Here is a 144179-nt window from a genome sequence, read left to right on the forward strand (position 1 = left end):
CGTAATGAACAGTGTATCACTTTACACCCATTAAAGGCCCATTAATCCGTTGGGCCGTTTCCAGCCCATGATATCTTTTGGCCTTCTCAGGGCACATTTATTCTTGGGCTCATTTCCAGCATTCGGTTACTTACGGCCCGTTACTGTCATTTTCTGCTTGTGGGCCAAATTCAGCCCGTGGTTACAGTCGGCCTGTTTGTGGCCCGTTAATACGTTGGGCCATTTTCATGTCGAAAAAAACCCATTGGGCTGTTTGCATAGAGTTATCAAATACGGCCGATAAACGCCCCGTTATTGTCCACGAATTGTATGGCCCATGATTGGTGAAATGATGATACGCCCTGTAGAAGGCCCATGGATCCTACGGCCCGTAAAAGGCCCATGGATCGTATGGCCCGTAGAAGGCCCATGGATCGTATGGCCCGTATAGAAGGCCAATGGATCCTACGGCCCGTAGAAGGCCCATGGATCCTACGGCCCGTAGAAGGCCCATGGATCATACGGCCTGCAGGAGGCCCATGGTTACAACAGTCCGTGTGTTGCCATGATTATTTTGGCCTAGTTTCCAAAAATAGGTTATTGTGGCCACTAGAAAAACACAGATAAAGAACTGCAGTGACTACAAGCAAACAACTAAACAAGACAATAAGGAAATAAATAAGCAAGCAATTAACGCTAGCCTATTACCGCTATTACACATATTACATCCACTGGGCATCAAAGTTCGCCACCAGTGCAAATATAGGGAACACAGCAGCATATTACATACACTGGCCGTCAAAATTTCCCACCAGTGCAAATAAACACGGCAACAAAACAAGAGCATAACTGAAACGACTTTAGAAGAGCTCAAGAAACATGGTATCCACCATGCTGGCAATAAGCTTAGTAAGCTTATTAGCTTTGTCCTGTTTGGCGCTAAAATCCTCCAACGCTTGCTGTTGCACCAGAAAGTATGCATCTGAATGCTCCAGGGACTTCCGCTTCTTGTCGCAGCACAGCTGATCGATGTCTTTCAGCTTGTAGTTGAGACTCAAGAAAGCGAACTGATTCAGACAGTGAGTTTGAATAGCTTGTGCAAGCGGTAGTGGCCAGTAACTCCAACACTAAACCAAGACAGGACTTTGGCGTTGTCTCACTGTCTTCGAGATAGTGTTCCTTAGCTGTTTTATCAGCTTTGTTGGAGACCAACAAGGATGTGTCACTATCCTGAACCTTATCTGCATTACTTCCTTTACCATTGCTTAATAAGGCACTTTTCCTCAATATTCTGTCAGCATTCTAAAAGAAGAAACAAGCAGACACATAACAGTTTAGCATGTACTAGTATATGAAACTCATTTCGGTGAACCAGTTCATTAGTAAGGTGGACAGGATTAAACTACCAAGTCTTCTATTGCCAAGTACTAGTACATAATAAAAGCATCAAACAAACATATATCTATGTCCTATGGTCACTGCATTGTCTTGCCAAATCAAAATAGAGACACGGTTCAAATCATATCAGTCCAAGACAAAGCAACAGTGAAAGAATACAAAGCGTGGGAAACTACACGTCACAACAAGATTTTAGATGGGTGCCACGGGTCTACATGTACAACAACAGTATAGGCTCTGTTGTGATGCTAGTAATGTGCATGATATGAGAAGTCAACTGTATACACAATTGAAATTGAAATCAACAGAGCTATTGATAAGAGCAAGCCTGTTAAAGAAACATGCGTGAACATAACTGCTGTGCCATTGCAGTTTCGATTGGATCCTTCAATTTAAAAATAAGTTTGTATGAGTAAATACAGTGATATAAGAGCAAAGCAGTATGCACGATAGCAATCATAGTTAAAAAAGGCGCGCCTAAGCGAGCGCTTAAGCGCGCCTAGGCTCTAGGCGTTGGCGAAACGCATTGCACATAACTACGCTTAATCCATGCATAACTGCGCATAAGCATGCGCTTTGGCCAGTAAAGCGCAAGGCGGTGGCAAAACGCACAATTAATGCCTAGCGCTTTTTTGAATTATGATAGCAATGGAATCTTAAATTAGAACAATTGTTCTTCAGGTTTAGGCACTTGTTCTACATGAACAGAGTACAGTAAGACGCAAGAATATAGTACTTAAAAATAGAAAATGAGCTCATAGACCTTACCACGTTCTTGGTTCGGGACCAGTACAGAACAAGGCGTTCCCAGTCATCGTCCAGTAAATGTGTCTCAGGAGAACGTAAGGGAATTTGATGAGTTTCTTTGCCGGTGAAGTACGTTTTCTTCAGGTAATTCCGATACTGCCACCAAGCATTCTTGAAGATAGCAGAGGTATTAGCACAGGTTACCTCATCCTGAGTTTCCAAATCGGTCCTTCTCTATAGAGAAAATTGGAAAAATTTGCTGTATTATAACCATCATGGAGGTAGGATGTATGAGACAAAGCAAAGTAATTGCCATGAATAACATTACTTACACATAACTCCTGGACAAACACCTGCAACTGGCATTTTCCTTCATCTTCAGTATAATATTTCCAAGATGGGAAGATACGCACATATGATTTAACAACATCAAATGCGATAGATGCTAAACTACGACTAGCTGGTTGTGCTTCCTCCGCAGGAATAGGTGTACTAACTGGTGGAGTTGGGGTTCGCCGTGGTAGTACTGGCCCTTTGGGCACTGGAGCTGCCTTACTAACTGCTCTTGTTTGGGAGCTCTGTGGTGGAGATGGTGCTGTGTCAGCAGGAACTGGGTTACTATCTGCTAGGGTTGGGGTTAGATTGGGTGAAGTTGGTTCTCTGTCCATCGCAGTAGGGGTACAATCTGCGAGAGTTTGGGTTATGTGTGGTAGGGCTGGTTCTCGTGCATGTACAACCGGGGTGCTATCTCCACCAAGAGGTAGCACTGTTTTATTTGAAGACCGTGTTTTTAGTCCGCTAGATGCTGGCATCACCCGCTCCAATTCAAATGGCTGATAAACAGGAAACATAGTTGAATGTACAGACATTGTATGAGAGACAGATGCAATAGATAGTGTGGAAAAAAGAGGGCATGAAATAGTTGACATGTATATTGTTTAACTAAAACGGATATCATGACATAATTTCACATATATGATGTCTATCTAAACTGGATAGCATAGCATAACATAATTCAAAGATATGATGAATAACTAAACAGGATCGCATGACATAATTCACCTACATGTTATCTAAGTAATCAGGATCGCGTCATTTAATTCACATATGTGGTTTATATGCTAAACAGAGGGCATTAGATATGATGTCTGCACTAAGAACATGGTGTTGAATATTGTGTATATGATGTCTAACCTATGCAATGCAAGACACCATATGCATGATATGAGCAGTATAACCATGCCAAGTTAGAGCATACACCTCGGTGGGGGAATAGGACTGGTCATCTGTCTCTGAATCCATCTCTGAGGAGCTATCGGGACCCAACAAGAGATCTGCTTCGACAGGTAGCACTGTCTGCTCTGAATGCCTTGTTTTCACTCCAGATTTTTCAATCTCCTACCCAAATGGCTGATTCACAGGAAGAGTAGTTTAATGTACAAACATTGTCGACAAATGGAAATGTAATGAAGAAAAGGATGGGCAAGATATCATTCAAATATATGATGCCTGGTTAAACAGGATGGCATTGCACATTTCACGTATATTATGGCTGGCTAAAAGACATGAGACTGCACAATTCCCATATATGATATAGAAACTAAACAGGTGGCATTAAAGAACATGTCTAAACTAAGCAGATGACATATATGATGTCAAAAGTAGGCACTGCAAGGCAACATATGCATGATATGACTAACATCATCATGCCAAGGTAGAGCAAACACCTTGCGGGTAAATATGAGTGGTCAGCGGCGTCTGAATCCGCCTCAGAATAGATATCTTCCTCTGGATTACAATCTGGAGAGGGGTGGGGAGGGTTTGCCATTGAACCCAGCATGGAGCGATGTCTGCATGACATTGTATTGCCGCGCAAAACTCTTCTCTTTTTCTCTACATGTTCAGCATGACTGTGTACAATATCTGACATGCGTACGAAAAAATATGGTGAGATTATGTAAGGAGACATGCAGAAATTTAGAGTGATGGTAACAACCAGTGGATGGATCCAAAAATAATGATAGCAGGCTGATGATTGCTTTAATTTAATAAAAAGACAGATGATGATTGCTTTACTATTTGTTTCCCACCCAAGATTTACTGTGGAATCTGAATGTTACTGTCGAAACTGAACACAATGGTAGCAGAGAGGCACTTGTCATGTAGTTTAGGGAGGGCCTGCAGTTCATCTTCAACCTGCACCCCCCTGAGCCGCCAGCCACCACCGGCCGAACCGCCGGCCCCAGTGCCGCCTCGCCTCCCCGAAACAACTTCCCACCGCCGGTCCGCCGCCGCCCTGGCCAGCCCTATAGGCCCCCCGCCCCCACCCCGAACCCTAAGACAGATAGAGGGGTACCTCTCCGGCGAGCCCCCGTTCCCGCTGCGGGTGGTTCTTCCTTAACTCCGGCTGCCGGTGTCAAAACCGGCGGATCTCGGGTAGGGGGTCCCGAACCGTGCGTCTAGGATCGATGGTAACAGGAGGCGGGGGACACAATGTTTACCCAGGTTCGGGCCCTCTCGATGGAGGTAATACCCTACTTCCTACTTGATTGATCTTGATGATATGAGTATTACAAGAGTTGATCTACCACGAGATCGTAGAGGCTAAACCCTAGAAGCCAGCCTATGATGATTATGATTGTCGTTATATATCCTCTATCAACTAGCCTGGCCTCGGTTTATATAATGCACTAGAGGCCTAGGATAACAAGAGTCCTAGCCAAATACGCTGGTGGGGAGGAGTCCTTGTCTTGATCGCCAAGTCTTGTGGAATCTTCCTTGTATGCGGCTGCTCTCTGAACTGGCCCATGAGTATACGGCCATGGGGGTCCTCGGCCCAATCTAACAGATCGGGAGATGACGTGGTGAGTACCCCCTAGTCCAGGACACCGTCAGTAGCCCCCTGAACCGGTCTTCAAGTTAGGGACGCTCCTCAATTCTTCCGAACTGTTCTTCATCTTCGGTCGTCGGTCTTGAAAACTGTTTCAACAAATCTTCTCATCTTCGATCTTGAGGATCGCCGAAGTGCATCCGAAGAGTTTACACGTCGGGCATCCGAGGAGCCCCTCTAAGTTTCCGGCCTTTATCAATGCCTTGTTATTTTTATGCCACACCTCGGGTTTGAAGTTGTTCCCGGGAGGCAGTGTCCTCTTGCGTCCGAGCTCTCACGCCGGACTGCATTCGAGGTATCTTTTGCAGCCGAGCACCAATGCCGGACTGCTTCCGAGCTCCAACGCCGAAATATATCCGAGCTCCAACGCCGGACTATATCCAAGATGTCATAGATCATCTTGGTTCAAAAAAGTCAAAGGAGTTTAGCCGAGCTTAATGCCGGAAATGCCCTCTATGGAGCTAGCCGCTGGCGCCCGAGCTTTATGCCGGACTGCTTCCAAGGTGGTGCACCACCCCGACCGCGGGCTGATTTTTGGTGAATATTTTTAACTGGTGCAGTTTATTCTCTGCCGAGGTATATAGCCAGTATATGTATATCCAGTAGACCTCAAGGTGTGTATCAGTCTAAAACCCGAGATGCACCTGAAGGAAAACATGAAACCGCTGTTCCCAGTAGCCCCTGAGACTCAGGCCGATGCGCGAAATCGGCCTGAGGATCAACTCCTAGCTCGGCAGCATACATAGGAATAAAAATGCAGTGTAATATATTAGAGATAATAGTGATCGGCGAACGATCCCCTGAGAGAGGGTCGTGAGAAGTCGCCGTGATATATTAGCTTGATGCCAGATAGGTCCAGATGGTACTTATTGTTGTCCGAAGACGCGCTTTCCTATAATTCGATCAAGCCGAACACTGAGCCCTTTGAATTTTCTGCATTGAATAGGCAATGCAGTAGCCCCCGAGACACTGGTCGGGTGGCAACACCAGATCAGGGGATCGATGTGCCCCTTTAATATTTGTAAATAATGAGCGCAAAGCCCAGTAGCCCCCGAGCCTTAATGTGGGCACGGGTGGCCGAATTAAGGATCGATATCCAGAGTAAAATCACAGATTATGTGTAATGATTCTATGTATCCAAGCACTTTACATCATTATTTTGACTCCATTGCGACCATTTTATCAGTTGAAAGTGGCCCATCGTCGGCTTCTACACCTTGGTAGATACTACGCAGGGTGTTTCCGCAATAACAAAACAACCCTTAGCCGACGTCTCGGTGCCCGAAGGCGGTTGTGTTAGAGGAAACGAGGCAATCAGATATGCGGGATTTATAACTTTCGCTTAGTCATAGGAGCTTTATACTGGGGAAGCTAGCTATGAGCCCCCGATTAGTGTTCGGCGACAGCCGAGGTCAAGCCGTAAACACTTCGGCCAATGTTATGAACGGCCCGTCATTTAACATAGTCATCGGATCGCTGACCAGTTTACGCCTATTGTGACAGTCAGTTTTCGGCTTTCTCCACTGAGGTGCTTAACCATGCGAGCTGGAAGCACAATTGCAGTGGTTCTCCCTTTGCACACCTAGCCGAACAAAGCGGAACGTAGGAGGCAAGCACAGGAGCCGGGCAACCCAACTATTGACCGAAGACACAATTCGAAACCGATGCATATATGGCAATATCCGAGAATGTTTTTGCCGAATCTCTGAAGGTGTCCGGCGTTGCACTACGAGACTAATGCTGGAAACACACAAATAGTTTAAAAGTGCCATAGGCTTGGAAAACCAAAAAACGTCAGTGAAAACCTGACGTCCGAACAAGATCAAGTGTTCGGTGCCAATCTGAAAATTGGACTTTAGAAAAAAAAGTGCTTCTGCCGTGCTTTAACATGACACATCCTATCTCAAGACTTCAAGCGGGTCAGCCTACGGCTTCAACCTCCTATCCCGAAGGCGGAGTACTTCTCATTAGGCTAGTTTAGCAAACTAAACTCTAGCGGCTTTGAGAGAGAAATTAGGCTCCCCGGCTAGTGACCACACACTCGTGTCGAAAAAAGGTGTGATAAATAATAATAATAAAAAACTTTGCAACGACTAAGAAGAAGAACACTTATTATAAAACGGCTCATATAAATTTAAGAGCCCCCAAGTGACTTGGGTAAAAGAATTTTATGTAAAATGATTCTATGTACCTAAGTACTTATATCATATCTGTGTTCACCCGAACTTTAAACGCGTCTTAACCAACCGTCGGCTTCTCCCTCTTCGGTCAAGGGCCGAAAAGTGTTATGTACTCCACCTGTCGAGAATATCGACAGTTTTTCCGATAACCAGGCAATCGGGCCATAAGGCTTTAATAGACAAAGCGCGCTCAGGGAACTTATGCTATATTACTGACGAAGTGTAAGAAGCATCTTCGAGGAAAATAGTACCCCCACCGGTACCTTTCTTCGGTTGCTCATTGCTACTATGAGACTTGTGCAATAGATTTTTTGTACTCATGAGTTCCGTTGTGTGCCGACCATAATTGAAAACAATAAGAGCGCTAGCTTTCAGCTTCACCCAGTCTGAGGTCCGGCTCGGATGACCCGATCGTGACAATCGCAGAGGTGCTCCCTTTACTCCCTAGTCGAACAATCGGGAACGTAGGGGTAAACACAGGAGCGAGGCAACCCAGCTTGCAAATCGCTTAAGTCAACATGGTGCATATTGTGGTGTAATAAACGAACAAGGAACAAAGTCGTACAAGTGTAATCATTTGCAAGAGGAAAGGCTTCATAAAGGAAGCCCCCAAGTAAACGGGGTATTTGAATTTGTGTGTCACAAACAAAGTTTTGCCAAGGAGATTTTTTACAAGCAACTTTTTTTTCCAAAAAAGTATAATGCTTGGTCGAACCGAACACAAGTTAAAAATTTAAAACTTAGAGCATGAAGGCAACTTAGCTGGTTAATGTGTTCGGCATTGATGACGCGGTCCGAGCTTGATGCGGGACAAGGTTCCATCCCCCAAGCCGGTCCCGAGGTGGCGGAGCGAAGAGCTCGACACTCCGAAGTGGTGACATAGCACGGCCAATGCAGGCCGGCAGAGTGACGCCGAAGTCCCCGGCGTGGGGTAATGAAGTGTTGACGAAGCCCCCGTCCAGCCGAGGTGACGTGGTATGTCAATACACTGAGTTGACGATACTGCCCGACCCGGATCATTTTCCTGTGCACAAAAAATAGTGCAAACCGGAGATAATAGTAATAATAAAAAATCGTTGCATAATAAATAATTTATGCAAAGTGAGTAATAAAAGAAAATATGGCCTGCGCGCCGAAGTGAATGTCGATGCAGGGCGTCGGCGTGATGTGGTAAAGGCGTGGCAAAGCCTGAATTCACAGGTCGGTCCGAGTTCCGGATGCGGCGTGCGCCTGACTATGTACAGGACCTGGTTTATTTGTTGTAGCAATCCGAAGAAAGGTGACTCCCAAAATTGGGACTCGATCCGCACACCCATTGCCTGATGGGCGATAAAGCGACAGCATGGCGATGCTGGCAAAGGTTGGCTTGCCGAGGCAAAGCCCTCGGTCCAGCTAACGTGACGAAGCTGGTCGGCTAGTGACGCTGAAGTCTCCGGAGTAGGTTGATGAAGAGATGGCGAAGCCCCTGGTCCAGCCAAGATGTCGAAGCCTCGATGTCAGCCGATGAGTCGAAGTAGGTCGGCGTGATGGACATCGGCTTGAAGAAGCAACAGTGCGACCCTGCCGATGCCGGTCGTGACGTGGTTAATGCCGGCTTGATGAAGTGACCGTGCGGCGATGTCGGTGTGCCCGCTCCGTGTAATCCGTGAGGAGGCGATGTTGGTGATGATTTATCCTTCGCGATGCCAAACTCTTGTTCGGCTTGCCGAGATGATGATCCGAAGAAGTTGAGCTCGGCTCAATAAAGTGACAACGTGTCTAGCGCAGGTCGACAGCCGTAGAGCAACGTTGTCGGGCTGGTTTGACACCAGCGCGATGGTGAAGATCATATTGGAAAACACTTCAAAATTAGCGGGATGTGTTTGGGAACAAAATACAATACCCCATACAAAACTTCCTTCAAAAAGGATGTCTGAAATCCCGTTCATAAAAAAGATGAATTCGGGCCGGATTCGTTCTCGCGCAGAAACAAATCCGAAAAGTGATGCACTAATCGGAAGGTTCCCGGAGTTTGGATGGTCAGATCGAGCTGAAATTTTGAGGGGTGGTAGATATAGGAATTCCGCAGCCGATCAACGGTTGTATCTTCCAAAGGACGTCCGAGCTAGAAGCTGGACACCACGCCCTAAACTCGTCCAGATTCCCATCCAGATTTGACAAGGCTCCGGTATATCGTGGATTTCCAGAGATTCCTCCATCGGAACTCGACGAAATTTTCCATGGTTGTTGTAGAATCAATTCCGCACAATTCCAGTAAAGCAATCGTTAAAACGACACTTGAGGAGGCGGTGGAGGCGGATACAAGTTCGCTGTCCAGAAAAACAGCACGGTCGCCCGAGGGCAATGTTGACGTTGAGCCCCCGGGCTCCCTGGATGATTCCTCCATGATCTTGATAGAGATCGGAGTTGATGTTGATGAAGGCCCTCCTTAGAACATGACGATCGGAGGTAGGGCGCAGTCCTCAGTCCAGCCAAGGTGACCACTCGAGCCGGTGACGAAGAAGCCGACGTCGCAGTTGATCTGCAGTCGAGCCATTGATCCTTTTGCCGATCACACAGCGGAACTCTCAATGAAAGCACCAATGTCGGTGTCAAAACCGGCGGATCTCGGGTAGGGGGTCCCGAACTGTGCGTCTAGGATCGATGGTAACAGGAGGCGGGGGACACAATGTTTACCCAGGTTCGGGCCCTCTCGATGGAGGTAATACCTTACTTCCTGCTTGATTGATCTTGATGATATGAGTATTACAAGAGTTGATCTACCATGAGATCGTAGAGGCTAAACCCTAGAAGCCAGCCTATGATGATTATGATTGTCGTTATATGTCCTCTATCGACTAGCCTGGCCTCGGTTTATATAATGCACTAGAGGCCTAGGATAACAAGAGTCCTAGCCGAATACGCCGGTGGGGAGGAGTCCTTGTCTTGATCGCCAAGTCTTGTGGAATCTTCCTTGTATGCGGCAGCTATCCGAACTGGCCCATGAGTATACGGCCATGGGGGTCCTCAGCCCAATCTAACAGATCGGGAGATGACGTGGTGAGTACCCCCTAGTCCAGGACACCGTCACCGGCGAGCCCCCCACCCCCTGAAAATCGACTGACCCGAAAGTCGTTTCAGTCGACTGAAGTGTAGCTAAATCGGAGCAGAGCAGCAGCACAAGCGAGGGGGAGAGCAGCAGCAGCAGCGCGAGCGAGCGAGCGAGAGCCGGAGCAGCAGCAGCTAGGCGAGCGAGCGGTCGAGCGAGAGCCGGAGCAGCAGCAGCGTGAGCGAGTGAGCGAGAGCCGGAGCAGCAGCAGCAGATCCGGCTGGTATGGACGCTACCGCCGAAGGGGCCTCGCTCTGGGGGAGAGCCGCCATGGAGATGTCGCCCACGGCGCCGGCTTCAAGGTAGCCTCTCCATGGGGGTGCGGGATGGATCACCGTCGGCGCCGGGAGGTCGAGCTAAGGAGAAGGTGCGATGCGATGAGTGTACAACCTCTTTGGTGGTGCCGAGTAGGCCTCGGCTTCGTCCGAGGAGTCGGTGAGGATGCTGCGGTTTCAATGGAGCAGGTTAAGGCGGCGCTGTGGGGATGGAGCAGCCGCGATAGACGAGGCGATCGTCAGAGCAGCTCCTTGGAGGTGGAGGACGGGGCAGCTGAACCGGCGGGACGACGAGATGGACGACGGATCCTCATCTGGGGAGGTGGACGAGGGACGTCGAGCTGTTGCGGTGGACGATGTCGTCGGGGAAGAGGCTCCGGCTGGGCAGCGGTGAGGTGGCGGACGGAGGAGGGTGGGGTTTCGTGGCTGGAGCGGAGAGGTTATGGCGGCCTGGGATTTCGAATGGCAAAAAGGAGGCGATGGGAGGGGGTGAACCATGACTTAGGGACGCGCTTGTCCAAAATGTAGGGTTTGTTACAAAAGTACCCCGCACCGATTTGAACTAGCGGCCCTTTCGGCTCAGGGTTAGAAGGGGGATTTCGCGTGTCGGGATTTGGCAGCTGGAGGGAGTTTTCGCGCGCGTTGTTATTTCTGGATAGCAAGGCGTGGGTTGTGAAGGCGCCAGTTTTGGGAGCACGATATCTGAATTTTCGGGATATAACAAGGCGCGGGTTGAATTTTAGGGACAAGCCTAACGTGTAATATTGTACTTGTACGTACCAAATCAATTCGCACTTCCCTCAACCAAAAAGAAAACGAAAAAATAAAACTATTCACACCACACAAAGAGAGAGTCTTGCCCCGTTTTACTTTAAAAATGCTATTTAAAGCTACTTATACCAACAATTTAGTGCAATTAAATGCTATTCGGTAGTATGAATCCATGTTATGTCCAATTAAATTTTTTCGCTTGCTGTATAATGCATGTAACCTACTCATACCAACATTTTAGTGCATTCCAAATGTCTATACTACCGCTGCAATTCGAACTGAATTTGAATTCGTTTCTCTATTTCAATAGGAATCTATAATCATGATTGTTGCCAACTTCAACCATCATTCGTGTATTACCTTAATAAGACACCACATGATTACTATAGAGATAGATATGAACTATGTGTACTACATGAACTCAAATTCTATTTTTTGAATACACTTCATGTTGATTCCAAATAATTGTACATTTGATGTACTAACTATATATTCATAATCTAAACCATGTTCCATGCGTGTACACCGTGTTTATCACACATAGTATAGTGCCCCACCCCTACATTATGACAAGTATTTAGACCTGAGCTACAAAAGCCACACATTAGCCCAAATTATGATCAATGTTCTATATGTTATACGTAGTACTAGCAAGATGCCCATGCATTCCACAGAACATCAACATGATCAAGGGGAGGCCTAATTTGCAAATATGGAGAGGCGTGTGGGTATCTTTTTTCAAAATTGCCATAGTTTCCTTCCTATCCGTCAGATATAAATCGGACGGCCTATATTGCAGGATGGCACCATCATCAACAACTCCGTTTTTATAAGAGTAGAGATAAAATATATTATATGTAGTATAACATGTTCATAACCACACCATGTGCATCACTGTTATATATATTCACACATGCGTCGGTTTAAAACACTATGATAAATTCTTCAAATATCCGAATTCGCTTTTTATAATGAAGTATGATCTCTATTCGTCTTTTACACCCACACAATCCTCTTATCTTTGTAGCTAGCTAGCGCTAACTTTCTCTCGTGCATGTAGACGCCCGCATCCCTCTCACCCTCCCTCAGCATTCTCTAGCTCCATCCCGCAAATTCGTCTTTTCACTTTAGGTCGTTCACCCACGGTGTGTGTAGGCCCCCCCAGCTCCTTCTTTACGGCACACATTGATCGATATGCCTCTCTAGCCAGGTGTGCCTAGCACAAACACAAGCTTCCCCTCTTCTCTTATCACCGTCCATGCCTCACTCCCACCACTCTTTTCATCGATCTTGTACTCGCACACTCCTTTCCCCTTGATATAGTACGACTCTCGCACCACCTCCTAGATGCATCCCTCTCTCTCTATCCTTCTCCCCGTTCCTCATTTGCTTCTAACACACACATGCATGTATACCGATCGATCTCCCAACATATACCTAGGTCGACTTTAACTATTCCCCCCCATCGATCGACGTACCTCACAAGTTATGTCTCTCCTTTCTCTGACAAAGGACGATTGATCTTCCTATGTAGTTGTGTCTGCTTACCATAACCATATCTTTCCCCCCTCATCATTCGTGCATGCCTCCTGACCCGTCTCTCACACGCACGTGCACAGACAGGCAGCCATCCCCTCTCTTATTGATATTGCAGGCGTGCCCTCCGGTTGTCTAGCAAGCCTATCCCACCATTTGTTAGAAGCAACTCCACTACCACCCCCTCCAACACTCTAGCTCTGTCTCTCTCCCAACCTTATTCCTCTCCTACACATATGCATGGATGCCGATCGATCTCCCTTAATACATGAGGTAGATCGATCTCCCTTAATACATGAGGTAGGCCTCTCTCCTCCTCCACACATATACCAGCCATTGTACCTCTATAGTTAATTAGGCCTCCCTCCCCCCACCACACACCAATAGTCGAGCGCTGTAGGTAGGTATCCATGCCACAGAGACAAACCGCACCTGTCCCCTCTCTCATTCTAGTAGGCCAGCCACTCTATATCTTTGACGTGGGCACACACAAATTCGATGGCACTCTTTATCGACCGCGCGCGCACACACACACACACATCATCCCTCTCTTCGATTCTATGGACACCTCAAGTCGATGATACCTCCACTCTCTTCTCGTGGATCGCCCCCTCTATATATATGATATATCCAGGACTCTATTTCACACACATTGCATATGTTACATTTTTTGATTGACCCCCCCCTAAAAAAAACTCTCACGACACAGACTATATCTCTCTACATTTGTATCTCTCTCACACAACCCCACGTAGGTGGTGTACGTATACAAGAAGAGAATAGGTGCACCGTGCACGTACTCACGCTCCGTGCCCCGCCACACCCGCGCGGGTACACGGTGGAGCTCATTTCTGTACGAAATGGCAGCCCACGTGCTAATTTGAACGCGTGTAGCGGTTGTTTACCTACGGAGGTCGTGTACCACGCATGCACGAAACAAAGTTTGACTTGATGTGTTGGCACATTATTTTTAAATAAATTTATATCGCTCAATGGCACGTACACAGAATATAAAAATATTTTTATGGAGAAAAAGGTAGTCCGCTCCACTATATACAATGGAGCCTCCCTGCCTGGTTTGTCTCTCTTCAGAGTATCTCACACAAGGCTGCGGTGGCCTCTCTCTGTCTCTCACCGTTGGTCACTGATCCGGCCGCATCCCGTCCGCCGGCGGAAAGGGAGGATGTGCATCGTTTCTCCGTTCGATGGCGCCGAGGCAGCATGTCCCGATTTGCGGTACACGCCGTTCTCTTTGACCAAGCTCCGGCGCGGTAGGGCCTACGCCACCTGCTCGCTGACACAGTATGGGCAGATTCCGCCCGCTGCCGCTCACCTAGTTACATCCCGACGACCTCCAGGTATCCCCTTCAGCCTTGCTCCACTGCCCGTCTTCCCATGTCGCTGCATGTGGATCTTCCATAGTTCTTTGCACAAAACGTAGCTCGTCCGGCGTACTTTCCATATTGCAATCTTGTCCTCACACCGTTTTAGACAAACACAACCGTGTTGTTATCTTCCCTTAGGACAAGGAATATGCTTCTTTTTTGTCGTCGCAACTGTCATCAACAATATTTGTCTTTTTAAAAATTTCAAATGGGCATATTTTAGAGTGTAGATTCACTCATTTTGCTTCGTATGTGTACTCCCTCCGTTCCTAAATATTTGTCTTTCTAGAGATTCCAACAAGTGACTACATACGGAGCAAAATGAGTGATTCTACACTCTAAAATATGTCTATATACATCCGTATGTAGTAGTCCATTTGAATCTCTAAAAAGACAAATATTTGAGTAGTCACTCGTTGAAATCTCTAGAAAGACAAATACTCCGGAGTATATTTAAGAACCGAGGGGGTAGTGCACAGCCGCATGGGAGACTCAGACCGGTCGTTGCGCCGCATTAATAGTGAGTAATGAGCAATCAAATCATAAGTCCCACCTTTCCCACTGTAAGTTGCTTGGAAGAAGCAACCATCAATTCACTCTTCTTTGAATCCTCTCATACTACTCCATCCGTCACTGTTTATAGAGCGCGCTTCAGAAAAAGAGAAAATCTCTGGGACCAAGGCGACTGCGATCGGCTTGAAAAATAACATTGGTAGTTATAGCACGACGTCTATTACTAGAGGAAATAATGCGTACACATATGCATGCAGTGCTTCCACCCCGGGTACACACATGCATGCACATACTCCACTCCGTAGTACTACATCGAGAGAAAATTGCGGTTACCACGCCCTAATTAATTGAGCATTAAACCAAACGCGTCTAAAGTCTCTCTGGTGGTGGAAATGCATTGAGAGAAATGCATCATAATGAAGCGCGCCCTGTAAACTATGACGGAGGGAGGAGTAGTATGAAGGTGCAAAACCAAGTACGCGAATGGCCAGTCGGTCAACGCACCTCCTCTTGGCATATCACTGACATGTGGGACCGGAGTGTGAGCAAACCAATCTCAATTGACGGCAAAATGGCCAACCCACCGTTCCTTGAGAGAGACGAGGAGCGAGAACACACAGACGGGCTCGCACGGAGGCCAAGATATATTCGAGCATGGTTGATCGATATCATCATTACATGTTGGGCTGCCGTTTTCCGCCCTTCTCCGGAATAAATGTGTACTTTATCAGAGATTAAGAAAAATAAGAGTACAGAGGCTCCACCATGCGGTTCTAGTAGTAGTACTACTCGTACTACTAAACGTTGCGCTTGGCTCTTTTTGCCTCTTCGTGAAGTCGAACAATGATGGTACTCCGCATGTTCGGTACTACAGTGTATGCCTCTGGCAATCTGACACCGAATGAACTGATGCATGTCCACCGCCTGGGCAAGGGTATGTTGCATTAGTCAAAAGGCATAAGCGAGCTTCACCTTGTCCTGCAAGCTTCTCCTCGTTCTGCGAGTTGACGGGATACACCAACAAGTAGTGCTAGTCCATACTCCCTCCTTTCCGGTTAATATGGCTTAATCTTTTTTGCGGGTAAATGAGAGAGCTTTATTCATATATAGGCATTCTTAGGACGATCAGCCAAGACACTGGTCACTAGGAAGCGAGGTACCCCGCAAAAAAAGAAGTCGGAAGGGAGGTGTTTCATCAAGCCAGCTCTCGGCCACATTCAAAGTGCAGCAAGCACGGTTCGCACAAAGATGCGCCGCAAGGTTTGCTGACCTGTTTACATGCTGAATAACAAAAAAAGAGAGGAAATATTACCGAGAACTCCTATTTGTAACAGGATATGAGCCAGAATTAAGCGAGAATTGTGGCGAGTGTCCCATGCAATCAACTTCCATTATCACATGCAAGAACCCTCGAAGAGAACCAAATGTGTTGAAGATTGCTTTATCACATTTTAAAAATATAATAAGAGTGCAGACGCTCCTCCATCCGGTTCCTAGTAATAGTGTAGTACCTCTATAGACTATAGTAGTAGTATTAGTAAACTTTGCGCTTGGCTGTTCGCCTCTTCGGGAAGTGCAACAATAATAGTACTACTAGTACAGTGTATGCTTCTGGCAATCTGACACCGAATTAACTATTGCACGTCTACCGCCTGAGCGAAGGACAGCTTGCATTAGTCAAAAGTTTCTCCTTGTCCTGCGAGCCACCGCACGCAAGCTTCTCCCGTCCTGCAAGCTTCTCCTCGTTCGGCAAGTTGACGGGACACAACAAAGTAATGCTAGTCCATACTGCCTCCTCTCCGGTTAATATGGCTTAATTTCAAACGAGATAAATACACTGTCTGTCACTGTATATTTGCAAAAATACGGTCAGTGGACTTCATAATACGCTCATTGCGCTCAATATATATATTTTCCGTTGTTTATACGGTCACTAGCTCACCCTGGCTGAGTATGTGTGTGCATGCACGTGTAGGTTGAGCACTTGAGCGTGACCGTGTGTGTTCCGTCATGTGCTCGGACATGCATGCATTAGGGCGGCGCGCGCGTTTTTGCGTCCATGTGTACGTGTGACTGTTGCATACACGTAGGGGGAGTACGTGTAGGGGCCACTAAAGGAGCAGTCAAATCACACAGTAAGTTAGTCGGAAGAAGCAACCATCATTTCACTCTTCAATGACACGTACACAATATAAAATGATTGATATGGAGAGAAAAAGAAAACCACTATATATACACTAGCAGGAGCCTAAGCTACAAGCCTGCTTGCTTGGGTTGCTCTCTTCACAAGCATAGAACGACGGTGGACACACCGCTGGTCACATATCCGGCCTGAACCCGCAGCTGGGGGAAGGGAACAATGTTCCGCATAGACGCGGTCGACATCGGCGAGGGAGAAAATCCACAGTCTGTGCGCCCCAACCGGGGGTCACCGTGGTATGGGCCGATGCCGCGTCCCAACCGCCCTTCTAGCTACAGCCCGACGTTCGTTTCGAAAATATTAGTGCATGTCAACAAAAAATATACTAGTATCGCTGTTCCGTTTCGAAAAAAGCATATAAGCTGTTATTTCTGTGACGCCCCCGATTCAATCGTACACTAATCATGCACGCAAACGTGTACGATCAAGATCAGAGACTCACGAGAAGATATCACAACACAACTCTAAAATAAAATAAGTCATACAAGCATCATAATACAAGCCAGGGGCCTCGAGGGCTCGAATACAAGTGCTCGATCATAGATGAATCAGCGGAAGCAACAATATCTGAGTTTAGACACAACTTAAACAAGTTTGCCTTAAGAAGGCTAGCACAAACTGGGATACAGATCGAAAGAGGCGCAGGCCTCCTGCCTGGGATCCTCCTAAACTACTCCTGGTCGTCGTTAGCGGCCTTCACGTAGTAGTAGGCACCTCCGGTGTAGTAGGAGTCGTCGTCGACGATGGCGTCTGGCTCCTGGGCACCAGCATCTGGTTGCGACAACCACGTAGAAGGGAAAGGGGGAAAAGAGGGAGAAAAGCAACCGTGAGTACTCATCCAAAGTACTCGCAAGCAACGATCTACACTACATATGCATGGGTATATGTGTAAAGGGGCCATATCGATGGACTGAACTGCAGAATGCCAGAATAAGAGGGGGATAGCTAATCCTGTCGAAGACTACGCTTCTGGTAGCCTCCATCTTGCAGCATGTAGAAGAGAGTAGATGGTAAGTTCACCAAGTAGCATCGTATAGCATAATCCTACCCGACGATCCTCTCCTCATCGACCTGTGAGAGAGCGATCACCGGGTTGTATCTGGCACTTGGAAGGGTGTGTTTTATTAATTATCCGGTTCTAGTTGTCATAAGGTCAAGGTACAACTCCGGGTCGTCCTTTTACCGAGGGACACGGCTATTCGAATAGATAAACTTCCCTGCAGGGGTGCACCACATAACCCAACACGCTCGATCCCATTTGGCCAGACACACTTTCCTGGGTCATGCCCGGCCTCGAAAGATCAACACGTCGCAGCCCTACCTAGGCACAACAGAGAGGTCAGCACACCGGTCTAAATCCTATGGCGCAGGGGTCTGGGCCCATCGCCCATTGCACACCTGCACGTTGCGTGGGCGGCCGGAAGCAGAACTAGCCCCCTTAATACAAGAGCAGGCTTACGTTCCAATCCGGCGCGTGCCGCTCAGTCACTGACGTCACGAAGGCTTCGGCTGATACCACGACGCTGAGTGCCCATAACTATTCCCGCATAGTTGGTTAGTGCGTATAGGCCAGTGGCCAGACTCAGATCAAATACCAAGATCTCGTTAAGCGTATTAAGTATCCGCGAATGCCGACCAGGGCCAGGCCCACCTCTCTCCTAGGTGGTCTCAACCTGCCCTGTCGCTCCGCCACAAAGTAACAGTCGGGGGCCGTCGGGAACCCAGGCCCACCTCTACCGGGATGGAGCCACCTGCCCCTTCAGCCCCCATCTCCGAACAATATCATAAGTAATGTAACAGTATAAAGTATATAGCATATGCCCGTGATCACCTCCCGAAGTGATCACGGCCCAGTAGTATAGCATGGCAGATGGAAGAGTGTAGGGCCACTGATGAAATACTAGCATCCTATACTAAGCATTTAGGATTGCAGGTAAGGATAACAACTGTAGCAACAATTACAGGCTATGCAGCAGAATAGGATTAACCTAAAGCAGTAACATGCTACACTACTCTAATGCAAGCAGTAGAGAGAAGGAATAGGCTATATCTGGTGATCAAGGGGGGGGGGCTTGCCTGGTTGCTCTGGCAAGAAGGGTTCGTCGTCGATGTAGTCGATCATAGGGGTACCGACAGCGGTCTCGGGGTCTACCGGAAAGAAGTAACAGAGGGGGAACACAATAAATACAGAGCAATCAAAGCATCAAAAAGCATAACATGGCAATACGCGGTGCTAGAGGTGATCTAACACAGGGATAGGTAATACCGGCGAAGGGGGAAAACATCCGGGAAAGTATTCCCGGTGTTTCATGTTTTCGGATAGATGAACTAGAGGGGAAAAGTTGCATGTTTGCTATGCTAGGGACGTGTGACTAACAAACGGACTGCATATTCGGATTCGCCTCGTCGTTCTGAGCAACTTTCATGTACAAAACATTTTCATCCAAGTTGTAAATTAATTTATATGATTTTTTGAAGCTTTATTAATATTCCAAAAATATTAATTAATTTGAAATTTATTGGAGAAATGTTATGGGTACACAGAAGTGTACCCAGCACTATGTGGCTTACACGCGGGTCCACAGGGCCGAGTCAGCAGTGAGTCAACAGTTGACCAATCAACAGTAGACTCGTCAACTGGGTCCAGGGGCCCACATATCATAGACTCAGTTATTTAACATCTTTTTAAATATCCAATTTAATTAGCTAGAGGGGCCAGACTGCCATTGCCACATGGAGTTATTTGACGTAATTAAAATGTTTGACTGATAATTAATCTAGTAGGGCCCATTTGTCATATAGTGGCTAGTTGGGGGGATTATCACTAATCTTGTTTAGCACTAATAAAAAAAGGGGGGTTCACGTGTGCGCGCATAGAGACGAGCCGGCGGCCGCGGCCCACCGCCGGCAGTAAGCGACGACAGAAAGCGAGCATGCCGGGGAGCACCATGGCAGCAGCGGGCGAGCAGGGGGTGCGGCCACGAGCGAGTGAGAGTGCGGCGAGCAGCTGCGGGGCAAGCGATGGGCGCACTCGAGCGCCACAGGGGCGAGCAGCAAAGCGCACGGGAGACAGAGGGCGCACGTGGAGTCCGAGCGTGGCGGAGGTCGATCTGCTGCAGCACACAAGGGGGGCAGAGAGGAGAGGAGCAGAGCTCACATTGGAGCGTGTAGGGGGCCAGGGGAGCCAGAGGGACCCTGCCGGCGAGGTCCGACGGCCGGACGGGCCGGTCATGCTCGAGGGCGATGCAGAGGTGCGGGTTGAGGGAGGCCTTCACACGGAGGAAGAGTCGTAGGGGCGGAGCTGACGAGGGGAGGCACTGGAGGAATGGAGCCGCGAGGAGGAGGCGAGGGGTGGTGGTGCTCGGTGTCGGTGGGTGGCGGCCTCTGAGAAGCGGCGGCTTGGGTGTCGGGTGCCCGCTCCACTGAGTGAGCGTGCGTGCGTGCGTGTGGCGGCGCGGGTGAGGGGACGAGGGGAACGGTGGGGGATCGAGAGAGAGGGTGGATCGGGTTAGGGTTAGGTGGGTGAGGCCATATAGGCTATGGGGTGGCCGGCTGGGCAGTTTGGCTGGGCCGCTTGGCCATCTGGGCCAAGGCCCAGCGGGAAGGGGGGCTTCTTTTCATTTTATTATTTTGTTTTGTTTATTTACTTTTTGTCTTATTTTATTTTAGTTTTATAAAACTTAAACCTAGTCCCTAAATTAATGTTTTAGTTTACTCTACTGCTACAAAGTGTTTGGTACACATCGAATAGTTTACATCTTTACAATTCTTAAAAGGGCATTTAATTTAATTGTTTCACCGATGTTTTATTTATTTTAGAGCATCTTAGCATTTTCCTAAACATGTGTTTTCTTCACTATAATTACCTATGTAATATTTGGCACCATTCGAATATTTTTGTTTTAATGTTTGAAAACTTTTGTTGTTTGCCATATTTTGAATTTGAATTTGAATCGGTTTTGTACTAACGCGAGATTAGTAACAGTAATCGAAGTGACGTGGCATCATTAGCAGAGGTTTAATGTAGCTTAAGTATCCGGGCGTCACAATTCTCCTCCACTACAAGAAATCTCGTCCTGAGATTTAAGAGGTGGAGTAAGAGGGAAAGGTCTGGTTACAAATTTCTAACGAATCTTCTCGGTCTTGGTTGCTCTTCTCGAAGAGGTCGTTCCATAGCGTTGACGTCTTCATTCCTATGCATCAATGCATTATGATGAAGTTGTCGTCCTTCCTTCAGGATCTTCACCGTACTTACAAAAGGATAAGAGGGGAAAACTCTATCAGGACGGATCCTAACAAGATCGGGCATCGGACGGTTAACTCAGGGGAAGAAGCATAAGTATCCCTCGAATTGAAACTTAAGAAGATATCGAGAGCAAGGTAAGAAGGTACCATGAGAAGTTTCAAATAGATAGGCGATCGTTCGATGTCTGAAACAGTGTGAAAGGGGGTCCAGAGCAACGAGGTTAAGGATTGCGTCTGTTACCAGAATAAATCACTAGGAAGCTAGCTTGTGAATTACATACAAGGTCAAGCTCTAGGAATAACTTTGGCAACAGGGTGTACAGGAGAGTCAGGTTTCGATCCTGTGGAACTGTGGGTTATGGGCCCACCATGTGGTTTAAAGTAGAAATGGGGGCTAACATCTTGCACGGTCACGATAGCAAGGCATGTCAGAGGGTAGCCTGTCAGTTATGTCGGCAACAATGTTGGTACCAAGGGCGAGGGATGAAGAGAACCATTTTCCTGCTCGTTGAACGAGGCGGACCAATAGGCAAAGTTCTCGTCCATCGGTGGTTACCTGAATGTTATCAACAATAGTAACAGGGTCTTACCGACATGATTGTACACCTAGGTGTTTACATAAGCAGAAGAATATTACTGCTTAGATCATACAGATCACAAGAAAGGTTAAACAAAACAATGGAATTGAAAATGTGTTTAAACACATATTTCAGGGGTATATCCTTCCCAAGGACAAGCAGAGCATGATATCCATTACAGGATATAATGTAGAAAACTCGTTAGGTAGGGGAGAGAATTTTCATGACATTACCCATTCAACGGTGTTTGGATAATTGATAAAGAAAATTTTATCATTGGGCTTCAAATGTTCTTGTTGAAAAACGGAGTACCATGGACATGCTTCGAGATAGCATTGACATGGTCTTCAAGCAAAGGTCGTACTTTGGATACACAAAGGATTCATCAGGAACAACTTGTAGGATAAGTCTTACAGTTTCCTCATGGAAGAATGGATAACATTGCTAAAAGGGAACTATAACAATAGGGCCTCTGGCTAGGTGGGCTAGGTATGACACCACCTTACCGGGTCATATAAAGACCAACGTTATAACTCTTGGAAATATGTTCCAACCATCATATCTGACCGAGATTCAGATCTGATTGGTGTCAGGATACCTCAGACTCAGGATGTCTGAGAAGAAAGGTGCAACACAAATTGACGGGATGACATTGTAAGATTCTCGGGAAATGAACTATGGAAGAGAGTTCCGAAACAAGAGTTCATCAGTAAACCAAGGAGAGGATGAGGAGGTGGCTGATGGACTCAGCAATATTTCATCGAGAATTTCAAAGGATGGATTTCCACAATTATGTGAACAAGGAGATAACATTTGTCAGATCAAATGATATAATGAGATATGCTCGAGGAAAACATACCCAGTTAAACATCAGTTGAAAGGTGCACCCGAAATATGGGCTTATGTAGCTTGACCGATGTTAGAATGGTGATTCGATAACCAATGGCCTAAGAATGAAATGTCGACCATTAACTTCAACACAATAGGGTTACTAGAAGTGTTGAATTCACACCTCATAGTTCAATGGTTCGTAATCCGGTTAGAAACAACACGGGACCAAGATATGAACGGAGATGGCAAGAAGTATTACTGCATCAAGAATTTCCTAAGAATTGGTGAAACTCTCACAACATTCTTGATATAGAAGACAGTAATACTACAAGGTAGATCATAACCTAAGCTAGATAGCAAGGAAATCAAGGTACAACACAAAACATGAACAAGTTTGTGTTGGGGAAGGCAAGAATGTTGCCGATGATAACACAAATCATCAAGGGGCAAGGATGGTATTTCTCATCATGAATTCAATTGATATCCTGGAAGAACTCAGAATGCTGATGATGATCACAACACATTAGTCGAGAGATTTCAAGATGTAATCGATCGGTGATGACATCAAGTCAAAGGAATGGTGAAGTGAAAGGTTATTGGAACCAAGGCACGACACAAACTCCAAACAAAGCTTGTTGTTCAAAGCGAAATGATATGATGAGGAAGATCGACGTAAGCTTAGCTCATCGTCAAAAATTGTGCTCCGGGAAGAAGGACCAGGTAGCACAGTTAAGATTTAGCACGATAATGATATAGCCGATCAGGCTAGGAATGACATGATCGGGTACAAACTCTAAGAAAAGGAATATTAGTAAGAGTTGTTGAACCGTAATGCGGACTTGGTTCAGTTATCGGTGTCTTTGAGTGTTTAAAAACTCAGAGCCCGTGAAAAATTGGAATTAGTGAGAACGTTGTACTTGATGAAGAACTCATAAGAGGTTATGCAGTTCCATGATAATCTCGAGATACCAGGGGGGTAATACTCGACGACAGATCAAAGTAGAGGTTGGACTGGGGTATTGCTCTTCAGAAGACAAGTGCTTAAACTTGCACAAGAAATGATATTTAAAGGAGAACATGGTCTGAACCACGATTGCAAAAGACCAGATCCCGGATATAAGATGAACTTATACCACAAGCTTCAATAGTAAGTAACACAAGCTCGATAGTAGAGCATGGGTGACAAAACGAGAGGATACAATTTACCGAAGGCATTATGTATCAGGGAAAGAACTTCTCGAGGTTTTTGTTTACAAAGGACACTGTCGGATGATATTTCAACAAAGGATCCGACGGTCCATAGCGAAGCTGATGTGAGTATTGGCACACAACCAGAGGAAGAAACAATGCAAAGGCATTGGATTATAGAAGCAACTGGCTAATTCAAAGCTCACATGTAAAGGAATTATGATTTCCAAATCAAAGGATCAGAAGCAAACGCTCCGATTAAGGATGGATAAGTTGACTAAGCTTAGGTGTAAAATCGACAACAATTTGATTGGTCGAGATTCAGCTCATCTTTAAAATGACGTCTGAGCCGAAAGGATGAATTCTAGGATCTGATTGAGGATTGCAAGCATTCGCAACATATTGAATCAATGGACTCAAAATGATAATGACAAGGCCAATAAGAGTACCAGCCTTATGGGATTAATCATAAAGCTAGCAAGCAAGAATTTCAAGAGAAATAGGTTGCTCATGATTTTCGGAAGACCGAATAGCATTTCAAAGAATTTTGTGAAACACATGATCAACTGGGGATGAACGAATCCTCGAGGAGTGTGAGGAATTATCCTTAGGGTTATTAAAGCGTAAATGGAGCTGCAAGGCAGCATGCATAATGGATTCTCGAAACAATAAAAAGAGTATGAGTGTATCTTGAAATAACAAGATCAGCGGGGAATGATAGTAAGAACGACAAGTGTACGTGGTTATCCATAGAGGTTTATCGATGGAAGGGAATTGCAAAAGCGATGGCACTAAGTGTCTCGGAAGAACATCATAGAGTATTTTCGAAATCCTCTGGCGTAGCAGGCGATCATCTGTGATAAGGGGCTCTCCGGGTGAAAGTGATCACAAGATCCTAATGTTAGATTTGGTAAAATTCATTTAACCCGAATAGAAGAGAGATCAGAGTCCCAGAGTATAGACGAGGAATAAAAGATCCTAATACTACCCAATGGCGACGTGGGCCCGTAAGCCACACAGCCATGTTAGTAAAAGTTTTGAAATGTCTAGACTCGACTTCGGCCAAGGAGTTTGGAAGGGGGATTCCTACAGGCAGTCGGCTCTGATACCAACTTGTGACGCCCCCGATTCAATCATACACTAATCATGCATGCAAACGTGTACGATCAAGATCAGAGACTCACAGGAAGATATCACAACACAACTCTAAAAATAAAATAAGTCATACAAGCATCATAATACAAGCCAGGGGCCTCGAGGGCTCGAATACAAGTGCTCGATCATAGACGAGTCAGCAGAACCAACAATATCTGAGTACAGACATAAGTTAAACAAGTTTGCCTTAAGAAGGCTAGCACAAACTGGGATACAGATCGAAAGAGGCGCAGGCCTCCTGCCTGGGATCCTCCTAAACTACTCCTGGTCGTCGTCAGCGGCCTTCACGTAGTAGTAGGCACCTCCGGTGTAGTAGGAGTCGTCGTCGACGGTGGCGTCTGGCTCCTGGGCTCCAGCATCTGTTTGCGACAACCACGTAGAAGGGAAAGGGGGAAAAGAGGGAGAAAAGCAACCGTGAGTACTCACCCAAAGTACTCGCAAGCAAGGATCTACACTACATATGCATGGGTATATGTGTAAAGGGGCCATATCGATGGACTGAACTGCAGAATGCCAGAATAAGAGGGGGATAGCTAATCCCGTCGAAGACTACGCTTCTGGCAGCCTCCATCTTGCAGCATGTAGAAGAGAGTAGATGGTAAGTTCACCAAGTAGCATCAGCATAATCCTACCCGACGATCCTCTCCTTGTCGACCTGTGAGAGAGCGATCACCGGGTTGTATCTGGCACTTGGAAGGGTGTGTTTTATTAATTATCCGGTTCTAGTTGTCATAAGGTCAAGGTACAACTCCGGGTCGTCCTTTTACCGAGGGACACGGCTATTCGAATAGATAAACTTCCCTGCAGGGGTGCACCACATAACCCAACACGCTCGATCCCATTTGGTCGAACACACTTTCCTGGGTCATGCCCGGCCTCGGAAGATCAACACGTCGCAGCCCTACCTAGGCACAACAGAGAGGTCAGCATGCCGGTCTAAATCCTATGGCGCAGGGGTCTGGGCCCATCGCCCATTGCACACCTGCATGTTGCGTGGGCGGCCGGAAGCAGAACTAGCCCCCTTAATACAAGAGCAGGCTTACGTTCCAATCCGGCACGCGCCGCTCAGTCGCTGACATCACGAAGGCTTCGGCTAATACCACGACGCCGAGTGCCCATAACTATTCCCGCGTAGATTAGTACGTATAGGCCAGTGGCCAGACTCAGATCAAATAACAAGATCTCGTTAAGCGTGTTAAGTATCTGCGAATGCCGACCAGGGCCAGGCCCACCTCTGTCCTAGGTGATCTCAACCTGCCCTGTCGCTCCGCCACAAAGTAACAGTCGGGGGCCGTCTGGAACCCAGGCCCACCTCTACCGGGATGGAGCCACCTGCCCCTTCAGCCCCCATCTCCGAACAGTATCATAAGTAATGTAACAGTATAAAGTATATAGCATATGCCCGTGATCACCTCCCGAAGTGATCACGACCCAGTAGTATAGCATGGCAGACGGACAAGAGTGTGGGGCCACTGATGAAATACTAGCATCCTATACTAAGCATTTAGGATTGCAGGTAAGGGTAACAACTATAGCAACAATGACAGGCTATGCAGCAGAATAGGATTAACCGAAAGCAGTAACATGCTACACTACTCTAATGCAAGCAGTAGAGAGAAGGAATAGGCGATATCTGGTGATCAAGGGGGGGTGGCTTGCCTGGTTGCTCTGGCAAGAAGGGTTCGTCGTCGATGTAGTCGATCACAGGGGTACCGGCAGCGGTCTCGGGGTCTACCGGAAAGAAGTAACGGAGGGGGAACACAATAAATACAGAGCAATCAAAGCATCACAAAGCATAACATGACAATACGCGGTGCTAGAGGTGATCTAACGTAGGGATAGGTAATACCGGCGAAGGGGGAAAACATCCGGGGAAGTATTCCCGGTGTTTCATGTTTTCGGAATGATGAACCGGAGGGGAAAAGTTGCATGTTCGCTATGCTAGGGACGTGTGACTGACAAACGGACTGCGTATTCGTATTCGCCTCGTCGTTCTGAGCAACTTTCATGTACAAAACATTTTCATCCAAGTTGTAAATTAATTTATATGATTTTTTTAGTTTTATTAATATTCCAAAAGTATTAATTAATTCGAAATTAATTGGAGAAATGTTATGGGTACACAGAAGTGTACCCAGCACTATGTGGCTTACAGGCGGGTCCACAGGGCTGAGTCAGCAGTGAGTCAACAGTTGACCAATCAACAGTAGACTCGTCAACTGGGTCCAGGGGCCCACATATCATAGACTCAGTTATTTAACATCTTTTTAAATATCCAATTTAATTAGCTAGAGGGGCCAGACTGCCATTGCCACATGGAGTTATTTGACGTAATTAAAATGTTTGACTGATAATTAATCTAGTAGGGCCCATTTGTCATACAGTGGCTAGTTGGGGGGATTATCACTAATCTTGTTTAGCACTAATAAAAAAAGGGGGGTTCACGTGTGCGCGCATAGAGACGAGCCGGCGGCCGCGGGCCACCGCCGGCAGTAAGCGACGGCAGAAAGCGAGCATGCCGGGGAGCAGCATGGCGGCAGCGGGCGAGCAGGGGGGTGCGGCCACGAGCGAGTGAGAGTGCGGCGAGCAGCTGCGGGGCAAGCGATGGGCGCACTCGAGCGCCACAGGGGCGAGGAGCAAAGCGCACGGGAGACAGAGGGCGCACGTGGAGTCCCTGCATGGCGGAGGTCGATCTGCAGCAGCACTCAAGGGGGGGGGAGAGAGGAGAGGAGCAGAGCTCACATTGGAGCGTGTAGGGGGGCCAGGGGAGCCAGAGGGACCCTGCCGGCGAGGTCCGGCGGCCGGACGGGCCAGTCATGCTCGAGGGCGATGCAGAGGTGCGGGTTGAGGGAGGCCTTCGCGCGGAGGAAGAGTCGCAGGGGCGGAGCTGACGAGGGGAGGCACTGGAGGAATGGAGCCGCGAGGAGGAGGCGAGGGGTGGCGGTGCTCGGCGTCAGCGGGTGGCGGCCTCTGAGAAGCGGCGGCTTGGGTGTCGGGCGCCCGCTCCACTGAGCGAGCGTGCGTGCGTGTGGCGGCGCGGGTGAGGGGACGAGGGGAATGGTGGGGGATCGAGAGAGAGGGTGGATTGGGTTAGGGTTAGGTGGGTGAGGCCATATAGGCTATGGGGTGGCCGGCCGGGCAGTTTGGCTGGGCCGCTTGGCCATCTGGGCCAAGGCCCAGCGGGGAGGGGGGCTTCTTTTCATTTTGTTATTTTGTTTTGTTTATTTACTTTTTGTCTTATTTTATTTTAGTTTTATAAAACTTAAACCTAGTCCCTAAATTAATGTTTTAGTTTACTCTACTGCTACAAAGTGTTTGGTACACATCAAATAGTTTACATCTTTACAATTCTTAAAAGGGCATTTAATTTAATTGTTTCACCGATGTTTTATTTATTTTAGAGCATCTTAGCATTTTCCTAAACATGTGTTTGCTTCACTATAATTACCTATGTAATATTTGGCACCATTCGAATATTTTTGTTTTAATGTTTGAAAACTTTTGTTGTTTGCCATATTTTGAATTTGAATTTGAATAGGTTTTGTACTAATGCGAGATTAGTAACAGTAATTGAAGTGACGTGGCATCATTAGCAGATGTTTACTGTAGCTTATGTATCCGGGCGTCACAACTTCTTACCCAAAGATCTTTATATCCAACAGACACAAAATATCCATTCGACTGTTCGAAATTACTTTCACTGCTGATCTGATGTCGAGGTAATTGCTGCATCGCTACCAAAACCCACCATCTCTGAAGCTAAAGTTTAGAGGCAACCATGTGGGGCCAGTGCTATGATGTGTCGCGTCAACTCATACAACGAGGAGAAGCTTGATTTTACTACTACACGCCTTCTCCCTCGCCCATGCGCGTGGTGGCTCGCAGACGAGGACAGGCTTTTGCTTATAGTACTACAACAAGCTATCCCTCCCGCTCGCGGTGGACGGACATGCAGCAGTGGATTTGATACTGTAGAAGCAGTAGTAGTAACATCACTGTTCGTCTTCTCGAAGAGGCGAAGAGCCAAGTGCAACCCAAACGTGGTAGTTGCGAACCTTGGAGCACGCATATAGCCAGGCTCTTGCATGAAACAAAATTGCTATGTGAGCCCACTATTGTAGTACTCCCTCCGTCCGGAAATACTTGTCATCAAAATGAATAAAACGGGATGTATCTAGATGTATATTAGTTCTAGATACATCTTTTTTATCCATTTTGATGACAAGTATTTTCGGACGGAGGGAGTACTTGCTAGTATAGCCCTGTAAACCAGAAAGGAGTATTTGCCTTTCTAGAGATTTCAACAAGTGACTAGACTACACCGAGACGGAGTACATATGGAGCCAAATGAGTGAATCTACACCGTTAATAAATACGTAGTTCTCTTGTTTTCCTCTCGGCCTTGGTCGCGGTGCACAATATTGAGTATACTAGTACTATCATCTTGAAATTTACGAAGTCACCATAGGCACCTCGTCGTCGACGGGAACGTCTCCTGACACGCGATAGACGCGAGCGACAGTCGCCTCCATAGGTGCTTGAATGCCAAGGAGGGAGAGGGTAGCGGTTCCCGAGACGTTGAACGGTCAATGATGCATCAAATTACTCTACATGCAGAGGGAACTAATTGGAGAAGCAGAATAGAGTCATCATGATGTGAATGCAACAGAGTTTGGATTCTCGTATAAAGGCGCCCCACCACTCCAATGCATCTACTCCTAGTCTCTGCGCAACACTGCTCGCTCCAATCCAAGACCAAGTGACCAGAAGCCAGAAGCACCTATGGAGGCGATGGACGCGAGCGGCAGTCGGTTATGCCAAATCATCCAAGGCGCCGGCCTGCGGCCCCGCACCGCACAGCGTTTCCAGACGGTGCTGGCGACCGCCGGTGTCGTAGCCCTCGCCGACGCCGGCTTCGCCTCTCGCATGGAAGATATGATGGTCAACTCCATCCGCCAGTTCACCGTCATCAAGAAGCGCGCGGACGACCTTGCCGTACTGCTCCAGCCCGCGTGCCCAGGCTCCTCATTGCCTGCCACCCTCATCGGCCTCCATGGTGACAAACTCTTTCAAGCCCTGGTGGCCCTGCAGGTGCCGAAGGTCGCGACAGAGAATGTGCACCTCGAGGCCGCGCTCGTCGCGCAGCACCTCGCCATGCAAGAAACCGTCGACCTGCACATCCACGTCTACGAGGAAATCGTCTACATAGGCCACTACAAGGCCAGCGAGGACAGAAAGACGTTGGCCTTCTTCCAGCGGCTGGAATCTTTGGACGCCATTGTTCAGAAGCACGTCGACCTGGCCACAAAAGCCGCTGCTACATAGCCGTCGTTCGGTGGGCCGGCGCCCTGAGTCGAGGAGGTGGACGTCGTCGATGGATGCATATCTTCTTCTTGCCTCTTGTAACCAGCACTGCATCGCCTCGTGGCCTTAATGTTTTATTAGTATAGGAGTATATGGCATTTTTATTCTAGTAGTAACGTTTTCACTGTGAGGTGGGGCCGCAGTTGAGCAAACCGACCATCGGCAAATCCCCACCCCTCCAATCCATCTACTCCTAGTCTCTGCGCAACACTGCTCACTCCTAGTCTCTGCGCAACACTGCTCACTCCAAGAAATCCGTGATTTCGCGCAACTGAACTTCAGCCATGTTTCTTTTAGCTTCGCCCTACGGGCATGAGTTAGCTGCCTACGGTGCCCGTCACCAAGTTGATCAGGAGTTCTGGCTAGAGGACATGCCAGATGATGTAAATGTTCGTATGGCCAACATCTTGGCTGGACCTATGTGAGTTATGGAATCGAGTGTTCCGTTTCAAAAAAAAGACCAAGTGACCAGAAGCCAGAAGCACCTATGGAGGCGATGGTCGCGAGCGGCAGTCGGATGTGCCAAATCATCCAAGGCGCCGGCATTCGGCCCCGCACCGCACAACGTTTCCAGACGGTGCTGGCGACCGCCGGCGTCGTAGCCCTCGCCGACGCCGGCTTCGCCTCTCGCATGGACGACATGATGGTCAACTCCATCCGCAAGTTCGCCGCTGTCAAGAAGCGTGTAGTGAAAGCTCCTACTAGTCCTGCCAGCTACCACGCTCATGCGCGAGGGAGGGGCGCATCTTCATTGACTTACTGCTACTGCCTTTGCGTCTATGATAGGTGGGCCCAACAGGTGGTTGGCCCACCTGTCATGCAGCTAAAGGCAGGTGCAGTTAAGGCACCGGAGCTCAGTCCGCGAGGGAGAGGGCGTTGTAGTAATTAAACTTCTCGGTCTTGTACGAGTTGACGCGACACATCAAAGCACTGCACTCGATATAAGTCTTTTTACACATTTCAAATGGACTACTACATACGGATGTATGTAGACATATTTTGCTTCGTATGTAGTCACTTGTTGCAATCTCTAAAAAGACTTATATTTGGAAATGGAGGGAGTACAACGCATGCATGCATGCCGTGACTTCCCTTTGATACTTGCATGTGTTGATTTGATGCACCTTGCCAAATTTTGACTATAAATTTAACTAACCAAATTTTCATGCATGTCCCAAAAATTTACGGGGCTGTTTGGATTGTCACTATGTTTGTCTTATGTTGCCACATTATATTTCCCACACTTGCCACACTTGCCTAACTTGAGTTGCTCAAATTGTTAGACACACTTTGGCTTGCCTAAGGGAATCTTGCCACACTTTTTGTGTCTATGACATGTGGGGTTCATTGCTAATAAAAAAATTCTTGTCTTAGGTGTGGCTAATAAAAAAGACTTATATTTAGGAACGGAGGGAGTAGAAAATATAAATAATAATGCATGTTGGGGCAACCCACGTTTCCGATAATTTTAGCCGTGGGCTTGTTCACAATTTTTACGAGGGGGTGGTTGTTCATTTAATGGAGGGACTTGTGCCAGACTTGAACGATACAAAGTGTGACCTGGCACACCGTTACACCACTTGGAATAAGCGGGTAGCTATCTCAAAAAACAATCAACAACTAAAAAACGGCGACCTGGCACGTAGTACACAAGTTTAAATGATTATTTTGATGGAGTGAAAAAGGAAAACTACCCCACTACGTATATATAGGCCGGAGCCTCCGCGCTTGCATGCTAGGGTTGCTCTATTCACACACTCTCATCCTCTCCAGATCTAAACAAGATAGGGGTGGTAACACTGTCTTTCTCCCTTCAAAAAACACTGTCTTTCTATCCTCACCGCTGGTTACAGATCCAGACATATCCCCCTCCGCCGGTGAAGGGGAGGGGCAACGTTTAGGTCATCGTCGACAGTGAGGGAGGAGACCCACTGCCGGCCGCACCGTTATCTCTGGCCGAGCGCCGGCGCGGGAGGTCCACTGATCCCTTTGTCGTTGCCCTAGTGTGGGCGGATCCGGCCTCCCGCCGCCCACCTATCCACATCTCGACAACCTTCAGGTATATCTTCCTTCGAAACCGCCTTAGCTCTACTTCCCCAAGCTCGCTACGTCGCTGCATGTGCATCATTTTCTACCTCTCAGCCCCTCTTGATCGGATGGTCCCACGTCACCTATTTTTTTTCTTCTATTGTTAGAGGTAAAGCTACTTCATGGAGTCGAATCTTGTACTTGGTTCAAACAAGAAATAAAGTGGGGTTGGGGGAATTTAGTATGTAGTACATCGGACTTGGTACAAACAGGAAGGAAAGGGGGTGAAAGTAGTACAGACTGGTCATCCAATCGGTCTCTTGGTCGAAAAGGGAAATATAGGGGTAACACTGAACACAGTGGTATGACCAGGACTTTGCTATCCACACATAGGAGTAGGTGGCTAGAGTGAACAAAAATGGGACCAACCCAGATATGTTTCTTGGATGTTTGTTTCTCGGGGCAACAAACTATGAATCACCACTTTATGCCCATGTTTAGGTACATGGTGCTGGACTGCTGGTGCACCCACTGTCCCATTCCCTTATACCAAATATTTAGTTGTTCTTAATCTAATGCCCCTGGTAAAAATGAAGCCATGCCACTGTTATAAGCCATGACAAGTTTAGCCAAATGTTTTTGCCTGTAATTGTTTGAGACTCTGACTGTTTCCTCTGTAGCTTTTTGTGTAAACAGGGATATCCATTTCACCTGGTTGCTATTGTGACCTTTTGGTGCACTGCAGAAAACTCTTATTAAAAGAAGTGACTTTTGTGCTGTTTAACTGGAATGTCAGAATGGAACAGTTGGTTCATTTCGGTGGAACTGCACAAAGGAAGATCTGTGTTCCAATCCTCATCATCCATATTGGCACCATAACCTTCCTTTAGGTAAGAATGATATTTAATGCATGTGTTCATCTCTATTTTGCGACTTCCATGAGAAAATAATGCTATTTTTTACTAGTACACTTGTACTCCCTCATTGACAAAACCAATTCTGAAATAGAAGGCCAATCATGTACTTGGTTTCACCAACTGGTGAGGAGAATGAGAAACAGAGCATGAAGAGGAAGAAGAAGAATAAACAGTGCCAAGGCGATCTTGCTGAAGCCAGAGGCCTCAGTCGAGGCCATTCAAGGGCTCCGACAACGACTACCTTACATGTGAGACGATCCTCCAAGGAGCCCTTCCACTTCTGCTGTCTCACTTAATTAATTAGGAGTACATAAGTACCACTAATTTATTGCTGCCTAATTTTCCTGTCGGAGTTAAACAAATATTTAGTAGCACCCTATGCTGAATCATGTACGTGTGTATGTTTGTCTATGGAGGTGAATCATGTGGTGGAGCAGGGAGGGAGTATTATTAGTGTCATGACATAATAGTGCTATTGTTTTGCATGTCAATTTATTGCCATTGGTTCAATGAGGCAATGTTTTGCGTATTGTGCATCATGAATTTGATGCTACTGTTAGAGTAATATGCTAATGTCTTTCTATCCTTTCTCACTAAGCTAATGAAGGTTTCACCTTGTTCCTACTTGTGCAAATAGGGATCATGTTGTGCCAATCATACATTTTAGTGGAACTACACAAGACAATACAATGAACTGTATCCTAGCCTGTGCTTTAATTCTGCTGGAAGTTCTTGATAACCTTTCGATATAATCTCAGCACTGGTAAACAAGAGTGATTTCAACCATACATTTGAAGTGCCCAAAAATATATACTATTGAGTGATTTCAGTGAGTGCTTTATCATCTCTTATGGGACTACATGAATAAGCTTTTTTCCTCAGGTTGGTATGGGCCTAAGGCCTTCATCCATATTAGTTTGCTGTCATCTCTATTTGTATCATGCTACTGTCATGAGAAACTCCTTTATCTTTGCACGTTAAAGTTTTGCAACCTATGATACATGGCAATGCTTTGAGTGTTGAGCTAATTGGCACTGATTAAATAAACTAATACCTCTCTTTAAGCAAGACTACTATGTTGCTAAATGTACCCATTAAGATAATGAGGGTGCTTCTATTTGTTAGTGTATATTTCATCAACTAGTCCCACTATTACAGTAATCTCACTCTCTCAATATATGTGCCAACAGGGATGCTCGATTTTGGTGGAACTGCACAAAAACTTTGGGTGCTTCATTGCCTCGACAGCTTTCGTCCTTTCCCGCCAGTCGCTAATCTGGGCCTGCTTTCTTCCTTTGCTGTCAGCCGCTTCGCTTATCTCGGCTTCCAGTCAAAGGAAAAAGTAATTGATATGCTACCTCACACAGGTTGGTACCTGTCTTTATCCTGATTATTGTGCTTGTCATGTATTGGTAATTTGGTATTGTGCTACTATTTGCTGATTTTATAAAGGAGTAACTTGGAGCCTGAACTCGCAGGCAAATCATTGCATTGGGTGATTTCAGTAGAACTGCACAAAAAGATCAGATGGACAGATACTTATGCTACTGCTATGTACTCCAAAGTTCACTCAGACAAGCATCGATGTTGACAAGAAGTGCCTATATTCGTTCGAGTATCAACCGGCGTCAACCAGTTGTCAAACTCCAAGTATTAGGAGAGTGAACACTAAAAGTATTGCTTGGCGCATAGCCCGGAAAAACACAGTCCAGTCTTTGGTCCCAACTTGTGCCTTTTGGTTATCGGCAGATATGGTAGCGAACTGTATGGCATGGAGTCTAAAGATTCTAGACAAGTTGGTTGACGCGTATATTCATCTGGCACTTAATTAGTCTGCACGCCAGGGATGCTCCATTTCAGTTGAACTGCACAAAAAATTTGGGTGGTTCATTTTCTCAACCGCCTCCTTTCTCGTCTGCAATGTAGAATTTTGGCGAGCTACAGGACCAAGATGTGCGAGTAAACTAGTTGGATGAAAGTAGTGGCCAAGTTGCTCAAACCTCCCTCGGCACGAGGCCACTATTTGAGGATAAACCTACAAGCAAAGTTCAGATTGTCTGTGCTGCCTCTTATGTACTCAAAAGTTTACTCGTACAAGCATTAATTTTAGCAAGAAGTACCTCCGACTGAACACCATTTACCAGTCTGCAATGTAGAATTTTGGCGAGCTACAGGACCAAGATGAGCCAGTAAACTAGTTGGATGAAAGTAGTGGCCAAGTTGCTCAAACCTCCCTCGGCACGAGGCCACTATTTGAGGATAAACCTACAAGCAAAGTTCAGATTGTCTGTGCTGCCTCTTATGTACTCGAAAGGTTACTCGTACAAGCATTAATTTTAGCAAGAAGTACCTCCGACTGAACACCATTTACCAGTCTGTACCCTAGGTAATTAAAGTTCGTCCATGGATCATATTGGCTGTGATCTCAATCATTTGGGTGCATAAACATACTGAACATGTGTATATCTTAATCTTTGTGTGAATTATCTATGAAAATTGTTGTGTCATCTATCAATCATTTGGATCCATAGACATGCTGAACTTGTGTATATATGAATCTTTTGAGTTGTTGATAGTGAATGTTGGCTATGAATATGAACGTGTCCTGTGAACCTGAGTTTGATACGAATGTTTACCTTTTCTGTTGTGCTTGTGTGTGAACTTGTTAGTATGCCTACTGTGGGGTATGTGATGTGTGGGTGTCAACGGCACACCTTCTTCCCGAGAAGAATTGCACCTGCTTTGTTAGGGTAGCAACGACGCATCAGCTCTTTTTAATCTTTTTGCTCTGTCTTGCCCCCTCCCCCGCTCAACCCCTGCCGTAATGTTTTCGGCCTCAAAACAAACATAGTACTACGTTGTTTTTGGGGCTTGATGAAAAATCGAGTGCTGGTTTCTGTAGGTTGGCCCGCCCAGCAAATGGGCTGCTGGTCCACCACAGACTGGGAGGTTAAAAATACAAGTTGTATGGTGCAGAGGCAAGTAAAAAAACACCATCGAGAGCCATCCACTGAAGAAAAAAATCGCTCCTGATGTGCTTCTTCAGTCGTGCCGCCGGCCCCCTCTATAATCCAGTTCGCTCGGGGATCTGGTATCATTTTTTTCCAGAAGGCGAACAAGTATCAGCTAGGCCTAGGTTTTGTATTTTAACATGCGTAGCCCACGACATACGGTGACAGTGGTTTCCACTTATTTTTTGAGGTCCATACCGGCCTATGGGCTTTTTCTTAAAGATCGGCAGCCCAATGTATTTTTTAACCACATTATATATATTTATATTATTACTATTATCGTATATTTTATAGAGACTTATATATACATTATAAAAACATCCCACGTGTTATTAACTTATAAAAGTAAATGTTTATCAGAAGCTGGCAAGGAAAATTCTGGTTGTTTTTGACTCACAGGCAAGGAAAATCCTGGTGATTGCGTACAAAAGCTTGTGAAGATTTTAAGGACCAATGCAATAATAACGCGCTCATTTTTATTTTGAGCAATAACTCGCTAATTTGTTAATTATGTATATAAAAAATGTGCCTCTCCAGTTTATTTTTGATATTAATTGCTCCTTCTAACATAACATTATATATATAACGAGCCCAGCTAATTTGTGTATTTGAAGGAAGTGCAAATGGGATGGGATTTCTTAGATAATATAAATGGGCCGCATTGGCGCGAAATTATTTGTTCACCCAGCCCAGCAAATGGACTGTACATTCTAGAAAACATGGGTTAAATATATGCCACATTTTTGCAGGCTGACATGTGGGCCAATAGGTCGAAGCCTACGCAGGGCGTTGTCAACTTGGTCGGCATGCACCTTCAATCTCTCGTCTTCTTCCTCCAGCCTCGCCGGGACCGCCTGGTCCGGCCTCCGGCCGCTAGCAGCTCTGCTAGCACGCACGTTGCGAAGCGCTACCCCACCGCTGGCCAGGCTATCCCTCCACCCCTCCACACCTCCTGTTATTCTCCACCGACTGCAGCCCCACACTGCACCAGAACCAGTTATAACCCTTCTCCTCCACTCAATCTGCGACTCCACTGCAGCGTCTTCCCATCTCCGAGTCGTTCCCATCCGGGGCCTCGCCATCGTCCACCGCCACGCTGCGCTCGGTGCGGCGTGGTCAACAAACGAGAGTCATCGGAAGGGGACTGTACGTGGAGAGCCTAATGGCTGGGACCAACGAGGTCCATGGTCGCACGCAAGGAAAGTTCCTCCTTATTAAGCTGAAAAAAATGTTTCCTCCACCTGACAGCTGGGACCCACCAGCTGTATCTTCACACGTAAGGAAGTGCCTCCTTGTTCTGCGAAAAAAATTATTCCTCTCGTTGACAGCTGGGACCCGTTAGATTTGGTGGCTGACTTGTGGGCCTACTAAGCGGACGTGTACGAAGGGCTTTGTCAACTTAATCAACAAATTATTCTAGCAGCTGGACCGTTGGATGTTAATCCAACAGCCGTGCTCCTTCTTCAACCTCTGTTCTTGCTCCTGTCTCCCATGGGCGGCACCGCAGCTGTGCTGCCGCGCACCCGAACCAGTCAAGTTTCCCACTCCTCTCCATGTGTGACTCCACTGCCCCGTCTTCCCCATCTCTGGGTCGTTCCAGTCTGGGCCTCGCCACGTCCACCGGCCTTTGGTGCGCTCGGCACGGTGTGGTCAACATGGTCAACAACCGAGAGTCATCGGAAGATGACTGTACGTGAGAGGCTGACAGTGGGGACGCACCACAGCCATGGATGCATGCATGCAACGGAACGCGGCGTGGTCAACGTGGTCAAGGAACGGCTTCCATCGGACGTGGACTGTACGTGGAGAGGCTGACAGCTGGGTCCACGACGGCAACAAGGAAGTGCCTCCTTATTATGCGGAAAATAATGATTCCTCCACCTGACAGCAAGGACCCACCGGACGGGCCACCGTATTTCCAAAAAAAAATGTTTCGCCCCTGACTGCTGGGACCCACCGGACGGGCCACCGTATTGCATGAAAAAATGTTCCCCCCGCTGTCAGCTTGGACCCACCGGAAGTGCCTCCTAATTACGAACAAAAAAAGAATACTCCCCCTACTGGTTGGGACCCACCTTGGTGGGAGGCTGACTTGTGGGCCTACTAAGTTGACGGAGACGGAGTGCTTTGTCAACTTAGTCAATATGAACAATTCTAGCTCCAGTGACCGTACGATGTCCATCTAACGGCCGTAGTGCTTCTTCAACCTCTGGTCTTGTTGCTCCAGCCGCCCAAAGCAGCGCCGGTCGTGCCGCATGCTCCTGCCTCCCGTAGCCGGCTGTGCTGCGGCGGAGGCCTCACCGCCCCCTACTATTCCCACCGATGGCCTGGCCGTGCGGCGACGGCGGCCTCACACCGCAGCCGAACCAGTGAACCCTCGTACTCCTCTCCGCGTGGGCTTCCACTGCCGTGTCTTCCCCGGCTCCGCATTGTCCCCTTCCTAGGCCTCGCCGCCGTCCACCGCCCTGGTGCTCTCGGCGCGGCGTGGTCAACGTGGTCAAGGAACGACTTCCATCGGAAGAGTACTGTACGTGGAGAGGCTGACAGCTGGGTCCACGGCGGCAGCAAGGAAGTGCCTCCTTATTACGCGCAAAATAATTATTGCTCCACCTGACAGCAGGGACCCACCGGACGGGCCACCGTATTTGGCGAAAAAACGTTTCCCCCCTGACTGCTAGGACCCACCGGACGGGCCATCGTATTTTGCAAAAAAAAAAAACGTTCCCCCCGCTATCAGCTCCGACCCACCGGAAGTGCCTCCTTATTACGCACAAAAAAAAGAATACTCCCCCTGCTAGCTAGGACCCAGTATAGTGGGAGGCTGAATTGTGGGCCTACTAAGTTAACGGGGACGGAGGGCTTTGTCAACTTAGTCCATATGCACGATTCTAGCTCCATTGACCGTATGATGTCCATCCAAGCCATAGTGCTTCTTCAACCTCTGGTCTTCTTGCTCCAGCTGCCCAAACCAGCGCCGGTCGTGCCTCGTGCTCCTGCCTCCCGTGGCCGGCTGCGATGCCGCGGAGGCCTCACCGCCCCCTACTACTCCCACCGCTGGCCAGGCCATCCCTCTACTCACCCACACCCCCTGTTATTCTGCGGCGACGGCATCCTCACACCGCAGCCGAACCAGTGAACCCCCGTACTCCTCTCCGCGTGGGCATCCACTGCCGCGTCTTCCCTGGCTCCGCGTCGTCCCCTTCCTAGGCCTCGCCGTCGTCCACCGGCTTGGTGCTCTCGGCGCGGCGTGGTCAATGTGGTCAATGACCGACTTCCATCGGAAGAGTACTGTACGTGGAGCGGCTGATAGCTGGGTCAATGGCCGCAGCAAGTAAGTGCCTCCTTATTACGCGCAAAATAATTATTCCTCCACCTGACAGCGGGGACCCACCGGACGGGCCACCGTATTTCGCTAGAAAAACATTTCCCCCTGACTGCTGAGACCCACCAGCTACATCTTCGCACACAAGGAAGTGCCTAACAGTTGGGACCCACCTGGTCGAAGCGTACGTAGCGTTGTCATTCTGGTCGCGAACGTGTACGTACATACTGGTCGATGTAGAGGTGCGGACGTGTCGTAGTAGAGGCGCACACGTAGCATGTACATGTACGTACATCGGCCAGGGTGCAAGAAAGTAAATACGACCACGTACGTACATACGGGCGGGGTCTCGAACACCTACTCGTGCGTACGTACGGCCAGGGCTCGTGTACATGGCTGGGTCGAAACGGAGAAACATCGTCGTTGTCGTGTTCATGGGGAGCCAACCGGCTGGGTCGGAACGGAACGCGTCGTCGTGTTCATCGGGAGGGCTTGGACGGAACAGCCGATGGAAACGAGGCCTGGCGTACCGCAGAATGGAGGAAACGGCCTTGTGTTCGATAGGCCACGTTTGAAACGGGATCCTGTTCATCGGGAGGGGTCTGGCGTACCGCAAAACGGAGGAAACGGACCTCCTACGGTCGAAACGGGCGTCCTGTTGATTGGGAAGGGTGTGGCCTACCGCAAAACGGAGGAAACGGACTTGTGTTGGAGCGCTACGGTCGAAACGGGGGTCGTGTTCACCGGGAGGGGTGTGGCGTACCGCAAAATGGGACTCCACGGGATACTGTTCATCTCCACCGTCGACCCCCTCCAGCCTCCACGGGCTACTGTTCATCCACCGTCGACCTCCTCCAGCCTCCACCTGCGACTGTTCATCCACGGGCTCCTGTTCATCCAGCCTCCACCGCGCGCTACTCCACCGGCTACTGTTCAACCAGCCCTCTCCACGGGCTCCTGTTCAACCACCCCTCCACGGGCTACTGTTCATCCAGCCCTCCACCGTCTACTGTTCATCCTGCCCTCCACGGGGTGGTCCTGTTCATCCTGCCCTCCACGGGGTCCTGTTCATCCAGCCCCAACCGGCTCGATCGATCGGGGTCCTATTCATCCAGAGGCAACACCACGGGGTCCTATTCATCCATCCCCACCGGGAACTGTTCATCCAAACCCCCCAGCAACGCTCACTGTTCATCCAGAGGCAGCATCGATCGGCTTCAGTTAGCAGCAGTAGCGAAGGAATCGCTCGACCGGGTTCAGTTAACAGGCATCAATCGATCGCTCGGGTTCAGTAACGCGTAGCCATTCAGTGCAATCACTCGGGTTCAGTTAGAGCCCAACACCTCACTCGGGTTCAGTTAGAGCCCAACGCCTCGCACCCACGCGCGTGCGTGTACGAGAGAAACGCGCATCGCTCGGCCCCGACCACCCACCGTAACCGGGAACACCCCGATATTTTCCTCGCCCTCGCTTCTACCACGTTTTTCCGTCATGGTCGGCCCAAAGAATGTCATGCAGCTGCGTCTCCGGCCCGTCCAGGACAAAAAGCCCATTTTCTGTCATAGAAGTAGGACCCCACAACATCTATGATGATACCGGGTTTTGTCACAATTATCGTCGTAGAAGTGTCATAAGTATGACAGAATTTTTTTCGTTTGGCCCAAAATGTCACGGATGTGTCTTTTTTTTGTAGTGTCTGTAGTGGAGACCCCTACCCTAGGGTGCCCTAGGTAGCTGCCGCACGCATCATTGGTTTTCTCTTTTCTTTATGCTCTTGCGCCCTAGAGTGAAATGATGGTTGCTTCGTCCGTCCAGCTTAATGCGGGAAAGGTGGGGCTTTGTGATTTGACCCCTCATCGCTCATTTTCTACTACTGTGGCGCTACGACCGAGGTGCCTCCAATTCCAACCGCTGCTCCGAACTGTAATTTGGTGCATCGCACGTGGAACAAGACAGTGGATGAGCCACATGTCAGTCAAAGGGGCCCTGTTAAGTGTGTCGCCATTTCGTGTGCGGACTGACCCTGCTTGAGTCGCTACGCCAACACGACAGGTGCAGCCTACCACTTGGTTTTGCTCCTTGGTGAATCCTGACTATATTGATCTAAAAAGATACGTACTGAACTACCCTCTTCGTCTCGTTTTTTAGACGTCTCGGTTTATAAGGCGTGCACGTAGTTCTAGGTCATCCATTTGACTAACTAAATCTGAGTTACTATGTCACAAAAAGTATATCATTGGATTATTAAGCGGATGTAGTTTATAAACATATACTATTCATCACATATATAGCCAGTTAAATTCTCAACCTAGAACGACGTGAATGCCATGTAAACCGATACGGAGGAAGTATAGTAGTAAAAATGAGGTGATTTTACCGAGCGATCGGCGGGAGAGCATGGCCTGTCATGCGGTCCCACGTGTCATGATGTACCAAGGCGATGCGCGTGTCCCTCTTGAGGCATAAGCAATACTACGTGGTTTGAGATGATGGCGAACCGAAGTGTGAAATAATGGTTGCTTCGTCCGTCTGGGAAGGTGCGGCATTGTGATTTGACGTCTCATTGCTCATTACTACTACTACTGGGGCGGTACGACTGGGGTGCGTCCCCCTGCTGTTCTGCACTGTTATTTGGTGCTTGACACGTCGACCCGGTTGCTATATGTCCCACATGTCGGCGACAGGAAGTACATAATTCATGAAAGCAAGCGTCGACGGAGGAGTACAAGACACGGCTTGGGTTTTTGCTGCTTCGCGCGATCCATCGATACAAACGCGGACTAAAAAAAGGCGAGGGCGTGCCTTTTCCCGCGCGGCAGGCAGGGGAGTTTGGCATAGTCTGTTCAAGGCAAGGAGGCAGGAAGGGAAACAAGCAAATAAAGGTTGAGCGACTTAGTTTTGGGAAAATCTGATTTTACGGAGTACGTACCCACTAGGGTTTATAGGGCTCATCTAAAAACATTCGTTTTTCCGTTTTATAAGTCTCAATTCTACTACTAGTAGTACTACCATCACATGTTGGATTTCGAGGTGCGTTAGATCACCCGATGCAAGCTGTGTCAAGAGAAAACTCACCAATGCATGTAGAAGTTCATGGAAATTTAGTGGTCATTCATGCATTCGTTCTAATTAATGCCTCGGTAAACATAACTTATTGAGAAAAACGAGCGTACTAATTACTTGTGCAAACTAGGAGTACGAAATTAATTCGACCACTCACCGTCTACCTTGGTTGGAGAGATTTTGCAATTGAGCCATAAACTGGAAAGGAGGGAGTACTAACTTTTGTCTCGATTACTATTTTTGGCCTTGTATAGATGCAAAATGTATTTTTTTATAGTGGCATTGTATAAGTAAATGGAGGGAGTACTAAAGGACATATATATTCCAAACAATATGATAATCTCTCTAACCAAGGTAGTAGGGACGAGGAGTAAACAGAGGGAGTAGTAAAATTTTCTCCTCGTCCTGCGAGCCACCGCGCGCGTGGGCGAGGGAGCGGGCGTAAGGCGTAGTAAGCAAGCTTCACCTCATCCTGCGAGCCACCGCGCCCGTGGGCGGGGGAGACGGCGTACTAAGCAAGCTTATCCTCGTTCTACGAGTTGACGGGACACATCAAAAGTACTCCAGTGTATAGAGCCTTGCCTCTAAGGTAGGCCCCACATGGTTTGCCTCTTTTTTAACATAACGCGTCAAGTCGCAATTTGTCAGTTCACCCGTGGTAGACGATCCTCCCTCCATCTAGTGGACAACCAGTACACGTGTCAAGTTACCACGTGGGCTGCCTTTTCGTACAGAAATGAGCTCCACCGTGTACCCGCGCGGGTGTGGTTGGGAAAGAGACGGGAGTACGTGCGCCGTGCGTGCACCTCTTCTCTTCGTGCACGTCCCCCACCTACGTGGGTGTGTGTGAGAGGGACTATAGAGATACAAACCTAGACATAATGCGCCGTCCATCCCCATGCCTCCGCCCAGTCCGACCACCAGTCACCACCACGCCCCACTCCTCCTCACCTTATCCCTCATCTTTCTCCCTCCATTTTTATATACAAGGCCACTATCAAAATTACAATTTGCAGAGATACAAGGCCACTAACACTAATCGATGCAATATTAATGGTGTTTGCCTCGTAGTACTACTAGCAAAGGAGGACATTAATTATCCCTTGCATGCATGCGGGAGTGTGAGCATTGGCTTGATGTGCATGAAAGAGAAGAATACACATTAATTTACACGGCAAACAAGGAAACAAGGTGGCTTGCAACATTGAGTTAGAAGACATTAATTTTTGCCTTGGTACCTGTAATATGGGTTTGTGGCCTTGTATACAAAAATGGAGTCCGATAAAATTCTCGAGATACCATTTATCCAATAAAATTCTCGAGCAATCATTAGTTTCTACAAAATGGGATTACTCCTGCATGGGTCAATCACAATAGGTGTTTTGTAAAAAAATGCATCTTGATGTTCCGTGCAATGCACGGGCATCTTGCTAGTCCATGAAAACAACACATGGCAAAATTCCACGGCGAACGAGGGATTTGAATCTGTTGGGAGGGGCTGTTTGGATCTTGCCCGGGGTAGCCAAAATATTGGCGACCCTTTTGTCCACCGGTGCCTTTGCCACCGATGAACGAGGAATGGCTCGGGTTATCATGCATCCTCCAGCGCGCACGTTGGAGACGAGCTCGCACGAGCTGTGTTCTTTTTGTCCCACCACGCCGCCCGAGCCGCCTGCAGACCGACCGGCGACCCGCAAATTACGCCATCCAACCATAGCCGCACACATTATGACAGCAAGTCAACCAACCGGACGAAATTCACGCAAACACGACGATATTTCATATGAACAACGACGGAAATCATATAAGATACCGGATTTTCATACAAACATATGGATTTCATTACATTGAAATGAACTACGCGGTGATAGTTCTACACAACACATGTATATAATACCTGGCCTAAATGGTCGCCCGCTGATCGATTTGTGTTCGTCATGTTCGGCAGCACGATCACCGGACTGTCGGGAGCCCCGGAGGTATATGCGGGGTCGACGAAGGTCCTCGCAACAAAAGGATCCGGCAAGACACCTGCTGTGTACACCGGCGTCGCCTACGTGGTGGCCTTCATGGGACCCAAGCGGCGGCGGCCTCCCGTGTTCTACTTCTCCTCGATGATGGCGGAGGACGCGGAGGCGCTGGCCACCGACTCGTCGCTCTCCGCGCACCCGGCTTCTGTCGCTGCTTAGATGGCGCGGCCGCGGGCATGGGAGTCTCGGCCACAGAAACGGGCGACGCGGTACGAGGCGGCGGGGTGGACGGCAGCAACGACGCACGTGCGCCGCTCCTCGTCGAGCTGGCCTAGAGCGGCGAGTTGCTGAACCGCGCGCCGGCTTGGGGCGGCAACTGGCTCCGTCGGGCAAGGGGAGGGAGGTGGATCAGCGAGCTGCATAGCTCGTATCCGGCGGGCTCGGCGGGCCAGCCAGCCGGCTTGGATGCGGAATAACTAGTCTTCGTAAGCCATTGTAAGAGTGGACAAAATGGTGAAGGAGGAGATAGGGGAGCGGCGGAGGTGTGCGATTCTTGGTCGGTGTTTGGCCTCGTTTAAATAGGAGATTAAATAGACGGACGGGAGGAGCTCGGCCGGTGTTGCGCTTAATGGCGGCCCGGTCATGAACGGACGTGTGTCCAGAGTGGGTTTCTCGGCTTCCACACAGGCGGGTTTCATGGAGGCGTTTGAATGCGGCAAGGAGGCGTGTTCAGCCGAGCGTGCAACGAGTTGCGCCCTCGACTCTGACGTAGGACAGCGCGCCGTTCTTCCACTAACGTGTGGGCTCTTTGGGTACATGGCCTGGATGTCAGTGACCCAACGCAGACAACACACAGCAGAGGAACCCTTGGTGGGCCAGGGCGGTCAGAAGTGGGCATTTCATAAACCGATGATTGTTCATTGAGTGTGACGTCATCCTTTTCATGTAGATAAGCCTACTATGTTGATAGCCCGTTCGATACGTTGTGATTCATAAAGACCGCTATAAACATCAATGTTCTGCTTATCACAGATAAGATTGATTAATACCCGTAACAATCCATGTCCTTAACAAAGGGTGCATGCACGTATAGGTTGAGCGTGTGTCTTGCGTTGTGTGCTGTGTGCATGCAGGCGTGCGAGTGTTGCGTGCGTGCAAGGGTATGTTTCAATGTTGCATGCATGTGTGCGTACGTGTGTGTGTTCGTGAGTGCATGTGTACGCGTCAGTGTTGCACGCCTGCATGCGTGCGTGTGTTCGTTATGTGTACGTGTCAGTGTTGCACGCCTGCATGCGTGCGTGCATGTGTACATGCAGGGTGAGGCTACACGTCAGTCGACTGACTTTTTCATCTCTGGTCATTAGATTTTCCAGCCGTTGGATACGAAATCAAGGGCCTGCAGTTTATCATCAAACTCCACCCCCTGAGCCGCCAGCCACCACCGGCTGAACCACCGGCCCCCGCCGCCCGCGGCCGGCCCGCGCCGCCACGCCGCCCCGCCCGCCCCGAAACCACTCCTCACCGTCGGTCCGCCGCCGCACCGGCCATCCCTCTAGGCCCCCCCGCGCTGAGCTTTTTCTCCGGCGATCCCCACCCCACCGCCCAATCAACGCGCCCCCACCGCCGCCGACTGCCAACCAGAGGTCTCACGACTTCGAGTACCCACCGACCAGTAATTTATTACCATTTCCGTCCTTCATATACGCGCTGACGGGTGGGCCCTATGGTAATGTGCACTGCTGAATGTGGACCGTTTAACTGGTCAATTGATCGTGTCATCAACAAATTACGGAGCTGTATGGTGAGCCAGTGACCGTATGATCACCCTAAAATGTATTTTATTAACACAGTACAGACTCAAACTACCATTTCTTTCTTTCATATACGGGCTGACAGGTGGGCCCCACGGTTACGCGCCCCGATGGTGCAACACTAGTTGCGCCACGTGGAACGTTTGACTGGTCAATTGATTGTGTCATCAACAAAATACGGAGTTGTACGGGTGAGACAGTGACCGTATAATCATGACATGTATTTTTTTAACACAGTACAGACGCAAGGGCTCATATATACGCGCAAGCACTCACCGCTATAAGCGCACACACGCAGACCCTACCCCTATGATGACCTTCGAGAGAGTGGGCCAGCATATGATCTTGAGATTATATGAAGTCACCATAGGTGCCTCGTAGTCAAGTGGAACGTCTCCTCCCACTGAACGCACATCGCCGGAAAATAATGAAATTAACCCAGGATAAATGCGAGCACCGGGACTTTAACCCTGGCGGGCTCGAGAAACCACTGTCCTCCTAACCATCCAACCACATGTTCGTTAGCACGACAAAATGTATGTGGTGACCGTGATGAGCTTATTCTGAAATCCAGTGACCATATCGTGCTTTCGCTTCAAATACAATGACCGTAAGTGTCGTTAACAAAATACGGAGCACGCATCTAATGCAAAGTCCGTCAGTGTCATCAAGAAAATATGGAGACGTATCATGAGCTAGATACCGTATGATCACCACGAGAATGTATACGGTGACCGTAATGAGCATATTCTGAACTCCAGTGACCGTATAGTGATTTAGCTTGAAATACAGTGACCATCATGCGTGAATGTGTCGTGGGCATGCATACTTTTAGAGGGCCGAGAGATAGTTTGTGTCCGTACGTGAAAGTGGTGTAGAAGGAGGGGATGTCCGGTGGAGACAAGGAGAGATATGCCCTTTGTTTCTCTTTCCCGTGACTAATATTTTAGGAGAATATATAAACATTCACAATGCAGAACAAATATTTTTGGATGCACCATGCAATTAACTTTCATGTATAACATTGTACTATTGTATATGCTTATTTTCTTAGTGTCCGATTGCGTGTGTGGTGTGGTGGGCACATCATTTCTAGTTGTGGTGGGTCAACATGAGGACTCATCGGTCGGTTCCATCCTGCGCCAAATAGGTTGGATCGAGACGCGTTATACGAAGACCCATGTGGAGGACTCGGCGTACAACACGAAGCTAGCTACCAGAGTCGCGGAGGACTCTATCCCCACTGGTGATAAGCCGACTATATATGATTTGTAACCCTAGGCCTCCAGTATGTTATAGAAGCTTGGGGGCTAGTTCGTCGATAGTATACACACACGCAGAATGCCTGGTATTCACGTGTACTTTGTACACACCCCTATCACTAATATATAGTACCAGGAGTAGGCTTTTTCCTCAACTGCAAGGGTCCGAACAAGGGTAAAACTTTGCCTCGTATTACCATCTAGCCTAACAGTCAGGGATATCCTACCGAATGATATGATGGAATCATATCTGCCAACTACTAAGAGAGAGGTGTGTCTGGGGGGGGCAATGTGTGCGAGAGAGGCCTAAAGATAATGTGCGTGCGGGAGACACGTAGGCACATATATGTGCGTATAGAGGGCTAGTAGAGACCGTGCGTGTGTATATATGCATGTGAGAGAAATAGTGTTTTCCAACTGAGATTAGTGAAAAGAGTGGTACATAGTAGTCAGAAAGGGAGAGAGAGATACATAGAGAGCATGTGCGTGAGACTCCCCGACACCCCGAGAGAGATTGTGAGCATGTGTGAAAGAGAAATGCCGATGCATATAAAGTGTGTGCACTTATGCGGTAGATAGAGAGATATATAGCGCGTTTGTGAGAATGGGCCGAGGCATAGTGCATCTACGTGTAAAAGGCGGTTCTACGCATTAAATTAAAATATAAATGGCATTATTATTTTTGGATGAGATCATGAATTTTGCAAATTGCGTATGGACGAAAATCGGTCTATCAGACACCCATACTCTATTGAATTCTAGCATGTGCATGTGTTTATTTCATATTATTGATCCATAGAGTGAGAGCGGTTTGAAATACAGGCAATGGATGCTTTTGCAATTCATATATAAACATTAATTAGTGCACTCCATGTTGTTAGTGTGAAGCACTTTATACATTTGTCACTTGCATGGATACATTCCAAATTGCTAGCTACGAAATAGAATACATGTCGAATTCAACATAAAGGGGGTTTTGAAGATTCGAATTCATAGGAAGTGCATTCAACTATTTTAACCCGAGATAATGGCATTTGTAAATCAGATGTAAAAGGGGGCATCAATCTTTGTTGTGCGTTTGGCCTTCTCGGAATTTAGCACACGAGATACAACAAGAGCATGATCAAGATCTTTCTTTAATTTCGCATGATCATCGTTGTATGACTCCTCAAGAGCCAAACGATGGCCACGCTCTTCCTCAAGAGCGTTAGAGAGATCCGATATCTCATCGGCATAGTCACGACTATGCCCCTCCATCTTAGAGATGGTTTCTTCGTGAGCCTCGATCGTGTCATTGGATTCACCAAGTTGTTCCAAGAGAGCAACAAAGTGCTTCTTGGACTTACCCTTGAGCTTACTCATAAAAGACTCAAATTCATTCTCTTCCTCATTAGGCCCCTCACTTTCATCAATGCAATCCGTCAATGAAGGATTAGTAATGATGGTAGTTTTGATGTTGGGGGTTACCTTGTTGGTGGCTTTAGCCATGAGGCACTTGGCGGTGATGTTCTCATTGGGTGAGTCGAAGAGGGACACCCGTGGAGTTGTTGCAATGGCCACTGTTGGGTGGTTGGTGCGACATATGCCAAGGGATGGCTTATCATCGTGGGAGCCAATAAAACGTCGCCGGTGCCTGGAAACGGGATGAGGCGGAGACATGCACGCCGGCGGATCTTACCCAGGTTCGGGGCTCTCCGAGGAGATAACACCCCTAGTCCTGCTCTGCGGGGTCTCCGCATGATCACTAGATCTAGAATGGGTAGCTACAATCGCTCCTAGAGCTGTTGGGATCAAGGGAGAAGAAGAACAAGGCTAGCTCTTGCTTCCCTCTATCTATGGTGTGTGTGCTATGCTTAGGAGGCAACTCTATGCTCAGAGGCCAACGCTTTGCATGGGTGCTCCAAGGGGTTTATATAGGCCTACCCCCCGGGGGTACAATGGTAATCCGGCGGGGCTCTGGTCCCAGCCGTCAGTGTCTACGCTCGCCGGCTTCTCCGCGGGCTGCTGGGTCCCGCCGGCTGCCGGCTACTTGGTCGATAGGCCGGCCCCACCGCCTAGGGTCTTGTCGGCGGCTGCTTACTGTAGCCGCGCCTCTGATGACGAGGGCTTTGTCGAGGTAAGCGTGGCTATAGTGGGCCGCCTCGGGGGCTCTCACCGTAGCCTTACCTCGTCTTGCCTCCTTAATGGGGCTCCTGCTTCGAAGAAGGGAGTAGCCGTCTTCTGGAGGCCGGCTACGCTCTTGGCCGACTGGGAAAGGCCGGGCCGCCTTCACGCCTCTCTCTGGCTGAAGGGGCCCGCCGCCCGCGGGCCGTACGGGAGTCGGTCGTGGGTGACGTCGAGGCCAGCATGGCTACAGTGCCGAGCCGCACGGGAGACGGCCGTCCCGTACGGCCTCCTGTAGCCATGCCCGCCTCGGGCTTTGGGGGTAGTGGGCCGCACTGTGGCCACACCCCGTCGTGTCGCCGTTATGTGGGAACAGCTTTGGGGGTTACGGTCTCGGCCGGCTCCTAGGAGTCGGCGTCCTTCTTGGCGGGCTTCTTGGAGTCGGCCACCCCGTAGTCGTCCTGGGGAGGAGTTGGTGAGGATGGGTCGCCTTCCGGGAGTCGGCTTCAGAGGTAGCCGGCCAGGGAAGGCGGCCCAATGCTCGGAGTGCTTGGAGGCCCGAAGGCCTGATAATTTTTTCAGAAGAACCAGGGGCAGTCGGTTAGGCTACCCGTGGCCATTTACTCCGACAGTAGTCCCCGAAGCTGATTGGGCTTCGAGGTGGAGTGGGGGTTGAGAAGCTCGATCAGCTTCCTATCGTGACAAGCCGGCAGCTGGGAGCCGGCCTTGGTCAGGCGCGCTGCCTGAGTCGAAATCTTCTAGAGTCGGAGGGCGGGAGCCCGCTGGCACGTGCACCGGGCCGCGGGCCGGCCACGGGCCGGCCACGGGCCGTCGGCCAACCACGTGGCCGGAAAGCCTGCCAGCCCACGCGCGTGACGGGACGTCGCCGCAGGGAGGGGGCCCGCCACGTCCGCGCCCCGGCCCAGGCGCGGATCCTTTGTATCCCGAAACCGCCCGCACGTTCCGTGCGGCAGTTTCGGCTCGCATTTATGCGCAATAATCGCGAGACGTGAGGGGAGTGGGCGTAGTTAATCCCACGTCCCCCCCCACGCTCGGCCTCTTCGGCCTCGTGAGGCTATAAGTAGGGGGAAGTGGAGGGCGGCATGCCCTCGCACGCTCCTCCTACTTCCACCGTCTTCTTCCTCTTGCCAGCTCTTGCGACAGCGCCTCGCCGCCGCGCTCTTCCACCGCACGCTCCTCCGCCGCCGTGCTAGCTTTCGCCATGCCTCCCACCGTAGAGCAGCTTGGCGGGGATTGGGACGGCTCCAACGTCCATGACGACCACGTCGACTTCCTCTGCGACACGCGGCGGCTGCCCGGCGCGGACAAAGTGGAGGTCCGCCTCGCGCCGGCGAAGGAAATCTCGCCGAGGCCGCAGGAGGGCGAGTGGGTGGTCTTTTGCTCGCACTTCTTGCGCGGCTTCGGCCTGCCAGTGAGCGCCTTCTTCCGCTCCTGGCTCGAATTCTATCAGCTCCAGCTGCACCATCTCACCCCCAACGCGGTGGTGCTGCTGTCCGCCTTCGTCACCCTGTGCGAGGGCTATCTCGGCGTCATCCCCACCCTTGAGCTCTGGGGGGAGTTCTTCCAGTCGAAGCTGGGCACGCGCAGTAAGGGCGTGCCGGCTCATACTGGCGCCTTCATTGCGTCACGGAGATCAGGCGCCGACAACCCCTTCCCCGTCATCACGCTGATCCAATCGGTGAAGAAGTGGCAGAAGTCGTACTTCTACGTGCGGAACGTCGCTCCACGGGGCGACTACATCAATCTGCCGGCTTACGTAGCCGGCCCACCGGCGGGCAGGCTGCCCCAGTGTTCCTTCCGGGCGGTGACGCTGTCGCCGGCTGGAAACGCCGCCATCGCCCGACTGCGGGTGATGGTCCAGTCGGAGGGCCTAACGGGGCCCGATCTTCTGGCTGCGTTCGTCACGCGTCGGGTTCTTCCGCTCCAGAGCCGGCCTCATCTGATCTGTCAGATGAGCGGCCAGCTCGATCCGAGCCGAATGTGCACCAAGGAGATGCCGTGCCATGAGGTCGCCTACATGGTGAACTATCTTGCAAACTGCAAACTCACTGAAGAGTGGCAGTTCGGCAAGGAGCCATATAGCCGAGCCAATCCTCCGCCTACGGTATGCTCCCCTTGTCTCTTTTTCTCTCCCTTTGATTTGTTGCCGAGCACCTCTTGGCCGACTCTGACTTAGTCGGCTTGTTCTTCGACAGAGCTCTCTGCTTCGGCCGGCCGGCGGGTCGAACGCGGAGCGCCGTTTCGCCCCTGACCGGACCGAACACGACCTGGAGGACCCCGACCTAGGGGCGGTCCATTTGGACGACGACGTCGAGCCGGGCGGTGGCCAAGCCGGCGGCGAAGCAGGCGGCTCCGGGTTCACTGCTAGCTTTGACGACTGGCCGGACGATGATGAAGCCGAAGCCGTCCCGCGCCGCCAGCCGGCATCTGGACGGGGTGGAGGTCAGAAGCGTCGCGCCGCCCAGGGCTTGTTCGGCAACCGAACAAAGAAACCCAGAGGCGGGGCGGCGGCCACCAGGCGGGAGGAGGCGGCCGCGAAGGCGGCTCGTTTCCGCAAGGTGGTGAAGCAACCGCAGACCGTGTCGGCGTAAGTCCGAATCTTTCTTTGTGTACTCTCTTTCTTTATTTTCTTTCTTTGGTGGTTCTTCAACTCTCGTCTTTTTCTTCAACGATCAGAGCTCCGTTGTCACTTGAGCGGGCGGCTGCCGGCTCCGTCGTCGAGTCGCCAGGGGGCTCTGGGAGCACCACCCGCCGCGTGGACCCCTGCGCCGACCTCCAGGAGGCGACGGAAAGGAACGCGTGGGAGGCGCGGGAGGAGCAGGAGGCACGGGAGGCGGAGGCACGGAAGGCAGCCGCCGCCCAGGCTGCTCGGGAGGAGGAGGCGGCGAAGGCACTCGCCGAGGCCGCACCTAGGTCCCAGGCAGAGGCTGAGGCCGCGGAGGCGGCAGGGGAGGCTTTGATGGTCACCCCCCTGCGCGCCATGGAGCCTAGGGACACGGAGCCCTCGCCAGGGGGAGCCAGCGGCGACCAGCCAGGGCGGGGGGAAGCGGCGACGACGTCATCATCTTGGAGAAGGTGCCGGAGCCGACCCCGCCAACTGGGGCGTCCCAAGGCGGCCAGCCTGATCCGCCGCCTGCACAGTCGGCGGAGGGCGAGCCGGCCGCGGGGGCTGAGGTGGCGGTCCGGGTGCCGCCGAGCCGGCGCGCGGGGAAGGCCGCGTTGGAGCCACAGAAAGCCGCGTCGGAGCCACAGCCGGCCGTGGGCTCCAGCTCGTCGGCCCGAGACGTGGAGGCGGCCAGCACTACCTCGGGGTGGACGCCAGGCGGAGGGACAGTCGTAGTGAACGTGGCTGCACAAGACGTCCGGACCCGGCTTCAAAGCCAAGCCGCGGCGCTGAGGCAGTTCACCGACGAGTTCCTCGCAACGCGGGCGGCCATCCGGGTTAGTATTCCCATCTTGTTTCTTCTTGAACTTGATTTCTCCTCTTGATCTTGATTTCTTCCGTGGGGGCGCGTCAGCGCACGCACTGGGTGTAGTCCGCGAGTTCCGAGTCGGCTGCTGAGCAGGCGGCTTGGAACTTCTTGGAGGTTTTGTCTTTGCTGTTTTTGTTCTCACTTCGGTCTTTTGTCCATCTTGCAGGACTACCACAACCTTCGAGCGGCCGCCTTCAACTCCCAGGCTCGGGAGCTGACTCAGAAGACCGCCGACCTTACTGAGAGCCGAGGTATGTGACTTGATCTTTATCTCATGTGGGGGCGCGTCAGCGCACCCACTGGGTGTAGTCCCTGAGATTCGGGCCGACTGCTGAGCAGTCGGGTCGGATCTTCCTTGACGATTTCTTACTGTTCTTCTTCTTCTTCCGACTTTGCAGCAGCCAACGCCAGTCTGAGGGCACAGCTGGGGGAGTCCCAGACTGCTCTTCGTGCCAAGGATGCCGAGCTCGCCGCCTTGGTGCAGGAGCGCGACCGCCTGGCGAAGAAGTTGGCCGACCAGGAAGAAAGCCACAAGGCGGCACTGAAGGTGGCGCAGGACCGCAAAGCCACTCTCCAGGCCGAGTTCGAGACGGAGGCGGCTGGCTGGGCTGAGGCCAGGCAGACTCTGGTCTCTGGCTATGGCCAGATCAAAGATCTGGTTGACGGTAAGCCGCCTACCTCTCCGTTCTTTCTTGCCATCTGCCACTTTGGCTTGTTTTCTGATTTTGGTGTTCTTCTCTTCTTCTTCGCGTAGATTATTTCCCTGGCTATTCGACTGCCGCCAACCAGGCCATCGAGGCCCGTCGCCAGGCGCGGAGGCAAGCCGGCTTTGAGATCTCGCCAACCGCCGGCCGCTCGCTGGAGGAACAGCTCCTGGCGATCCAGGCTCGCATCCAGCCGGCTCACTGGCTGCTCCGTCGGCTTCAGCGTGCAGGGGCGCAGGTCTTGGCCACCCTCTGGCCCGGCCAAGTGGTCCCTCGCACCCCAGTCGGACTGCCGACTGGCTGGAGGTGGCAGTCGGCCGCTTCGAGGCTTGGAAGGCCTCGGCGGCTCGCTCCGGCGCCAGGCGGGCGCTGGAGTTCGTCAAGGCCTGGTATCCCGGCCTGAGCCTGGACCAGCTGGCTACCTGGCGGCAGCAAGTCGACACGGAGCTGGAGCCGGCGCGGCCGGCCATCATTCGGCGGGCTTCGGCGATCGCCGACTACACCGACACTAGCGTCTTCGCCCCCGAGGTGGACGACAATGGAGTCGCCCAGCCGGAGGAGTGGTTCGGGCTGGACCCGGAGCATGGCGAAGACTCGGCGGAGGAGATTGACTCCAGCGACGAGGGTGAAGAAGAGGAGGAGGGGGTGAAGACGCCGAGCCGGCTGGTGGAGTAGCCGGCCAGCCTCAGCCTGACCGCGCCTCCAGCACTACGTCGCGCGCCTCCACGCCTCCTGCCGCAAGTGGTGGTCAAGCCGGGGCCCGCTAGTCAGCCACTCCTTCAGCCGGCGAGGCCGCCTTCATCGACCAGCTCGGCCTCCATGTCACGCCCTAGTCTGCCGTCTTTTGCTTTTCCTGTCTTGTTACTCTTTTAGAACAATGTTTGGTTAAATTCGCACAATTCCACCCACTGGGTGTATTCGAACTTATGTCTGTTGCCGGCCTATTGGCGGCTTTATGTATATATATGACTTATGCATTTGGCTTTCCTTGTACTTTTTGCTTTTTGTCCTTCTGCTTTTTCCTTTGCCGCCCTCCCTTGGTTGCCGCCTCCCCAGTCCAACAGTTGCTCCGCAATCTGTAGCCGGGGGAGTGCTTGGCCGATTGGGGGGGGGGAGTACTCTAGCTTTGATGGACTAAAGCTAAGTTTTTTAGGAAGCCGGCTGCTCTGGTAGCCGGCAGGCATGTTTGGAGGCCGTCTCTTTGCTATATAGGTTCGTTGTTCCTTAGCCATTTTTCGTGTGGGCATCCTTTCTGTCTTCTCTCTTGCTAGTCGGACAGTCAGTTCTTTGAGCTGCGACTTTCAACAAGAGAGGACTTGGGGGCCGGCGCACTACTTTGCTGACTTCGGGAAGAACTTTCGATATAGCTCAAGGCGGCCAGTCCCCGGGCCGACTAGTCGAACCCGGTGCCGGACAAGAATTCAAAATGTAATAATACATTCATGGATATGACCCTCGTCATTCATAGATAAATAAACGGCAGTCCCCGAGTACTGTTCGGGGGGCCTGTTGGTTTGTACTTAATACAAAAGGGGAGCGTGATACATACTGCTTTTCAGCTGTAAAATCGTCTTAGGAGGTTTGCGTTCCATGGTCGCTCCGACTCCTTGCCGGAGTCATCTCTCTTGGGTGCTCTTGGTTTTTGCGCGTCGATCAAGTAGTAGGAGTCGTTGCCGAGTGCCTTGCTGACGACGAAGGGGCCTTCCCAAGGGGCCGAGAGCTTGTGCTGGCCGGCAGTTCGCTGGATCAGCCGGAGCACAAGGTCGCCCTCTTGGAAGGATCTTGGCTTGACCTTGCGGTTGTAGTAGCGGCGCAGCCCTTGCTGGTAGATGGCGGACCGGCTGAGGGCTAACAGCCGGCCTTCTTCCAGTAGGTCGACGCCGTCTTCTCTTGCTTCTTTGGCTTCCTCCTCCGTGTACATGGTGATCCGAGGCGAGTCGAACTCGATGTCTGTTGGGATGACAGCCTCGGCACCGTACACGAGGAAGAATGGAGTGAAGCCGGTTGACTTGTTGGGTGTAGTGCGCAGACTCCAGAGGACAGCCGGCAGCTCTTCGAGCCAGCAGCCGGCCGATCGCTCCAGTGGTACAACCAGTCGGGGCTTGATGCCGGAGAGGATGAGTCCATTTGCTCGCTCGACCTGGCCGTTTGACTGCGGGTGGGCAACGGACGCTAAGTCCAGTCGGATGCCCTGCGTCGCGCAGAAACGTGCCAGTGCTCCTTTGGCGAAGTTCGTGCCGTTGTCGGTGATGATGCTGTGCGGCACGCCGTACCGAGTAGTGATGTCGGTGATGAAAGTCACGGCAGTCGGCCCGTTCAGCTTCTTAATCGGCTTGGCTTCGATCCACTTTGTGAACTTGTCCACAACAACGAGTAGATGTGTCAGGCCGCCGCGGGCTGTCTTGAAAGGGCCCACCATGTCCAGTCCCCAGACGGCAAAAGGACAGGTGAGGGGGATGGTCTTGAGTGCAGAAGCTGGCAGGTGTTGCTTGGAACTAAAAACTTGGCATCCTCTGCAGCTCTTGACTATTTCTTTAGCATCCTCCAAGGCAGTCGGCCAGAAGAAACCATGGCGGCAAGCCTTGGCCACAAGGGATCTTGAGGCTGCGTGGTGGCCGCACTCACCTTGGTGGATGTCTTTGAGGATTGCTACTCCTTTTTCTGGCTTGACACAACGCTGGAAGACTCCAGTGACGCTGCGCTTCACAAGCTCTCTGTTGATTATTGTATATGCTGCGGCTCGTCGTTGCACTAGTCTTGCTGAGATCTCATCAGCCGGCAGCTCTCTGCTGACTAGGAACTTGAGGATGGGCTGGGCCCATGAGGGAGCTGTGACTTCTTCTTCTGTTAATGTGGCCACCATGACTCGGGTGGGTGGGTTGGGTGGCGTTGAGTTGGAGTCGGCCACCGCTTCCTGTGTCGTTGCAGTCCCCGGGCCGACTGCTGCAGTCCCCGGGCCGGGTTATGAGGTCCCCAGGCCGGGTGCAACTACGGCAGTCCCCGGGCCAGTTGTCGAAGTCCCTGTGCCGTGCGGGATTTCTCCAGTCGGATCCGGCTGTATCTGGCGCAGGCGGTACGAAGATGGAATCCGACTCTGGAGACAGCTTGATGGACGGCTTGAGGAGGCGCTGGAGGGAGACGCCAGTCGGTATGGCTTGTCGGGTGGAGCCGATCCGTGCTAGGGCATCTGCTTGGTCGTTGTCGGCCCTTGGCACGTGAAGGAACTCGCACCCTTCGAAGTATCCGCTTATCTGCTGGACGAGGAAACGATAGCTCGCCATGTTCGCGTCCTTGGCGTCCCAGTCGCCAGATGATTGCTGGACCACCACGTCTGAGTCGCCGTAGCACAGGATCCGGCGTATGCCGAGTTCTTTGGCTAGCCGGAGCCCGTGTACGAGCGCCTCGTACTCGGCGACGTTGTTGGAGGCGGCGAAGTGGATCTGCAGCGTGTACTTGAGCTTGTCGCCTTTGGGAGAGGTGAGGACGATGCCGGCTCCCAAGCCGGTGCGCATCTTGGACCCGTCAAAGTGCATCCGCCAATGGGTAGATTCGGGAGCCGGCGGTAAGTACTGGGTCTCGGCCCAGTCGACGAGGAAGTCGGCCAATGCTTGCGACTTGATGGCGGTGCGGGGTTGATAGAAGATCGTGTAGGGCGCCAAGGCAATGGCCCATTTTGCCACCCGGCCGGATGCATCCCGGCTGCCTATGATCTCGGCGAGCGGGGCAGTGCACACGACCGTGATGGGGTGCTCTTGGAAGTAGGGCTTCAATTTCTTGGCAGCGAAGTACACCCCATAGCACATCTTTTGGTAGTGCGGGTAGTTTTGCTTTGAGCTGGATAGTACTTCGCTGAGATAGTAGACCGGCCTCTGGACTAGCTGGGCTCGGCCTTCCTCCGGGCGCTGGACCACAACAACAGTGCTGACGACTCGGCTAGTCGCGGCGATGTAGAGGAGCATGGGCTCCTTCTCAGTCGGCGCAGCCAGGACAGGCGGAGTGGTCAGCATTTTCTTCAACTCATGGAAGGCTTGGTCGGCTTGATCATTCCACTCGAAGTGAGTAGACTTCTTCATGAGTCGGTACAAGGGGAGAGCCTTTTCTCCTAGTCGGCTGATAAAACGATTCAGGGAGGCTAAGCAGCCAGTGAACTTCTGCACATCTCGCATCTTGGTGGGAATCTCCATCCTCTCGATGGCCTTGATCTTGACGGGGTTGCACTCAATGCCGCGTTCGGAGACCAGGAAGCCTAGCAGCTGGCCGGCTGGCACTCGGAACACGCACTTCTCGGGGTTGAGCTTGATCTGGATCGGCGCAAGTTGGCGAATGTTTCTTTCAGTTCTTCCAGCAAGGTACCGCGCTTCTCTGTCTTCACCACGATGTCGTCTACGTAGACGTGGGCATTTCTGCCGAGTTGTTTCAAGAGACATTTCTGCATGCAACGCTGAAAAGTGGCACCGGCATTTCTCAAGCCGAATGTCATTGTCAGGTAGCAGAAAGCTCCAAAGGGTGTGATGAAGGCAGTCTTCAGGCGGTCAGCCGGGTCCAACTTGATCTGATGATACCCTGAGTATGCATCCAAAAAACTTAACAGCTCGCATCCGGCTGTGGAGTCCATCACTTGGTCAATCCGTGGTAGAGCAAACGGATCCTTTGGGCAGGCCTTGTTCAAACTCGTGTAGTCTATACACATGCGCCACTTGTTATTCTTCTTCAGAACCAGAACTGGGTTGGCAAGCCACTCTGGAAAGAACACTTCCATGATAAAGCCGGCGGCAAGGAGCCGGGCTATCTCTTCTCCCACAATTCTTCGCTTCTCTTCTGATAGTCGGCGGAAGGGTTGCTTGACCAGCTTTGCATCAGCTCGGACATGTAATTTGTGCTCGGCGAAATCCTTCGGGACACCCGGCATGTCCTTTGGGGACCATGCAAAGATGTCTCGATTCTCACGGAGGAAGTCGACGAGCTCGCCTTCCTATTTACTGTCCAAGTTCGCCCCAATGACAGCGAACCTCTCCGGGTTCTCCGGGTCCAGAGGTATCTTCTTCGTCTCTTTGGCAGGCTGGAAGGAGCCCTGCGCATCACAATCCTTGGGGTTGGGGGACAAGGCCGGCTGCTTGCCGGCCATGGCCACAACCCGTTCCAACATCTTCTTCTCTTCTGCCACCACGAGGGACTCGGCCAGCCGGCTACTGGCCATGGCACACTCGATGGATTTCTTGTAGTCGCCGGCTACCGTGATGATCCCCTTCGAGCTCGGCATTTTCATCTTCAGGTAGGCGTAGTGGGGCACAGCCATGAACTTGGCCAAAGCAGGTCGGCCAAGCAGTGCATGATAGGGGCTCTCCAAATCAACTACCTCAAACCATATTGCTTCCCGGCGAAAATGATCTTTGTCTCCGAAGAGAACATCCATTTTGATCTTGCCGATTGGAGAGCAAGATAGGCCGGGTACGATACCATGGAAGACGGTGCGGCTCGGCATGAGCTGCTTCGCTTTGATGTTCAGCTTCTCCATGGTATCGCGGTACAGTATGTTGATACTGCTTCCGCCGTCTATCAGGACGCGGGAAAATCTGGCAGCTCGCCTCTCCGTCGAGAGGGTGACGTCCAAGACCATTGCGTAGGAGCCGGGCGAAGGCATCACCTCTGGGTGGTCGGCCTGGCTCCAGCTGATTGGCCTTTCTGACCAGTGCATGAACTCGGCGGTGCTAGAGGCGACTGCGTTCACTTCTTGGTGCTGCCGGCGCCGACTACGCTTGTCCTCGGCTTGACAGGTGAAGACGACGTAGGCGGCGTGCTCTTCGGGAAATTCGTCTTGGATGGCACCGACTGCCGGTCGAGCCGCCGACTGCTGGGGGGCTGGAGGCGGCGGGCCGGGAGGCGGAGGCGGCAACATCCCTTCGCCCTTGGTGATGCGGGTGAGCCAGTGGCATTTCCGGGTTGTGTGGTTGGACGGCTTCGCGCCGCTGTGGAATTTGCAGGGGGCATCAAGAGCTTGCTCGTAGGAGAAAGACGGCTGCCAAGGCGGCCGACCACCCTTCTTCTTAGGAGCGGGCCGATATTCGGGCTGCTCGTCTTCAACTGTGGCCACCTGCCGACTGGAGGAAGTCGGCATGGGGCCCTTGCGCTTGTGGTCTTTCTGGTAGGGGCGCCGATTAAGGTCGCCAGCCGGTGTCTTGGGAGCCGGAGTAATCACCTTTCCCGAGGCGTCTACTCGGAGCTCGGTATTCATCGAGGAGTCGGCGGTGGCGTACTTGTCGGCGATGACTAGTAACTCGTCGAGGGTAGCCGGCTCGTCGCAGAGGAGTCGGTGCTTGAGGAGGGTGCCTTCTCGGCACCCGGTGGTGAAGTATTCGATGGCCTGGACCTCGTGCACTCCCTCGCAGGAGTTGCGGAGCTCGGCCCATCGCGTGAGGTAGTCGCGGGTCGACTCGTTGGGCCCCTGGACGCAGAGGGAGAGCTGGCGAGGCTTGGGAGGCCGCTTGTAGGTGCTGGTGAAGTTGCGGACGAAGACTTCGGTGAAGTCCAGCCAACTGTTGATGCTGTAGGGCTTGAGGCTGTTGAGCCACGTGCGTGCCGTGCCTTGCAGCATGAGGGGGACATACTTCACGGCGACGCGCCGATTGCCGTTGGCTATGCTGACGGCCGTGGAGTAGTCGATGAGCCAATCTTCCGGCTTCACCGAGCCGTTGTACTTGGGCGTGTCTTTGGGGAGCGAGAACCCTTTAGGGAAGGGCTCGTCGCGGATGCGGGGGCCAAAGCATGGCGGGCCGACATCGTCTTCTTCTTCTAACGCCAAGGATCGAGCAAGGCGGTCGATCCTGTGGCGGGCGTCGTTCTCGCCGACTCCTTCTCGACGGCCGAGCCGGTCGCCAAGAGTCGGGTGCGTGACTGGCGGTGGAGTGAGGCGTCTTTCTCTTCGAGGCGGGGGAGGAGGCAGGTTTCCTTGGTGCTCTACTGCTCGAGGGCGGCCCTCCGCGAGTCCGGCTGCGGCTGGCAGCCGGCTCCTTGTCTTTCTTCTGGCGCGCGCCGCTCGCAGTCGGCGAGCGGGACGTCGCGGCGTGCTCCCGGCGCGGGGGATGACTATCAGCACGCGCGCCGGCTTCGTGCCGTTCTGCAGCCGCGTCGATCAGCTGCTGGACCCGTCTTGTCATGTAGGGGAGCTCGTCGGCTCCCAGCCCATTGAGCTCCTCTGCAGCCGCCTGAGCGGCTCGCAGATTCTCGAGCGGGGTGGCGTAGACGGGGCGATATGCGCCCAGCATGCTGGCAACGGCCGCGCCGCGCTTCTGGACGAAGCCGGCTCGGCTCGGGCCGCTAGGCGGCGGCGTACCGAAGGCGGCGCGGTCGACTTCGCGCTGGTGGGCCTCGGTGAGGCGTCTCATGGAGGCTATCTTCTGGCCCTCCGCGTTGAGGGCAAGGCGGCATGCCTCCAGGGTCTCGGCGTCGGCATCGGCCGGGATGGGGACGGAGAGGTCGTGCATTGCCGCTTGCAGGGCGTCGTGGGCGTTCTCGCCCGAGTTGGCGACGTGGCTGATGACCAGCACTTCGGTGACAGCGCTGCTGCCGCTGTCAGCTCGAGGGAGGGGGTTGTCGAAGACCACCACGTCGGAGGGGTAGGCGTCAAGCGATGCGGTGTCGGAGTCGACGAGCATCGGGTCGGTGGAGCCGACCGACTCCACATCTGCAGCAGGCTCGCTGGAGACGTGAAGCTGGTCGAGGAGGCTGACGACGCGGCTCTCGGGGCAGTCGGTGCCTGCGTCGGACGCAGGCTCGTCGGAGATGCGAGTCTCGCCGAGCAGATCGGCGAGGCAGCTCGCTGCGCAGGCGTCGTCGACGCCTTGCAGCGCGCCGAGGCAAACGCCATCGGGCGCAGCAGGCTGGCTGCGCTCGCGGGGGAGGAAGAGGGTTCCCGTCCAGAACAGGTCTCCGGACAATGGTGCACCTGGCCCCAAGGTGGGCGCCAAATGTCGGGTGGTTGGTGCGACATATGCCAAGGGATGGCTTATCATTGTGGGAGCCAATAAAACATCGCCGGTGCCTGGAAACGGGATGAGGCGGAGACATGCACGCTGGCGGATCTTACCCAGGTTCGGGGCTCTCCGAGGAGATAACACCCCTAGTCCTGCTCTGCGGGGTCTCCGCATGATCACTAGATCGAGAATGGGTAGCTACAATCGCTCCTAGAGCTGTTGGGATCAAGGGAGAAGAAGAACAAGGCTAGCTCTTGCTTCCCTCTATCTATGGTGTGTGTGCTATGCTTAGGAGGCAACTCTATGCTCAGAGGCCAACACTTTGCATGGGTGCTCCGAGGGGTTTATATAGGCCTACCCCCCGGGGGTACAATGGTAATCCGGCCGGGCTCTGGTCCCAGCCGTCAGTGTCTACGCTCGCCGGCTGCTGGGTCCCGCCGGCTGGTGGGTCCCGCCGGCTGCCGGCTACTTGGTCGACAGGCCGGCCCCACCGCCTAGGGTCTTGTCGGCGGCTGCTTACTGTAGCCGCGCCTCTGATGACGAGGGCTTTGTCGAGGTAAGCGTGGCTACAGTGGGCCGCCTCGGGGGCTCTCACCGTAGCCTTACCTCGTCTTGCCTCCTTAATGGGGCTCCTGCTTCAAAGAAGGGAGTAGCCGTCTTCTGGAGGCCGGCTATGCTCTTGGCCGACTGGGAAAGGCCGGGCCGCCTTCACGCCTCTCTCTGGCTGAAGGGGCCCGCCGCCCGCGGGCCGTACGGGAGTCGGTCGTGGGTGACGTCGAGGCCAGCATGGCTACAGTGCCGAGCCGCACGGGAGACGGCCGTCCCGTACGGCCTCCTGTAGCCATGCCCGCCTCGGGCTTTGGGGGTAGTGGGCTACACTGTGGCCACACCCCATCGTGTCGCCGTTATGTGGGAACAGCTTTGGGGGTTACGGTCTCGGCCGGCTCCTAGGAGTCGGCGTCCTTCTTGGCGGGCTTCTTGGAGTCGGCCACCCCGTAGTCGTCCTGGGGAGGAGTTGGTGAGGATGGGTCGCCTTCCGGGAGTCGGCTTCAGAGGTAGCCGGCCAGGGAAGGCGGCCCAATGCTCGGAGTGCTTGGAGGCCCGAAGGCCTGATAATTTTTTCAGAAGAACCAGGGGCAGTCGGTTAGGCTACCCGTGGCCATTTACTCCGACAGCCACGGAGGCCATGGCAACCGAGTCACCGTCTTCATCATCATCATCATCATCATCATCCTCATTGTACTCTTCTTGTGCCACCAACCCCTTGGGAGGAGTCTTCTTGGTGAAGTTGCTCTTGTTGGGGAAAGACTTGGCCTTGTCTTTTTGGATGAGCTTGCCACCATTGTTCTTCCCTCTTCTCATATGGGCATTCCGCAACAAAATGGCTCAGATTGCCACAATTATAGCAAGTCCTTACACGTTGCTTGCCCTTCGCGCCACTTGAGTTGCTTTTGTTGAAGTTTGACCTTTTGTTCTTCTTACTTCAAAATTTCCTTGAAGCGAGAGCCATGTGCTCATGATAAGCATATTTTGTATCTTCGAGGTTGCTCTCCTCTTCTTCCTCTTCATCCTCTTCTTCCACACTAACCTTGGCCTTCAAAGCAAGGTTGGGCTTCTTAGCTCTTTGAGAACGCAATTCCGCATTATCGGCGGTCTTGTCCAAGATCCTCATTGCCACAAACTCATCCAAGACTTCACTTGAGGACAAGGTGTGGAAGTCCGGCCTTTGACGGATGACGGACGACATGGCCTTGTGGTAAGGGATCATGGCCTTGAGGAACTTGCGCTTGATCCAATTGTCATCCGTATCCTTGCTCCCATGATCTCGGAGTGAGACTGCGAGAGTGGTTAGCCTCCGGTAGAGCTCACGAGGTTCTTCATCTTCATTCATTGCGAACTCATCGGCTTCATCTTGCACCACTTCATAGTTGGAGCGTTGAATGCTTGCGCTTCCCTTGTAAAGGGAAATGACATGGTGCCATGCTTCCTTGGCCATGGTGAAGGGTCGGAGATGAGCAATATCTTCGGGCGGAATTGCATCTTGGATGATGAAGATAGCATTCTCATTGAATTGATTATCCGCGGCTTCTCTAGGGGTGAAGTTGCTTCGGTCATGCAGATAGAAACCTTCTTCAATGATTCTCCAAAGATTAGTATTAACATGGTTTAAATGACGCTTAAAGCGATATACCCAAGCATCAAAGTCCTCATTTTTCACAATCTTATGAGGAGAACCGGCATGATTTAAATGAGTGGAAGGAATCGGTCCACCATAAGTAAGTGGAGGTTCCACATGGGCAAGGATGCCATTTCCACTTCTACCACTAGATAAAGGAATTTTGTCATTAGTAGCTTCCCCCTTGTCGGAGTTAGCATCCGTCACCTTGTTAGTGGGATCAACCACTTCCAATGGTGCGGTGGGTAATTTAAGACCATCAAGAAAGTTCTTAAGCATGCCTTTGAACTCGGCCGTCATGGAGGTTTTCAATGTGTCCAAAGCCACATTGAACTCCTCGCGTGAGACCGAGGTTCCCCCATCGGCCGTAGACGAGGATGGAATCACACCGGGGTGCTCTTCCTCACCTTCTACGGAGTCAACCATACTCTTCGGACTGCAAAGTCATAAATAAAGAGACAAGGCTCTGAAACCAATTGAAAGGATCGATATAGTTGACTAGAGGGGGGGTGAATAGGCAATTAACAATTTTTAGCTTTTCTTTACCAATTTAAACTTTGCATCAAAGTAGGCTGTCTAGATATGCAACTAGGTGAGGAACCTATATGATGCAACAACCACAAGCACACAAGCAAGCAAGGGATACTACACAAAATAAGCTTGCACAATTAAAGGAACGAGATAACCAAGAGTGGAGCCGGTGAAGACGAGGATGTGTTACCGAAGTTCCTTCCCTTTGAGGGAAGTACGTCTCCGTTGGAGTGATGTGGAGACGCAATGCTCCCCAAGAAGCCACTAGGGCCACCGTATTCTACTCACACCCTCACACAATGCGAGATGCCGTGATTCCACTATTGGTGCCCTTGAAGGCGGCAACCGGACCTTTACAAACAAGGTTGGGGCTCTCTCCACAACTTAATTGGAGGCTCCCAACGAAACCCCGGAGCTTCACCACAATGGAATGTGGCTCCAAAGTGACCTCTTCCGTTTAGGGCGCCCAAGCACCCAAGAGTAACAAAATCAACACAAGAAAGTATGGGGGAATCAAATATCCTTTGGTGGAACTGTAGATCTAGCTCTCCTCCTTCAATCCCTAGCAAATCAACGAGTTTGAGTGGATAGAGAGAGAGAGAGATCGGGCAAGAGAGCTTTTATGGCAGTAATGGAGGAGAGAGAGAGGCAAGAGGTAGGTGGGAGGTAGGGGAAGCACCTCCTTAAATAGGGCCCCCTCAGATCCAACTGTTATGTGCAGAAACGCATAGGAGCGGTACTTCCGCAATAGACACCGGTACAACCGGTGAATGCAGGAAACCCTGCTAGGGCACCAGGGCGGTACATCCGGTGGCGCACCCGGTAGTACCGGTCTATCGGAATAAACCGGAACTACCGCTCCACCACTGCTCGACTACCGCACCACATACAGAAAGTATACCCCTCAGGCCGGTAGTTGGAGCGGAGGTTGGGCCGGAACTACCGCTAGGCCAGCAGTCCCTGGGTGGTGGAGTCCGAGGCGGTACTACCGCCCTGAACACCGGTAGTACCGGTTTGTCAAGACAAACCGGAACTACCGTTCCACCACCGGTCGACCATCGTACCTGGTACAGAAGGGAGTCACCCCTGAGCGATACTTGGAGCGGTGGTGAGACCGGAACTACCGGCCAGCGGTACAACCGCTCAAGGGAGCGGTACTACCGCCATGGGCAGAACTGCGCAGGACAGAGGACTTTGGGGAACCTCTCTCTCCTCGAACGGAGGGTATATGGTGGGTGCATAGAATGTGTATGTAAAGTGATTCACCCAATACCTTCCGACGTGGATTCCCTCTTAGTAGTACGGATATCCTACGACCAAAGGAATAAAAACGTCGGAAACTCCGTCTTCGATCTTTTCCGCATAGAGGGAAAGCCTAACCATCTTGCACCACACAATGTGTACGTGAGAAAACTATGGCGCACGATTAGTCCACACATGTGTTGTCATCATCACCAAAACTCTACGGCAGAAGATGCCCTTACACGTCCTCGCCTTCTTGATCCAGCAAGACGGGCGAAGTAGTAGGTGAGTTCCGACAGCACGACGGTGTGGTGATGGTGATGGTGATGTGATCTCCGCAGGGCTTCGCCTAAGCACTATGAAAATATGACCGAGGAAGAAAACTATGGACGGGGGCGCCTCACACGGCTAAGACAATGTCGTGTCCTTGTGTGGCGCCCCTCCCCACATATATAGGTGGGAGGGGAGGAGGCAGCCCCTAGGGCATCCCAAGAGACCTGGCGGCAGCCCTAGGGTTGCTGCCTTGCCCTGCACCCCCCGTTCCTTATATGAAGAAGCGGGAGGAAAGAGGGGGGAGAGGGAAGGAAGGGGGAGTCCTACCCCACACTTTCCTTTCCCTCCCCTCTTTCCTTCTCCTCCTCATAGGCCAGCCTCTATAGGGGGTGCACCAGCCCCTTGTGGGCTCATGTGTGATGTCTACTACACAACCTTCTTCTTGTAGACGTTGTTGGGCCTCCAAGTGTAGAGGTTTGTAGGACAGTAGCAAATTTCCCTCAAGTGTATGACCTAAGGTTTATCAATCCGTGGGAGGCGTAGGATGAAGATGGTCTCTCTCAAACAACCCTGCAACCAAATAAAAAAGAGTCTCTTGTGTCCCCAACACACCCAATACAATGGTAAATTGTATAGGCGCACTAGTTCGGCGAAGAGATGGTGATACAAGTGCAATATGGATGGTAGATATTGGTTTTTGTAATCTGAAAATATAAAAACAGCAAGGTAACAAGCGATAAAAGTGAGCGTAAATGGTATTGCAATGCTAGGAAACAAGGCCTAGGGTTCATACTTTCACTAGTGCAAGTTCTCTCAACAATGATAACATAATTAGATCATATAACAATCCCTCGACATGCAACAAAGAGTCACTCCAAAGTCACTAATAGCGGAGAACAAACGAAGAGATTATTGTAGGGTACGAAACCACCTCAAAGTTATCCTTTCTGATCGATCTATTCAGGAGTCAAAAATAACACGAAGCTATTCTTTACGTTCGATCTATCCTAGAGTTCGTACTAGAATAACACCTTAAGACACAAATCAACCAAAACCCTAAGGTCACCTAGATACTCCAATGTCACCTCAAGTATCCGTGGGTATGATTATACGATATGCATCACACAATCTCAGATTCATCTATTCAACCAACACAAAGAACTTCAAAGAGTGCCCCAAAGTTTCTACCGGAGAGTCAAGACGAAAATGTGTGCCAACCCCTATGCATAAGTTCACAAGGTCACTGAAGCCGCAAGTTGATCACCAAAACATACATCAAGTAGATCACGTGAATACCCCATTGTCACCACAGATAAGCACATGCAAGACATACATCAAGTGTTCTCAAATCCTTGAAGACTCAATCCGGTAAGATAACTTCAAAGGGAAAACTCAATCCATTACAGGAGAGTAGAGGGGGAGAAACATCATAAGATCCAACTATAATAGCAAAGCTCGCGATACATCAAGATCGTGCTGAATCAAGAATGCGAGAGAGAGAGATCAAACACATAGCTACTGGTACATACACTCAGCCCCGAGGGTGAACTACTCCCTCCTCGTCATGGAGAGCGCCGGGATGATGAAGATGGCCACCGGTGAGGGACCCCCCCTCCGGCAGGGTGCCGGACCAGGGTCCCGATTGGTTTTTGGTGGCTACAGAGGCTTGCGGCGGCGGAACTCCCGATCTAGGTTATTTTCTGGAGGTTTCTGTATTTATAGAAATTTTTGGCGTAGGTCTCACGTCAGAGGGGTCTCCGAGTCGTCCACGAGATAGGGGCCCACGCCCAGGGGATAGGGCACACCCCCACCCTCGTGGACGGCCCGGGACTCTTCTGGCCCAACTCTTTTACTCCAGGGGCTTCTTTTGGTCCATAAAAAATCATCAAAAATTGGCACGTCAATTGGACTCCGTTTGGTATTCCTTTTCTGTAAACTCAAAAACAAGGAAAAAACAGAAACTGGCACTGGGCTCTAGGTTAATAGGTTAGTCCCAAAAATCATATAAAATAGCATATAAATGCATATAAAACATCCTAGATGGATAATATAATAGCATGGAACAATAAAAAATTATAGATACGTTGGAGACGTATCAAGCATCCCCAAGCTTAATTCCTGCTCGTCCTCGAGTAGGTAAATGATAAAAACAGAATTTTTGATGTGGAATGCTACCTAACATATTTATCAATGTAATCTTCTTTATTGTGGCAAGAATATTCAGATCCATAAGATTCAAGACAAAAGTTTAATATTGACATAAAAATAATAATACTTCAAGCATACTAACCAAGCAATTATGTCTTCTCAAAATAACATAGCCAAAGAAAGCTCATCCCTACAAAATCATATAGTTTGGCCATGCTTCATTTTTGTCACACAAAATGCTCTCATCATGCACAACCCCGATGACAAGCCAAGCAATTGTTTCATACTTTAGTATTCTCAAACTTTTTCAACTTTCACGCAATACATGAGCGTGAGCCATGGACATAGCACTATGTGTGGAATAGAATATAATGATGGGGGTTGTGTGGAGAAGACAAAAAAAGAAAGTCTCACATTGACGCGGCTAATCAACGGGCTATGGAGATGCCCATCAATTGATGTCAATGCGAGGATTAGGGATTGCCATGGAACAGATGCACTAGAGCTATAAATGTATGAAAGCTCAACAAAAGAAACTAAGTGGGTGTGCATCCAACTTGCTTGCTCACGAAGACCTAGGGCATTTGAGGAAGCCCATTGTTGGAATATACAAGCCAAGTTCTATAATGAAAAATTCCCACTAGTATATGAAAGTGACAAAATAAGAGACTCTCTATAATGAATATCATGGTGCTACTTTGAAGCACAAGTGTGGAAAAAGGATAGTAGCATTGTCCCTTTTATCTTTTTTTTTATTTTGCCTTTCTTTTTATTTTCTTTTTCTTTGCCTTTCTCTTTTTTTTTCTCTTTTTGGCCTTTTTTCGGGACAATGCTCTAATAATGATGATCATCACACTTCTATTTATTTACAACTCAAAGATTACAACTCGATACTAGAACAAAGTATGACTCTATATGAATGCCTCCGGCGGTGTACCGGGATGGGTAATGAATCAAGAGTGACATGTATGAAATATTATGCATGGTGGCTTTGCCACTAATACGATGTCAACTACATGATCATGCAAAGCAATATGACAATGATGAAGCGTGTCATAATAAACGGAACGGTGGAAAGTTGCATGGCAATATATCTCGGAATGGCTATGGAAACGCCATAATAGGTAGGTATGGTGGATGTTTGGAGGAAGATATAAGGAGTCTTATGTGTGATAGAGCGTATCATATCACGGGGTTTGGATGCACCGGCGAAGTTTGCACCAACTCTCGAGGTGAGAAAGGGCAATGCATGGTATCGAAGAGGCTAGCAATGATGGAATGGTGAGAGTGCGTATAATCCATGGACTCAACATTAGTCATAAAGAACTCACATACTTATTGAAAAAAATCTACAAGTCATCAAAACCAAGCACTACGCGCATGCTCCTAGTGGGATAGATTGGTAGGAAAAGACCATCGCTCGTCCCCGACCGCCACTCATAAGGAGGACAATCAAAGAAACACCTCATGCTTCAAATTTGTCACACAACGGTTACCATACGTGCATGCTACGGGACTTGCAAAATTCAACACAAGTATTTCTCAAATTCACAATTACTCAACTAGCACGACTCTAATATCACTATCCTCATGTCTCAAAACAATCATAAAGAATCAAACTTCTCATAGTATTCAATGCACTTTATATGAAAGTTTTTATTATACCCATCTTGAATGCCCACCATATTAGGACTAATTTTTATAACCAAAGCAAATTACCATGCTGTTCTGAAAGACTCTCAAAATAATATAAGTGAAGCATGAGAGTTCATCTATTTCTACAAAATAAAACCACCGTCGTGCTCTAAAAGGATATAAGTGAAGCACTAGAGCAAATGACAAACTACTCCGAAAGATATAAGGGAAGATCAATGAGTAGTCGAATAATTATGTAACAATGTGAAGACTCTCTAACATTTAAGAATTTCAGATCTTGGGATAATTCAAACAGCAAGCAAAACTAAATAAAATAAAATGACGCTCCAAGCAAAACACATATCATGTGGTGAATAAAAAAATAGCTCCAAGTAAAGTTACCGATGAACGAAGACGAAAGAGGGGATGCCTTCCGGGCATCCCCAAGCTTAGGCTCTTGGTTGTCCTTGAATATTACCTTGGGGTGCCTTGGGCATCCCCAAGCTTAGGCTCTTGCCACTCCTTATTCCATAGTCCATCAAATCTTTACCCAAAACTCAACAGAAAACTCGTAAGCTCCGTTAGTATAAGAAAATAATTCACCACTTAGGTACTGTTGTGAACTCATTCTAAATTCATATTGGTGTAATATCTACTGTATTCCAACTTCTCTATGGTTCATACCCTCCGATACTACTCATAGATTCATCAAAATAAGCAAACAACACATAGAAAACAGAATCTGTCAAAAATAGAACAGTCTGTAGTAATCTAGTAACTTTCCATACTTCTGTAACTCCAAAAATTCTACCAAATTAGGAAGACCTGAGCAATTTATGTACCAATCCAGAGCAAAAAGAATCAGATCAAAAGCACGTTTCTGTGAATTATAAAAACTAATTTACTGGGCGCAAAAGTTTCTGATTTTCAGCAAGATCAACACAACTATCACCGTAAGCTATCCTAAAGGTCTTACTTGGCACTTTATTGAAACAAAAGCTATAAAACATGATTACTACAGTATCATAATCATGTGAACACACAAAAATAGTAAAGGTAAATATTGGGTTGTCTCCCAACAAGCACTTTTCTTTATTGCCTTTTTAGCTAGGCATGATGATTTCAATGATGCTCACCTAAAAGATAAGAACTGAAACATAAAGAGAGCATCAAGAAGCATATGACAAGCACATTTAAGCCTAACCCACTTCCTATGCATAGGGATTTTGTGAGCAAACAACTTATGGGAATAAGAATCAACTTGCATAGGAAGGTAAAACAAGCATAAATTCAAGATTTTCAACACATAGAGAGGAAACTTGATATTATTGCAATATGTAGAAGCATAGGATCCTCTCTCATAATAATTTTCAGTAGCATCATGAATGAATTCAACCATATAACCAGCACATAAAGCATTCTTTTCATGATCTACTTGCATAGAAATTTTACTACTCTCCACATAAGCAAATTTATTCTCATCAATAGTAGTGGGAGCAAACTCAACAAAATAATTATCATGTGAAGCATAATCCAATTGAAAATTAAAATCATGATGACAAGTTTCATGGTTATCTTTATTCTTTATAGCATACGTGTCATCACAATAATCATCATAAATAGGAGGCATGCTTTCATCATAATAAATTTGCTCATCAAAACTTGGGGGACTAAACATATCATCTTTATCAAACATAGCATCCCCAAGCTTGTGACTTTGCATATCATTAGCATCATGGGTATTCAAAGAATTCATACTAACAACATTGCAATCATGCTCATCATTCAAATATTTAGGGCCAAACATTTTAATGCATTCTTCTTCTAACACTTTGGCACAATTATCGGAATCCTTATTTTCACGGAAGACATTAAAAAGATGAAGCATATGAGGCACCCTCCATTCCATTTTTTTGTAGTTTTCTTTTATAGACTAAACTAGTGATAAAACAAGAAACTAAAATATTCGATTGCAAGATCTAAAGATATACCTTCAAGCACTAACCTCCCCGGCAACGGCGCCAGAAAAGAGCTTGATGTCTACTACACAACCTTCTTCTTGTAGACGTTGTTGGGCCTCCAAGTGTAGAGGTAAGTAGGACAGTAGCAAATTTCCCTCAAGTGTATGACCTAAGGTTTATCAATCCGTGGGAGGCGTAGGATGAAGATGGTCTCTCTCAAACAACCCTGCAACAAAATAACAAAGAGTCTCTTGTGTCCCCAACACACCCAATACAATGGTAAATTGTATAGGCGCACTAGTTCGGCGAAGAGATGGTGATACAAGTGCAATATGGATGGTAGATATAGGTTTTTGTAATCTGAAAATATAAAAACAGCAAGGTAACAAGCGATAAAAGTGAGCGTAAACGGTATTGCAATGCTAGGAAACAAGGCCTAGGGTTCATACTTTCACTAGTGCAAGTTCTCTCAACAATGATAACATAATTAGATCATATAACAATCCCTCAACATGCAACAAAGATTCACTCCAAACTCACTAATAGCGGAGAACAAACGAAGAGATTATTGTAGGGTACGAAACCACCTCAAAGTTATCCTTTCTGATCGATCTATTCAAGAGTCAATAGTTAAATAACACGAAGCTATTCTTTCCGTTCGATCTATCCTAGAGTTCGTACTAGAATAACACCTTAAGACACAAATCAACCAAAACCACCTAGATACTCCAATGTCACCTGAAGTATCCGTGGGTATGATTATACGATATGCATCACACAATCTCAGATTCATCTATTCAACCAACAGAAAGAACTTCAAAGAGTGCCCCAAAGTTTCTACCGGAGAGTCAAGACGAAAACGTGTGCCAACCCCTATGCATAAGTTCACAAGGTCACTGAAGCCGCAAGTTGATCACCAAAACATACATCAAGTAGATCACGTGAATATCCCATTGTCACCACAGAGCACATGCAAGACATACATCAAGTGTTCTCAAATCCTTAAAGACTCAATCCGATAAGATAACTTCAAAGGGAAAACTCAATCCATTACAAGAGAGTAGAGGGGGAGAAACATCATAAGATCCTACTATAATAGCAAAGCTGGCGATACATCAAGATTGTGCTGAATCAAGAACGCGCGAGAGAGAGAGAGATCAAACACATAGCTACTGGTACATACCCTCAGCCCCGAGGGTGAACTACTCCCTCCTCGTCATGGAGAGCGTCGGGATGATGAAGATGGCCATCGGTGAGGGATCCCCCCTCCGGCAGGGTGCCGGAACAGGGTCCCGATTGGTCTTTGGTGGCTACAGAGGCTTGTGGCGGCGGAACTCCTGATCCAGGTTATTTTCTGGAGGTTTATGTATTTATAGGAATTTTTGGCATAGGTCTCACGTCAGAGGGGTCTCTAAGTCGTCCACGAGATAGGGGCCCACGCCCAGGGGGGTAGGGCGCGCCTCCACCCTCGTGGACGACCTGTGACTCTTCTGGCCCAACTCTTTTACTCCGGGGGCTTCTTTTGGTCCATAAAAAATCATCAAAAATTGGCATGTCAATTGGACTCCGTTTGGTATTCCTTTTCTGTAAAACTAAAAAACAAGGAAAAAACAGAAACTGACACTGGGCTCTAGGTTAATAGGTTAGTCCCAAAAATCATATAAATAAAATAGCATACAAATGCATATAAAACATCCTAGATGGGTAATATAATAGCATGGAACAATAAAAAATCATAGATACGTTGGAGACGTATCAGTGTGTTCCCTCTCCTGGCCCATAAGGCCCATATCTTTGCTGGGGTGCCCGAAACTCCTTTCCGGTGACCCGATTAGTACCCGGTACCCTCCGAAACACTTCCAGTGTCCGAATACCATCGTCCTATATAGAAATCTTTACCTCTCACCCATTTCGATACTTCTCGTCATGTCTGTCATCTCATCCGGGACTCCGAACAACATTCGGTCACCAAATCACATAACTCATATAATACTATATCGTCATCGAATGTTAAGCGTGCGGACCCTACGGGTTCGAGAACTATGTAGACATGACCGAGACACCTCTCCGGTCAATAACCAATAGCGGAACCTGGATGCTCATATTGGCTCCTACATATTATACGAAGATCTTTATCGGTCGAACCGTTATGACAACATACGTAATTCCCTTTATCCATCGGTATGTTACTTGCCCGAGATTCGATCGTCGGTATCTTCATACCTAGTTCAATCTCGTTACCGGCAAGTCTCCTTACTCGTTCCGTAATACATCACCTCGTGACTAACTTCTTAGTCGTTTGCTTGCAAGCTTATGATGTGTATTACCGAGAGGGCCCAGAGATACCTCACCGATACTTGGAGTGACAAATCCTAATCTCGATCTATGCCAACTCAACAAACACCTTTGGAGATACCTATAAAGCATCTTTATAATCACCCAGCTACGTTGTGATGTTTGATAGCACACAAGGCATTCCTCTGGTATCCGGGAGTTGCATAATCTCATAGTGGAAGGGATATGTATTTGACATGAAGAAAGCAATAGCAATAAAACTGAATGATCATTATGCTAAGCTAACGGATGGGTCTTGTCCATCACATCATTCTCCTAATGATGTGATCCCGTTATCAAATGACAACTCATGTCCATGGTTAGGAAACCTTAACCATCTTTGATCAACGAGCTAATCAAGTAGAGGCACACTCGGGACATGGCGTTTGTTTATGTATTCACACATGTATTTAGGTTTCCGATCAATACAATTCTAGCATGAATAATAAACCTTTATCAGGAATAAGGAAATATAAAATAAAAACTTTATTATTGCCTCTAGGGCATATTTCCTTTAGTCTCCCACTTGCACTAGAGTCAATAATCTAGTTCACATCGCCATGTGAATAACAACCATAGTTCACATCACCATGTGGTTAACACCTATAGTTCAGATCGCCATGTGACCAATACCCAAAGGGTTTACTAGAGTCAATAATCTAGTTCACATTGCCATGTGATTAACACCCAGAGTGTAATAAGGTGTGATCATTTTTTGCTTGTGAGAGAAGTTTAGTCGATGGGTCTGTCACATTCAGATCTGTATGTATTTTGCAAATTTCTATGTCTATAATGCTCTGCATGGAGCTACTCTAGCTAATTGCTCCCACGTTCAATATGTATCTAGATTGAGACTTACAGTCATCTAGATTAGTGTCAAAGCTTGCACCGACGTAACTCTTTATCACCTCCATAACTGAGAAACATTTCCTTAGTCCTCTTTAAGTCACCCAAGGATAATTTTGACCACTGTCCAGTGGTCCACTCCTGGATCACTCTTGTACCATCTTTGCCAGATAAGTGGCAAGACACACATCAGGTGTGGTACACAGCATGGCATATCGTATAGAACCTATGGCCGAGGCATAGGGAATGAATTTCATTCTCTCTCTATCTTCTGCCGTGCTCGGACTTTGAGTCTTACTCAACTTCACACCTTGTAATACATGCAAGAACCCCTTCTTGGACTGAACCATTCTGAACTTCTTCAAATCTTATCAAGGTATGCATTTTGTGAAAGTTCTATTAAGCGTCTTGATCTATCCCTATAGATCTGGATGCTCAATATGCAAGTAGCTTCACCGAGGTCTTTCATTGAAAAATTCTTATTCAAGTATCCTTTTATGCTATCCAGAAATTCTATATCATTTCCAATCAATAATATGTCATCCACATATAATATCAGAAATGCTACAGAGCTCCCACTCACCTTTCTTGTAAATACAGGCTTCAGCGTAAGTCCGTATAAAACCATATGATTTGATCACCTCATCAATGTGTATATTCCAACTCCGAGATGCTTGCACCAGTCCATAGATGGATCACTGGAGCTTGCACACTTTCTCAGCACCTTTAGGATCGACAAAACCATCTGGTTGCATCATATACAACTCTTCTTTAAGATATCCATTAAGGAATGCAGTTTTGACGTCCATTTGCCAGATTTCATAATCATAAAATGTGGCGATTGCTAACATGATTCGGGCAGGCTTAAGCATCGCTACGGGTGAGAAAGTCTCATCGTAGTCAACTCCTTGAACTTGTCGAAAACCTTTTGTGACAAGTCGAGCTTTGTATATAGTGACATTACTATCAGCGTCAGTCTTCTTCTTGAAGATCCATTTATTCTCAATGGTTTGCTGATCATCGGGCAAGTCCACCAAAGTCCACACTTTGTTCTCATAAATGGATCCTATCTCAGATTTCATGGGCCAAGCCGTCTATCGGAATCTGGGCTCATCGTAGCTTCTTCATAGTTTGTAGGTTCGCCATGGTCTAGTAACATGACTTCCAGGATAGGACTACCATACCACTCTAGTGCGGAACGTGCTCTGTTCGACCTACGAAGTCCAGTAGTAACTTGATCCGAAGTTTCATGATCATCATCATTAGCTTCCTCTCTAGTTGGTGTAGGCATCACGGGAACGGATTTCTCTGATGTCCTACTCTCCAATTCGAGAGAAGGTACAACTACCTCATCAAGTTCTACTTTCCTCCCACTCACTTGTTTCGGGAGAAAATCCTTCTCTAAAAAGGATCCATTCTTAGCAACAAAGATCTTGCCTTCGGATTTGTGGTAGAAGGTGTACCCAATGGTTTCCTCAGGGTATCTTATGAAGACGTACTTATCCTCTTTGGGTTTGAGCTTATCAGGCTGAAGCATTTTGACATAAGCGTCACATCCCCAAACTTTTAAGAAATGAAAGCTTAGGTTTCTTGCTAAACCACAGTTCATACGGTGTCATCTCAAAGATTTAGACGGTGCCCTATTTCACGTGAATGCGGCTGTCTCTAATGCATAACCCCAGAACGATAGTGGAAAATTGGTAAGAGACATCATAGAACACACCATATCTAATAAAGTACGGTTACGACGTTCGAACACACCATTACGCTATGGTGTTCCAGGCGGCGCGAGTTGTGAAACTTATTCCACATTTTTATATGAAGGCCAAACTCGTAACTCAAATATTTGCCTCCGCGATCAGATCGTATAACTTTATTTTCTTGTTACGATGATTCTCCACTTTACTCTGAAATCCTTTGAACTTTTCAAACGTTTCAGACTTGTGTTTCATTAAGTGGATATACCCATATCTGCTCAAATCATCTGTGGAGGTCAGAAAATAATGATACCCGCCGCGTGCTTCAATACTCATCGAACCACATACATCGGTATATGTTATTTCCAATAAGTCATTAGCTTGTTCCATTGTTCCGCAGAATGGAGTTTTAGTCATCTTACCCATGAGGTATGGTTCGCAAGTATCATAATCAAGTGATTCAAAAGTCCATCTGTTTGGAGTTTCTTCATGCGCTTTACACCAATATGACCTAAACGGCAGTGCCACAAATATGTTGCACTATCATTATCAACTTTGTATCTTTTGGCATAAATATTATGAATATGTGTATTTACTACGATCGAGATTCAATAAACCATTCACATTGGGTGTACGACCATAGAAGGTTTTATTCATGTAAACAGAACAACAATTATTCTCTGACTTAAATGGATAAACGTATTGCAATAAACATGATCTAATCATATTCATGATCAACGCAAACACCAAATAACATTTATTTAGGTTCAAAACTAATCCCGAAGGTAGAGGGAGTGCGGGATGGTGATCATATCAACCTTGGAATCATTTCCAACACACATCGTCACATCTTTTTTAACTAGTCTCTACAACTCCTATTTCGAGTTACTAATCTTAGCAGCTGAACTGGTATCTAATACCCAGGGGCTACTATGAATACTAGTAAGGTACACATAAATAACATGTATATCAAATATACCTTTGTTCACTTTGCCATCCTTCTTATCCGCCAAGTATTTTTGGGCAGTTCCGCTTTCAGTGACCATTTCCTTTGTAGTAGAGGCACTCAGTTTCAGGCTTGGGTCCAGCTTTGGGCTTCTTCACGGGAGTGGTAACTTGCTTGCCATTCTTCTTGAAGTTCCCTTTCCTTCCCTTACCCTTTTTCTTGAGACTAGTGGTGTTGTTAACCATCAACACTTGATGCTCTTTCTTGATTCCTACCTTCGCTGATTTCAGCATCGCGAAGAGCTTGGGAATCATTTTCATCATCCCTCACATATTATCGTTCATCACAAAGTTATATTAGCTTGGTGATAGTGTCTAGAGAACTCTGTCAATCACTATCTTATCTGGAAGATTAACTCCCACTTGATTCAAGTGATTGTAGTACCCAGACATTCTGAGCACATGCTCACTAGCTGAGCTGTTCTCCTCCATCTTGTAGGCAAAGTACTTGTCAGAGGTCTCATACCTCTCGACACGGGCATAAGTCTGAAATACCAATTTCAGCTCTTAGAACATCTCATATGCTCTGTGGCTTTCAAAACGTTTTTGAAGTCCCGGTTCTAAGCCATAAAGCATGGTGCACTAAACTATTAACTAGTCATCATACCGAGCTTGCCATACGTTCATAACATTTGCATCTACTCCTGCAATAGGTCTGTCACCTAGCGGTGCATCAAGGACATAATTCTTCTGTGCAGTAATGAGGATAATCCTCAGATCACGGATCCAGTCCGCATCATTGCTACTATCATCTTTCAACTTATTTTTCTCTAGGAACATAAAAATAAGGGAGCTATATCGCGAGCTATTGATCTACAACATAGATTTGCAAATACTATCAGGACTAAGATCATGATAAATTAAGTTCAATTAATCAAATTACTTAAGAACTCCCACTTAAATAGACATCCCTCGAGTCATCTAAGTGATACGTGATCCAAATCAACTAACCCATGTCCCATCATCACGTGAGATGGGGTAGTCATCAATGGTGAACATCTCTATGTTGATCATATCTACTATATGATTCACGTTCGACCTTTCGGTCTCCAGTGTTCCGAGGCCATGTCTGTACATGCTAGGATCGTCAAGTTTAACCCAAGTATTCCGCATGTGCAAAACGGTCTTGCACCCGTTGTATGTGAACGTAGAGTCTATCACACCCGATCATCACGTGGTGTCTCAACACGACGAATTGTCGCAATTGTGCATACTCAGGGAGAACACTTATAGCTTGAAATCCAATGAAGGGATCATCTTATAATGCTACCGCCGTACTAAGCAAAATAAGATGCATAAAAGATAAACATCACATGCAATCAAAATATGTGACATGATATGGCCATCATCATCTCGTGCTTTTGATGTCCATCTCCAAAGGATCGTCACGATCTCCATCGTTACCGGCTCGACACCTTGATCTCCATCGTAGCTTCATGGTCGTCTCGCCAACTATTGCTTCTACAACTATTGCTTCTACAGCTATTGCTAACTCATAGCGATAAAGTAAAGCCATTACATGGCGTATGCATTTCATAAAATAAAGAGACAACCATAAGGCTCCTGCCGGTTGCGAGATAACTTACAAAACATGATCATCTTATACAATAACGTATATCTGATGTCGCTTGAAGCTATGTTGGTGTTTCCCCAAAGAGGAAGGGATGATGCAGCACAGCGGCGGTAGGTATTTCCCTCAGATATGAAACCAAGGTTATCGAACCAGTAGGAGAACCAAGTAACACAACGTAAACAACCCCTGCACACAGATAACAAATCCTCGCAACCCGACGTGTTAAAGGGGTTGTCAATCCCTTCTGGGGTACGGCGCCTCAAGATAGGCAAACGGACGTGAGATAAAATTGTAGTAGATTGATAGATTGAATGCCAAATAAAATAAATAGAAATAAAATGCAGCAAGGTATTTTTGTATTTTTGGTTTAATAGATCTGGAAATAAATGCAAGGAAAAGTAGATCGCAAAGGCAAATATATGAGAAAGAAGACCCGGGGGCTGTATGTTTCACTAGTGGCTTCTCTCGAGAAAAATACCAAACGGTGGGTAAACAAATTACTGTGGGGCAATTGATAGAACTTCAAATAATTATGACGATATCCAGGCAATGATCATTATATAAGCATCACATCCAAGATTAGTAGACCGACTCCTGCCTGCATCTACTACTATTACTCCACACATCGACCGCTATCCAGCATGCATCTAGTGTATTAAGTTCATGGAAAAATGGAGTAATGCAATAAGAATGATGACATGATGTTGACAAAATCTATCTATGTAGAGATAGACCCCATCGTTTTATCCTTAGTAGCAACGATACATACGTGTTGTTTCCCTTTCTGTCACTGGGATCAAGCACCGTAAGATCGAACCCACTACAAAGCACCTCTTCCCATTGCAAGATAAATAGATCAAGTTGGCCAAAAAAAACCCAAATATCGGAGAAGAAATACGAGGCTATAAGTAATCATGCATATAAGAGATCAAAGAAACTCAAATAACTTTCATGGATATAAAAAGATATAACTGATCATAAACTCGAAGTTCATCATATCCCAACAAACACACCGCAAAAGAGTTACATCATATGGATCTCCAAGAGACCATTGTATTGAGAATTCGGCGACTGAGAGGAAGCCATCTAGCTACTAACTATGGACCCGAAGGTCTACAAAGAACTACTCACGCATCATCGGAGAGGCACCAATGGAGGTGGTGAACCCCATCCGAGATGGTGTCTAGATTGGATCTGGTGGTTCTGGACTCTGCGGCGGCTGGATGAATATTTTGCCAATTCCTTCAGGGTTTCTGGAATATTGGGGTATTTATAGAGCAAAGAGGCGGTCCGGGGGCACCCGAGGTGGGCGTAACCCACCAGGGCGCGCCTGGGCCTCCTGGTGGGTTGTGCCCCCCTCGGGGCACCCTGCAGGCACAGCCAGGGCCCGTTGTGTTCTTTCTGGACCATAAAAAGTCATCATGGAGTTTCGTGGCATTTGGACTCCGTCTGATATTGATTTTCTGCGATGTAAAAAACATGGAAAAAACAACAACTGGCACTTGGCACTATGTAAATAGGTTAGTAAAAAAATGGTATAAAATAAAATTGATCCATTCATGAAAAGTCACCATTGATCCATTCATGAAACACACTCGAATATTAGCTACACCCAGTAGTCAAGTACGATCATATTGCCTCCTAGTTGGTGTTTTTTTATGAGAGAATATGGAGACTCAAATTCAAAATAAAATTGCATAAAGCAAAAGAAAGTCCCTTCGCAGAGGGAAGTAGGGATTTGTTGAGGTGCCAGAGCTCAAAGCGAAAAATTAGAGATAAAAATATTTTGGGAGGTGTATCCATCCCACCAACTAAAACGATTTAGAGTTCCCAACACTTTCCATGCTAGATATGCCATAGGCGGTTCCCAAACAGAAAATAAAGTGTATTCCTGTTTCCACCATACTTTCACTTTCCATGGCTAACCGTCTCCACGGGTGCCCTCCATACCAACACTTTCCAAGGAATTTATTATTTGACAACATAAAGTAAATTCAATTTTGCATTTCGGGACTGGGCATCCCTAAAACCTTTGCCTTACTCTCGTGCAATGACAAGTGAATAAACACTCATCGTGAGAATAACACGTCCAACATGGAAAATATTAGCCACCCCTCACCGCCCGCGAGCGAAACAAGCACACAAAAGAGAATTTTATTTTTAAAATTAGAGATGGCACATGCAAATTTGCTTAGAACGGCAAAAGAATACCGCATATAGGTAGATATAGTGGACTCATGTGGCAAAACTGGTTTTAAGGATTTTGGATGCACAAGTAGAGATCATACTTGGTGCAAAATGAAGGCTAGCAAAAAGATTGAGAAGCGACCAACCAAGAAACGAATAATCTCATAAGCAAGCATTAAGCATAAATAACACCGAATAATGCACCACAAGTAGGATATAATTTTATTGCATGACTATTGACTTTCGTACTTGCATAGGGAATCACAAACCTTAACACCAATATTCTTACTAAAGCATAATTACTCATCAACATAACTCACATATCACATCATCATATCTCAAAACTATTACTAAGAATCAAGTTTATTTTGTGATCTTCATAAAGTTTTTATTATACACTTCTTGGATATCTGTCACTTTGCGACTAATTTTCGTGTGTTGCTTTTCATAAGCTCAAACAAATATAAGTGAAGATCATGAGCATAATTTTTCTTCTTTCTCTCAAAATAATTGAAGTGAAGCAAGAGAGAATTTCTTGAAAATTTTACTAACTCTCAAATAAATCTAAGTGAAGCAAGAGAGCATTCCTTCAAAAATACTAAGCACACCGTGCTCAAAAAGATATAAGTGAAGCACTAGAGCAAGTCCATAGCTCATAAAAAAATTAAGTGAAGCATAGAGAGCAATTCTAACAAGTCATGAGATAATTTTGGCTCTCCCAAATAAGTGTGTCCAGAAAGGATTGATGACTTAAAACAAAAAATAAAACAAGCAAAGAATCATATCATACAAGACGCTCCAAGCAAAACACATATCATGTGACGAATAAAAATATAGCTTCGAGTAAAATACCGAATGTTGTTGGAAGAAAGAGGGGATGCCACTCGGGGGCATCCCCAAGCTTAGTTGGGTTCTCATTTTTGGATAATAGCTTGGGATGCCGGGGCATCCCCAAGCTTAGGATGTTCTATCCTTCCTTCATCCATCGTAAGATAACCCAAAACTTGAAAACTTCAATCACACAAAACTCAACAAAACCTTCGTGACATCCGTTAGTGTAAGAAAAATAAATCACTACTATAAGTGCTGTATCAAACCAATTCTTATTTTGTTTTTGCATTATATCTACTGTATTCCAAATTTTCTATGACAAAAACTCATCAAAGAAAACCATAGAGCCATCAAAATAAGCACACAACACAAAGAAAACAGAATCTGTCAAAACAGAACAGTCTGTAGCAATCTGATTTGTTCGACTACTTCTGGAACTCCAAAAATTCTGAAAAAGTAGGACGACCTGGGTAATTTGTATATTAATCCTTTGCAAAAATAATTGGCATTTTATCACGTTCTGGTGATTTTTAACAATTATTTTCGTGAGTGCAAAGTTTCTGTCTTTTTCAGCAAGATCAAACAACTATCACCCAAGAAGATCCTATTGGTTCTACTTGGCACAAACAATAATTAAAACACAAAAAACACAATAATAACAGTAGCATAATTGTGATAACACTCAAAAACAGAAATCAAAAATCAAAAATAAAATTTATTCATTGGGTTGCCTCCCAACAAGCGCTATAGTTTTATGCCCTTAGCTAGGCATAAAGCAAGGATCTAAGTTTTGTCATCTTTGGTTCGAGATCCGTAAGATTCCCTCAGGATTGATTCATAAGGTGGCTTAATTTTTGTTCTAGGAAAGTGTTCCATGCCCTTCCTCAAAGGAAATTGGAACTTAATATTGCCTTCTTCCATATCAATCACGGCACCGATAGTGCGTAAAAACGGTCTACCAAGAATAATTGAACAAGACGGATTGCAATCAATATCAAGAACAATAAAATCTATGGGCACATAATTCCTATTTGCAAGAATAATAACATCATTAATTTTTCCCATAGGCTTTTTAATAGTAGAATCCGCCAAGTGCAAATTCAAAGAACATTCTTCAAGATTAGTAAGACCAAGCACATCACATAAAGATTTCGGAATTGTAGAAACACTAGCACCCAAGTCACACAAAGCAAAACACTCATAATTTTTAATCTTGACTTTGATAGTAGGTTCCCATTCATCATGCAATTTTCTAGGAATTGAAACTTCCAATTCCAATTTTTCTTCAAAAGCTTTCATCATAGCATCAACAATATGTTTAGTAAAAGCTTTATTTTGTTCATAGGCATGGGGTGAATTTATCATGGATTGCAACAAATAAAAACAATCAATCAAAGAGAAACTATCATAATTAAAGTCTTTGTAATCCAAAAGAGTGGGCACATCACTAGCCAAAGTTTTGACCTCTCCAAACCCACTTTCATCAATTTTCTCAACAAGATTTTCACCCTCCAAAATATTGGGACGCCTTCTACCTGAAGTTGACTCTGCTCCAGTCCCTTTGTCATCAATCTTAACTTTACTAAATAAGGAATCAATAGAAGAAGCACTAATCATTTTAAGATCTTCATCACTTTTGTGAAAGAAATCACTAGAAAACGCTTTTTCCAAAAATTCTCTTTTATCTCTAAGCATAGCGGTTCTTTTCTTACTTTCATCCATAAAAGCATAAAGAGCTTTAATTGATTCATCTAGTTTCGGCACAGAAATTTTCATCTTGTGATTTTCCACATCAAGAGCAATTCTATCAACACTTCTAGACTAATCATCAATTTTATTCAACTTATCTTCTATGGAAGTGTTGAAAACTTTTTGTGTGTTGATAAATTCTTTAATATTATTCTCAATATCAGAGGTGTTCCTATTATTATTATTATAAGATTGATTTCCATAGGAACTACCATAATTATTAGAGGAATTACTAGCAAAAGGCCTAGGATTAAATTTACCTCTATAAGCATTGTTGTTGAAATTATTTCGAGAAATAAAATCACATCTATGGCATGATTATTTTGCTCAATCAAAGTAGACAAAGGCATATAATTAAAATCAATAGGAGCACTTTTACTAGCAACCAATTTCATAAGAGTATCAACTTTTTCACTCAAAGAAAAAATTTCTTTAACCGAATTAACTTTTTTACTAGTAGGAGCTCTTTCGGTATGCCATTGTGAATAATTTTCCATGATATTATCAAGGAATTTGGTGGCTTCACCCAAAGTAATTACCACCCGCGGGGGAATCTAAAAGATTACGAGAAACAAAATTCAACCCCGCATAAAAATTTTGTATGATCATCCAAAGATTTAACCCATGAGTTGGGCAATTCCTTAGCATCATTTTCATCCTTTCCCAAGATTGTGCAACATGCTCATGATCAAGTTGCTTGAAATTCATGATCTGGGTTCTAACGGGAATAATTTTTGCAGGAAGAAAATACTTAGTTATAAAAGCATCTTTGCACTTGTTGCAAGAATCGATACTATTGCGAGGCAAATAAGAGAACCAAATTTTTGCAGAATCATGCAAAGAAAACGGAAATAATTTCATCTTCACCACATCATTGTCCACATCTTTTTTCTTTTGCATATTGCATAATTCCATGAAGGTATTAAGATGGGACGCGGCATCCTCACTAGGAGTACCAGAAAATTGGTCTTTCATAACAAGATTCAGCAAAGCGTTATTAATATCACAAGTCTCCGCACTAGTGGCGGGAGGAGCAAGCGGAGTGCCAATAAAATCATTGTTGTTGGTATTTGAGAAATCACATAATTTGGTGTTCTCTTGAGTCATGATGACCACACAACAAGATTGCACTCAAAAACAGACCCCGCAAGAAAACGACAAACAAAAAAAAGAGGCTAATAAAACGACAAATTTTTGTGAAGTGGGGGAGAGGAAAACGAGAGGAAAATGGCAAATAATGTAAATTGCGAGGAGATGAGATTTGTGATTAGGAACTTGGTATATTTTGAAGATCCTCCCCGACAATGGCACCAGAAATTGGCACGTGGCTGGGAGACTATCTTGACGTGATCTTCCCCGGCAACGGTGCCAGAAATTCCTTTTGATGTCGCTCGAAGCTACGTTGGTATTTCCCCAAAGAGGAAGGGATGATGCAGCACAGCGGCGGTAGGTATTTCCCTCAGATATGAAACCAAGGTTATCGAACCAGTAGGAGAACTAAGCAACACAACATAAACAACCGCTGCACACAGATAACAAATCCTCGCAACCCGACGTGTTAAAGGGGTTGTCAATCCCTTCTGGGGTACGACGCCTCAAGATAGGCAAATGGACGGGAGATAAAATTGTAGTAGATTGATAAATCGAACGCCAAATAAAATAAATAGAAATAAAACACAACAGGGTATTTTTGTATTTTTGATATAATAGATTTGAAAATAAATGCAAGGAAAATTATATCGCAAAGGCAAATATATGAGAAAGAAGACCCGGGGGCCGTAGGTTTCACTAGTGGCTTCTCTCGAGAAAAATAACAAACGGTGGGTAAACAAATTACTGTTGGGCAATTGATCGAACTTCAAATAATTATGACGATATCCATGCAATGATCATTATATAGGCATCACGTCCAAGATTAGTAGACCAACTCCTGCCTGCATCTACTACTATTACTCCACACATCAACCGCTATCCAACATGCATCTAGTGTATTAAGTTCATGGAGAAAGGAGTAATGCAATAAGAACGATGACATGATGTAGACAAGATCTATCTATGTAGAGATAGACCCCATCATTTTATCCTTATTAGAAACGATACATACATGTCGTTTCCCTTTCTGTCACTGGGATCAAGCACCGTATGATTGAACCCACTACAACACCTCTTCCCATTGCAAGATAAATAGATCAAGTTGGCCAAACAAAACCCAAATATCGGAGAAGAAATACGAGGCTATAAGTAATCATGCATATAAGAGATCAAGGAAACTCAAATAACTTTCATGGATATAAAATGATATAACTGATCATAAACTCGAAGTTCATCAGGTCCCAACAAACACACCGCAAAAGAGCTACATCATATGGATCTCCAAGAGACCATTTGTAGCGACCCGACCTCAGACGGTCAAGTCTCTGTGCTCAGTGTCATCCCTGGATTGATAATGCTGACACACACAGTACTCGAAGGATTTATAACAGAGTAGCAATCACACACTTATTACATCGAATGTCTCCAAAGAGAACTTATTACAATAAACATGGCTTAAGGCCATCTAAATAAGATAACAGCGGAAGGCTTGGAAGATAAAGTGAGTCCATCAACTCCAACGACATAGCTGAGTGCACGACAACGGCCTAGCGAACCTTACTCTTTGTCTGAAAAGTCTGCAACATGATACGTTGCAGCCGAAAACGGGCCAGCACATGGAATATGCTGGCAATATAACACAGTAGAGCAATGAACGGATAAATGCTATCACTACATGCATATTTGGCTGGTGGAGGCTCTAAAGATATATGGTTTTTGCGAAAAGCCAAATTTTTCCTACAACAAAGGCATAAATTTTATTTGACTATCATGGTGGTTGAAACATCATTGAGAAGGTTCCTCCAACTCAATCCCAATTAAAGTAATCATTTAACCCAACAAATTAATTTAGAGTGATGAGATCAAATCAATAACTTAAGTACCAGATACTCAAAATTGTCCATAACCGGGGACACGGCTAACCATGATTAGTTTGTACACTCTGCAGAGGTTTGCGCACTTTTCCCCACAAGACTCGATCTCCTCCGTTGGATTTCTCGCACTACAAGGTGTTTGAGAAATGGATGACCGAGACACAGTCTTTCAGAAGCATTAACTCTTTACTCTGGGTGGACAGTTAGACCTACTTTCCCTCTACATCTGCTAGCCCACCACTGAAAGAGGTCACACAACATACTCAACTATGCCAGAGCCCATAATGGCTTGTGGCTGCACACGGAAGTTTCTAGCATGAATAATCTTATGATCTCTTTGAGCCTGGGTGGCGTACCGTAGGATGATCACACGGGTACTCCGGGATATCCTAGGACAACACTGGATTCTCGAGGTGCCCACAAGCAATCCACCCAGATGTGTATTAAAGTTGCCACCTTAAGTTGAACCATTAATTAAAAATCTCACATCTGTCATGGATACACTCAAACCCAATCCATGTCTACGAGCATAGCATAGCAATATAAGCATAACGTAGAAGTAACTCCCAAGGGTTTGAAAATAAACAGGTAATAGGTTCTACCTCAGCATCTACTTCCCAAACCCACATGTTAAGAGATCCTACTCATGCAATGTGTGAGGGTTGTATCTAATGCATAAAAACTGGGTATGAAGAAGGTATGATCAATGTGTTACTTCCCTTGTTGACGATCCGCAAAACCTAGAGACTCGTAGTAGCACGCTTTGCACTCTGGGAATTCTATCGCAAACAACCAATAGCATACATAAGCAATCAAATAAATATGCTGGGGTAAATCTCAAATACGAAGATCTAACTAGAAAGTTCAACTGAAGAACTCCGGTTTGCAAAAAGAATCAAATCAAACGGAGCAACGAAACTTAAACTGCGAAAGAAACAAGATCCGATTACTATTCTGGACTAAAGTCAAATTTTACAGTACCAAAATCTTGTTCAAGTTGGTTAAATAGAAACAGGGTTTCGAGACGAAGATCCACGCACTTGAATCACCTGATTCCGATAAACGAGCGAAAAGTAAACTAAAACGAAAATGAGGGCAGAAATCACGATCAGAAATAATCGCGGAAAAACCCTAGAAAAAGAAAAACTGACGAACAGGCTAACGAACGAACGTTCGCTGTCTGTGACTAACGGATGAACGGCCTTCGTTAAAACGAACGTACGGACGAATGTCCGCTATTTACTAAACCGCAGAAAACCGAACCGATCTAAAAAACGAATCTAGGTTTTCAAAAAAAACAAACGGTTAAGAAGAAAAGAGAAAACGGCGACGAACGGCGGCGGGCTCTGGCGCGGGCGGCGGCGCAGGCGGCGGACGCGGCGGTGGCGGCCTACGGTTTGGGGCGCGGCGCGAGGTGGGCTTGGGCCTCGAGGCCTCGGGCCTCGGCTTATAAAGCCGGCCGGGTCGGTGTCCCAGGCGGACACGGCCCGGTAAGGCAGTTCACTTTTTTTTTAAAATATTCCGACGCGCAGAAAAACGAAGAAAAGAAATACTAAATGGACTCCAAAAATCCTGAAATAAATTTTCCTCGTCTTCTAATAAAATAACGGACAAAGTGAACATTTATTTAGGACTCTAATGCAATTTTGAAAAACGCATATTTTTTCCTAATTCAAATAAAATTGCAATAAAGTCCAAATAAAATAATTTATTTGATTTTAATATTTTTCCTCCAATATTTCATTATTTTGGGAGAAGTCATATTATCTCCTCTCATATATTTTTAATATGAAATATTTTGCGAGGGAAAAATCATTAAAACCAAAATGATCCATGTTTCAATATTTGATAAAATTCAAATATGAAAACGTGAAATCCCCAACTCTCTCCGAGGGTCCTTGAGCTGCTTAGGATTTCGAGGATCGCAAAAAAATGCAATAAAATATGATACGCATGAATGACCTATGTATAACATTCCAAATTGAAAATTTGGGATGTTACACCATTGTATTGAGAATTCAGCGAGAGAGAGGAAGCCATCTAGCTACTAACTACGGACCCGAAGGTCCTGAAAGAAATACTCACGCATCATCGGAGAGGCACTAATGGAGGTGGTGAACCCCATCCGAGATGGTGTCTCGATTGGATCTGGTGGTTCTGAACTCAACGGCGGCTGGATGAATATTTCGTCAATTCCTTTAGAGTTTCTGGAATATTGGGGTATTTATAGAGCAAAGAGGCGGTCCGGGGGCACTCGAGGTAGGCACAACCCACGAGGGCGCGCCTGGGCCTCCTGGCGCGCCCTGGTGGGTTGTGCCCCCCACGGGACACCCCCAGGCGCGGCCAGGGCCCGTTGTGTTCCTTTTGGACTATAAAAAAATGATCGTGGAGTTTCATGGCATTTGGACTTCGTCTAATATTGATTTTCTGTGATGTAAAAAATATGGAAAAAATAGCAACTGGCACTTGGCACTATGTCAATAGGTTAGAACCAAAAAATGATATAAAATGATTATAAAACATCCAAGATTGATAATATAACAGCATGGAACAATAGAATATTATAGATACATTAGAGACGTATCAATATCACATCATGTCTTGACCATATCATATCACATCACAACATCCCTGCAAAAACAAGTTAGACGCCCTCTACTTTGTTGTTGTAAGTTTTACGTGGCGACTACGGGTTTCTAGCAAGATCTATTCTTACCTACGGCAAAAACCACAACGGTGATTGGTCAAGTTTGCTGTTTTAACCTTCTTCAAGGACCGGCCGTAGTCAAATTCGATTCAACTAAAGTAGGATAAACAGACACCCGCCAGCCACCTTTATGCAAACTAGTTGCATGTCAGTCGGTGGAATCGGTCTCATGTGCGTGGACATGTAAGGTTGGTCGGGCTGCTTCATCCCACAATACCGCCGAATCAAAATAAGACGTTGGTGGTAAAAAGTATGACTATCACCGCCCACAACTCTTTGTGTTCTACTCATGCATATCATCGATGCATAGACCTGGCTCATGATGCCACTATTGGGAAACGTTGCATGGAAAACAAAAAAAATCTACGCACACGCAATGATCTATCCATGGAGATGATAGCAACAAGGGGGAGAGTGTGTCTATGTACCCTCGTAGACCGTAAGCGGAAGCATTTCACAATGCGGTTGACGTAGTCGAACTTTCTTCGTGCTCCAACCGATCTAGTACGGAACGCACGACACCTCCGCGTTCTTCACACGTTCAGCTCGGTGACATCCTCGCCTTCTTGATCCAGCAAGACGGGCAAAGTAGTAGATGAGTTCCGACAGCACAACGGTGTGGTGACGGTGATGATGATGCGATCTCCGGAGGGCTTCGCCTAAGCACTACGAAAATATGACCGAGGAAGAAAACTATGGGTGGGGCGCCACACACGGCTAAGACAATGTTGTGTCCTTGTGTGGCGCCCCTCCCCACATATATATATAGGTGGGAGAGGAGGAGGCAGCCCCTAGGGTACCCCAAGAGACCTGGCGGCATCCCTAGGATTGCTGCCTTGCCCTGCATCCCCCTTTCCTTATATGAAGAAGGGGGAAGGAAAGAGGGGGGGAGAGGGAAGGAAGGGGGAGTCTTACTCCACACTTTCCTTTCCCTCCCCCCTTTCCTTCTCCTCCTCATAGGCCAACCTCTATATATAGGGGGCACACCAGCCCCTTGTGGGCTGGTGTGTTCCCTCTCCTGGCCTATAAGGCCCATATCTTTGCCGGGGGTGCCCGAAACTCCTTTCCGGTGACTTGATAAGTACCCGGTACCCTCTGAAACACTTCATATGTCCGAATACCCTCGTCCTATATATCAATCTTTACCTCTCTACCATTTCGAGACTCCTCATCATGTCTGTGATCTCATTCGGTACTCCGAACAACATTCGGTCACCAAATCACATAACTCATATAATACTATATCGTCATCGAACGTTAAGCTTCGGACCCTACAGGTTCGAGAACCATGTAGACATGACCGAGACACCTCTCCGGTCAATAACCAATAGTGGAACCTGGATGATCATATTGGCTCCTACATATTCTACGAAGATCTTTATCGGTCGAACCGTTATGACAACATACGTAATTCCCTTTCTCCATCGGTATGTTACTTGCCCGAGATTCGATCGTAGGTATCTTCATACCTAGTTCAATCTTGTTACCGGCAAGTCTCTTTACTCGTTCGGTAATACATCACCTCATGACTAACTCCTTAGTCGTTTGCTTGCAAGCTTATGATGTGTATTACCGAGAGGGCCTAGAGATACCTCTCCGATACTCGGAGTGACAAATCCTAATCTTGATCTATGCAAACTCAACAAACACCTTTGGAGATACCTATAGAGCATCTTTATAATCACCCTGTTACATTGTGAAGTTTGATAGCACACAAGGCATCCCTCCGGTATCCGAGAGTTGCATAATCTCATAGTCGAAGGAATATGTATTTGACATGAAGAAAGCAATAGCAATAAAACTGAACGACCATTATGCTAAGCTAATGGATGGGTCTTGTCCATCACATCATTCTCCTAATGATGTGATCCCGTTATCAAATGACAACTCATGTCCATGGTTAGGAAACCTTAACCATCTTTGATCAACGAGCTAGTCAAGTAGAGGCACACTAGGGACACGGTGTTTGTTTATGTATTCACACATGTATTTAGGTTTCTGATCAATACAATTCTAGCATGAATAATAAACATTTATCATGAATAAGGAAATATAAAATAACAACTTTATTATTTCCTCTAGGGCATATTTCCTTCAATGCCTAGAACATAGCAATGCTGATTCTCATGCTAAGACTTCCAAAAATGTTACTGGAAATATTGCTACTATTGAAATTGGTGCTACCAACCCCTCTTCCGAGGATTTTGCTGCTCTTTCTAAAGAAGATTGCAGGTTAAAGGGCTTACTTGAGAGTGGAATGCTAAGGAGCCTAAAAGGGCATCAAACCCTATGTGATGTGCTCATGAAGTCCATACTGCACAAAAACCCTCAAAAGGAAGGATTAGGTTTTGAAAAGAAACTCGATGTGGATGGATTCTATTGGACTCTCGAGCAATATCCTCGAACGACTTGGGTTCGTGCAAAGAGGAAAACTCTCGAACCTGAAACTTTAACTGGTTATCTTTCACCCATTCCTGCTGATACTGACGAGTTTGATGACTCAAATTACACAATATTCAAATAACAAAATGGTAATGTTTTCGCTCGATATGTTGGAACTAACTGCAGGACAGGTTCACCCAAGAAGCAAATCTAGGTAAAGAAGTGCACTATTGAAAATATGTCTGTCACTGCTAACCTGACTATGCAGGATAACTCTCGAGGAGGAAATGGTTATCATTCTCAGTCTACTCTAGTATCTTCCTCAAATGATTATCATCCTAACCTTCAGAAGGAGTACATGCGTACCTCTATAAATCATTACATTCATGTATCTGGAAATAACTTCAATGCATATTCATATGATTATCATCAAAGTGCACATGTGTCTCACAGGCCTCACCGAAGGAATACCCCTACTCAGTCGAAGCAAATGAGATCCTCACCTCCCACGCAAGTGTGGGTTGTGAAGAAGAACTAATCCTCTCATGCAGGGAATTCTCTCAGGGATATCTCATGTCCATTATGAGCCCTGAGATCAATTTTTATTGGTGCTTAATTCTGTGTTAGTGTTTTTACTCGGTTCTTTCTCGTCATAAACATGCAACTTGATTTGAAGGTGATTTCACTCCGATGTCCATGGTCGCGAATGAAATCAACTTCGAAATTTCATCTGTTTTGGCGCTTGCGCTTCCTCAAACTCTTCGGCATTCTGTTCAGCTACCGAGATTTTTGCAGGAAATGGCTGACACGTGCCCACAATCTCCCGATCATGATCTCGTCCGTTGAATGTGGAACGTCCCGTGCTTTTCGGCCGTAGATATCAGAGGGTGCGGTTTCAGCCTCGGGCTACATAAACCCCCACTCCAGGCGTCTTCCTCCTTAGTTCTTTCTCTATTCGACCTCATACCTCTCCTCTCGCTCTTCGCCCGAGCCCGAGCTCGAAGTAGCGTAGACGTCGAGCCTCGATGTGCAAATCCGGCGAAGCCCCGTCACCGTTGGTCATGCCAGTGTAGTGTTTCTTCTCTCCCGTGCTGCCGTAGATGATCAGTACTGCCAAGTTAGGGCGTACAGATCTGGAACTAGTCCTGTGCCTATTATGTCCTAGGGCTGTTCATCCCGACACCATTTATCTTGCTTTATTTTCTTGTGGTAGATCTTTAGGCTTCACTAGATTGTGACTTGTACGGTTTGTAGTTGCTCCTCGTACCAGTCAGTTTGGATCTAGGGTTCATGTGTCTTACATCGAAATATTAGAAAAGTTGTTATTTTGTCCAAGGGCATATTGCAATTCTCTCGATGATATCTTCCCTAACTTATGCCATGAACTCATCTGTTGCTTCCGAAAATTATCTGTTTTGAGTCAAAATTGCTTCTGTGCATGTTTATGCTCTTTTCCTATTGTCCCTCGCCTTGTTTTTTCTCTCCGGAGTGGTCATGGCTCATAGTTCAGAAGAGCAGTCTAGGTCCAAGGATGAAATACCACAACTGCCGCGTGTGGCTGATAAAGCAAAGGTGGCTGAAAGAAAATCAGCTAAGCCACCAAAAGTGCCGAAGAATAAATCCGACTTAGAATCAGCTGAAGAAGATGATGATATTCCCTCAACTCAGAGTCAGCCAGAGGATGAGATAATCACCGACTCCAAGACCCTCTTCCCTGATGGAAATCCCAAGAAGGGTGGTCGTGGTAGAGAGAGGAACATTGCGGCTGAAATGTCTGATCCAGAAACTTATAGAACTCCACCTGTAGTTGAGACTACCACTAAAAGGAATAACAGGCTGCAGAAGATTCGCCGTCATTGGGCAAAGAAGTGGTTCAACTATGAAAATGTCCGAAGAAAATATCAGATCCTGTTCGTATTCGCTCCATCATGGAATGATTGCATCGCAGAGGGCTGCCTAGGTCAGGACGATGAAAAAGTAAGGCCAGCTCTCCTCCAAATGCCCATGTTGATTATTTGAAGACAAATGTTGATTTCCCCGAAGAAATTTGTTAAGAGGGAGAAAGACAAGTCCAAGTGTGAAGCCAAGGCCATGAAAAAGAATCAAGTAGAAGAAAAGAATGTCAAGCTGACAGAGCAAGATGTGCAAGAGAAGAATGGAAGGGCTTCTGCCCGAAAAGAAAGAAAGAAGAGGAAATCTGTTTCCCCTCATGCTTCGAAGAAGAAGTGTGTTGCCAAGAAGATAAAGAACGTTGTATCTGCCTCATCTGAGTCCTCCGATGAAGAAATGGGTGATGAAATTCCTATGTATGATCAAAGAGCTCTTCTTGATAAGCCGTACCAAACACCCTCTCCAGCAAAAGTTTCGCCTCCATTGAGATCTTCACCAAGGCTCGTCACTGTGCCATCAGATAAACCTTCGGGTTCTACTGCCCCTACAACAAAGAGAAAGTTGTTGCCTGATGAAAAAGTTGTTGCTGCTGCTAAGAAGGCCAAGACAATTGTTCGTGCTTCCACAGAGGAATATGACTTTGATCTTATTTTTTACACCATTGAAGGTGCCTCCTATGATGCAAATCCATCTGATTTAAGCAGCTTGGGCCTGCCTAAAGATGTTACCAAGATGGTAGAAAAACACTTCACTGAGCTGAACGAAATTACCAAGGAACTGAACCAAGCTGTGGAGGACAAGAAACTCCTTGAGCAAATGAGGAAGGATGCCAAATCCGAGTCAGAGAGAAAAGATGTGAGCAAGGGGATTCTTGAGCTCACCAAAGCCCTCACTGTCATGAGGAACAACAATATTGAGTGGCACTCCAAGATGAAAATGGATGTTTCTCCGCTTTGTGATCGTAGAAATGATGAGATTAAGCGTCAAGCAGCTCTTGCTCGACGAAGAGAAAGAGAAGAGAAGCGTCAGAAAGCACAAGCTAGAGCCAGCTAGTCAAAGGCTATCAAGGATCGTCGAATCCAAACTATAACAATTGATGCACCTGTTGACTCAAGTGTCCAACTGCAACAGATACCACCATCCCCTCGTTTCATGGAAGAAACCAAGCAACAAGTTGTTCCTACGGTAGTTATCATTCCTACCTCAATTGCGCAAGAATCAGATGTGATGGATATCATTGTGGAAAACCCTGTCAAAGAGAATGTCATGCCTGAGCAACACGCTCCTGAAGAAAAAGTTGACGAAGAGATCGAGATGGAAAAGGCAACTTCATCGCCTTTGAAGGAAAGTCATGTTGGGCCCTCCGGATCCATCAAGGAGGGTGATAAAGTTGAGGGGGAGCAAGTTGCTTCTTGAGGAAATACCACTCCGATCTCCTCATCTGGTGCCCCTACCTAGATGGAGGTTGACCCTGCTCCTGGTTCTTTGGCTTCACAACTAGAACAGGAAGAAAAGAAATTGGAAGAGCCCATGGCTCACGAAGGAGAAGCTCAAGCAGTTGTACCACTAGTGTTTCCACAACAGACCGAAGGAGAACAAGTTGTGACTCAATTGAATGAAGAAGTTGTTGTGCCACGTACTATTGAGAGTTCACCAAAAGAAAAGGCCCTAGTGCCTAAGAATGAGAAAGCGGCTGAAGGAGTTCCAACAAAGGAAATTGAAGGACAGACCAGTGCTCCCATGCCATCAGCTCCAGAGAAAGCTAAAAGGCCACTTGCACCATTAAAGCCTATCGATGAGAATGTGCCAACCTTTGATGATGTTCAGCCGATGGAAGTTAGCGATGAAGAAAATCGGAAAAATCCACATGAATCATTTCCACTATTTCGAGCTAAGTACGGCCCCAATGGCCCTACATTTAATGAACATCTTCATTTATCGAAGCTTGCATTCTTTGGGATCAGCCCTTACGATGGGGAAAGGACTACACTGTCACCGAGGTTTTGGACTGAGGAACAAGCCATTTATTATGCCCGGATTCTGTCCGGCAAGGATAGAATTTTCAATCATAAGATATTGAACTTCGCTAAACTCGAAGGAATACCCTGCTTCCATCATGCAATTGAGCATATTGAACATGCTCTCCTGAAGGGATTCATGTGCTTCAATCATGGCTGGAACAAAGAGCTTTTTCCTTCAGTTCTATGCTATTCTATACATCTCAGGAGATCTTGGCAACACCTCATCCTGGACTCTTGTCGGTGCAACAAACCCTGGGTCTGTTGCCCAGACTGTGCATAGGCACGGGAACAGAATTGAGGCACCAACCCAAGCCAGAGTACAAGAGACCAAGATCAACAAAGGACCAACATGCAGATCAAGAGGACCAAGACCCAACCAGAAGAGCAAGACACCACTAGGAGAGAAGCCTCCCTTGCCAGGCAGCCGAGCTCGACAAGGGCGATGCCACCCCGGAAGAAGACATCCAAGGCGTCCCGGCAAGGCCTACCGGGGCTCACGGAGGCTAAACCACCTCACCCAACCACTCCGCCACGACCCACGTCGTCGATCAGTACGGTGTCAAGCCGCAAAGTGATTGAGTGGCAGCCATTTGCCACATGGCAGTCTCTCTCTACAGGAAATACCTATAGATGGCACCCGTCCTACGACGTGTCAAGCAAGTAGGCGCGGAGCTGGCGAAAGAGCCCTGCAAGGCCTGCCGGGCAACCAATGACGTGACGTTAGGCGGTGCATTTAATGCACCCTGTCAGCCTGCAGAGTTAGGTATGATAGCACTGTTTTCTATTTTATTAGTGCATAATGACTACTTTGCCATTGTGGTAACCCCTTAATCTATAAAAGGAGGCCCATGGCAACCGTAGAAACGGTTGGAAAGTTGAACAACACACACCCGTACGTGCATAGCCACTGTCGCCCTGAGGCAACCCCTGCCGGGCAGTGTGCTACGCCTCACCACCAGTTTTTCCACCATCAATCCACCAAAGCAGGAGTAGGGTTTTACGCCTCACGGCGGCCCAAACCTGGGTAAAAATTGCTCGCGTGATCTCTGCCATGCTGCCCCACGCTCGTCTGCTCTTTGTGCAACGCGACGCCCCCCTGCCGAACCAGCAAGGGCCCCTCTGGTCCCATAGATGGTCGTGGTTTCCCACGACATCTTTGGCCCGCCAGGTAGGGGGATCGCTTGCGTGAACCTGAAGGCGTGTGCAACGTGTCATATTCATCACCGTCTGCACCTTTGACAGCGCCCTCGTCCATGGAGCCCAAGAAGAAACCCGGTACTTTGGCTCATCCATCCACCTCGAAGGCTCCGCCACCCGCGGCCTCTAACGCTGCGGGAGGTGTGGAGGCATGTGAGGACATGGACGCTGCTGGGGACGTGGTCGGCGCAGGCGGCGCCATCACCGCTTCCCCCGCAGCCGACACAGGAGCAAAGAACACCAGGGGAGAACAGCATCAGCAACACCCCGACGGCCACGCTCTTCAAGGTATGGATGAAGGGGTTGTTCCATCCACTGCCCCTTCCTCCCGTCGACGGGAACAATCGCAGCGACGACACTCAGGTCAGAGCGAATCACCAGGGGAGCGACTGCAGTGCATGCACCTCCCCTGGGACGGGTCGACCAAGTTGCTGCGCCCGATGGAGCCGCTGGCCCTCGAGCACCCTCACCGCGCCACCCTGTCGTCCAGGAGGCCGCCCCGCAGCAGCAGGGGCGCGGTACTACCGCCGCTGGCACCGTCAGGAGCCGAGCGATGGCGCGATCCACTTCATCATCACCCATGCCATGCACAGCCATGGAAGCCATGGCGCGAGCTCAGCTGCTGCTAAGGTTTCCGACAGTGGCCGAGCAGATGGATGAATGGCGTGCCACCTTCCAAAGTCTTCTCGGTTTTGCCGAAGCCGGGGGCGCGCGGCGAGCTAGCCCACCACGGCCTCCTCTAGCGACGATGACGACTCATGCTGCTGACCATACGGAAGGGGTCATCCCCACGGTGCAATCCCCGCCACGGCAGCCAGCGCGAGCGCAATAGAATCAAGACCCCGACGATGTCTCGATGGCCTCCTGTGACCTCGATGGCCTCCTGTGACCCTCAAGCACGTCCAGGCTGACGGCAAGCCCCAGAGGATAGGCGAGTGGGAGACGCGCGAATCATCTTCAAGCGGTGCCGCGGCAACCACTGCTCGACCAACGGGTACGACGGCCCTGACGTCGACGAGTCTGGGCTCGGTATCGGCGGGTGCCTACCTTTCGAAGTTGGGTGCCCTGCCTTTACTCGTGAGCTATGGCAAGTCTGTTGGCCGTCCGTTCGCACGTTCAAGCTAGAGATACCCAAGAAGTACGATGGGAGACTGAACCCGAAAGTTTATGAGCAGCTACACCATCGCTATTCAGGGTGTCGGGGGAAGATATGAGAAGGTGTTTGCCAACTACTTCCCTTTGGCTCTCAAGTCCAATGTGAGGTCTTGGCTGATGCGATTGCCGGAGAATTCCATCTCGTCGTGGGCTGACATGTGCCATGAGTTCATTGGCACCTTCACTGGCGGCCATCAAGAGCCAGGTCCACCCAGCAATTTGCAGCTTCTTCAGCAGAAGGAAGGAGAGACCCTCCGTAAGTATTTACAGAGATTCAGCAAAGTCCGTAGAAACATCCCAAATATCCATCCGGCAGCTATGATAGATGCCTGCCAGTCCAATGTGCACAACCGCCGGATCCGTTCCAAGATGAATGGGCGGTTTCCCAAGACTGTGAAGGAGCTTTACACCTTGGTGGATAAGTGTGCTCGGATGGAGGAGGGAAGAAAGTTGCCCGAAGAGGAAGATTGCGCCAATGTTGGTTCAGAGGATGTTGATGAATCAACTAGTTAGAAGAAGAGCAAGAAGCGCAGTAAGAAGCGGAAGGACAAGGCAGTGGTGACTGTTGAAGGTTCTGGTACGCCTAGTACCGGCAAGAAGACCAAAGCTGAGGTCCCCGGCAAGGAAGCTGCCGTGTGCACTGACTACCGGGAGGCCGCGGCTGCCGAGAAGGCCGGGAAAGGTGATGGAACGTATTGCAAAATTCACCGGACCAAAGGCCACGACCTTCAAGAGTGTTATCGGGTTGAGCAGCTTGTTAAGAAACAACGAGCAGAGTATGAGAAGTGCGACAAGGAAAAAGGTCATAACGTCGCTGGCGGTAAGGGCCGAGGCGGTGAAGTAAATCACCCCGGAAAACCCTTTAGGAACCAAGGAAAACCCGCTAAAGGTCGGGAGAAGGAAGCCTATGATGATGAGAGTGATGGAGGGGATGAGGAGGAAACCAGTGAGCAGGAGTTTCAAAAGGACACTGACGCCCTGTGCATTGACGGTGGTGCATTGATACGTCTCCAACATTATCTATATTTTTTTATTGTTCCATGCTATATTATATTCTGTTTTGGACATTATTGGGCTTTATTATACACTTCTATATTATTTTTGGGACTAACCTATTAACAGGAGGCCCAACCCAGAATTGCTGTTTTTTTCCTATTTCAGAGTTTCGCAGAAAAAGAATACCAAACGGAGTCCAAACGGAATGAAACCATCGGGAACGTGATTTTCGGAATGAACGTGATCCAGAGGACTTGGACCCCACATCGAGACATCAACCAGGAGGGCACGAGGTAGGGGGGCGCGCCTACCCCCCAGGGCGCGCCCTCCACCCTCGTGGGCCCCACGGTGCTCCACCGACGTACTTCTTCCTCCTATATATACCTACGTACCCACAAACTACCACACGGAGCCAAAAACCTAATTCCACCGCCGCAACCTTCTGTACCCGTGAGATCCCATCTCGGGGGCTGTTCCAGAGCTCCGCCGGACGGGGCATCGATCATGGAGGGCTTCTACATCAACACCATAGCCTCTCCGATGATGTGTGAGTAGTTTACCTCAGACCTTCGGGTCCATAGTTATTAGCTAGATGGCTTCTTCTCTCTCTTTTTGGATCTCAATACAATGTTCTCCCCCTCTCTTGTGGAGATCTATTCGATGTAATCTTCTTTTGCGGTGTGTTTGTCGAGACCGATGAATTGTGGGTTTATGATCAAGTTTATCTATGAACAATATTTGAATCTTCTCTGAATTCTTTTGTGTATGATTGGTTATCTTTGCAAGTCTCTTCGAATTATCAGTTTGGTTTGGCCTACTAGATTGATCTTTCTTGCAATGGGAGAAGTGCTTAGCTTTGGGTTCAATCTTGCGGTGTCCTTTCCCAGTGACAGTAGGAGCAGCAAGGCACGTATTGTATTGTTGCCATCGAGGATAACTCTAAGTGCATCTAGTGCCCCTTAGTGATTTTGGTGTATTGAAGACTTATAGGTTAAGGGACTAATGCGTTTGTGAATGTACACAGATCTATAAGTCTATGAGGAGTTTGCTATTTACAGAGAAAGTCGACCCCTAAAAATGAAGTTCTTCGACTGAAGACTTTGGATTTGAAGACTTTCTGAAGACTTTGAAAGTGAAGAAATACTGTGACCTTGAAGACTTAGTATTCATTTGAGGAATATGAAGCGTGAAGACTTTTGTTTTCGTAGTTTTCATTTTTCTCTTTCTTGAGTCATAGGGAACACCGTACTGTTAAAGGCGGTCGAGGAAATACTAAGGAAAAATTTCCAAGTGATGCTCATCTCAAAATCCTACACCTACCAATCCCTTCGAGTGAAGCCATTGGAAATCTCATACAGTTCAGTCATATTCTTCAGTGACAGAGACGAAGTTCTTCTGGTCTCTGAGGAATTTGTTCTGACTAAGGAGTTAGGAATTCGCCAGTGCGGATTGCCTACACAGTGAGGAACATGATAGCCCTGAGGAATTTGAACCTCAAATTTCCGACCGTTGCTGTGCTATGCGCCAGCTGTCCCAAAATATCTACCCACCTAACGGTCATATCATTGAAGGGCATTTATGTCTTATCATGTCGGGCTTCTCCCTAGGCTATAAGTAGCCGCCCCCTACAACCACTAGCTGGTTGGCTGCTCCAAGAGAAACTGACACTTGTCAATTGAGAGCATCCCATCCTCCGAGGAATTTGAGTGAAAATCATCAAGTGAGGAAATACCCCAAACCCAAACACCTACAAACCCAAAGTGATTGAGCATCACTGAAGAGATTGATCCTGCATGGATCCAACGCTTGTTACCTTTGAAGACCGTGCTTCTTCCAGACTGTTAGGCGTCATGGTCTAGAGCATCCAAGAGGAAATTGTGGATCGCCGAGTGACCGAGTTTGTGAAGGTTCGGAAGTCACCTCAAGACTTACCACGAGTGATTGGGCGAGGTCTGTGTGACCTTAGCTCAAGGGGAATACGGTGAGGACTAAGTGTCCTGGACTGCGTGTTCAGGACTGGGTGTCCGGGACTGTGTGTCCTCAGGTTTAAATACCTAGCCGCCCTAACCAGATGTACAACTGAGACAGCAATTGGAACTGGTCTACCAAATCATTGTCTTCACCAAGCCAACTGGTTCTATTTCCTCAACTCTTTCATTTCCTCATTACTGTGTTGTGTGCTTGTCATATCTGTGTTTGAAGACTTTGACTGAAGACTTTCTCAATTTCCTCAGTTCAATTTTCTTCAGTCTTTGTGACGCCGTTTTTACTTTGTTTACTTTACTTTGCATCTTTATCATAAAATACCAAAAATATTATCTTATCATATCTATCAGATCTCACGCTCGTAAGTGACCGTGTAGGGATTGACAACCCCTTATCGCGTTGGTTGTGAGGATTTATTTCTTTGTGTAGGTGCGAGGGACTCGTGCGTGGCCTCCTACTGGATTGATACCTTGGTTCTCAAAAACTGAGGGAAATACTTACGCTGCTTTACTGCATCACCCTTTCCTCTCCAAGGGAAAACCAACGCAGTGCTCAAGAGGTAGCAAGAAGGATTTCTGGCGCCGTTGCCGGGGAGTCTACGCAAAAGTCAACATACCAAGTACCCATCACAAACCCTTATCTCCCGCATTACATTATTTGCCATTTTCCTCTCGTTTTCCTCTCCCCCACTTCACCCTTGCTGTTTTATTCGCCCTCTCTCTTTTCCGTTCGCCTTTTTCGCTTGCTTCTTGTTTGCTCGTGTGTTAGATTGCTTGGTTGCCACGATGGCTCAAGATAATACCAAATTGTGTGACTTTACCAATACCAACAACAATGATTTCCTTAGCACTTTGATTGCTCCTCTTACTGATACTGAATCTTGTGAAATCAATGCTGCTTTGCTGAATCTTGTCATGAAAGATCAATTCGCCGGCCTTCCTAGTGAAGATGTCGCTACCCATCTAAATAGCTTCGTTGATTTGTGTGATATGCAAAAGAAGAAAGATGTGGATAATGATATTGTTAAACTGAAGTTATTTCCCTTTTTGCTTAGAGATCGTGCTAAAGCTTGGTTTTCATCTTTGCCTAAAAATAGTATTGATTCTTGGAATAAGTGCAAAGCTGCTTTTATCTCTACATATTTTCCTCCCGCTAAGATCATCTCTCTTAAAAACGATATTATGAATTTTAAGCAGCTTGATCATGAACATGTTGCACAAGCTTGGGAGAGGATGAAATTAATGATACGTAATTGCCCTACACATGGTTTGAATTTATGGATGATTATACAAATTTTTTATGCCGGATTGAATTTTGCTTCTAGAAATCTTTTAGATTCGGCCGCGGGAGGCACTTTTATGGAAATCACTTTAGGAGAAGCTACTAAACTCCTAGATAATATTATTGTTAATTATTCTCAATGGCACACTGAAAGATCTACTAATAAAAAAGTGCATGCGATAGAAGAAATTAATGTTTTGAGTGGAAAGATGGATGAACTCATGAAATTATTTGCTACTAAGAGTGTTTCTTCGGATCCTAATGATATGCCTTTGTCTACTTTGATTGAGAATAATAATGAATCTATGGATGTGAATTTTGTCGGTAGGAATAATTTCGGTAACAACGCGTATAGACGAAAGTTTAATCCTAGGCCTTATCCTAGTAATTCCTCTAATAATTATGGAAATTCCTAGAACAATTCTTATGGAAATTTTAATAAGATGCCTTCTGAATTTGAGACTAGTGTTAAAGAATTTATAAATTCGCAAAAGAATTTCAATGCTTTGCTTGAAGAAAAGTTGCCTAAGATTGATGGGTTGGCTAGGAACGTTGATAGAATTTCTCTTGATGTTGATTCTTTGAAACTTAGATCTATTCCACCTAAGCATGATATCAATGAGTCTCTCAAAGCCATGAGAATTTCCATTGATGAGTGCAAAGAAAGAACCGCTAGGATGCGTGCTAAGAAAGATTGCTTTGTGAAAGCGTGTTCTTCTAATTTCTTTGAAACAAAGATGAAGATCTAAAAGTTATTGATGTGTCCCCTATTAAATATTTGTTTAGTAATATGAATCTTGATAATGATGAGACTTAATATGATCCACCTCTACCTAGAAGGCATTCCAAAAATTCGGAGTTTTTAGATCTTGATGCTAAAATTGGTAAAATTGGATTGAAGAGATCAAAACTCTAGATATTAATGAACCCACTATTTTGGATTTCAAGTAATTTAATTATGATAATTGCTCTTTGATAGATTGTATTTCCTTGTTGCAATCCGTGCTAAATTCTCCTCATGCTTATAGTCAAAATAAAGCTTTTACTAAACATATCGTTGATGCTTTGATGCAATCTTATGAAGAAAAACTTGAGTTGGAAGTTTCTATCCCTAGAAAACTCTATGATGAGTGGGAACCTACTATTAAAATTAAAATTAAAGATCATGAATTCTATGCTTTGTGTGACTTGGGTGCTAGTGTTTCCACGATTCCAAAGACTTTCTGCGATTTGTTAGGTTTCCGTGATTTTGATGATTGCTCTTTAAACTTGCACCTTGCGGATTCCACTATTAAGAAACCTATGGGAAGAATTAATGATGTTCTTATTGTTGCAAATAGGAACTATGTGCTCGTAGATTTTATTGTTCTTGATATCGATTGCAATCCTTCATGTCCTATTATTCTTGGTAGACCTTTCCTTAGAACGATCGGTGCAATTATTGATATGAAGGAAGGAAAAATTAGATTCCAATTTCCGTTAAGGAAATGCATGGAACACTTCCCTAGAAAGAAAATAAAATTACCATATGAAAGTTGCCCAGAATTGCTGTTTTTTTGCCTATTTCACAGTTTCGCAGAAAAAGAATACCAAACGGATTCCAAACGGAATGAAACCTTCGGGAACGTGATTTTCGGAATGAATGTGATCCAGAGGAATTGGAACCTACGTCAAGACATCAACCAGGAGGGCACGAGGTAGGGGGGCGCGCCTACCCCCCCAGGGAGCGCCCTCCACCCTCGTGGGCCCCACGTTGCTCCACCGACGTACTTCTTCCTCCTATATATAACTACATACCCCCAAACTACCACACACGGAGCCAAAAACCTAATTCCACCGCCGCAACCTTCTGTACCCGTGAGATCCCATCTCGGGGCCTGTTCCGGAGCTCCGCCGGAGGGGGCTCGATCATGGAGGGCTTCTACATCAACACCATAGCCTCTCCGATGATGTGTGAGTAGTTTACCTCAGACCTTCGGGTCCATAGTTATTAGCTAGATGGCTTCCTCTCTCTTTTTGGATCTCAATACAATGTTCTCCCCCTCTCTTGTGGAGATCTATTCGATGTAATCTTCTTTTGCGGTGTGTTTGTTGAGACCGATGAATTGTGGGTTTATGATCAAGTTTATTTATGAACAATATTTGACTCTTCTCTGAATTCTTTTATGTATGATTGGTTATCTTTGCAAGTCTCTTCGAATTATCAGTTTGGTTTGGCCTACTAGATTGATCTTTCTTGCAATGGGAGAAGTGCTTAGCTTTGGGTTCAATCTTGCGGTGTCCTTTCCCAGTCACAGTAGGGGCAGCAAGGCACGTATTGTATTGTTGCCATCGAGGATAACTGTAAGTGCATCTAGTGCCCCTTAGTGATTTTGGTGTATTGAAGACTTATAGGTTAAGGGACTAATGCGTTTGTGAGTGTACACAGATCTATAAGTCTATGAGGAGTTTGATATTTATAGAGAAAGTCGACCCCTAAAAATGAAGTTCTTCGACTGAAGACTTTGGATTTCTGAAGACTTTCTGAAGACTTTGAAAGTGAAGAAATTGGTGTGACCTTGAAGACTTAGTATTCATTTGAGGAATATGAAGTGTGAAGACTTTTGTTTTCGTAGTTTTCATTTTTCTCTTTCTTGAGTCATAGGGAACACCGTACTGTTAAAGGGGGTCAAGGAAATACTAAGGAAAATTTTCCAAGTGATGCTCATCTCAAAATCCTACACCTACCAATCCCTTCGAGTGAAGCCATTGGAAATCTCATACAGTTCAGTCATATTCTTCAGTGACAGAGACGAAGTTCTTCTGGTCTCTGAGGAATTTGTTCTGACTGAGGAGTTAGGAATTCGCCAGTGCGAATTGCCTACACAATGAGGAACATGATAGCCCTGAGGAATTTGAACCTCAAATTTCCGACCGTTGCTGTGCTATGCGCCAGTTGTCCCAATCTACCCACCTAACAGTCATATCATTGAAGGGCATTTATGTCTTATCATGTCAGGCTTCTCCCTAGGCTATAAGTAGCCGCCCCCTACAACCACTAGCTGGTTGGCTGCTCCGAGAGAAACTGACACTTGTCAATTGAGAGCATCCCATCCTCCGAGGAATTTGAGTGAAAATCATCAAGTGAGGAAATACCCCAAACCCAAACACCTACAAACCCAAAGTGATTGAGCATCACTGAAGAGATTGATCCTGCGTGGATCCGACGCTTTTTACCTTTGAAGACTGTGCTTCTTCCAGACGGTTAGGCGTCATGGTCTAGAGCACCCAAGAGGAAATTGTGGATTGCCGAGTGACCGAGTTTGTGAAGGTTCGGAAGTCACCTCAAGACTTACCACGAGTGATTGGGCGAGGTCTGTGTGACCTTAGCTCAAGGGGAATACGGTGAGGACTAAGTGTCCTGGACTGCGTGTTCAGGACTGGGTGTCCGGGACTGTGTGTCCTCAGGTTTAAATACCTAGCCGCCCTAAGCAGATGTACAACTGAGACAGCAGTTGGAACTGGTCTACCAAATCATTGTCTTCACCAAGCCAACTGGTTCTATTTCCTCAACTCTTTCATTTCCTCATTACTGTGTTGTGTGCTTGTCATATCTGTGTTTGAAGACTTTCTCAATTTCCTCAGTTCAATTTCTTCAGTCTGTTTGTCTTCATCATGTGCTATCCTACGTTTACGCTTTCTGTACTCTGTGTTTGTCTTCATTTCATCATGATGACCATGCCTATGTTCTGCTATGCTTACTCTTGAGTACTTATTCCGCTGCAAGTAGTTCTTCGCTAAGGAATTTCCTCACCCGCAAATTCCTCAATGAAGAATTCAAAAAAATCGCCTATTCACCCCCCTCTAGTCGATATAACGCACTTTCAATTGGTACCAGAGCAAGGTACTCCCTTGTTCTGTGTGATTTTGGTTTAACCGCCTGGAGTTTTAGTTATGTCGACCGCAAGTATGAAGAAAGTGAGATGCCCCATCCTCGACGGTCACGACTATCCCAAGTGGAAAGCCATGATGAGGAAGCGCCTCATGGCCATGAACAGCGAGCTGTGGACCGTCACTGAGATTGGTCTTACCGATCTATGCAAGATGGCGGACATTGATGATATTCGCAAGTACACTCGACTTGACATCATGGCGAAGGATGTCGTCTGTTCCTGCCTATCCAGAGATGAATTCATGCGCATTATGCATCTTTGCAATGCGAAGCTTATCGGTGACCGAATCTCTGACGTCTATGAAGGTCATCGAACTTGTCATGATCCCTGGTTTGAGGATTTCAAGGAATCACTCAAAATGATGACTTTCGAACCCGAACCATCATCTTCTGCACCATGCCTCATGGAAAAAGGTGCCAAGGTCACCGAATGTTCCTCATCCGAGTCTAGTGATGATGAATCTGATGATAATTTTGGACCTAGCTATACCAAGCTTGTTTGTATTGCCACTAAACAACAAAAGGCCTTGGAAAAGGTTCAAAACATGCTAGATGAAAGTGATGATATGTTGGGTGAAGAAATGGATCGCACTAAAACCTTGACTGAAGATCTTCAGAGACTTCAGTCTAGATTTGACAACCTTCAAGGTCATCATAACACTCTCTTATCTGATCATGAGAAGCTTTCTTATGAATTTCTTCAAAGAAAGCAAGATCTTGAAAAGATAAGAGTGAGTTATGAAGATCTTCAGAAGGAGCGCGATTCATTATTTGCTCAACAAATCAGCGCTGCTCTGGAAGAATTTGTTCCTCCATGTTTGAAATGCATTGAACGTGAATCTGCTAATTCTTCACCTGAATTTTTGCCTATTTCAGAGTTTCGTAGAAAAAGAATACCAAACGGAGTCCAAACGGAATGAAACCTTCGGGAACGTGATTTTCAGAACGAACGTGATCCAGAGGACTTGGACCCTACGTCAAGACATCAACCAGGAGGGCACGAGGTAGGGGGGGCGCCTACCCCCCAGGGCGCTCCCTCCACCCTCGTGGGCCCCATGTTGCGCCACCGACGTACTTCTTCCTCCTATATATACCTACGTACCCCCAAACTACCAGACACGGAGCCAAAAACCTAATTCCACCGCCGCAACCTTCTGTACCCGTGAGATCCCATCTTGGGGCCTGTTCCGGAGCTCCGTCGGAGGGGGAATCGATCATGGAGGGCTTCTACATCAACACCATAGCCTCTCCGATGATGTGTGAGTAGTTTACCTCAGAACTTCGGGTCCATAGTTATTAGCTAGATGGCTTCTTCTCTCTTTTTGGATCTCAATACAATGTTCTCCCCCTCTCTTGTGGAGATCTATTCGATGTAATCTTCTTTTGCGGCGTGTTTGTTGAGACTGATGAATTGTGGGTTTATGATCAAGTTTATCTATGAAAAATATTTGAATTTTTTCTGAATTGTTTTATGTATGATTGGTTATCTTTGCAAGTCTCCTTGAATTATCAGTTTGGTTTGGCCTACTAGATTGATCTTTCTTGCAATGGGAGAAGTGCTTAGCTTTGGGTTCAATCTTGCGGTGTCCTTTCCCAGTGACAGTAGGGGCAGCAAGGCACGTATTGTATTGCTGCCATCGGGGATAACAAGTTGGGGTTTATATCATATTGCATGAGTTTATCCCTGTACATCATGTCATCTTGCTTAAAGCGTTACTCTGTTCTTATGAACTTAATACTCTAGATGCATGCTGGATAGCGGTCGATGTGTGGAGTAATAGTAGTAGATCCAGGGAGGAGTCGGTCTACTTGTCTCGGACATGATGCCTATATACATGATCATACCTAGATATTCTCATAACTATGCTCAATTCTGTCAATTGCTCAACAGTAATTTGTTCACCCACCGTAATACTTATGCTCTTGAGAGAAGCCACTTGTGAAACCTATGACCCCCGGGTCTATTTTCCATCATATTTAATCTTCCGTCAACAAGATATTTCTGACGCCGCTTTTACTTTGTTTACTTTACTTTGCATCTTTATCATAAAAATACCAAAAATATTATCTTATCATATCTATCAGATCTCACTCTGTAGGGATTGACAACCCTTTATCGCGTTGGTTGCGAGGATTTATTTGTTTGTGTAGGTGCAAGGGACTCGTGCGTGGCCTCCTACTGGATTGATACCTTGGTTCTCAAAAACTGAGGGAAATACTTACGCTGCTTTACTGCATCACCCTTTCCTCTTCAAGGGAAAACCAACGCAGTGCTCAAGAGGTAGCATGCATCTTTGCACACCTCTCACCGCCAGCTCAAACGGTGGGCACGAGAAGTCAATGACGTGGAACCAGTGCCAGAGGCCCGGAAGCCACTCAAATGGACACGCACACCCATCATTTTTGACGAAGAGGATCATCCCCACCGCACCACAGCGGTAGGGTGTTCTCCATTGTTGGTCTCTCCAACAATTCGCAACCTCAAGGTCACAAAAATGTTGGTGGATGGTGGGGCTGGATTGAATCTTATCCCCCCGGCAGCTATCAGCAAGCTTCAGATAGCAGAGGAAGAGCTGGAGGTTACCGTCACGTTTCAAGGAGTTAATCCCGGCAGGAGTCATCCTAAGGGAAATATCACGTTGCCGGTGACATTTGGGGGAGAGCTCAACTACCGGACTGAGAAGATTGTGTTTGATGTGGTCGATCTCCCCCTGCCATACAATGGGATTCTTGGACGCCTGGCCCTGGCTAAATTCATGGCGGGATCCCACTATGCCTACAACACCTTGAAGATGCCTGGGCCACTGGGAGTCATTGCCATCCCATCAGACGAGAAGGATGCTATCATTTGTGTGGACAAGATATACTGGGACGCTGTCGCGGCAGAGGCAGCGGCAGCAGTAGTTCCCACCAAGGAAAGCAAGGGAAAGAAGAGGGATTGTAGGGACTCCGGCAAAGAGTCCGGGAAGCGCGCCCCCACCGAGTGCATGACACCCGTTGACGACGTGCCGGAGTGTTCCAAAAGAAAGAGATCCAAGGTCGCTGCACCCCAAGTGAAGAAGGTCCCGGCAGGGCTGGCTGGCATTGATGGTACTTTCACTATCAGCGCCACCCTCGATGACAAATAGGAAAGCACACTCGTTGCCTTCCTGCGGGCGAATGTCGATGTGTTTGCCTTGCAACCATCTGATATCCCCGGTGTTCCTAGGAAGGTAATCGAGCACCACCTTGCTGTCTGCCCACATGCCCGACCTGTCAAGCAGAAAGTCCAGAAGCAGGCCTTGGAGAGGCAGCAGTTCATTGCGGAAGAGATCAAGAAATATAAAGCAGCTGGTTTAGTCAGAGGAGTGCTACACCCCTCGTGGTTGGCAAATCCGGTGGTAGTTCGGAAGACTAACGGGATGTGGAGGCTTTGCATAGATTTCACAGATCTCAACAAAGTTTGCCCGAAAGACCCGTTTCCCTTGCCGCGTATCGATCATACTATGGATTCCACTTCAGGTTGTGATTTTCTCTCCTTTATGGATGCATATTCTTGGTCTTCTCTTAGTATCACCAAATCTTCATCAAATATCCTTTCTGTCACTCTTGCCCTCTAATACATAGTCCTATCAACATAGAACTAACCCTATGGTGTGATCCACGCGCGCGCTCATATGATGGGCACCAACGGACAGCAACATAACCACAAGAAAATTGAACCAACCATAGCAATTCACCAATTACTGATAGGACAACGAATATCTACTCAGACATTACAGGATGGCAACACATCATTGGATAATAATATGAATCATAAAGCACCATGTTCAAGTAGAGGGTACAGCGGGTTGCGGGAGAGTGGACCGCTGTAGATAGATGGGGGAAGGTGATGAAGATGTTGGTGAAGATGACAAAGGTGTTGGTGTAGATTGCCGTCACACGATGATGGCCCCGGCGGTGTTCCGGCGCCACCGGGAGAGAGGGGGAGAGGGCCCCCCTTCTTCTTCTTCTTCCTTGACCTTCTCCCTAGATGGGAGAAGGGTTTCCCCTCTGGTCCTTGGCTTCCATGGAATGGGAGGGGCGAGAGCCCCTCCGAGATTGGATCTGTCTCTCTCTGTTTCTGCGCTCCAGATTCTCGCCCTTCACTGTTTCTTATATTCCCGGAGATCCGTAACTCCGATTGGATTGAAATTTGAACACGATTTTTATTCGTATATTGGATTTGTTGCGGCGAAAGAAGGGCACCAACCGCCTTACGGGGTGGCCACAAGGGTCAGGGGTGCGCCCACCACCCTGGGGCATGCCCCCTGCCTTGTGGCCCCCTCGGGCATCGTCTCGCGTTGATTCTTCTTCCCAAAAATCACATATATTCCAAAAAACATCTCTGCCAGTTTTTATCCTGTTTGGACTCCGTTTGATATGGATTTTCTGTGAAACAAAAAACATGCAACAAACAGGAACTGGCATTGGGCACTGGATCAATATGTTAGTCCCCAAAGTAGTATAAAAAGTTGCCAAAAGTATATGAAAGTTGTATAATATTGGCATGGAACAATCAAAAATTATAGATACGACGGAGACGTATTAGTGCCTTCTCCCTACAAGGTGCAGGGGCTGGCGTGCTTCTTGTTTCCCTCTCTGGGAGTGCTTGAAGTACATCGTCCAGATGCATTTTGCCCGGGAAGAGGTGACCAACAATACATCAGAGTATGAAGGGCTCCTTGCCGGGCTCAGGATCGCTGCAGAATTGGGAATTAAGAAGCTGATCATTTGAGGAGCTTCACAGCTCGTGGTGAGACAAGTCAACAAGGATTACCAAAGCCCATTGATGGAGGCATACGTCGAGGAAGTGAGGAGATTGGAGGAGCGCTTTGACGGATTGCAAACAGAGCACGTACCCTGTGCGAAAACAGCATATATAGCTTATCATCTGTCAAAGTGTGCTGCGCAGAAGCTTCCTATGGAACCAGGAACTTTTGTCCTCCATCTCACCTAGCCCTCCGTATCCCCTGCAACAATGGCCCGGAAAAGGAGAAAGTTGCACTCCGGTAAGCCTCTCCCGGTAGAGTCGTCCGCTGCTAGCAGAGACCCTGCCGGAAACAACTCCTCGCAACCTGCCGGACCGCAACCTCTAGCCGGGCCCATGGTCCCCGTGAACGAGGCATGTGCTCCCGCAGCAGAGGAGGTGTCGCCAGTCCTCGTTGCCGAGTGATGTCGCTTGAAGCTACGTCGGTATTTGTCAGAGTAAATGGCCACGGGTAGCCTAACCGACTCCCCCTGGCTCTTCAAAAATTATTGGGCCGATCGAGGCTTCAAGCACCCAAAGCACGGGAAGACGGCCCGGCCCTAATAACCTCCCGAAGAGAGCCACAAGGTGGCCGACTCCAAGAAGCCAGCCATAAGAGGACCGACTCCAAGAAGCCGGCCACAAGAGGACCGACCCCAGAAGCCGGCCACAAGAAGACCGGCTCCTGGCAGGCGGCCAAGATTGCGCCCTTGAGGGCTGCACCCACATAACGGTGACGAGACGGGGCGTGGCTACAGTACAGCCTGCCACCCCCAAATCCCGGAGCACGCGTGGCCACAGTGCGCCGTACGGGTCAGCCATCCCCCGTTCGGCGCGGCACTGTTGCCATGTTGACCATGATGCCACCCACGACAGGCTATCAGTACGGCCCGCGGGCAGCGGGCCCCTTCTGCCAGAGAGATGCTCGAAGACGGCCAAGCCTCCCCCAGTCGGCCTGGGGCGTAGCCGGCTCCCAATGGCCGGCTACCTCCCTCCCTCGAAGTATGCACATCATTAAGGAGACAAGATGAGGTAAGGCTACAGTAAGTGCCCACCAGGCGGCGGCACTGTAGCCATGCTTACCTCGACAAAGCCCACGTCATCAGGGGCGAGGCTACAGTAACCAGCCACCGACAAGACCCCCAGGTGGTGGGGCCGGCCTGTCGGCCAAGAGGCCGGCAGCCGGCGGGCCCTAGCGGTCGGCGGAGAAGCCGATGAATATAGACACTGACGGCTAGGACCCGCGTCCAGCCGGGTTACCATTGTACCCCTGGGGGGTAGGCCTATATAAACCCCCCAGGGCACCCATGCAAAGGGTTGATCTCTTAGAGTTTTAGACACCACATAGAGAGAAGAGGAGAGCTAGCCTTGCCCTTCTTCCTCCTCTAGCAAAACAGCTCAAGGAACCACTTGTAGCCACTTGTGTTGATCTAGTGATCATGCGGAGACCCCGCAAAGCAGGATTAGGGGTGTTATCTCCACGGAGAGCCCCGAACCTGGGTAAGATTCGCCGGCGTGCATGTCTTCGCCTTATCCCGTTTCCAGGCACCGGCGATGTCTTAGTGGCTCCCACAATGATAAGCCACCCGTTGGCATATGTCGCACCTACCACCCGACATTTGGCGCCCACCATGGGGCCAGGTGCACCGTCGTCCGGAGACCTGTTCTGGACGGGAACCCTCTTCCTTCCCAGCGAGCGTAGCCAGCCCAGCACGCCCGATGGCGCTTGCCCCGACGCGCTGCAAGGCGTCGACGACGCCTGCACGGCGAGCTGCCTCGCCGATCTTCTTGGCGAGGCTCGCATCTCCGACGAGCCTGCATCCGACGCATGCACAGATTGCCCCGAGAGCCGCCTCGTCAGCCTCCTCGACCAGCTTCACGTCTCCAGCGAGCTTGCTGTGGACTTGGAGTCGGTCGGCTCCACCGACCCGATGCTTGTCGACTCCGACACGGCATCACTTGGCGCCTTCCCACCAACGTGGTGATCATCGACGACCCTCTTCCTCGAGCCGACAGTGGCAGCAGCGCTGTCACCGAGGTGCTGGTCATCAGCCACGGCGCCGTCTCAGGCGAGAACGCCCACGACGCCCTACAAGCGGCGCTACACGACTTGTCCGTCCTCATCCCGGCCGACGCCGATGCCGAGACACTGGAGGCACGCCGCCTCGCCCTTGTCGCGGAGGGCCAGAAGATAGCACCCATGAGACGCCTCACTGAGGCTCACCAGCGCGAAGTCGACCGCGCCGCCTTCGGTACACCGCCTCCTGGCGGGCTGAGCCGAGCTGGCTTCGTCAAGAAGCATGGCGCAGCCATCGCCAGCATGCTGGGAGCAGACCGCCCAGTCTACGCCACGCCACTCGAGAACCTGCGTGCCGCTCAGGCGGCCGTAGACGAGCTAAACGGGCTGGGGGCCGACGGGCTTCCCTACATGACTAGACGCATCCAGTAGCTGATCGACGCGGCTGCAGAGCGGCATGAAGCCAGCGCCCGCGCTGAAAGTCCTCCCCCACGCCGAGAGCACGGCGCGACATCCCGGACGCCAACTGCAGATGGCGCCCGCGCGAAAAAAGACAAGGAGCCGGCTGCTAGCCGCAGTCGGACTCGGCTCACCATCGAGCGCGACGCAGAAGGCCGCCCCCGAGCTGTGGAACGACGAGGCGATCTGCCCCCTCCCCCGCCTCGTGGGGGGAGATATCCCACCCCGCCGCCTGTTACGCATCTGACTCTCGACGGCCGACTGGGCCACCGTGAAGGAGTCGGCGAGAATGACGCCTGCCAGCAGATCGACCGCCTAGCACGATCCCTGGCGCTAGAAGAAGAAGATGATGTCGGCCCACCTTGCTTTGGCCCCCGCATCCGTGACGAGCCCTTCCCCAAAGGGTTCTCACTCCCAAGAGACACGCCAAAATACAATGGCTCCGTGAAGCCAGAAGACTGGCTGATCGACTACTCCACCGCAGTCCGCATAGTGAACGGCACCAGGCGCGTTGCCATGAAGTACGTCCCGCTCATGCTTCAAGGCACGACACACACTTGGTTGAACAGCCTCAAGCCCTACAGCATCAACAGCTGGCTAGACTTCACGGAAGTCTTCATCCGCAATTTCACCAGCACATACAAGCGGCCTCCCAAGCCCCGCCAGCTCTCCTTGTGCGTCCAAGGGCCCAGCGAATCAACTCGCGACTACCTCACGCGTTGGGCCGAGCTCCGAAACTCCTGCGAAGGGGTGCACGAGGTTCAAGCCATAGAGTACTTCACCGCCGGGTGCCGAGAGGGCACCCTCCTCAAGCACCGACTCCTCTGCGATGAGCCGACTACCCTCGACGAGCTGCTGATCATAGCAGACAAGTACGCCATGGCCGACTCTTCAATGAAGACCGAGCTTCGAGTGGATGCCTCTAGAAAGGTGCTGGCTCCGGCTCCTAAGACGCTGGCTGGTGACTCCAGTCGATGCCCTTACCAGAACGACAACAAGTGCAAGGCCCCTATGCCGCCTTCCACCAGTCGGCAAGTAGCCACAGTCGAAGACGAACAACCTGAAGAATGGCCCGCACCCAAGAAGCAGAAGGGCGGCAGGCCGGCTTGGCAGCCGGCTTTCTACTACGAGCAAACCCTTGATGCCCCCTGCAAGTTCCACAGCGGCATGAAGCCGTCCAACCACATGACCCGCAAGTGTCATTGGCTCACGTGGATCTCCAAAGGCGAAGGGCTGGTGCCGCCTCCACCTGCTGGCCAGCCGCCTCCAGCCCCTCAGCAGCCGGCTGTTCGACCAGCAGTCGGAGCCATTCAAGACGAATTCCCAGACGAGCACGCCGCCTACGTCGTCTTCACAAGCCAAATTTAAGAAAGGCGTAGTCGGCGCCGACAACACCAAGAAGTCAACGCCGTCGCCTCTAACAACCCAGAGTTTATGCATTGGTCTGAGAAGTCTATCAGCTGGAGCCGGGCCGATCACCTAGAGGTGATGCCGTCTCCCGGCTCCTATGCATTGGTGTTAGACGCCACCCTCACGACAGAAAGGCGAGCTGCCCGTTTCTCCCGTGTACTGATTGACGGTGGGAGCAGCATCAACATACTGTACCGCGACACCATGGAGAAGCTAAACATCAAGACGAAGCAACTCATGCCAAGCCGGACTGTGTTCCATGGCATCGTACCCGGCCTATCCTGCTCGCCAATCGGCAAGATCAAGATGGATGTTCTCTTCGGAGACAAGGATCACTTCCGCCGAGAGGCAATCTGGTTTGAAGTGGTGGATCTAGAGAGCCCTTACCACGCGTTGCTTGGCCGACCTGCCCTGGCCAAGTTCATGGCTGTGCCCCACTACGCCTACCTCAAGATGAAGATGCCGAGATCAAAGGGGATCATCACCATAGCCGGAGACTACAAGAAATCCTCCGAGTGTGCTGCAGCCAGCAGCCGGCTGGCCGAGTCCCTCGTGATTGCTGAAGAAAAGAAGATGCTGGACCGAGTCGTGGCCATGGCCGGCAAGCAGCCGGCCCTGTCCCCTGACCCCAAGGAATATGATGCTCAAGGCTCCTTCCAGCTGACCAAGGAAACAAAGAAGATACCTCTGGACCCGGAGAACCCGGAGAGGTTTGCTGTCATTGGTGCAAACCTGGACAGCAAATAGGAAGGCGAGCTCTTCGATTTCCTCCGTGAGAATCGGGACATCTTTGCATGGTCCCCAAAGGACATGCCGGGTGTTCCGAAGGATTTCGTCGAGCACAAGCTACACGTCCGAGCAGACGCAAAGCCAGTCAAGCAACCTCTCCGCCGACTGTCCGAGGAGAAGAGAAGGATTGTAGGAGAAGAGATAGCCCGGCTTCTGGCAGCCGGCTTCATTATGGAGGTGTTTTTTCCAGAATGGCTTGTCAACCCGGTCCTGGTGTTGAAGAAAAACAATAAATGGCGCATGTGTATAGATTATACCAGCCTCAACAAAGCCTGCCCCAAAGATCCGTTTGCCTTACCTCGAATTGATCAAGTGATAGACTCCACAGCCGGATGCGAGCTGTTGAGTATCTTGGATGCTTACTCAGGCTACCACCAGATCAAGTTGGATCCAGCCGACCGCCTGAAGACCGCCTTCATCACACCATTCGGAGCTTTCTGCTACCTGACTATGACATTCGGCTTGAGAAATGCCGGTGCCACTTTTCAGCGTTGCATGCAGAAATGCCTCCTCAAGCAACTCGGCAGAAATGCCCACGTCTATGTATACGATATTGTGGTGAAGACGGAGAAGCGCGGCACCCTGCTGGAAGACCTCAGAGAAACATTTGACAACCTGTGCCGGTTTCAGATCAAGCTCAACCCTGAGAAATGCGTGTTCGGAGTACCAGCCGGCCAGCTTTTAGGCTTCTTGGTCTCCGAACGCGGCATTGAGTGCAACCCAGTGAAGATCAAGGCCATAGAGAGAATGGAGATTCCTACCAAGCTGCGAGACGTCCAAAAGTTTACCGGGTGCCTGGCTTCCCTGTACCGACTAATGAAAAAGTCCACCCACTTCGAGTGGAACGACCAAGCAGACCAAGCTTTTCATGAGTTGAAGAGATGCTGACCACACCGCATGTCTTGGCGGCGCTGACTGAGAAAGAGCCCATGCTCCTTTACATTGCCATGACTAGCCGAGTGGTCAGCATAGTTATTGTGGTCCAACGACCAGAAGAAGGCCGGGCTCAGTTAGTCTAGAGGCCGGTGTATTATTTGAGCGAAGTACTGTCCACCTCGAAACAAAACTACCCGCACTACCAGAAGATGTGCTATGGAGTATACTTCGCTGCCCAGAAGCTGAAGCCCTACTTTCAAGAGCATCCCATCACGGTCGTATGTACTGCCCCGCTTGCCGAGATCATAGGCAGCCGGGATGCATCCGGCCGGGTGGCCAGGTGGGCCATTGCGCTGGCTCCTTACACGATCTTCTACCAGCCTCGCACCGCCATCAAGTCCCAAGCATTGGCCGACTTCCTTGTCGACTGGGCCGAGACCCAGTACCTACCGCCGGCTCCCGACTCCACTCATTGGCGGATGCACTTCAATGGATCCAAGATGCGAACCGGCTTGGGAGCCGGCATCGTTCTCACCTCTCCCAAGGGCGACAAACTCATATACACATTGCAAATTCATTTTGCCGCCTCCAACAACGTGGCCGTGTACGAGGCGCTCATACATGGGCTCCGACTAGACAAAGAGCTTGGCATCCGCCGGATCCTGTGTTATGGCGACTCGGATTTGGTAGTCCAACAATCATCCGGCGACTAGGACGCCAAGGATGCAAACATGGCGAGCTACCGATTCCTCGTCCGGCAAATCAGCGGATACTTTGAAGGATGCGAGTTCCTCCACGTTGTTGGAAATATGCCCTAGAGGCAATAATAAAATGGTTATTATTGTATTTCCTTGTTCATGATAATTGTCTGTTGTTCATGCTATAATTGTATTAACTGGAAACCGTTATACATGTGTGAATACATAGACCACAACATGTCCGTAGTAAGCCTCTAGTTGACTAGCTCATTGATTAATAGATGGTTATGGTTTCCTGACCATGGACATTGGATGTCATTGATAACGGGATCACATCATTAGGAGAATGATGTGATGGACAAGACCCAATCCTAAGCATAGCACAAGATCGTGTAGTTCGTTTGCTACAGCTTTTCTAATGTCAAGTATCATTTCCTTAGACCATGAGATTGTGCAACTCCCGGATACCGTTGGAATGCTTTGGGTGTACCAAACGTCACAACGTAACTGGGTGGCTATAAAGGTGCACTACAGGTATCTCCGAAAGTGTCTGTTGGGTTGGCACGAATCGAGACTGGGATTTGTCACTCCGTATGACGGAGAGGTATCTCTGGGCCCACTCGGTAATGCATCATCATAATGAGCTCAATCTGACCAAGTGTTTGGTCACGGGATCATGCATTACGGTACGAGTAAAGTGACTTGCCGGTAACAAGATTGAACAAGGTATTGGGATACCGACGATCGAATCTCGGGCAAGTAACGTACCAATTGACAAAGGGAATTGTATACGGGATTGATTGAATCCTCGACATCGTGGTTCATCTGATGAGATCATCGTGGAGCATGTGGGAGCCAACATGGGTATCCAGATCCCGCTGTTGGTTATTGACCAGAGAAATGTCTCGGTCATGTCTACATGTCTCCCGAACCCGTAGGGTCTACACACTTAAGGTTCGGTGACGCTAGAGTTGTAGAGATATTAGTATGCGGTTAACCGAAAGTTGTTCGGAGTCCCGGATGAGATCCCAGACGTCACGAGGAGTTCCGGAATGGTCCGGAAGTAAAGATTTATATATGGGAAGTCCTATTTTGGCCACCGGAAAATGTTCGGGATTTTTGGTATTGTACCGAGAAGGTTCTAGAAGGTTCCGAAGTGGGGCCCACCTGCATGGGGGGACCCACATGAACGTGGGTAGTGGGGGCAAGGCCCCACACCCCTGGTGAAGGCGCACCAAGATCCCACCTTAGAAGGAATAAGATCATATCCCGAAGGGATAAGATCAAGATCCCTAAAAAAGGGGGATCACAATCGGTGGGGAAGGGAAATGATGGGATTTCTTTCCCCCACCTTTGCCAATGCCCCAATGGACTTGGAGGGCAAGAAACCAGCCCCCTCCACCCCTATATATAGTGGGGAGGCGCATGGGAGAAGCACCCCAAGCCCTGGCGCCTCCCTCTCCCTCCCGTGACACATCTCCCTCCTCCCGCAGCGCTTGGCGAAGCCCTGTTGGAATCCCGCTACTTCCACCACCACGCCGTCGTGCTGCTGGATCTCCATCAACCTCTCCTCCCCCCTTGCTGGATCAAGAAGGAGGAGACATCGCTGCTCCGTACGTCTGTTGAACGCGGAGGTGCTGTCCGTTCGGCGCTAGGATCATCGGTGATTTGGATCACGACGAGTACGACTCCATCAACCCCGTTCTCTTGAACGCTTCCGCTCGCGATCTACAAGGGTATGTAGATGCACTCCTTCCCTCTCATTGCTAGTAAACTCCATAGATTGATCTTTGTGATGCGTAGAAAATTTTGAATTTCTGCTACGTTCCCGTGGCACCTACACCAATTGAAGTGGAAGCTTATGATAGTGATCATGAAACTTCAGATCAAGTCACTACCAAACCTCATAGGACGACAAGGATGCATACTACTTCAGAGTGGTACGTAATCCTGTCTTGGAAGTCATGTTGCTAGACAACAATGAACCTACGAGCTATGGAGAAGCGATGGTGGGCCCGGATTCCGACGAATGGCTTGAGGCCATAAAATCCGAGAGGATCCATGTATGAAAACAAAGTATAGACTTTGAAAGAACTACTTGATGGTCGTAAGGCTGTTGGGTACAGATGGATTTTAAAGGGAAGACAGACAATGATGTTAAGTGTCACCATTAAGAAAGCTCGACTTGTCGTGAAGATGTTTTCCGGCAAGTTCAAGGAGTTGACTGCGATGAGACTTTCTCACTCGTAGCGATACTAAGAGTCTGTTAGAATTATATTAGCAGTTACTGCATTATTTATGAAATCTTGCAGATAGGATGTCAAAACATTGTTTCCTCGACGATTTTCTTGAGGAAAGGTTGTATGTGATACAACCAGAAGGTTTTGTCAATCCTGAAAGATGCTAACAAGTATGCAAAGCTCCAGCAATCCTTCTAAGGATTGGAGTAAGCATCTCGGAGTTGGAATGAACGCTTTGATGAGATGATCAAAGATTTTGGGTTTATACAAGGTTCATGAGAAACTTGTATTTCCAAAGAAGTGAGTGGGAGCACTATAGAATTTTTGATGAGTATATGTTGTTAACATATTGTTGATCAGAAATGATGTAGAATTTCTGGAAAGCATCCAGGGTTATTTGAAAAGTGTTTTTTAATGGAAAACCTGGATTAAGCTACTTGAACATTGAGCATCAAGATCTATAAGGATAGATCAAAAACGCTTAATAGTACTTTCAAATGAATACATACCGTGACAAGATTTTGAAGGAGTTCAAAATAGATCAACAAAGAAGGATTTCTTGGCTGTGTTACAAGGTGTGAGTATTGAGTAAGACTCAAGACCTGACCACGGCAGAAGAGAGAGAAGGGACGAAGGTCGTCCCCTATGCTTTAGACGTAGGCTCTACAGTATGCTATGCTGTGTACCGCACCTGAAGTGTGCCTTGCCATGAGTTAGTCAAGGGGTACAATAGTAATCTGGGAATGGATCACATGACAGCGGTCAAACTTATCCTTAGTATCTAGTGGACTAAGGAATTTTCTCGATTATGGAGGTGGTAAAATAGTTCGTCGTAAAGGGTTACGTCGATGCAAACTTTGACACTAATCCGGATGACTCTGAGTAGTAAACCGGATTCGTATAGTAGAGCAGTTATTTGGAATAGCTCCAAGTAGCGCTTGGTAGCTACATCTACAAGATGACATAGAGATTTGTAAAGCACACACGGATCTGAATGTTGCAGACCCGTTGACTAAAACCTCTCTCGTAAGCATAACATGATCAAACCCTAGAACTCATTGAGTGTTAATCACGTGGTGATGTGGACTAGATTATTGACTCTAGTGAACTTTGAGTGTTAATCACATGGTGATGTGAACTAGATTATTGACTCTAGTGCAAGTGGGAGACTGTTGGAAATATGCCCTAGAGGCAATAATAAAATGGTTATTATTGTATTTCCTTGTTCATGATAATTGTCTGTTGTTCATGCTATAATTGTATTAGCTGGAAACCGTAATACATGTGTGAATACATAGACCACAACATGTCCCTAGTAAGCCTCTAGTTGACTAGCTCGTTGATCAATAGATGGTTATGGTTTCCTGACCATGGACATTGGATGTCATTGATAACGGGATCACATCATTAGGAGAATGATGTGATGGACAAGACCCAATCCTAAGCATAGCACAAGATCGTGTAGTTCGTTTGCTAGAGCTTTTCTAATGTCAAGTATCATTTCCTTAGACCATGAGATTGTGCAACTCCCGGATACCGTAGGAATGCTTTGGGTGTACCAAACGTCACAACGTAACTGGGTGGCTATAAAGGTGCACTACAGGTATCTCCGAAAGTGTCTATTGGGTTGGCACGAATCGAGACTGGGATTTGTCACTCCGTATGACGGAGAGGTATCTCTGGGCCCACTCGGTAATGCATCATCATAATGAGCTCAATGTGACTAAGGAGTTAGCCACGGGATCATGTGTTACGGTACGAGTAAAGTGACTTGCCGGTAACGAGATTGAACAAGGTATTGGGATACCGACGATCGAATCTCGGGCAAGTAACGTACCGATTGACAAAGGGAATTGTATACGGGATTGATTGAATCCTCGACATCGTGGTTCATCCGATGAGATCATCGTGGAGCATGTGGGAGCCAACATGGGTATCCAGATCCCGCTGTTGGTTATTGACCGGAGAAATGTCTCGGTCATGTCTACATGTCTCCCGAACCCGTAGGGTCTACACACTTAAGGTTCGGTGACACTAGAGTTGTAGAGATATTAGTATGCGGTTAACTGAAAGTTGTTCGGAGTCCCGGATGAGATCCCGGACGTCATGAGGAGTTCCGGAATGGTCTGGAGGTAAAGATTTATATATGGGAAGTCCTATTTTGGCCACCGGAAAATGTTCGGGATTTTTCGGTATTGTACCGGGAAGGTTCTAGAAGGTTCCGAAGTGGGGCCCACCTGCATGGGGGGACCCACATGAACGTGGGTAGTGGGGGCAAGGCCCCACACCCCTGGTGAAGGCGCACCAAGATCCCACCTTAGAAGGAATAAGATCATATCCCGAAGGGATAAGATCAAGATCCCTAAAAAAGGGGGATAACAATCGGTGGGGAAGGGAAATGATGGGATTTCTTTCCCCCACCTTTGCCAACGCCCCAATGGACTTGGAGGGCAAGAAACCAGCCCCCTGCACCCCTATATATAGTGGGGAGGCGCATGGGAGCAGCACCCCAAGCCCTGGCGCCTCCCTCTCCCTCCCGTGACACATCTCCCTCCTCCCGCAGCGCTTGGCGAAGCCCTGTTGGAATCCCGCTACTTCCACCACCACGCCGTCGTGCTGCTGGATCTCCATCAACGTCTCCTCCCCCTTGCTGGATCAAGAAGGAGGAGACGTCGCTGCTCCGTACGTGTGTTGAACACGGAGGTGCCGTCCTTTCGGCGCTAGGATCATCGGTGATTTGGATCACGACGAGTACGACTCCATCAACCCCGTTCTCTTGAACGCTTCCGCTCGCGATCTACAAGGGTATGTAGATGCACTCCTTCCCTCTCGTTGCTAGTAAACTCCATAGATTGATCTTGGTGATGCGTAGAAAATTTTGAATTTCTGCTACGTCCCCCAACACACATGCCACGGGCCGACAACGAGCAAGCAGATGCCCTGGCACGAATCGGCTCCACCCGACAAGCTATACCAACCGGCATCTCCCTCCAACGCCTCCTCAAACCGTCTGTCAAGCTGTCTCCAGAATCAGACTCCATCTTCATACCGCCTGCCCCTGATGTAGTCGGATCCGACTTGGGGAACCCAGGAGGCGGCTCGGGGACTTTGACAGGCGGCCCGGGGACTGCCGTAGTCGCACCCGACTCGGGGACTTCAGAACCCGGCCCGGGGACTGCAACGACACAACAGGCGGTGGCCAACTCCAACTCTTCACCACCCAACCCACTCACCCGAGTCACAGTAGCCGTATTGGCATTAGAAGAAGTCACAGCTCCATCATGGGCCCAACCCATCCTCAACTTCCTGGTAAACAGAGAGCTGCCGACTAACGAGATCTCGGCAAGACAAGTCCAACGCCGAGCCGGAGCATACACAATAATAAACAGAGAACTCGTTAAGCGCAGCATCACTGGAGTCTTCTAGCGCTGCGTCGAGCCAGAGAAGGGCATAGCAATCCTCAAGGACATCCACCAAGGCGAATGCGGCCACCACGCGGCCTCAAGATCACTTGTCGCCAAATCTTTCTGCCATGGGTTCTTCTAGCCGACTACTTTGGAAGACGCCAAGGAATTAGTCAGATGCTGCAGAGGGTGCCAAGTCTTCAGCTCCAAGCAACACCTGCCGACTTCTGCACTCAAGACCATCCCCCTCACCTAGCCCTTTGCCGTCTGGGGGTTGGACATGGTGGGCCCATTCAAGACGGCGCGCGGAGGCATGACACATCTGCTTGTCGCCGTGGACAAATTCACCAAGTGGATTGAAGCGAAGCCAATGAAGAAGCTGAACGGGCCGACTGCCATGACATTCATCGCAGATATCACCACCCGGTATGGCATACCCCACAGCATCATCACCGACAATGGCATAAATTTTGCCAAAGGAGCACTGGCACGTTTCTGTGCGACACAGGGCATCGGACTGGACTTAGCATTCGTTGCCCACCCGCAGTCAAACGGCCAAGTCGAGCGAGCAAACGACCTCATTCTCTCCGGCATCAAGCCCTGACTGGTCGTACCACTGGAGCGTCCGGCCGGCTGCTGGCTCGATGAGCTGCCGACTGTCCTCTGGAGTCTGCGTACTACCCCGAACAAGTCAACCGGCTTCACCCCTTTCTTCCTTGTATATGGTGCCGAGGCTGTCATCCCAACTGACATTGAGTTCGACTCACCTCGGGTCACCATGTACACGGAGGCGGAGGCCAAGGAAGCGCGAGAAGACGGCGTTGACCTGCTGGAAGAGGGCCGGTTGTTAGCACTCAGCCGGTCCGCCATCTACCAGCAGGGTTTGCGCCGTTACCACAACCGGAAGATCAAGCCAAGATCCTTCCAAGAAGGTGATCTTGTGCTCCGGCTGATCCAGCGAACAGCCGTCCAGCACAAGCTCTCGGCCCCTTGGAAAGGCCCCTTTGTCATCAGCAAGGCCCTAGGCAACGACTCCTACTACCTGATTGACGCACAGAAGCCGAAGGCACGCAAGAGGGATGATTCCGGCAAGGAGTCGGAACGACCATGGAACGCCAATCTCCTCAGAAGATTTTACAGTTAAAAGCAGTATGTACCACGCTACCTTTTGTATTAAGTACAAGACAACGGGCCACCCGAGGTGCACTCGGGGACTACCCTCTTTTATCTATGTATGACGGGTGTCATACCTATGAATGTATTATTACATTTTTTTTTCTGTCCGGCACCGGGTCCGACCAAGTCGGCCCGGGGACTTGCCGCCTTGAGTTATATTAAAGTTCTACCTGCTGTCAGACAAGTAGTGTGCCGGCACCCAAGCCTTCTATTGTTGAAAGTCGCAGCTCGAAGAACCGACTGTCCGACTGGCAAGAGTCAAAGGCAGGAAAGGATGCCCACACGAAAAACGGCTAAGGACTAACGAACTTATATAACACAAGCCGGTCTCCCACCCCACCTACCGGCTGTCAGAACAGCCGGCTGACCGGCTTCCCATTCACCTTGCTACAATCCAAGAAAGCTAGAGTACTTGCCTTCCCAAACGGCCAAGCACTTCTCCAGCCACAGACTGCAGAGCAGCTGTCCCGCTGGGAAGGCGGCGACCAAGGGAGGGCGGCAAAGGAAACAGCCAAAGGATGAAAAGCAAATACAATCGGAAGCCAAGCACATGCATGATTATATTTACACAAAAGGCCTTCGAAAGGCCAGCATTCAACATAGTTTGAATACACCCCCAGTGGGTGGAACTGCGCAAATTTAACAAAATATTGTTTAAAGAGTAATAAAACAGGAAAGTAAAGGCGGCGGATCAGGCTAAGGGTGCAACAGGCGACCCGGGCAGGTCAGTGGAGGCGGCAGTGCCTGCTGGAGGAGTGGCCGGCTGGCGAGTCTCGGCTTGATCATCGCCGGCTGCAGGCGGCACGCTCGCACGTGCCTCGTTGCTGGAGGCACGATCAAGCTAAGGCTGGCCGGTTGTTCCATCATCTGGCACGTCGTCTTCACCATCCTCTCCCTCCCCCTCTTCGCCCTCGTCGCTAGAGTCGATCTCCTCCGCCGAGTCCTCACCATCCGCCAGGTTCAGCCCAAACCACTCCTCCGGCTGAGCAATGCCGTCATCATCCACCTCAGGGGCAAAGGCACTGGTGTCGGTGTAGTCGGCGATTGCCGAAGCGCTGGATGATAGCCGGCCGCACCGCCTCCAGCTCCGTGTCGGCCTCCTGCCGCCAGGTGGCCAGCTGGTCCAAACTCAGCTCAAGATACCAAGCTTTGACGAACTCCAGCGCCCGCCTGGCGCCTGACCGAGCTGCAGAAGCCTTCCAGGCCTCGAAGCGGCCAACTGCTACCTCCAGCCAGTCGGCAGTCCGACTGGGGGTACGGGGAATCACCTCGCTGGGCCAGAGGGCGGCCAGCACTTGCGCCCCAACGTGCTGAACACGGCGGAGCATGCGGTGAGCCGGCTGGAGGCGGGCTTGGATCGCCAGAAGCTGCTCCTCAAGCGACCGACGAGCATTCGGCGTGATCTCAGCACCAGCCTGCCTTTGCGCCTCGCGGTGGGCCTCAATGACTTGGCTGGCGGCAGTGGAGTAACTAGGGAAGTACTCTGCACAAGTAAGAAAGAAGGAGAAAAAAATACAAAGTCAGAGAATGGACCAAATGGCAAGCGGCAAGCGAAGGAACGAAGAAGAAGGCGGCCTACCGTCAACCAAGTCTTCGATCTGGCCGTAGCCGTTGATCAGCGATTGCCTTGCCTCAGCCTAGCTCGCCGCCTCGGTCTCGTATTCGGCTTGGAGGGCGGCCTCGCTGTCCTGCACCGCCTTTAGGGCCGCCTTATGGCTCTCCTCCTGGTCGGCCAGCTTCTTGACCAAGCGGTCGCGCTCCTGAGCCAAGGCGTCGAACTTGGCTTCCTTGGCGCGAAGGGCGGTCTGGGTCCCACCCAATTGCTCCCTCAGGTTGGCATTGGCCTCTGAAGGTATGGCAAAGAAGGAAAAAGCAATAAGAAAGAAGTCGCCAGGATAGATCCGGCCCAACTGCTCAGCAGTCGGCCCGAATCTCGGGGACTACACCCAGTGGGTGCGCTGACGCGCCCCCACGTGAGATAAAAGATGAAGCACTTACTCCGGCTCTCAGTTAGATCAGCGGTCTTCCGGGTCAGCTCCCGAGCCTGGGAGTTGAAGGCAGCTGCGCGGAGGTTGTGGTAGTCCTGCAAGTAGGACAGAGGAGCGAATAAGAAACAAGATAGCAATCGAAGTCTACTAAGAAGTTCCAAGCCGCCCGCTCAGCAGCCGACTAGGAACTCGGGGACTACACCCAGTGGGTGCGCTGACGCGCCCCCACGGAAGAAATCAAGATCAAGAAACAAAAAAGCAGGAAGACTCACCCGAATGGCCGTCCGTGTCGCGAGGAACTCTTGATTGTACTGCCTCAGCACGGCAGCCTGGGACTGAAGCCGGTTCCGGACTTCTTGCACCGCCACGTTCACCATGGCCGTCCCACCACCCGGCGTCCACCCCGAGCTGGCGCTGGCCGTCTCCAGATCCTGGGCCGATGAGCTGGAGCCCGCGGCCTTCTGCGGGTCCGGCGCCGAAGTCGCCTTCCCTGCGCGCTGGCGCGATGGCGACCGGACCACCAGGTCTGTCCTCGCAGCCGGCTCGCCTTCAGCCGGTTGCACGGGCGGCGCGTTAGGCCGACTGCCTTGGTCCGCCCCAGTCGGCGATGACGGTGCCGCCTCCCTCTCCCGGACGACGACGTCGTCCTCCTCCATCTCCATCCCCGGCAGGTCGCCACCGGCTTCCTCCGGCAGGGGCTCCGGGATCTCGGGCGCCATGGCGCGCAGGGGGACGACAAGCAGGGCCTTCGCCGCCCTCTCTGTGGTTGCAGCCTCCGCCTGGGTCTTGGCCGCCGCGTCGGCTTGTGCCGCCGCCAACTCCTCCGCCAGATCCTGCGCCGCCTTGGCAGTGGCCGCCCTCAGCTCCTCCGCCTCCCGCTCCTCCCGCGCCTCCCGCGCATTCCGCTCCGTCGCCGCTTGAAGCTCGGCACGGGGGTCCACGCGGTGGGTGCTTGCCGATCCTCCCGCCGATCCAACCACGGAGGCGGCAGCGGTCCGCTCAAGAGAGAGCGGAGCCCTGTTTGATAAGTCAAGACAAGGACTCAGAAGATATCAACGAAAAGAAGAAGGAATACAGGAGAAGAATTGACACTTATGCCGAAACCATTTGTGGCTGCTTCACCACCTTGCGGAAGCGGGCAGCCTTCGCGGCCGCCTCGTCCCGCTTGGTCGCCGCCGCCCCGCTCTTGGGCCTCTTCGGCCGACTGCCGAATAGGCTCGGCACGGCCCGGCGCTTCTGCGTGCCGCCTCGGGTAGCCGGCGCGGCAGATGAACCCGCGCCATGACCGGACGCCGGCTGGCGACGCGGGGCGACTTCCGCCTCGTCATCGTCCGGCCAGTCGTCGAAGCTGGCTCCAAGCCCTAAGCCGCCTGCTTCGCCGCCTCTTCCCTCGGTGTTGTCGTCCATAGCGGCCGCCGCCAAGTCAGGGTCGTCCAAGTCGTGCGTCGTCCGGTCGGGAAGAAATTGGCGCTCCGCCCCCGCTGCCCCACCCGCCGGTCGAAGGAGAGGGCTCTGCCAAGACAAACCGACTGGTCTGAGTCGGCGAAGAGAAACTTGGTGACAAAAGTAAAGAAGAGAAGATAAAGAAAGCTTACCATAGGCGGGGGATGGGCACGGGAGTACGGCTCCTTGCCAAACTGCCACTCGTCGGTGAGCTTGCAGTTCGCGAGGTAGTTCACCATGAGGGCTACCTCGACGTGAGGCATCTCCTTGGTGCACATCCGACTCGGATCGAGTTGGCCGCTCATTTGACAGATCATATGAGGGCGGCCTTGGAGCGGGAGCACCCGACGCACCACGAAGGCGGCCAGCAGGTTGGACCCGGCCAGGACCTCCGACTGGACCATTACCCGGAGTCGCGCGACAGCGGCGGCTCCAGCAGGCGACAGCGTTCTGGCCCGATAGGACCACTGGGGCCGCCTCCCAGCCGGCGGGCCGGCTACATAAGCCAGCAAGTTGACGAAGTCGCCTTGCGGGGCGACGTTCTTCACGTAGAAGTAGGATTTCTGCCAGAGCTTCACCGACTGGATCAGCGTGATGGCAGGAAAGGGGTTGTTGGCTACCGGCCTCCGCACCGCGATGAAGGCGCCGCTCTGAGCCGGCACGCCCTGCATGCAGGTGCCGAGCTTGGACTGGAAGAATTCCCCCTAGAGCTCGAGGGTGGGAAGGACGCCAAGGAAGCCCTCACACAAAGTGACAAAGGCAGACAACAGCACCACCGTGTTCGGAGTGAGGTGGTGCGGCTGGAGCTGGTAGAATTCGAGGAAGGAGCCGAAGAAGGCGCTCGCAGGCAGGCCAAGGCCGCGCAGGAAGTGCGAGTGGAAGATTACCCGCTCGCCTTCCTCCGGCGCCGGCAAGATCTCCTTCTTCGGCGCAAGATGGACCCGCACCTGGTCCTTGCCGGGCAACCGCCGCGTCTTGCGGAGGAAGTCAGTGTGGTCCGCGTGGACGTTGGAGCCGTCCTAGTCTCCACCGTGCAACATGACGGCAAGAAGCTGATGAGAAAGGGCGCGGCGACGACGAAAGTACGGCCCTGCGGCGGTGAAGCTGTGGGGTAGTGCGAAGGCTAGAGGGACGGCGCGGCGGCGAGGGGCTGCAGCGACGGAGAGGAAGAAGAAGAAGATGGCGGAGCGAGGGTGAGCGTGCGAGCGTCTGCCGCTCCCCCTCCTCCCCCTATTTATAGCCTCGTGCGGCTAAGCCGAGGAGGCGAGGCATGGGGGGACGTGGGATTAATTGCGCCCACTCCCCCACGTCCCGCGATTATTGCGCCCTAACGGCGTGCAGAAACTGCCGTTGGAAGGCGAGCGGCCCGTTTTGGACCACAGAAGATCCACACCTAGGCCTAGGCATGGAAGTGGTGGGCCCCGGCCTGCGGCGGCGTCCCGTCGCGCGTGTGGGCTGGCAGGCTTTTCCAGCCGGAGGGTGCCATGTGGCGCGCGGGCGGCAAGCGGCCCGCCCGGAACCCGGCGAGCGCACCAGCTGGCTCCCGCCTTCAGACTTCAAAACCTCGCCAAGACGACACACCTAATCAAAGCCAGCTCCTAGCTGCTGGCTCTTCAAGATAGGAAGCTGATTGAGCTTCTCGTCCTCCTTTCAGCCTCGAAGCCCAACCAGCTTCGGGGACTACTGTCGGAGTAAATGGCCACGGGTAGCCTAACCGACTCCCCCTGGCTCTTCAAAAATTATCGGGCTGATCGAGCCTTCAAGCACCCAAAGCACAGGGCCGCCTTCCCCTGGCCGGCTATCTCAAGGACCGACTACGGGAAGACGGCCCGGCCCTAATAACCCTCCGAAAGAGAGCCACAAGGTGGCCGACTCCAAGAAGCCGGCCATAAGAGGACCGACTCCAAGAAGCCGGCCACAAGAGGACCGACCCCAGAAGCCGGCCACAAGAAGATCGGCTCCTGGCAGGCGGCCAAGATTGCGCCCTTGAGGGCTTCACCCACATAACGGTGACGAGACGGGGCGTGGCTACAGTACAGCCTGCCACCCCCGAATCCCGGAGCACGCGTGGCCACAGTGCGCCGTACGGGTCAGCCATCCCCCGTCCGGCGCGACACTGTTGCCATGTTGACCATGACGCCACCCACGACAGGCTGTCAGTACGGCCCGCGGGCGGCGGGCCCCTTCAGCCAGAGAGATGCTCGAAGACGGCCAAGCCTCCCCCAATCGGCCTGGGGCGTAGCCGGCTTCCAATGGCCGGCTACCTCCCTCCCTCGAAGTATGCGCATCATTAAGGAGACAAGACGAGGTAAGGCTACAATGAGAGCCCACCAGGCGGCGGCACTGTAGCCATGCTTACCTCGACAAAGCCCTCGTCATCAGGGGCGCTTTCTTCATGACTTATACAAGTTCCTATGACTATGAGATTATGCAACTCCCGTTTACCGGAGAACACTTTGTGTGCTACCAAATGTCACAACGTAACTGGGTGATTATAAAGGTGCTCTACAGGTGCTTCCAAAGGTACTTGTTTGGTTGGCGTATTTCGAGATTAGGATTTGTCACTCCGATTGTCGGAGAGGTATCTCTGGGCCCACTCAGTAATACACATCACTATAAGCCTTGCAAGCATTGTGACTAATGAGTTAGTTGCGGGATGATGTATTACGGAACGAGTAAAGAGACTTGCCGGTAACGAGATTGAACTAGGTATCGAGATACCGACGATCGAATCTCGGGCAAGTAACATACCGATGACAAAGGGAACAACGTATGTTGTTATGCGGTCTGACCGATAAAAATCTTCGTAGAATATGTGGGAACCAATATGAGCATCCAGGTTCCGCTATTGATTATTGACCGGAGAGGTGTCTCGGTCATGTCTACATAGTTCTCGAACCCGTAGGGTCCGCACGCTTAAAGTTACGATGACAGTTTTGTTATGAGTTTATGAGTTTTGATGTACCGAAGGAGTTCGGAGTCCCGGATGAGATCGGGGACATGACGAGGAATCTCGAAATGGTCGAGACGTAAAGATCGACATATTGGACGACTATATTCGGACATCGGAAAGGTTCCGAGTGATTTGGGTATTTTTCGGAGTACCGGAGAGTTACGGGAATTCGTATTGGGCCTTAATGGGCCATACGGGAAAGGAGAGAAAGGCCCCAAAGTGTGGCCGCACCCCTCCCCATGGACTAGTCCGAATTGGACTAGGGAGGGGGGTGCCCCCTTCCTTCCTTCTCCTTCTCCCTTCCCTTCTCCTACTCCAACAAGGAAAGGAGGAGTCCTACTCCCGGTAACTCTCCCCTTGCTCCTTTATATACAGGGGCAGGGGGCACCCCATAGACACAACAATTGATCTATTAATCTCTTAGCCGTGTGCGGTGCCCCCCTCCACCATATTACACCATGATAATATCGTAGCGGTGCTTAGGCGAAGCACTGCGTCGGTAGAACATCATCATCGTCACCACGCCGTCGTGCTGACAAAACTCTCCCGCAACACTCAGCTGGATCGGAGTTCGAGGGACGTCATCGAGCTGAACGTGTGCTGAACTCGGAGGTGCCGTACGTTCGGTACTTGATCGATCGGATAGTGAAGACGTACGACTACATCAACCGCGCTGTGTTAACGCTTCCGCTTTCGGTCTACGAGGGTACGTGGACAACACTCTCCCCTCTTGTTGCTATGCATCACCATGATCTTGCGTGTGCGTAGGAATTTTTTTGAAATTACCACGTTCCCCAACAGTGGCATCCGAGCCTGGTTTTATGCGTTGATGCTATGCACGAGTAGAACACAAGTGAGTTTTGGGTGATATAAGTCATACTGCTTACCAGCATGTCATACTTTGGTTCGGCGGTATTGTGAGATGAAGCGGCCCGGACCGACATTACGCGTACGCTTACGCGAGACTGGTTTCACCGTTGCGAGCACTCGTTGCTTCAAGGTGACTGGCGGGTGTGTGTCTCTCTCACTTTAGTTGAACCGAGTGTGGCTACGCCTGGTCCTTGCGAATGTTAAAACAACACCAACTTGACAAACTATCGTTGTGGTTTTGATGCGTAGGTAAGAACGGTTCTTGCTAAGCCCGTAGCAGCCACGTAAAACTTGCAACAACAAAGTAGAGGACGTCTAACTTGTTTTTGCAGGGCATGTTGTGATGTGATATGGTCAAGACATGATGCTATATTTTATTGTATGAGATGATCATGTTTTGTAACCGAGTTATTGGCAACTGGCAGGAGCCATATGGTTGTCGCTTTATTGTATGCAATGCAATCGCCATGTAATTGTTTTACTTTATCACTAAGCGGTAGCGATAGTCGTAAAAGCAATAGTTGGCGAGACGACAACGATACTAAGATGGAGAACAAGGTGTCGCGCCGGTGACGATGGTGATCATGACGGTGCTTCGGAGATGGAGATCACAAGCACAAGATGATGATGGCCATATCATATCACTTATATTGATTGCATGTGATGTTAATCTTTTATGCATCTTATCTTGCTTTGATTGACGGTAGCATTATAAGATGATCTCTCACTAAAATTTCAAGATAAAAGTGTTCTCCCTGAGTATGCACCGTTGCGAAAGTTCTTCGTGCTGAGACACCACGTGATGATCGGGTGTGATAGGCTCTACGTTCAAATACAACGGGTGCAAAACAGTTGCACACGCGGAATACTCAGGTTAAACTTGACGAGCCTAGCATATGCAGATATGGCCTCGGAACACGGAGACCGAAAGGTCGAGCGTGAATCATATAGTAGATATGATCAACATAGTGATGTTCACCATTGAAACTACTCCATCTCACGTGATGATTGGACATGGTTTAGTTGATTTGGATCACATAATCACTTAGATGATTAGAGGGATGTCTATCTAAGTGGGAGTTCTTAAGTAATATGATTAATTGAACTTGAATTTATCATGAACTTAGTACCTGATAGTATCTTGCTTGTCTATGTTAATTGTAGATAAATGGCCCGTGCTGTTGTTCCATTGAATTTTAATGCGTTCCTTGAGAAAGCAAGTTGAAAGATGATGGTAGCAATTACACGGACTGGGTCCGTATCTCGAGGATTATCCTCATTGCTGCACAGAAGAATTACATCCTGGAAGCACCGCTAGGTGCCAGGCCTCCTGCAAGAGCAACACCAGAAGTTATGAACGTCTGGCAGAGCAAAGCTGATGACTACTCGATAGTTCAGTGTGCCATGCTTTACGGCTTAGAACCGGGTCTTCAACGACGTTTTGAACGTCATGGAGCATATGAGATGTTCCAGGAGTTGAAGTTAATATTTCAAGCAAATGCCCAGATTGAGAGATATGAAGTCTCCAATAAGTTCTACAGCTGCAAGATGGAAGAGAATAGTTCTGTCAGTGAGCATATACTCAAAATGTCTGGGTATAACAATCGCTTGAATCAAGTGGGAGTTAATCTTCCAGATAAAATAGTGATTGACAGAATTCTGTAGTCACCATCACCAAGTTAGTAGAACTTCGTGATAAACTATAGTATGCAAGGGATGACGAAGGTAATTCCCGAGTTCTTCGTGATGCTGAAATCGACGAAGGTAGAAATCAAGAAAAACATCAAGTGTTGATGGTTGACGAGACCACTAGTTTCAAGAAAAGGGCAAAGGGAAGAAGGGGAACTTCAAGAAGAACGGCAAGCAAGTTGCTGCTCAAGTGAAGAAGCCTAAGTCTAGTCCTAAGCCTGAGACTGAGTGCTTCTACTGCAAAGGGACTGGTCACTGGTCACTGGAAGCGGAACTACCCCAAGTATTCGGTGGATAAGAAGGATGGCAAAGTGAACAAAGGTATATTGGATATACATGTTATTGATGTGTACTTTACTAGTGTTTATAGCAACCCCTCAGCATTTGATACTGGTTCAGTTGCTAAGAGTAGTAACTCGAAACGGGAGCTGCAGAATAAACAGAGACTAGTAAAAGGCAAGGTGACGATGTGTTGGAAGTAGTTCCAAGATTGATATGATCATCATCGCACACTCCCTATACTTTCAGGATTAGTGTTGAAACTAAATAAGTGTTATTTGGTGTTTGCGTTGAGCATGAATATGATTTGATCATGTATGTTGCAATACGTTTATTCATTTAAATTAGAGAATAATTGTTGTTCTGTTTACATGAATAAAACCTTCTATGGTCATACACCCAATAAAATGCTTTGTTGGATCTCGATCGTAGTGATACACATATTCATAATAACGAAGCCAAAATATGAAAAGTTAATAATGATAGTGCAACTTATTTGTGGCACTGCCGTTTAGGTCATATTGGTTTAAAGCGCATGAAGAAACTCCATACTGATGGGATTTTGGAATCACTTGATGCTTGCGAACCGTGCCTCATGGGCAAGATGACTAAAACGCCGTTCTCCGGAACTATGGAGAGAGCAATAGATTTGCTGGAAATCATACATATAGATGTATATGGTCCGATGAATATTGAGGCTCGTAACAGGTATCATTATTTTCTGACCTTCACAGATGATTTGAGCAGATATGGGTATATCTACTTAATGAAACAGAAGTCTGAAACATTTGAAAAGTTCATATAATTTCAGAGTGAAGTGGAAAATCATCGTAACAAGAAAATAAAGTTTCTACGATCTGATCGTGGAGAAGATTATTTGAGTTACGAGTTTGGCCTTCAGTTAAAACAATGTGAAATAGTTTCATTACTCACGCCACCTGGAACACCACAGTTTAATGGTGTTTCCGAACATCGTAACCGTACTTTATTAGATATGGTGCGATATATGATGTCTCTTACCGATCTACCACTATCGTTTTGGGGTTATGCATTAGAGACAGCTGCATTCACATTAAATAGGGTACCATCTAAATCCGTTGAGACGACATCTTATGAACTGTGGTTTGCAAGAAACCAAAGTTGTCGTTTCTTAAAGTTTGGGGTTGCGATGCTTATGTGAAAAAGTTTCATCCTGATAAGCTCAAACCCAAATCGCAGAAATGCGTCTTCCTAGGATACCCAAAGGAGATAGTTGGGTACACCTTCTATCACAGATCCGAAGGCAAGACATTCGTTGCTAAGAATGGATCCTTTCTAGAGAAGGAGTTTCTCTCGAAAGAAGTGAGTGGGAGGAAAGTAGAACTTGATGAGGTAACTGTACCTACTCCCTTATTGGAAAGTAGTTCATCACAGAAATCTGTTCCTGTGACTCCTACACCAATTAGTGAGGAAGCTAATGATGACGATCAATTAACTTCAGATCAAGTTACTACCGAACCTCGTAGGTCAACCAGAATGAAATCCGCACCAGAGTGGTACGGTAATCCAGTTCTGGAGGTCATGTTACTTGACCATGACGAACCTATGAACTATGAGGAAGCGATGATGAGCCCAGATTCCGCAAAATGGCTTGAGGCCATGAAATCCGAGATGGGATCCATGTATGAGAACAAAGTATGGACTTTGGTTGACTCGCCCGATGATCGGCAAGCCATTGAAAATAAATGGATCTTCAAGAAGAAGACTGACGCCGACGGTAATGTTACTGTCTATAAAGCTCGACTTGTTGCGAAAGGTTTTCGACCAGTTCAAGGGATTGACTACGATGAGACCTTCTCACCCGTAGCGATGCTTAAGTCTGTCCGAATCATGTTAGCAATTGCCGCATTTTATGAAATCTGGCAAATGGATAAACAAAACTGCATTCCTTAATGGATTTATTAAAGAAGAGTTGTATATGATGCAACCAGAAGGTTTTGTCAATCCTAAAGGTGCTAACAAAAATATGCAAGCTCCAGCGATCCATCTATGGACTGGTGCAATCATCTCGGAGTTGGAATAAACGCTTTGATAGTGTGATCAAAGCATTTGGTTTTATACAGACTTTTGGAGAAGCCTGTATTTACAAGAAAGTGAGTGTGAGCTCAGTAGCATTTCTGATATTATATGTGGATGACATATTGCTGATTGGAAATGATATAGAATTTCTGGATAGCATAAAGGGATACTTGAATAAGAGTTTTTCAAAGAAAGACCTCGGTGAAGCTGCTTACATATTGAGCATCAAGATCTATAGAGATAGATCAAGACGCTTGATAAGTTTTTTCAATGAGTACATACCTTAACAAGATTTTGAAGTGGTTCAAAATGGAACAGTCAAAGAAAGAGCTTCTTGCCTGCGTTACAAGGTGTGAAATTGAGTAAGACTCAAAGCCCGACCACGGCAGAAGATAGAAAAATAATGAAAGTCATTCCCTATGCCTCGGCCATAGGTTCTATAAAGTATGCCATGCTGTGTACCATATCTATTGTATAACCTACACTGATTTTGGCAAGGGAGTACAATAGTGATCTAGGAGTAGATCACTGGACAGTGGTCAAAATTATCCTTAGTGGAATAAGGATATGTTTTTCGATTATGGAAGTGACAAAAGGTTCGTCGTAAAGGGTTACGTCGATGCAAGTTTTGACACTAATCTAGATGACTCTACGTCTCGGTCTATATACATATTGAAAGTGGGAGCAATTAGCTAGAGTAGCTCCGTGCAGAGCATTGTAGACATAGAAATTTGCAAAATACTTACGGATCTGAATGTGACAGACCCGTTGACTAAAATTATCTCACAAGCAAAACATAATCACACCTTAGTACTCTTTGGGTGTTAATCACATAGTGATGTGAACTAGATTATTGACTCTAGTAAACCCTTTGGGTGTTGGTCACATGACGATGTGAACTATGGGTGTTAATCACATGGTGATGTGAACTATTGATGTTAAATCACATGGCGATGTGAACTAGATTATTGACTCTAGTGCAAGTGGGAGACTGAAGGAAATATGCCCTAGAGGCAATAATAAAGTTATTATTTATTTCCTTATATCATGATAAATGCTTATTATTCATGCTAGAATTGTATTAACCGAAAACATGATACATGTGTGAATACATAGACAAACAGAGTGTCACTAGTATGCCTCTACTTGACTAGCTCGTTGATCAAAGATGGTTATGTTTCCTAGCCATGGACATGAGTTGTCATTTGATTAACGGGATCACATCATTAGGAGAATGATGTGATTGACTTGACCCATTCCGTTAGCTTAGCACTCGATCGTTTAGTATGTTGCTATTGCTTTCTTCATGACTTATACATGTTCCTATGACTATGAGATTATGCAACTCCCGTTTACCGGAGGAACACTTTGTGTGCTACCAAACGTCACAACGTAACTGGGTGATTATAAAGGTGCTCTACAGGTGTCTCCAAAGGTACTTGTTGGGTTGGCGTATTTCGAGATTAGGATTTGTCACTCCGATTGTCGGAGAGGTATCTCTGGGCCCACTCGGTAATGCACATCACTATAAGCCTTGCAAGCATTGCAACTAATGAGCTAGTTGCGGGATGATGTATTACGGAACGAGTAAAGAGACTTGCCGGTAACGATATTGAACTAGGTATTGAGATACCGACGATCGAATCTCGGGCAAGTAACATACTGATGACAATGGGAACAACGTATGTTGTTATGCGGTCTGACCGATAAAGATCTTCGTAGAATATGTGGGAGCCAATATGGGCATCCAGGTCCCGCTATTGGTTATTGACCGGAGATGTGTCTCGGTCATGTCTACATAGTTCTCGAACCCGTAGGGTCCGCACGCTTAAAGTCACGATGACAGTTTTATTATGAGTTTATGTGTGTTGATGTACCGAAGGAGTTCGGAGTCCCGGATGAGATCGGGGACATGACGAGGAGTCTCGAAATGGCCGAGACGTAAAGATCGATATATTGGACGACTATATTCGGACTTCGGAAAGGTTCCGAGTGATTCGGGTATTTTTCGGAGTACCGGAGAGTTACGGGAATACGTATTGGGCCTTATTTCAATAGTGGCTTCTCTCGAGAAAAATAGCAAACGGTGGGTGAACAAATAACTGTTGGGCAATTGATAGAACTTCAAATACTCATCACGATATCCAGGCAATGATCATTATATAGGCATCAAGTCCAAGATTAGTAGACTGACTCCTGCCTGCATCTACTACTATTACTCCACACATCGACCACTATCCAGCATGCATCTAGTGTATTAAGTTCATGGAGAAATGGAGTAATGCAATAAGAACGATGACATGATGTAGACAAGATCTATCTATGTAGAGATAGACCCCATCGTTTTATCCTTAGTAGCAACTATACATACGTGTTGGTTCCCTTTCTGTCACTGGGATCAAGCACCGTAATATCGAACCCACTACAAAGCACCTCTTCCCATTGCAAGATAAATAGATCAAGTTGGCCAAACAAAACCCAAATATCGAAGAAGAAATACGAGGCTATAAGAGATCAAAGAAACTCAAATATCTTTCATGGATATAAAAAGATAGATCTGATCGTAAACTCAAAGTTCATCGATCCCAACAAACACACCGCAAAAGAGTAACATCATATGGATCTCCAAGAGACCATTGTATTGAGAATTCAGTGAGAGACAGGAAGCCATCTAGCTACTAACTACGGACCCGAAGGTCTACAAAGAACTACTCACGCATCATCGGAGAGGCACCAATGGAGGTGGTGAACCCCATCCGAGATGGTGTCTAGATTGGATCTGGTGGTTCTGGACTCTACAGCGGCTGGATGAATATTTCGTCGACTCCCCTAGGGTTTTGGGAATATTGGGGTATTTATAGAGCAAAGAGGCGGTCCGGGGGGCACCCAAGGTGGGCACAACCCAACAGGGCACGCCTGGGCATCCTGGCGTGCCCTGGTGGGTTGTGCCCTCCTCGAGGCACCCCCAGGCACAGCCAAGGCCCATTATGTTCCCTTTGGTCCCAAAAAAATCTTCGTGGAGTTTTGTTGCGTTTGGACTCCATCTGATATTGATTTCCTGTGATGTAAAAAACATGCAGAAAACAACAACAGGCACTTGGCACCATGTCAATAGGTTAGTACCAAAAAATGATAGATACGTTGGACGTATCAGCATCCCCAAGCTTAACTCCTACTCGTCCTCGAGTAGGTAAGTGATAAAAACATAAATTTTTATGTGGAATGCTGCCTATCATGTCATATCAGATTCTTTTCTTTATAGCATGGACAATTGGACTTTTAGTGTTTCAAAGCAATAGTCTAGTTTCGACATAATAATTCAGATACTCAAGCATATCAACAAGCAACCAAGTCTTTCAAAATATCAATGCTAAAATAAGTTATCCCTAGCCCATCATGATCAACCATTGATCATGATGGGAAACACATTCGCATATTAGCTACACCCAATACTCAAGTACGATCATATTGCCTCCTAGTTGGTGCTTTTATAAGAAAAGATGGAGACTCAAATTTTCAAAATAAAAATTGCTTAAAGTAAAATAAAGGCCCTTCGTAGAGGGAAGTAGGGATTTGTAGAGGTGCCAGAGCTCAAAGTGGAAAAATTAGAGATAAAAACATTTTGGGAGGTGTATCCATCCCACCAACGAAAACGACTTAGAGTTCCCAACACTTTCCATGCTAGATATATCATAGGCGGTTCCCAAACAGAAAATAAAGTTTATTCCTTTTTCCACCATATTTTCACTTTCCATGGCTAGCCGTATCCACGGTAGCCCTCCATACCAACTGACGGTGTCCTGGACTAGGGGGTACTCACCACATCATCTCCTGAGCTGTTAGATTGGGCCGAGGACCCCCATGGCCGTATACTCATGGGCCAGTTCGGACAGCTGCCGCATACAAGGAAGATTCCACAAGACTTGGCGATCAAGACAAGGACTCCTCCCCACCAGCGTATTCGGCTAGGACTCTTGTTATCCTAGGCCTCTGGTGCATTATATAAACCGAGGCCAGGCTAGTCGATTGAGGATATATAACGAAAATCATAATCATCATAGGCTGGCTTCTAGGGTTTAGCCTCTACGATCTCGTGATAGATCAACTCTTGTAATACTCATATCATCCAGATCAATCAAGCAGGAAGTAGGGTATTACCTCCATCGAGAGGGCCCGAACCTGGGTAAACATTGTGCCCCCGCCTCCTGTTACCATCGATCCTAGATGCATAGTTCGGGACCCCCTACCCGAGATCCGCCGGTTTTGACACCGACATTGGTGCTTTCATTGAGAGTTCCGCTGTTTGATCAGCAAATGGATCAATGGCTCGACTGCAGATCAACTGCGACGCCGGCTTCTTCGTCACCGGCTCGACTGGTCACCTTGGCTGGACCGAGGACTGCGCCCTACCTCCGATCGTCATGTTCAGAGGAGGGCCTTCATCAACATCAACTCTGATCTCTATCGAGATCATGGAGGAATCATCCAGGGAGCCCGGGGGCTCAACGTCAACATTGCCCTCGGGCGACCGTGCTGTTTTTCTGGACAGCGAACTTGTATCCGCCTCCACCGCCTCCTCAAGTGTCGTTTTAACGATTGCTTTAGTGGAATTGTGCGGAATTGAGTCTACTACAACCCTGGAAAATTTCGTTGAGTTCCGATGGAGGAATCTCTGGCAATCCACGATATACCGGAGCCCTGTCAAATCTGGACGGGAATCTGGACGAGTTTAGGGCTTGGTGTCTAGCTTCTAGATCGGACGTCCTTTGGAAGATCCAACCGTTGATCGGCTGCGGAATTCCTATATCTACCACCCCTCAAAATTTCAGCTCGATCCGACCGCCCAAACTCCGGGAACCTTCTGATTAGTGCATCACTTTTCGGATCTGTTTTCTGCGTGAGAACGAATCCGACCCGAATTCATCTTTTTTATTAACGGGATTTCGGACATCCTTTTTGAAGGAAGTTTTGTATGGGGTATTGTGTTTTGTTTCCAAACACATCTCGCTAATTTTGAAGTCTTTTCCAATATGATCTTCACCATCGCGCTGGTGTCAAACCAGCCCGACAACGTTGCTCTACGGCTGCCGACCTGCGCTAGACATGTTGTCACTTTATTGAGCCGAGCTCAACTTCTTCGGATCATCATCTCGGCAAGCTGAACAAGAGTTCGGCATCGCAAAGGATAAATCATCACCAACATCGCCGCCCCACGGATTACACGGAGCGGGCACACCAGCATCGCCGCACGGTCACTTCATCAAGCCGGCATTGACCACGTCACGACCGGCATCGGCAGGGCGTGACTGTTGCTTCTTCAAGCCGATGTCCATCATGCTGACCTACTTCGACTCATCAGCTGACATCGAGGCTTCGACATCTCGGCTGGACCGGGGGCTTCGCCATCTCTTCATCAACCTACTCCGGAGACTTCAGCGTCACTAGCCGACCAGCTTTGTCACGTTAGCTGGACCGAGGGCTTTGCCTCGGCAAGCCAACCTTTGCCAGCATCGCCATGTCGTCGCTTTATTGCCCATCAGGCAATGGGTGTGTGGATCGAGTCCCAATTTTGGGAGTCACCTTTCTTCGGATTGCTACAACAAATAAACCAGGTTCCGTACATAGTCCGGCGCACGCTGCATCTGGAACTCGGACCGACCTGTGAATTCAGGCTTTGCCACGCCTTTACTGCATCATGCCGACGCCCTGCATCGACATTCACTTCGGGGCGCAACTCATATTTTCTTTTATTACTCACTTTGCATAAATTATTTATTATGCAATGATTTTTTTATTATTACTATTATCTCCGGTTTGCACTATTTTTTGTGCATAGGAAAATGACCCGGGTCAGGCAGTATCGTCAACTCGGTGTACTGACATACCACGTCACCTCGGCTGGACGGGGGGCTTCGTCAACACTTCATTACCCCACGCTGGGGACTTCGGCGTCACTCTGCCGGCCTGTATTGGCCGTGCTATGTCACCACTTCGGAGTGTCGAGCTCTTCGCTCCGCCACCTCGGGACCGGCTTGGGGGATGGAACCTTGTCCCGCATCAAGCTCGGACCGCGTCATCAATGCCAAACACATTAACCAGCTAAGTTGCCTTCATGCTCAGAGTTTTAAATTTTTTAACTTGTGTTCGGTTCGACCAAGCATTATACTTTTTTGGAAAAAAGTTGCTTGTAAAAAATCTCCTTGTCAAAACTTTGTTTGTGACACACAAATTCAAATACCCCGTTTACTTGGGGGCTTCCTTTATGAAGCCTTTCCTCTTGCAAATGATTACACTTGTACGGCTTCATTCCTTGTTCGTGTATTACGCCACAATATGCACCATGTTGACTTAAGCGATTTGCAAGCTGGGTTGCCTCGCTCCTGTGTTTACCCCTACGTTCCCGATTGTTCGGCTAGGGAGTAAAGGGAGCACCTCTGCGATTGTCACGATCGGGTCATCCGAGCCGGACCTCAGACTGGGTGAAGCCGAAAGCTAGCGCTCTTATTGTTTTCAATTATGGTCGGCACACAACGGAACTCATGAGTACAAAAAATCTATTGCACAAGTCTCATAGTAGCAATGAGCAACCGAAGAAAGGTATCGGTGGGGGTACTATTTTCCTCGAAGATGCTTCTTACACTTCGTCAGTAATATAGCAAAAGTTCCCTGAGCGCGCTTTGTCTGTTACAGCCTTATGGCCTGATTGCCTGGTTATCGGAAACACCGTCGATATTCTCGACAGGTGGAGTACGTAACACTTTTCGGCCCTTGACCAAAGAGGGAGAAGCCGACGGTCGGTTAAGACGCGTTTAAAGTTCGGGTGAACACAGATATGATATAAGTACTTAGGTACATAGAATCATTTTACATAAAATTCTTTTACCCAGGTCACTTGGGGGCTCTTAAATTTATATGAGCCGTTTTATAATAAGTGTTCTTCTTCTTAGTCGTTGCAAAGTTATTATTATTATTATTATTATTATTATTATTATTATTATTATTTATCACTCCATTTTTCTACACGAGTGTGTGGTCACTAGTCGGGGAGCCTAATTTCTCTCTCAAAGCCGCTAGAGTTTAGTTTGCTAAACTGGCCTAATGAGAAGTACTCCGCCTTCAGGATAGGAGGTTGAAGCCGTAGGCTGACCCGCTTAAAGTCTTGAGATAGGTTGTGTCATGTTAAAGCATGATAGAAGCACTTTTTTTCTTCTAAAGTCCAATTTTCAGATTGGCACCAAACACTTGATCTTGTTCGGAGGTCAGGTTTTCACTAACGTTTTTTGATTTTCCAAGCCTATGGCACTTTTAAACTATTTGTGTGTTTCCAGCATTAGTCTCGTAGTGCAACGCCGGACACCTTTCGAGATTCGGCAAAAACATTCTCGGATATTGCCATATATGCATCGGTTTCGAATTGTGTCTTCGGTCAATAGTTGGGTTGCCCGGCTCCTGTGCTTGCCTCCTACGTTCCGCTTTGTTCGGCTAGGTGTGCAATGGGAGAACCACTGCGATTGTGCTTCCAGCTCGCATGGTTAAGCACCTCAGTGGAGAAAGCCGAAAACTGACTGTCACAATAGGCGTAAACTGGTCAGCGATCCGATGACTATGTTAAATGTCGGCCCGTTCATAACATTGGCCGAAGTGTTTACGGCTTGACCTCGGCTGTCGCCGAACACTAACCGGGGGCTCATAGCTAGCTTCCCCAGTATAAAGCTCCTATGACTAAGCGAAATTTATAAAGCCCGCATATCTGATTGCCTCGTTTCCGCTAACACAACCGCCTCCGGGCACCGAGACGTCGGCTAAGGGTTGTTTTGTTATTGCGGAAACACCCTGCGTAGTATCTACCAAGGGGTAGAAGCCGATGATGGGCCACTTTCAACTGATAAAATGGTCGCAATGGATTCAAAATAATGATGTAAAGTGCTTGGATACATAGAATCATTACACATAATCTGTGATTTTACTCTAGATATCGATCCTTAATTCGGCCACCCGTGCCCACATTAAGGCTCTGGGGCTATTGGGATTTGCGCTCATTATTTACAAATATAAAAGGGGCACATCGATCCCCTGATCTGGTGTTGCCACCCGACCAGTGTCTCGGGGGCTACTGCATTGCCTATTCAATGCAGAAAATTCAAAGGGCTCAGTGTTCGGCTTGATCGAATTATAGGAAAGCGCGTCTTCGGACAACAATAAGTACCATCTGGACCTATCTGGCATCAAGCTAATATATCATGGCGACTTCTCACGACCCTCTCTCAGGGGCTCGTTCGCCGATCACTATTATCTCTAATATATTACACTGCGTTTTTATTCCTATGTATGCTGCCGAGCTAGGAGTTGATCCTCAGGCCGATTTCGCGCATCGGCCTGAGTCT

Source organism: Triticum aestivum, chromosome 6D (genome assembly GCF_018294505.1).
Source record: "Triticum aestivum cultivar Chinese Spring chromosome 6D, IWGSC CS RefSeq v2.1, whole genome shotgun sequence".
NCBI lineage: Eukaryota > Viridiplantae > Streptophyta > Magnoliopsida > Poales > Poaceae > Triticum > Triticum aestivum.